The 141,326-nt window shown below is 37.4% G+C and overlaps 23 protein-coding genes and 1 non-coding gene across 28 annotated transcripts; 12 read left to right on the plus strand and 12 right to left on the minus strand.

Moving 5' to 3' along the window:
* Positions 1-10,976: 10,976 nt before the first annotated feature.
* On the minus strand, positions 10,977-11,630 carry BDBG_03331 (uncharacterized protein; the record flags this gene model as incomplete). The annotated part of the gene is made up of 2 exons (XM_002626121.1): positions 10,977-11,369; positions 11,442-11,630. The coding sequence occupies 2 exons, from the start codon at positions 11,628-11,630 to the stop codon at positions 10,977-10,979; spliced, it is 582 nt and encodes a 193-aa protein (XP_002626167.1).
* A 1,186-nt stretch (positions 11,631-12,816) lies between these two features.
* BDBG_03332 (cytochrome P450 alkane hydroxylase) lies at positions 12,817-15,848 on the minus strand. The gene is made up of 4 exons (XM_002626122.2): positions 15,552-15,848; positions 14,909-15,472; positions 14,160-14,733; positions 12,817-14,030 (listed from the first exon to the last, which is right to left on the minus strand). Exons 2-4 carry the CDS (start codon positions 15,069-15,071, stop codon positions 13,121-13,123), a joined length of 1,647 nt encoding a protein of 548 aa, XP_002626168.1. The 5' UTR covers positions 15,072-15,472; positions 15,552-15,848; the 3' UTR covers positions 12,817-13,120.
* Positions 15,849-15,873: 25 nt separating this feature from the next.
* BDBG_03333 (N-acetyl-beta-glucosaminidase) lies at positions 15,874-19,320 on the minus strand. Its single transcript, XM_002626123.2, has one exon. The coding sequence runs from the start codon at positions 18,721-18,723 to the stop codon at positions 16,912-16,914; it is 1,812 nt and encodes a 603-aa protein (XP_002626169.1). The 5' UTR covers positions 18,724-19,320; the 3' UTR covers positions 15,874-16,911.
* A 270-nt stretch (positions 19,321-19,590) lies between these two features.
* BDBG_03334 (nuclear polyadenylated RNA-binding protein Nab2) lies at positions 19,591-22,456 on the plus strand. The gene is made up of 2 exons (XM_002626124.2): positions 19,591-20,322; positions 20,394-22,456. The coding sequence occupies exons 1-2, from the start codon at positions 19,892-19,894 to the stop codon at positions 21,625-21,627; spliced, it is 1,665 nt and encodes a 554-aa protein (XP_002626170.1). The 5' UTR covers positions 19,591-19,891; the 3' UTR covers positions 21,628-22,456.
* Positions 22,457-22,718: 262 nt separating this feature from the next.
* Positions 22,719-25,414, plus strand: BDBG_03335 (protoporphyrinogen oxidase). Its single transcript, XM_002626125.2, has 3 exons — positions 22,719-23,414; positions 23,497-24,174; positions 24,239-25,414. The coding sequence occupies exons 1-3, from the start codon at positions 23,043-23,045 to the stop codon at positions 24,983-24,985; spliced, it is 1,797 nt and encodes a 598-aa protein (XP_002626171.1). The 5' UTR covers positions 22,719-23,042; the 3' UTR covers positions 24,986-25,414.
* BDBG_03336 (RNA binding protein Pym) lies at positions 22,807-26,668 on the minus strand. The gene has a single exon (XM_031721201.1). The coding sequence runs from the start codon at positions 26,367-26,369 to the stop codon at positions 25,704-25,706; it is 666 nt and encodes a 221-aa protein (XP_031577670.1). The 5' UTR covers positions 26,370-26,668; the 3' UTR covers positions 22,807-25,703.
* An 801-nt stretch (positions 26,669-27,469) lies between these two features.
* On the minus strand, positions 27,470-27,577 carry BDBG_16796 (uncharacterized protein; the record flags this gene model as incomplete). The annotated part of the gene is made up of 1 exon (XM_031724678.1): positions 27,470-27,577. The coding sequence occupies one exon, from the start codon at positions 27,575-27,577 to the stop codon at positions 27,470-27,472; it is 108 nt and encodes a 35-aa protein (XP_031577671.1).
* Positions 27,578-28,299: 722 nt separating this feature from the next.
* Positions 28,300-34,927, plus strand: BDBG_03337 (E3 ubiquitin-protein ligase UBR1; the record flags this gene model as incomplete). The annotated part of the gene is made up of 4 exons (XM_002626127.1): positions 28,300-29,451; positions 29,492-30,461; positions 30,506-34,562; positions 34,660-34,927. 4 exons carry the CDS (start codon positions 28,300-28,302, stop codon positions 34,925-34,927), a joined length of 6,447 nt encoding a protein of 2,148 aa, XP_002626173.1.
* Positions 34,928-35,507: 580 nt separating this feature from the next.
* BDBG_03338 (uncharacterized protein) lies at positions 35,508-37,352 on the plus strand (the record flags this gene model as incomplete). The annotated part of the gene is made up of 2 exons (XM_031721202.1): positions 35,508-35,668; positions 35,771-37,352. 2 exons carry the CDS (start codon positions 35,508-35,510, stop codon positions 37,350-37,352), a joined length of 1,743 nt encoding a protein of 580 aa, XP_031577672.1.
* Positions 37,353-39,104: 1,752 nt separating this feature from the next.
* Positions 39,105-39,893, plus strand: BDBG_03339 (uncharacterized protein; the record flags this gene model as incomplete). The annotated part of the gene is made up of 1 exon (XM_031721203.1): positions 39,105-39,893. One exon carries the CDS (start codon positions 39,105-39,107, stop codon positions 39,891-39,893), a length of 789 nt encoding a protein of 262 aa, XP_031577673.1.
* Positions 39,894-40,279: 386 nt separating this feature from the next.
* On the minus strand, positions 40,280-42,743 carry BDBG_03340 (WD repeat-containing protein). Its single transcript, XM_002626130.2, has 3 exons — positions 41,898-42,743; positions 41,670-41,833; positions 40,280-41,599 (listed from the first exon to the last, which is right to left on the minus strand). Exons 1-3 carry the CDS (start codon positions 42,421-42,423, stop codon positions 40,796-40,798), a joined length of 1,494 nt encoding a protein of 497 aa, XP_002626176.1. The 5' UTR covers positions 42,424-42,743; the 3' UTR covers positions 40,280-40,795.
* Positions 42,612-45,179, plus strand: BDBG_03341 (sphingomyelinase). The gene has a single exon (XM_002626131.2). The coding sequence runs from the start codon at positions 42,806-42,808 to the stop codon at positions 44,381-44,383; it is 1,578 nt and encodes a 525-aa protein (XP_002626177.1). The 5' UTR covers positions 42,612-42,805; the 3' UTR covers positions 44,384-45,179.
* On the minus strand, positions 43,172-48,243 carry BDBG_03342 (thiazole biosynthetic enzyme, mitochondrial; the record flags this gene model as incomplete). Of its 3 annotated transcripts, XM_031721206.1 has the most annotated exons (4): positions 46,588-46,621; positions 46,489-46,502; positions 45,803-46,152; positions 45,047-45,720 (listed from the first exon to the last, which is right to left on the minus strand). In XM_031721206.1, exons 3-4 carry the CDS (start codon positions 46,137-46,139, stop codon positions 45,047-45,049), a joined length of 1,011 nt encoding a protein of 336 aa, XP_031577676.1. In that variant the 5' UTR covers positions 46,140-46,152; positions 46,489-46,502; positions 46,588-46,621. The 3 variants fall into 3 exon arrangements, with proteins under 3 accessions (XP_031577674.1, XP_031577675.1, XP_031577676.1); XM_031721204.1 differs by having other exon boundaries at positions 43,172-45,720; positions 45,803-46,502; positions 46,588-47,246; XM_031721205.1 differs by having other exon boundaries at positions 44,597-45,720; positions 46,419-48,243.
* Positions 46,877-51,025, plus strand: BDBG_03344 (uncharacterized protein). The gene has a single exon (XM_031721207.1). The coding sequence runs from the start codon at positions 48,992-48,994 to the stop codon at positions 50,222-50,224; it is 1,233 nt and encodes a 410-aa protein (XP_031577677.1). The 5' UTR covers positions 46,877-48,991; the 3' UTR covers positions 50,225-51,025.
* On the minus strand, positions 50,443-53,642 carry BDBG_03345 (retrograde regulation protein 2). Its single transcript, XM_002626135.2, has 2 exons — positions 52,909-53,642; positions 50,443-52,775 (listed from the first exon to the last, which is right to left on the minus strand). The coding sequence occupies exons 1-2, from the start codon at positions 52,965-52,967 to the stop codon at positions 51,074-51,076; spliced, it is 1,761 nt and encodes a 586-aa protein (XP_002626181.1). The 5' UTR covers positions 52,968-53,642; the 3' UTR covers positions 50,443-51,073.
* On the plus strand, positions 52,565-56,757 carry BDBG_03346. Of its 2 annotated transcripts, XM_031721208.1 has the most exons (5): positions 52,565-53,528; positions 53,596-54,022; positions 54,095-54,358; positions 54,430-56,100; positions 56,168-56,757. In XM_031721208.1, the coding sequence occupies exons 2-5, from the start codon at positions 53,960-53,962 to the stop codon at positions 56,183-56,185; spliced, it is 2,016 nt and encodes a 671-aa protein (XP_031577678.1). In that variant the 5' UTR covers positions 52,565-53,528; positions 53,596-53,959; the 3' UTR covers positions 56,186-56,757. The 2 variants fall into 2 exon arrangements, with proteins under 2 accessions (XP_031577678.1, XP_002626182.2); XM_002626136.2 differs by having other exon boundaries at positions 54,430-56,757.
* Positions 56,758-58,044: 1,287 nt separating this feature from the next.
* On the minus strand, positions 58,045-59,242 carry BDBG_03347 (uncharacterized protein). Its single transcript, XM_031721209.1, has 2 exons — positions 58,605-59,242; positions 58,045-58,335 (listed from the first exon to the last, which is right to left on the minus strand). The coding sequence occupies exons 1-2, from the start codon at positions 59,055-59,057 to the stop codon at positions 58,180-58,182; spliced, it is 609 nt and encodes a 202-aa protein (XP_031577679.1). The 5' UTR covers positions 59,058-59,242; the 3' UTR covers positions 58,045-58,179.
* A 166-nt stretch (positions 59,243-59,408) lies between these two features.
* On the plus strand, positions 59,409-61,693 carry BDBG_03348 (sphingolipid long chain base-responsive protein PIL1). The gene is made up of 3 exons (XM_002626138.2): positions 59,409-60,115; positions 60,238-60,754; positions 60,887-61,693. Coding segments are annotated over exons 1-3 (879 nt in total). The 5' UTR covers positions 59,409-60,113; the 3' UTR covers positions 61,247-61,693.
* A 39-nt stretch (positions 61,694-61,732) lies between these two features.
* On the minus strand, positions 61,733-61,830 carry BDBG_16797. The gene has a single exon. It is a non-coding gene; the product is annotated as a tRNA-Leu (tRNA).
* A 66-nt stretch (positions 61,831-61,896) lies between these two features.
* Positions 61,897-63,992, plus strand: BDBG_03349 (proteasome component PRE2). Its single transcript, XM_002626139.2, has 3 exons — positions 61,897-62,231; positions 62,344-62,565; positions 62,742-63,992. Exons 1-3 carry the CDS (start codon positions 62,100-62,102, stop codon positions 63,237-63,239), a joined length of 852 nt encoding a protein of 283 aa, XP_002626185.1. The 5' UTR covers positions 61,897-62,099; the 3' UTR covers positions 63,240-63,992.
* Positions 63,662-68,853, minus strand: BDBG_03350 (DNA-directed RNA polymerase I subunit RPA2). The gene is made up of 2 exons (XM_002626140.2): positions 67,449-68,853; positions 63,662-67,334 (listed from the first exon to the last, which is right to left on the minus strand). Exons 1-2 carry the CDS (start codon positions 67,944-67,946, stop codon positions 64,101-64,103), a joined length of 3,732 nt encoding a protein of 1,243 aa, XP_002626186.1. The 5' UTR covers positions 67,947-68,853; the 3' UTR covers positions 63,662-64,100.
* Positions 68,227-71,927, plus strand: BDBG_03352. Of its 2 annotated transcripts, XM_031721211.1 has the most exons (7): positions 68,283-69,593; positions 69,707-69,779; positions 69,886-69,905; positions 69,977-70,039; positions 70,113-70,184; positions 70,339-70,664; positions 70,967-71,927. In XM_031721211.1, exons 1-6 carry the CDS (start codon positions 69,541-69,543, stop codon positions 70,610-70,612), a joined length of 555 nt encoding a protein of 184 aa, XP_031577681.1. In that variant the 5' UTR covers positions 68,283-69,540; the 3' UTR covers positions 70,613-70,664; positions 70,967-71,927. The 2 variants fall into 2 exon arrangements, with proteins under 2 accessions (XP_031577680.1, XP_031577681.1); XM_031721210.1 differs by having other exon boundaries at positions 68,227-69,593; positions 70,339-71,927.
* A 679-nt stretch (positions 71,928-72,606) lies between these two features.
* Positions 72,607-74,167, plus strand: BDBG_03353 (uncharacterized protein). The gene is made up of 3 exons (XM_002626143.2): positions 72,607-73,244; positions 73,329-73,442; positions 73,552-74,167. Exons 1-3 carry the CDS (start codon positions 73,222-73,224, stop codon positions 73,865-73,867), a joined length of 453 nt encoding a protein of 150 aa, XP_002626189.1. The 5' UTR covers positions 72,607-73,221; the 3' UTR covers positions 73,868-74,167.
* Positions 74,168-139,274: 65,107 nt separating this feature from the next.
* Positions 139,275-139,526, minus strand: BDBG_16798 (uncharacterized protein; the record flags this gene model as incomplete). Its single annotated transcript, XM_031724679.1, has 1 exon — positions 139,275-139,526. One exon carries the CDS (start codon positions 139,524-139,526, stop codon positions 139,275-139,277), a length of 252 nt encoding a protein of 83 aa, XP_031577682.1.
* Positions 139,527-141,326: the final 1,800 nt, after the last annotated feature.

The following is a 141,326-nucleotide window of genomic DNA, read 5'->3' on the forward strand; positions in this document are numbered from 1 at the left end:
CATGAAGATGTCTATATATATGAAGTTAATAATCTCAATTATAATCTTATGTTAGAACTTGTCTGACTATCTGAATAAGACATCTTATTAAATACTTAAAACAGAAGCTTAATATTTTCTAACAATGATAGAATTCATGAAGATGATATTCACAAGACTATGAATCTTACACAGATCTCTGTCAATGCTTATGAAATACTCTGAAAAAGAGGTTATTAATAAAATCATTAACAAAGTCACTGATAGCAGAACTATATATTAATATATTTCATCAGTCTGATCAATATCAAGAAAGCTCTAGAGAAGTTATCTCATACTATAATAACAGATACTCATATCAAACTCTCTCAATAATATCATAAATATCTAGATATCTTTCAATAAGATAATATTACAAATATACCTCTCTTACAAGACTTAGAAGTGAATCACAGTATTAAGTTAGAGAAGAAGAATAGTAAAGACTCTGAATCATCATGAGGTATTGATAGACTGGCCGCCGGGATCATTAATTTCACATTTGATCCCATTTGATCTGGTCTCATACATTTCTTGGCGTGAATCCCGCTGGGACTAGTCATTAAAAAAACATGCAAAGTGACTATATATGAGATCTTAAAATGGAACCATGACTTGAAAAAAATGAGAAAGTGATCTCATTTGATTTCATTTAGTCTCATTCTTAGCATGAAGTTACTATTTTTAGACATTTTAAGGTTTTTTTTAGACTATTTTTAATTTTTTAAAAAGTAATGCTTTTTAGTAACACTCAAATGAGATTTAAAGTCATTTAAAGCAATAAAAATAATTTAAATTGAGAAGTGAAAATCATGATCTCATTTGAAAAATGTGATAAGAGTAGACAGTAAGTCTCACTGAAACAGTATGAAACTACTATCTAATGTTAAAACTGTGTAATGGAATCAGTCGAATTGATAATGAGACTATCAAAAAATCTGGTCCTGGTCTCAGACACGGTCACATGATCAGTCTAGATGTTGAGACCTTCTTTATAACATGTTCTGAGATGAACTTCTTCTTCTTCAAAAGACACTCAATGATCTGTTGAATAAAGAATTCATATATATTAGTAACTCTTTCACTGCAGCTTCTATTCTCTTTGCAAAGAAATCAGATAAAGAACTCTGATTCTGCATGAACTATTAAGAACTGAATAGATTAATAAAGAAAGACTGTTATTCTTTATCTCTTATCAATGAAACTCTAGCTTGTATTGAATAAGCTCAATAGTTTACAAAACTGAATGTTATTATCACATTTCATAAGATCTGTATCACTGAAGAAGATGAGTGACTTACAGCATTTCAGACACAATATGATCTCTTTGAATGAGTAGTCACATTCTTCAGACTGATTAACACTCTCAGTATATTTCAGAAGTATATTAACTGAGCACTTCAAGATTTTCTTGATGAATTCATATCTGTATATCTCAATAACATTCTCATCTTCACTGATGAGTTCAGAAAAGAATATCAAGAACATGTATAAAGAGTGTTATAATAACTACAGAAAGCAGAACTACTGATAGATATAGATAAGTATGATTTTAAGATTAAAAGTATAAAATATCTAGACTTTATTATAGAAGCTGATAAGAGAATCTGAATAAATTCTGAGAAGATCTCTGCTATTCTTGAATAAGAGGCTCTGTACACTGTGAAAGATGTATAAAGCTTTATTGAATTCACTAACTTCTATCAGTGATTTATACAAAACTTCTCAGATATTACAAGATTACTTACAGAACTCACTAAGAAGAACTCAGTATTTCAATGATCAGTAAACACTGAAGCTGTATTTATATAGATGAAGAAGATGTTCATTAATACCTCTCTACTGATAATATTCAATTATGATTATAAGACAGTTATTGAAGCTGATTTCTCTGACTATATTATAGAAGAAGCTATATTGTAATATGATGATGAAGATATCTTATAATTATACACTTTCATGTCTAAGAAACTGAGTCTCACTGAATGCAATTATAAGATCTATGATAAGAAACTTCTCACAATTATACACTGTCTAGAAGAATGAGACTCTGAACTCTGAAGTATCTCTGAATTTAAGATAATCACAGATTATAAGAATCTTAAGTACTTCATAACTATCTATAAACTCACTAAATGACAGATGCAATAATTGAGTTCTTAAGTCACTTTTATTTTACAATACACTATTATTCTGACAGTCAGAACTTAATAACAGATGCTCTCTTATAATAAGAGCAAGATATGCCTTTCAATGTAACAGACACTCATTGAATGAACTGAGAACATCAGCTCTTAGATCTAAAGATACTGATTAATCAAGATGAAACAACTTATCATACTATATATACTTCTCTAATTGGAACATCTCTTTTCTGAACTGATACTGACACTGATATCTTCACTTCTTCTACACTGAATGAACTGTGATATATAGTAGCTCAGACTGACAAACTTCTTCAGACTCTCACTGAAGCAGTATAATAAGAAGTGTCTTAATTCTCTTCAGAATTACATATAAAGACTGACATCTTAGAATGTTCAGTTAATGATAATAATACTCTGTAATTCTGTGAACAATACTAAGTCTCTCACTTTGAATTCTTACACACTCAGATAATGCAAGAGATGCATGACTTATATATAACTGAACATTCAGGTTATGAATAACTGTACTGAATGATCTCTCAAGAATTCTACTAATCTGAGATATTAAACAGTATTAGATACTTTGTTTAAAACTGTAATCATTATTTCTCTATCATCTTATGAAAGAACTGCAGAAAAGATCTACTGAAACTGCTCAATGTCTCTGATAGAATCTGATAAGATGTAGTAATTGACTTCACTATTAATCTCTCTGAGAGTAAGAGTTATAAGAACATTCTGATCATTATTGACTGATTAAGTAAAGATGTGATATTGAAATCTTGTAATAAGATAGATACTAAACAAGTTATCAAAGTCTTTCTACAGAGCCTGTTCTATCAGATATATAAATTACTGAGATCTATAGTATCAGATTAAGACTATCAATTTATAAGCACTCTCTGAATAAGAATCTGTCAAGTTCTTAAGATTATATACTGTTTATTAACTGTCTATTATCTTAAGACTGATGATGTGTCAGAATAGACAATTCAGATTATAAAGAATTATCTTCATAAGTTCTGTAATTATTTATAAGATGATTAGTATAATCTTCTTCTACACACAGAGATTACTATCAACAGCTGAGATGCTGTCTTAACAGATGTAAGCTCATTCTTTCTTACATATGATTATTATATAAAAGTATTAAATCTTCTAGAAATTATGCATTTTATACTGAACTCTCACAGTTCAATTCAGATCACTGATAATATAGTAATAAAGCTCTGAGATGTCTGAAACTGAGCAGAGACCTTTATAATAACTGTAAAACAAGATTAAGAGAATTAAATGAATGTTCATCAAGATCTCACTGAGTAATATAAGATAGAAGACTTAATATGATTGAATCTTAAGAATATACAAATCACACATTCATCTTGTACACTGAATTACTGTTATATTAAGTATAAAGTGATGAAAGCTCTAGACAGTCATAACTATTATCTTAACACATTATCAGAGATTCATAATATCTTTCACATAAGCTTGCTTCACTGCACTGTCACTGACTCATTCTCTTCTTAACTGACTTTCAACTGACAGCTGCCAGAAATCATAGAAGAATATAATGAGCTTGAGTGAGAGATTGAGAATATTCTTAATGACTCATGAGAGATTTCACAGTCACAGCTGATAATATCTTGTGAAATAAGTCAGGTATAATCATCTGATCTGAAGTCTGAGTTCTGCATTATCTGAGACTGCAGCCCTTGACTGATGAGAGCTACATATAATCAGAGAAGAAGAGGGCTAATGTGATAAGCTACATCTGATCAATTATATAGACTACTTCATTACACTTCATAGATTTCACTGAAAGCTCTGATTCTCAGTCATTCTCAATCACTGATTCTCAGCTATCACAAACACATATAAATTCTCCTGTCTCAAAGCTTCATCATGTACATCATCATATACACATATAAATATTTACTTTGATCACTGATTCTTGCACTTTCTCTTTCTTTTCCTTCTTTAACATTTTTCACTTTGTTATATAAGACCTATATATTATACCGATCTAATCGGCGTAGGCTTCTTACATATTATATATTATACAATAGTCTCATAGCCAGATTAAAGAAGAAGTATGATTTAAATTAATGAAATATGAGATTCTTATTCTCAACTGAGACAGAAATTAAATACTTAAGACTTTCTATCAGAAACTTAAGCAGCTATAAGAAAACAGCTGAATTCAGAAATATCTGAATATAAAGAGATGAAAATCGATTAGATATAGTCTGTTAAAACAGCTATATACTATCTTTTAATAATTTTGTTTTATTATAGTCTCTCTTTACTTTACTTTTTCTTTTCTATTCTTTTCTATCTATCTATTTAATGTGTCTATCTTTAAGACTATGTTCTCTTTTTTTTGTCATGATATTGTCAAATGGTTTCAAAGTATCAGAAGATGTTAAAATACTGTAATTTGTAAACAGTTTTTATATTCTGAGCTGAAATTTTCTGATTTTGCATATCTGAAATTGATAAATATATAATAGTTAACTTTATAGATATAGGAAAAACTCTGAGAACTACAACTTCTCAGATAGATATTATAGTCTCTGACTGCATACATCTATAATTGAAGAATAATAATAATAATAATAATCAGAGTATCTTTATAAACTTTAGCTATTAAAGCTTTTATTAAAGTATCTACAGCTGTGCTGTATAATTTTAACAACACTCACAGTAGTAGTGTCACAGATGTGATTAGACTGACCGCCGGGACTATGAATTTCACATTTGATCTCATTTGATCTAGTCTCATACATTTCTTGGCGTGAGTCCCACCAGGATCAAGCCTCAAAAAAATCTGAAAATGAACAATTTCTGAGAGAAATGGCATGAAAAATGACCAGATTTAATTCAAGAACAGTGAAATGAGAGTAATTTCTCAGAATAAACTGTGAAAGATGATCATTCTTTCAAAATCAGAATAAGACTGAGACTGAAGATCAAATTCAGTCTCATTCAGTTCATTCAGTGATTACTTATATAATTAGAATTTGATAATAATTATTGATAACACTTATGAAACAACTAAATACATTCTTATACAAGTTTATTCTTCACTTTCTCATGAAAACTACACTTCTCTGATATACTGTGATCAGAGGTATTAAACTGTCTAATAATTTCATATTTTATAATCATGAGTTTCTTGATTATTTCTTCTTGTAATTGTTCTCAGTAATAGTGATAAATATCTCAGCTTGAGTTAAACTTTTACTTCATTTTCACCTCTGTCAATGAAATTGTCAGAATATCACATGTCATCAGTGTAATAGTTGAATATATACTCTTAACAATTTTTCATAACTCTAGAATTGATTTGATGTATAAATTCATTGAATTATCTTGAAAATAGCAGTTAAATTCAGTTTTACAAGTATGTAGTTTTGCCTGATTTTCAGTTGTAATCAATGTATACAAGTTCTGTTTCAAAGTTAGTATTATAGTTCTATATGATATAAAGTGTTATCAAAGATCATTACTTACTAGAGAATTGTATTTCACTGTTTTCATATCTCTAACATCTGCTTATTCAAATCTCTGATAGTTGATATTGTAGTAGTCTCAGACTAATTTAATATGTAAGTCTCATTTCTTCTCTGTTCAATCTTGAGAAGTGTAGATATTAACTCAACAGAAGAAATCTAGTAGAGCTGCTATAGCATAGTACTCTGCAAAAGATTGTTCAGTTTTACTGTAGTAATATGCCAGTTTATCTCTTACAGTAATAATAGCCTGTGCTATAACATTATCACAGACTGAATTTCTTTTTAAGTGATTCAACTGCTTCTTAAGATAAGTAAATAAACTGTTATACACTTATCAGACTGACTGCAGCATTGATGTACAAGTGATTGAGACTGTCTTTATTATCTTATAAAACTGAAATAGTAAATCAATCATATATTTCAACTGAGTTCACTTTATATCAGAAAGTTTCAATATCTGAATCTTTTTCTGATTAGAGTATTACACTCAATGATCAATTATCTGACATAATTAAAAAGTCTAAACAGTTATCTTATATATTGAACTTTACTGTGTTCTAATATTCTGTATCATATTCAGTAGTATAACTGATTTGTTTGTTTATTAAATATTATAAAATTGTTATTATTGTTTAGAGAAGATATAAATCATATTAATAATGTTTTAAATCTATGATATTTAAATTATTAGTCAATCTATTCAAAATTAACAGTAGTATTATCAAAAAGTGTTACTAAAAAACAATATTAAAAAATGTTGTTAAAAAACATTATATTTGTAAAGTGAATACCAAAGTTACTTGAGTAATCACTTTCATCTCATTCTCATTCCAAGAATCAGTCATCTCATTATTCTTTGTCTTAAATGTTAAGATTCTTTATCAGTGTTTATATCACAAGTTAAAATCCCATGAGTAATACAGAGAATATGATCTTTATTAAATTATTTTAGAAATGCAAAGCTAATTTTTACTTCAAGCTTTTTATTATAGTGTAGTTATTCACAGCATTATCAGTTATAATTGTAAGAAGACTGAGACTAATATCTTAATAATCATTTTTAATCACGGTTATTAATATCTCTGCTATATAATTCTCAGTATGACTACTGATTAATGATTCAAATTCAATTAATATCTCTTAATAAGTTCAGTTCTCATTAATGTAATAACATATAACTCTTATAAATATAAGATTGTTTATACTAGTTTATACATTTACTGTAAGAGACACTCTTCAATGATTCTTCAACTCTGATTCTAGATATTGCATATTGACTTTGTAGTATATCTCAAGATTGAACTGAAGACAGAATTGATATGAAATATAAAGATTTGAATTAAGTATTTGAAGAAGTGTTCAGAATTCAGAGTTTTCAATTGATCAAAGAGAAAGATTCAGAGATATATATATATAAAGTAATTGTTTATGAAAGTTATCAGATGAGAGTTATAAAATCAGAGTACTAATATATGATTATTTTCACATAATTTTCTTCAAATTAGAAAGTTAGTATTATTAAAAATCATTATCTGATAGAGTAACTTATCAGCTCAGTAGTAATTTTCTGATTATTTTTCTTTTATTATCTGTATTCTGATAACTTCAGATGTTAGAAAATTTCTTCAGAGTTATAATTAGTTTATAATAAATGTTTCTGAATGAAGTTACAGTAATTGTAGCAGAGAGATGACTCTTCAGTAATCTGCAATGCAATCTGTTAATAATTATTTCATAGTTCATCTCAGTGTTTGTGTTGAGTTTTTCATAAATTTCATGGCCTGAAATCACATGTGAAGAATGAAGTAATCTGTGTTAAATTGTAAATAACATAGACTTTGTGATTTATAGTGATTTCTTGAAGAGTTTGTGAATCTTCAATAGAAGTAAAAGAAGTGAAAGAAGTGAATTCAGAAGACATGATAATAATTTAAGAAAGATAATAATTTATTTTCAATAACTGATCACTGATGTATGTAAGAAGAATTAATATAAGAGAAAATAATCTTCTTTCTTAGCTTAGTTATAATTTTAATACTAACTCAGATTGAATATTATTAATATATAAAAGTAAATAAACAATCTTGATTAATCTCTGTCATATTTCTTGAAATATATTAATATTGTGAAAGAGAGTGTTATCAAATTACATTATTAAATAATATTATTAAAAATATATTAATATTGTGAATATTAATATTGAAAAAATGTTGATACTTATACATTATAGTGACATGATAGTTGAATATATATATATATATTATTTCTGATATTGATAATTGATTACAACTTGTACAATAATTTTTGAAAACTTAAAATTAATTTCAATTATTAACTAATAGTTACAAACTTATAACTAACTAATATAAAAAGAAAAAAACTTTTTCTACTTATTATCTTTCTTCTCTTTCTCATTCTTCTTATTATTCTTTATAATTCACTTCTTATTCTCATTCTTCTTCTTCTTCTTCTCATCTGAGATAATAATTATCTTAAAATCTCTCTCTGCTACCTTCTCAGAGAAGAATTCTCACTACTTTCTCTTAGTCAGATTAATCTGTATCTTAAAATCCTGCATTTTCTGATCTACTGTCTTAGGTTCTATCTCAGTAGTAAACAGATTGATATACTCAGAAAGTAGAACTGTCTTCTCAATATTCTGAATCATGAAGTGCATTCAAGATCTGAATAAGGTCTTAATTCTCTTCTTCTCTGTCAGCTTCTGCTAATCAATTAGAGAACAGAAGTATTATTAAAAATTATTATCTCTTAATAAAAACTTATCAGTTTTGACTTCTTTATCTCTTACTTTAATATCTTCTCAATCTTCTTCTACTGTTACTTATTTACAGTAATACTTTTCTTCTTTCTCTCTCTCTTTATCTTAGTCTTAAATCATTCTTGAGACTTCTTCTGATCTTATCACTGCTGTATAAGACTCTTTACTATCTTCTTTTCTAATCTCTCATAGATAGTATTATTCACATTATTTCTATACTTAGTTCAGTCTAAATCTATTAGAAGTATTACTTAAAATTGTTATCATTCTACTCTCTTATAAAGTCTTTTCAAGATATTATAATATGTCTTACAATCTGTCTCTCTGTACTTAAACATCTTCTTCTTCTCTCTCTTCAATCTGTGACAGTGCTCACGTGCCTTGATGATCTGCAGAACTGTAGAATATTTAAAAAGAGATAACATAATTAATTTCAGTAAGTATTAAAGAGAGATAAAGACAGAAGAGATAGTCAGAAATAATATAATAATAATAATAATAATAATAATAATAATGATAATGATGATAATAATAATAATAATAATAATAATGATAGTGATGATGATAATGATAATAATAATAATGATAATAATAATAATAATAATAATAATGAAAGAAGAAGTACATTGAAATATATTACTAACTTATTAAATATAAAGAGACTCAAAGAAAATATTAACAGCTTTCAGAGATGTACAGAAACAGCTATAGTATTATATAGTAATATTATTCTCATTTAATACATGTACTGTTAATATTCTTTATATACAGTTATTATATAATCTATATCAGAAATACATGTAGAAAACAGATTTTTATTACTGAAAAGAATAATTACAGCAATTCTCTGTTTTTATATTATAAAGATAAGTTATTCTTATTTCTTTCTTCTCTCTTTTCTCTTCTTCATCAATTCATCACTAAGTTCAAGCTGATATGAAAACTATTAAAACACTCTTAGAAACTCTCAAATTAAAGAGTATAGACTAATCAAATTTTAAATACAGAAGAATTAAATTATATTCAATATTATTAATTATTCATTCTCTTTTAATAAAATAATAGTTATATCTTCTCTCTCTTCTCTCTTAAATAAAACATGATCTGTGAAAAGTGAGTACTATATCAGATTATAATAACTAATACAGTCTCAGTATACAGAGCTGTATACATACAGTATATACTGAACTGAGAGACTGTATGAGTTGTAAATCAGCAGCAGCATCTCAGAGAGAGCTGTATAGTATGAAAAAGCTGCAACTCTTAGTCACATGTACAGAGAGTGAATTATCACAGTAAGTATATATATATTATATGAAAGTAACACTTTTTAGTAATACTCAGTCTCTGATATTATAAAAATAAAGTCTCTTCATAAGATTCATTTTTATCAGAAGTTAGAGAATCTTATATTTCTTAAGATTATCTTTATATATCTTATCTATGAAATCAATGAGAAAAATCATTAATTTCAGTATTCTGTTCTTAATATTATTCAAGTGATAGCAGAGTTCACTCTGATCACACTTTTTAAGTATATATTTTCTAATTTATTCACATTTATACAGATATATACTGATTATTTATTAGATAGTATTAAGATAATAACTTATCATAACTATATTACTCTTACTGTGAGAAATACACAGTTAATAATAAATATTATAAAGACTCTGAAAAGTGAGTATTTTAAAGATGCTATAGCTCTGTAATCTTGATTTTTTTTATTTTTATTTTTTATTTTTTTCTTTTTCTTTTATTTTTTTTTTCTTTCTCTTCTTTTTTTATTATGATTTTTTCTTGTTTTTGTTTTATTTTTTATTTTTTATTTTTTTTTATATTTTATATTTTTTTTATAATTAAAATTATATAAATTATAATCTATGTTTAGAAAAGTAATAATATTTGATAACACTCTCTATTGAATTTTCAATAAATAAGTACTATGTTATAATATTATGTAAGTGAGAAATGATTTCATAGTCTCATTTAATATTATTCTTAATAATGAGATCAGAATGAAAATATGACTAAGAATTCAAATATATTCTTTATCTGAGACTAGATTTTTATTTGAAAAGTGAATCTGAGATCTTTAATATTTGAAATAACATGATTTGAAATCAATGTGATGAACACAAATCATGACCAGAAGTAATGCTTTTAGGCAATATGACAACTGTAAAGTTTGATCCTGGTCTCAGACACGGTCACACGGTCAGTCTATGTGTGTGTGTGTGTATGTGTGTGTGTGTTTGTCTCCTTGTGAGGCTAAAGAGGCGTTTGTTCCTAGTAGTATTTCGTGTTCGGCGGCAGACCCTTTTTTTGATCTTCTTCCTATAAAACTTGTCAGTCTCTATCAAATCAGGAAAATGGAGAGATAATTTGCCATTAGAGACGAACAAGTAGCTGTTCAAAGCTTTCAACAACTTCAGTTTCAAACTTAATCTGGTCATGCCCCTTCTTTTCAATGTATGTGTCATTTGGATAAACAATTGCAATATCAAAATCAATTCATATAACTCTTTCTTGATCACCAGGAACAATGAGGATATTCTTTGAGTAAGGATCATTATACTCAACTAAAGCTGAATGAATTTGCTGAATGTTAATGACAGCTTTCTGCATATGTTCTCTTGTATAAGTAACACAGTTCATTACCAAAGGCTTTGGCAGATACTCAATCAGAATGGCACATGGAAAATCTGTGTCATGCTGAAAGGCATCTAGATAAGGAGCACATTTGGCTGGGTCAATGGCTAGTATAAACCCGTAGAAATCTGGCACAGCACCAGAATCACATATTTTAGACTGTTTAAGCCTGCAATAGGCTCTAATCTCACAGCGAGAGCGGTCCAAATCTCGAATATGGTCGTGGGCGTACCCAGGATCCCCATTTTTGTGGAACTGCGTTGCATCATGATCAGGAAAAAGGACAACAGGTTAAGAAATGCACACACACTGAATGGGGATACATACCACTTTCAAGACCCGTGGCTTGCCACAATAGTTGACATGAAATATGGAGGATGCTTCTGAGACATTAAGGGTTTCCTCAAACTCCATCTTCGCAAAATTGATGTCGAGCTTGAAGTTGTCATCGAATCCTGCCTCGTCACGGTATATGGTGCCCTCCTTCTGGATTGACCCAAAGAAAGTGTCTGACATGGATGAAAGAATTTATATGGATCATATGTAAACTGAGTGGTACCTGATACTGATAGATTGCTCGTATGGGCAAATATGCGAGGCTGGATGTCGCTGATATTGGCTCAACGTCCTAGGTTATATACTTCCGTACAAGTGCGCACGAGTCATTGGCACGTGATAGGGTAACTAACTTAGCAACCCAGAGTGAGATTAACACCGAATTTATGACGATGAGAGATAAGAGGTTATGCAGATATTGTTTCAATGGTTGTATCCAAGTGGTAGATATCCCTCTATCTATGCAAAAATGGTCTACAGCTACTAATGTTCTTGTTCAAGTATTCTGGAATTATCAATTGGGATTACATCTGCTCCGTAACTACACTTTTAGAACTACGATCGGATCTGCCTAGGCGGTAATTTGTCGTAGTCCATCTTGATCCACCTTCATATTGCAATATGAACAGAATGGCCTCTTCGTCTGTTAGTGAGTGTTCTCTGGAACGGCAGATTTCGGGACGCTGCCTTCAAGGCAAAACCTAATGGGGAGCCAGTAAAAAGAGAAAGAAGATAATGATTAAGTTACCCACGACCAGCGACCGCGACCATATTAATATTCTTGGCGAATGTGAAAATCAACATGTCGAAACCCTTTTTATTGGCTCTTTGGCCAGGATGGATAGTTAGGCAGTGCAATTAGGCACCTTTCGGCAGTAAAAATCTGACAGCTCGACGGAATGATATGTTAAACTAGATGTTACGCGAAGCGGAAGAATGGTTGAATAATAGGTCCCTTCTTCGAAGTCTTTTACTTGCCTCCTGCTTCTGAGGATGCTACGGTCCCAAGTGGTTCTTTCTGGGCGTTCCCTAACTTTCCAAAATACCAAACCGTGAAATGGAGGAAAAGCTCTCTGGCTTCAAAAAAAAAAAAAAAAAAAAAAAAAGCGAACCTCAACAACTCTTGAGAAATCAGCTAGCCAGGCTGTGTTTTATAGGCCGTCGGAGGGGGATATTGGATCACGACATATTGCTGGTCTTAGACAGCAACTTCTTCCCACCTCTAGAGCCTAGGGTTCTCGATTGCTGGAGCACGCCAAGTAATCTACATGGTGTTCAATTAAGTAGAGTAAATATTTCAGATGTGGAGCAAAATTGTTTATCACCAGGGATGCTATACGCATACGCATAGTACGGAGTAGTATGTTGAGAGATAGGATTATGTGGAATTAAGCTTTTACATTGAAAAACATCGAAAAAGCCGAATGGCTCCTTTTATATTTTGTTATTTATTTATTTTGCCATGAGAAGATCATATATACACGAAAAAGGTATGATAAACCCAGGTTGTTCGTTCACTCAGTAAATCATCCCCTTTACTTCTGCAAAGAAGTTTCGCACCTGCAATTAACAAGAAAAGGGCATCCCCCCCAAAAAATCCATCCGTAGAACATCAACTAGACATCAAGTACCTATCTACTCCACTCAACCCTCCCCTTACAAATATCTAACTACTCCCCCTTATCCCCCTTCACAAACACCATATTCAATTCCTCACCAGGGCTCAACGTCACATCAAACTTGAACGGCGGATCCTGACCCACAGGCGCCGCCCCAACAGCCTGAATTTCACTGAAATTCTGCAAGATTCTCGCAACCGTATACCCCATCTCCAACATAGCAAACTGCTGTCCCAGACAGATGCGCGGCCCGCCATTGAACGGAATGAAATGCCACGGCTTCGGTTGCCAGCCTGACGTCCACCGCTCTGGGATCCAGAGCAACGGGTCGAAGTAGGGGATGGACCGCTTCTCGTCGCTACCTGTAGTTGCTACCCCCATTCCTAGTGCGGGCGGGGGCGGGGGCGCGTCGTACAGATCGCGCCGCCGCTGCATGTTCATGGTCGAGTAGAGGATGCGCGTGTTGTTGGGGATGCCAATGGGGGAGCGGCCGTCGGGCCCGCCGCCGCGGGGAAGGCTGGTGTCTGTCAGTGCGTGGCGGACGTTGAAGGGCACGACGGGGTACAGGCGCATTGTCTCGTTGAGCACGGCGGTTAGGTATTTCATCTCCTTGAGGTCGGAGTAGCTGGGTTTACGGCTGGTTCCGAGGCGGTCGATGACGTCTGTGCGGAGTCGGCCGACGACTGTTGGATTGCGGGAGAGCTCGAAGAGGCAGAAGGAGAGGGTGGCGGCGGTGGTGTCGCGTCCTGCGAGGAGGATGGCGACGAGTTGGTCGCGGATTACTTTAGGATCCTTGGTGAAGCGGGCGAGGGCGTGGAGGAAGGTGTCCTTTTTGGAGAGCTTCTTGTCGAGTTCTTCGGTGCTGAGAGTGAGGACCTCGTCGATGAAGGGTTGCATGAAGTCGTCCATTTTCTTGAGATTTATGCGGAACTCTTTGCGGGATAATAGGGGGCTGATGGGTCTACAAAAAGGGGGGAAATATTGGGTTAGCTAAACAAGCAATAGAAACACCCCTTTCCTTCTCCCTTTTTTTCTTAAAATATAAAATTTTTAAAATAGATCAGTGAGCGCAGGGCATGTTCCGACTTACCCAGCTCTAAACAAAGTCGACTGGCGATGGAGGACGTATTGGAAAGACTCTGCGAATACAGTTTTCGGGTCATCCAAGCTATCAACACTCTGGCCGAGGAGGTAATCCGTGGCTGCATCGAGAGTAAAGCGGAAGAACAGTGCTGCGACATCGACAACTTTTCCTTTCCCAGGCTTATTATTATTCCCTTCTAGATAAGGAATGAGTTTCTGGATGTGCTTTTCGAAGTTCTCCGTATCGACAATTCTATCCCTTGCAAACATGGGTCGGATCAGATGGCGCGATCTGGACCACAGCTCGCCGTCCGTAGCGAAGATGCTGTCACCCAGGAACTCCCTCCATTCTTCGTGGAAGCGCTGGCCTTTCCCGTAATCAGCAAATTGGCCGGTCAGGACAGCCTTGATGTTCTCTGGGTCGACGGTGTATATAGCACGGAAAGTAGAATTCCCGTTTATCTCTAGAGTAGATGACGGATCACCGTTGGGTAAAGGTAAGGCGGCAAGCTGGTCCCGCCAGAATTTAAGCTCCTCTCTCTTTCCTGCCGCCTTGAAAGATTTACATATGAAATCGAGGCCTGCATAAATTTTTCAACGTTAGCGATTTAGTTTTCACTTCCCCACATATTGATATGCTAGTACAAATAATTCTCCATCGCCCCTCTCCGCATGACAACTCTTTATCATATCTCCAACGTACAGGATGGAAATAACAGCAGCAACTATTTGAAAAAATCGAACATATTAACTCACCTACTGGGAGGTATGTTGGAACAACCGGGGCATGTGATCCCAAGCGCCTAATTTTGCGCTCGATCTGGATTCTGCGAATCCAGTACACAATGAAGGAAAAACCAAATATGCCCACGACAGCCCTCGCCGGCGTTAAGTTTTGGATCAACTCCGCAACAATCATCTTCGCAGTGGATGTGCTCCCAGCACTTCAAACACTTGTATATATATTTACTTCCACGGCTTGGGGAAAGGTGAGACTTTTCAGGCGGATATTGGAATGATATATGTTCCACACGCACCCTTATCGGGTCGTCCACCTATAGGGGGGGGGAACCCTATGCCCCGCCTTCGTATGGCTGGGGGTGATTTCAGACCGAGACAGCAGAGAGAGAGAAGAGGTTTCAATAATTAGAGACGGTGTTTTGCACCACTGCGGAACTATTCCGGCCGATCCAGACGAAATAGAGTCTAGAATGATACCTCCCACCTCTATCAGACGGGCGAATCTCGGCACTGGCGAAGGGGAGAGCTCCTTGGACATGAAGAGAATGGAAGGAGAAGAAAGAAGGAAATGACAACATCCTAATAATCATCCTATATAAGAATATATATCACGGATGGATCAGACAGAGGTCCAACAGCGGGGGAAAAACCACCTCACCGGGCCGGCTTAACTCCACATATCGGCTTCAATAATATCAATTGGATGCATTATTATTCCCGACGAAAGCGAGGTCGGTTCGGTTCTCATTCGTTTTTCTCCACCTCAACTCCTAGTTAGTTAGTAGTTACACGTATCAACTTTCTCCTCCTTTCAAGCAGCTTCCTGTTGCTGGACGTACTCGTACTCGATTTCGCTCAGCAATAGACCAGACGCTATGTACTCTGTATGTTGTCAAAAGTGATTTTTCTTTGAATCATGCATATGCGCGGGCTTTTCGCGGGTTATTCATGCTTACTACTTACTACATATATGCACGCTTGCTTGCTTTGCTTTGCTTTGCTTGCTGAATGGTCCATTTATTAGAGTGCTTACCGTTCGCCTACTACCTAGGGTCATCTTATCGCTGGCACATACATACGGAGTACACATCTACATGTCATTGAATGAAGGCCAAATCAGGCGCATCCGATTCCTAAAATCTTAAGAAAGACGTTGCCATGAGTCTACGCGGCGTACATAATTTACATGGTCAAAGAAAAGAAGAAACAACTTTGATATCATCATTTCATGTTCCCCAGATGCAGTCTCGTACCAAAGTCCTCACACAAACCCGACCCCTACCTAGCAGCCGGCGGTACCTCCTGGCGCACACACAACTAAATGTCCCATCCCTGAGTAAGTTTGAAGGCACGGCCTGCAAAAAAGTACGCCGGGGGTGCTTTGGCTCGTTTAGCCCTTCCCCGCAAACCCACGATGGTGAGTCGTGACGCCGTACGATGTGCCCAATAATTGGCTGGAGCAGGACTAACCAAGACGCGCTAAAATGCTCCTATATTGAGGCCTCGGTGTCAGATGAAGATTCTGGGGCTCTGGGACGGGGACCGGGGGAATGTTGATGTCCGGGGTAAAAATAATTTTGGTGATGGTTTAACCTTAGAATAATATCCATGATGGACGTGGAAGTGCGTCTGCTGGAAGTTCTGCCCCTGTCTATTTAAATGTTTTTTTCCCCAATGGCTGAAGGGGTGTGAAAGGTTGTGTTTATTATTTTGTGAAATAAATTAAAAGTTGCCTGACGGCACATATTTTTATGATTGATTGGTGGTGGATATTTTCATCCTTGTTTCATTCATTCATTTCCCTCATAGACATTTCTTTTAGCACGTGAAAGATTTCCTCGAGGACTCGCGGGGTTACAATTATTCAATTTAATTCTTCATAGCCGAAAACCAGTAACTGGTCATTACCCACACGCCCCCACCACCACCGTTTCCTCCCCCCAATATGGACGTCTTCAAAAACCCTAAAACGTCACAAGTGAAACCCGAGGAGGAGAAATCCCAAATTCCGCTCCACTTTACAACTCGCAGCTCCCCTCCCTCATGAGACAATACGTCATCTGTGCCAAGCTGGCTCCAACACCCAAATCGATCACAGCGCGCTCGCGCCATTCGCTCAGGCGATACGACGCATCCTGAATCTGATTCGTGGTCCGCGGCCCGCTCCAGAGTACCTCTGCGGCTGCGGCTGCCCGGGGCCAGACCATCATGTCAAGGACGATCGGGTCAACGTGCTCCGACCACATGTGCGTCTCCCCGCCTTCAATCAGATGGTGCAGATCCTCTGAAATTCCCTCCAGGGGGTTATACATGTACATGTGCTTCCAGTTCTTTTTCGGGCTGCACCAGTCGAGGAAAGGTTCTTTGATTGCGGTCGAGCCTGGTTTGGGGTTTACGTAGATTCCCTGTCCACAGTCGAGGTACCAGGCGTCGCCGGAGCCGAAGATTGTGCGGTATCCGCGGTCCAAGAGATGTTTGACGGCGGATGAGTTGCGCCATGCTTGTACGATTATTTCGGTTTTCTCGGTTGGGGAGGGGGAGAGTGTTAGGTCCCAGTCTGCCACGAGTTCCTCCCAGACAATTGGCGTGAGCCCTGCTTCGCGGATGGCGGTGTGAAGACGTGTTACGACAGCTTGAAGTAAGGGGCGGAGGACGGCCTCATCGCTCGACCCGATTGCCTCTTCGAGAAGATACGTATTGAGATTGAATTCATCACCTCCCGTGTGGAAATAGCGGGTAAATGGCGAGACGCGAGGAAGCAAATCTGCCATCAGCTTGTCGAGGAACTCATCTACGTCTGACGAATTTAACTTGATTTGCCCGCTCGGGGGTTGGAGCGCGTACTTGTCCCATTCATCGGCTAGGAAGGCGGACACCAGTTCGGGAAACGCGTATCCAATCGAGCCCGTGTGGCCGGGCATGTCGATTTCTAGGAATACTGAAACACCCCGTTCGAGGCCATGAATTTGGATATCCGACAGCTGGGAAGACGTCAATATTAGACTGGGATGGTAGGCCCCCTTGGCCGCTAATTCAGGCATAGAGGGGATATCCAACGGCCATGATTGGGAATCCGTTGCGTGGATGTGAAGACGGTTCATCTTTGCAGAAGCCATGGTATCAATTGTTCGTTTAATATCCGCTGGCGTGTACGCGTTTCTAGATATATCAAGGTTCAAGCCACGGTGACCCCATTTAGGGGCGTCCGATATGGAAATAGGTGCGTACGGGGTATATACCCCCGGCCCGGAAGAATGTGCATAGAATAGCTGGCTAAAGGTTTGGAGTGCACGGATAGTTCCGATGGCGGATTTTGTCGAAATAGTTGCTTCGCCAGTGGCGGATATTTCAATCTTGTAGCTTTCGTCTTCATGGATGTAGTCTCGCGTTTCCGCCCCTGGCTTGCTTTCAGAGCCTTGGTTGATGACTACTTGGCGGATAACTGCATGTTGTCCATCCAAGGCGGGTTCAAAGGTGCTATTCCGTGGATGGAATTTCCAAGGTACGAATTTGGTGCGGTATATTTCTTTCCCAGCGCGTTTAATAGCCTTCCGGACTACTTTAGCAACACTTGGAACAGGTATGCCTGTAGCCTTAGGTTTTCTCAACCAGGGCGTCTGGAAGAAGTCTAGGACTTCCGCCAAGTCCACATATGTAGAGAAATAATCCACATCTCCAGGGGCGTTGCCTGCACAATTAGGCTGGTAGGAGAATTCCGCAGAAGAGGCGAGCCACAAGGTTGTGTTGCCATGCTTGAACTCCTGCGGCTGAGGCCAGAGCGCCAGAGAAAAGGGAACGAAAGTGAGTAAGGTCACAAAAGAGAGCAGCATTGTGAGATAAACGGCGATGCTGGAGTGGAGAATGTCTGGCGGCAGTACGAAGGGAGAAGAAGAAATGAATGAGGATCACAGCTGGTAGTTCTTGAAAAGAACGACGCGGAAGAGTCAACAAAGATACGTTTATTTCTCTTCAAACGGGCGATCAGCTTAATTCTTGTCAGAAGTAGCTGCAGTCTCACTTATGGAAGTGTCCTGAAGAGGAGAATCCTCAGTGAATATCACACTTCGTTCGCCAATTCTCGTCGTACTGGCAACACTTACGAGGAAAAGGAAGGGTGAAGCACATGCTGTATAGCAAGCGGGAAATTCAACCTGGACAATAGGATACTTTGCTGATGCATCTCCCCAATTAATGTAGGTTCCTTAAGTAGCTACATATGCATGCCACTTGGGTGGAACCGGTGGGAGGGAACTTATGGAGCCATCACAATGAAACACTGCATTTACATCTTAGAGTTCCTTTACAAATGAATGAAATAATGAAGACACATAATCTGAACCAAAGCTAGTGATTGAAGATACAAAGATGTACCTGGCATTGGAACTGTTTTGAAACTTGAGTCAACAACAGTTGAGAGTTGGTTCACAAACCTTCCAACAAGGAAATTGGAACTTCTGATTACCTGTCTAAAACCACTCCCACTAATACCTTTGCTGGGTTAAGTTAGGGGTTAGAATAACCTTGAAAGGGCCTGGGAGGAACCCTGGAGCTTGAATTGACAAAGACGGAATCCGAACTAGCGTGATTAATTTTAAATGGGATCAATCGTGGTCGTGCCTGACTCAACTCTGACTCAGCATCCTGGGTGACGTTTGTGGCTTCTTTGTGCTGCCGTAACATGTCCCAATCGGGCAAGTCTCGACTTCACTGCGAACTTTCACCGTAAGCTTTTATTCAACGACGCCATGTTGAGCAGTAATAAGTTCACCATCCTCAATATTCGTCGTTTGCTGCGGACCCTCCTACTCCGGACGCTCTCGATGCTGCAAACCTCTCTGCGCCTATTACATACCAAATAGAGATATTGCCCCCCGTCATTTACTTTACCCCCGTGCTTCTCCACCATTCTTCTATTTCACAAGGCCTCTATCCCGTCCACCCTTGCCACATCTCTTAGCTACCGGGTACTATCTCCACACGAACGCGCGCTCCGCGACCATGTCGGTTTCCATCAAGCTCGGAACTCCCCTTGCAGAGGCCCTAAACGAGGCCGTGCAACCGAAGCTAGTGGAGGTGGGTTGGAGCACCGGCGGGGGCGACGACTCCGCGCTCGCAGAATACGTCATCCTCATGCTTGTAAACGGGAAAACTCAGGATCAAATTGCTGCAGAGCTTGCAAACGACCTCCTAAGCCTAGGCCCGGAAGATACGGAAGCGGTTGATTTTGCGAAATGGCTATTTGAACAGGTCCATGAACTAAACAACAAGATAAATGGCGCCCCGGAGAAGACAGCGCAACAGGCCCAGTCGCAAGCTATTCCTTCCATTTCAGAGCAGCAGGACAGCTCATCCTTACCAACCGGAATGGGAGATATGGGAGATTCTGAAATGGGCGGAGATGTCACCAACGCGGTGCAGGATGGTAATATGTACGATGCCGCTTCCTACCTCTCCTTTTGTTAATTTTCATCTGTAGCTAATTAATTTTGAACTTGGACAGTCCCACTGGTCCCAAAGCTGCCCGAAACCTCCGACACCAGCAGCAAGGCGGACGAGGCCGGATGATGGGGCAAATAAATAAAGCTATGGACCGACCGAATGAGTCAGTTCTGCACAGGGTACGCAATCACCAAGGTTCAGAAAGAATCAACAGTCACGCGAGAGATCTCCCGAAAGGCCCAAGAGGGTTTCAGTGGAGAAACGGACGTATGCTTCCGGGAAGGACTAGCGCCCCGATGGGAATGGGAATGGGAATGGGAATGGGCATGGGCATGGGAATGGGAATGGGCGGTGCTCAGATGCCAAACACGGCACACACGGCACCAGGAATGGTGTCGTTGAGTCCTCAACAACAGATGCAGATGATGGCTATGCTAGAAGAACAAGCTCGAATGATGGCTCAGATTATGCCCGGCATGGTTCCACCGGCGATTAACCCCGCATTTCAGAGCGGCCCGCCTCCGGGCCAACAAGGACGCTCCCTGTTTGAACGAGCGGAGATCAACCCGAACCCGAACCAGCCCTTCGGTCGACCGGAGCACGCGAACGGCCATTCTTCAAAATTCCACCGACCAGCTGCAAACGTCGACGTTGAAATGGACACATCACAAGGTGCTCCAGGTTCTTCCATGGACGTTGATGCTGCACACGAAACCCAAGCCACAGAACCAGGCCCCAACACTGTTTGCCGATTTAACCTGAAATGCACACGGAAAGACTGCCCTTACGCGCATCAATCCCCCGCCGCCCCTGAAGGCATGGTCGTCGACGTGAATGACGAATGTCCGTTCGGAGCAGCATGCAAAAATCGGAAATGCGCCGCCCGACACCCTTCCCCCGCCCAAAAGATCGAACACCAATCCGAAGAACTCTGCCGATTCTTCCCACACTGCACGAACCCAAACTGCACATTCAAGCATCCGAGCATGCCCATGTGCCGAAATGGCGCGGACTGCACGACACCAAACTGCAAATACACACATCTGCAAATCTCCTGCAAATTCAACCCGTGTCTTAACCGGATATGCCCGTATAAGCATGCGGAGGGCCAGCGGGGTGTGTTTGCGGATAAAGTATGGAGAGCAGGTGATGATGCGAAGAAGGAGCACGTTAGTGAACGAAGATTCGTGACCGATGAGGATGGGGAGGAGGAGCTTATTAAGCCTGGGACTGCTGCGGCCGCCGATACATCCATCGATGCAGACGAAGCGAAGGGCCACGAGATTTTGACTTGATACACCTCCTTTATAATTTTCCGGTTCAATTTCGTTTTCATTTTATATATATCGCGGGTTTTTTAATTTCCTAACCGCCACCCCACACCCGTGCGGCCGCTGTTTATCACCTGTTTATAAAGACCACCATATTTTGAGAATCTCGTTTTCCTTTTTGATTTCCTTTCTTCCCGGGGTTTCCTTCCTTCCTTCCTCCCTAACCATGTATTCAACCTTGCCTCGCTTCCAAGTTTTAACTGGGGTTGTACCCCCTGGCATGATCGGCGTTTGGATAAGGGGTGCTGCAGTCGAGGGTTTTTTTTTTTTTTTTCCCAAAAAGGGGGATTTCAAATGGTAATATGGGGAATATGGGCGTTCAAACATATTGGAGAATGATGAGAAGTTTTTAGATCATGTATGATTATTTTATTTTATTTTTATTGATTTTCTTCATTCAGAAACGGGGTTTTCTCTTTCATGAGGAATGAAGTTTCCTTTTCCTTTTCCTTTCCCCATTATTTTTATATATAACTACGGAGTATAGAAGGGATGTTTCATTATCCTCTTACCTAACCCCTATTTTATGCCATCTCGTCCGATGAAGAGAAAAGAAACAGATGGCCAATAAATTTAGTATCAGATGAACCGTATTTGTTCAACTACTACTCCGTACGCGGAACATCGTCTTGAAGCTTATTAACTCTTATTTTGTATGTCAGATTTGATTTTGTACGAGGCGTTGATAACCTTGCAGGCTATGTAGTAGCAAAATATATCCTGGAGAGTGAATAACAATGGACGTTCAAACGGATTTCTTTTCTTTTTTCTTCCCCACAGTACATCACTGTGCACATTATTATTATATTCTCTGATTTTTTACAGCAACCCAGAAAGTTCTGTGCTTTGAGTTTGTTTCGCTATTCGACCCCTTTTGAGGCCCTTACAAGTTCCTACGTTACCAACTTGGCTCAGTAATTTTTTGCTCTCCTCCTACCCCCACGGCCCGCCCATAGGACATCGAGACGGTTTCTTATCTAATTGAGTTCTATGTATGTATGTAACATCTTTTACATAGTGCTCCATAAAATCCTGTCACCATTTCCCCTGCAATCCGAGCCTGTCTGGCTTCATCCACATTACCCTCTTTTATTTGGCCGGGGTTGGCGATGGTTTTCGAGATGATTTGGTAAACATTTAGTATCTGGAATTACGATTTTCGGATTGTTTGAAAGGAAGTATAAAAAAAATACCATGAACAGTAGAGTTTTTGGAACTCCGATAGAAATAATGTGCAAAACATGGGGAGAGATTGAGGCCCAGAAACCTAAATTTTAGCTCATTTCCAAGACCAGCAATCGCCGCAAACAAAACTGCCCGAGCCAGCAACCCTCAAGGACTGAGGCCACAGTACATAATTACCATAATTTCTCATTGCCATGCGTCCACGATGTTTACATTGCCGCACCATAGACGAGCTATGGGCGCATGCTCGCCCCGGAATACGGCCATTGCCTCGGCCTAGACGATTAATCACATCCCGCACAGCTCCAGTTCGACGCTTCACCTCCGATCCGAGCATACATCAGAAAAACGTTGCTGTAATAGGGGCCGGTGTTACTGGCCTGTCAACTGCATTCCGTCTCTCTCAAGATCAAGATGCACGGGTTACACTTTATGAGAAGGCTCCGAAGCTTGGTGGTTGGTTGCAATCGGAAATAATCGATGTTGATGGTGGGGAAGTGCTCTTTGAATACGGACCTAGAACACTCCGCGCGGGATTGGAAGGCAGCATGTCGACGTTGGAGCTGGTAAGATAGCGCACAAATCCCCATTCTGAGTTTACCAAAGATATTCTCGAAACTAATGTGTATGTCATTGTGAGCGTTTTAGTTATTCGATCTAGGCCTCAAAGACGATATTATCTCAACCAAGACAGATTCCCCCGCTGCCCGCAACCGATACATTTACTACCCAGACCACCTCGTGCGTTTACCGGGTCCGTATCCCGGCGCTGGCGTACTGGGAAACGTTATTATGAATGTTATGCAACTAATTTCAGAGCCCGTGCTCAGGAGACTTGCGATGGAAGTGATTTTGGAGCCTAGACGGCCCGTCCGCGACCCAGCAATATCTGACGAGTCCATCGGCGATTTTATCAAGCGCCGTTTTGGGCCGAACGCGGCAGATGTTGTTGGGTCTGCGTTTTTCCATGGCATCTATGCTGGCGATCTATACAGACTCAGCGCGCGGTCGATTTTGCGCGTCGCCTGGGATGAGTTCGAGCTCTCTGAACGAGGGTTTGCGACGGAGTTGATGGATCAGGCTAACCAACTAAAACTTTCTATGCCATATGATATTGCCATGGCTCGTCGGTTGGTTGAGAAGGAGAAATATAATGAGATTCGTCGGTTTGCAAAGGGTAATAATGTTTTTACCTTGCGGCGGGGTATGGGGCAGCTCTCCACAGCATTAGAGTCGTCGTTAAGGGGTGCATCGAATGTGGAAATTAAGACGGGTGCCGAGATTAAGTCTATCTCTAGGAGGGGGGAGGATTCAGCATCTATGACTGTACGTCAGATACCACACCCGATTCCTCTCCATTTCTTGCTAACCGCATGTCACTATTCTATAGGTTGGCCTTGATGATGGTACCGCTTCCGACTACGACTATGTAATATCCACGACAACTTCCGCGGCCCTCTCCCAGCAACTCCTTGCCTCAGGAACGAACCAACCTCCAACATCCGTAACCGACCTTCTCGATGAAAATGACTACGCTGTTACCGTCATGGTCGTCAACCTCTACTACAAAAACCCAAATCTAATCCCCACCCGCGGCTTTGGCTACTTAATCCCACGCTCTGTCCCCTTTGATCTAAACCCCGAACGCGCACTCGGCGTTATCTTCGCCTCAGATAGTAGCGCCGGGCAGGACACTGCCGACCCTCCCGGTACAAAGCTCACCGTCATGCTTGGCGGTCATTGGTGGGATGACTGGCTCCTCTCAGACCTGCCGAATGAAGAGAGCGCCATCGCCATGGCCAAATCGGTGCTGGCGAGGCATCTGGGCATCGCTGACGAACCTGTTGTTGCCAAAGCGCGGTTGCAGAGGGATGCGATTCCCCAGCCGACGATTGGACAAGTGATGCGGATGGAACAGCTGCATGACGCTTTGGAGCGCCGGTTTGAGGGGAGATTGAAGGTTGCTGGGGCGTGGTATACGGGTGTTGGGGTTAATGACGCAATACGGGCTGGGAGAATTGTGGCCGCGGCGACGCTAGAGGGGCGGGACGGGACTACGGGATTGGAGAGATATACATCAGAGAATTTTAAAGGGAGGTTTCCTGCTTTGAAAGTGCAGGAGGAGGAGGAGGAGTGAGTGTATGATTATTTGAGAGGGGTTTCTTCTTGTGTGATGTATATTAAAGGTGGAAATACATATGGTTTTGGTCTTCTTCTCCATTGCGGCTTCGAGCTGAACTTATTGTCAGATAGAAATAGAGATTAAAATTCATATACCCCTTTTTAGGCGCGAAAAGTCCGATTCATTGACTATATGCCACCGAGATATCAGGGTACGCTCTTGTTCGTACCTGTATTGTTTGCCATCTCCTATCCGTCGATATTTCCCCTGGGTTTGTTTCTTGGTGTTGCAACTATTCATTCAATTGCATGTGCATAGCCCTTTCAAGCCCAGGACTTCACTCATATTATTCACCATCAAAATGTATCCCTCCCCAATCTCCACATCTGAGTTGAACTTGTCTCTCCAACATGCAATCAGAGGCCCTTCACAAATCGGCATGGCTAATGGTAAGAATGGTAAGAATGGTGTCATGCCGGTAATGGTATCGATGGCCTGTCGACAGGGTGCGTAGCTGAGTCCACACAACGATGGCATGAGGGTTCTGTCACACCGTTCGGGTGCTCAACTTCGTATGATAGTATCATAGGATCTTTATCGTTAACTCCCCCTCTTTCCTCCTTCGAAGGCGTCCCGAAAAACATCCGTCGCATACCACCTTCAAAAACGAAAATTTTAGAAAGAAATCACACAAGAGTACTGTAGCCTTCGCAGACAGGATATTCCCGGCCATTCAGGGATTTAGATCCCCACTCGTCTTCTTCTTTTCCCCCTCTGTATCAAACCCCAACGCATCCAATTGCCTCACCAATTCCTGAATCTTAATAACTTTCTCAAACTGCTCCGGAAGCAGATTCTCGCCATTATCCTTCTTCTCCCTTAGCTCCCTTGCCTGCCTCAGTTTTTTGCGTAGGTTGCGCGCTTTCTTCTCCTTCTCAGCCTCAGCGTTCAGAACGGTGTCGGTGCCAGAGCTAGGTTTTTCTTCTTCCCTCCTTTCTCTCCAATTATCGTTCCCCGTTGCCTTGTCTGTGGTCGCTCCTTCTGTCTTTCCAGAGGTTGTAGTCATATCATTCTCGCCCTCCGCAGCCTTCGCCCTTCGCTTTGCCTCCCGCTTCTTCGCATTCTTATTACTTGCAGCGGTAGCTGTAGTTGAATTGGTAGATTCCTCTTTTAAACCCTCTGCACCAGGAACACCGCCCTTGCCCCGATTCTTCCACACCTCAGCTGTACGGTTTTTGTACACCTGGATATCCTCGGGTGGTCGGTAGCCGGGGCGAATTTTGATTTCACGGCGCTGGGAGCCGTCAGGGCGTACGGAAGCGGGAATGTGGCGCTCGCCAGTTAAGGCATTGACTGTTATTCCTGAAGAGGAAACGGGTTCTGTTTCCGGCTTTGGCATGGTGTGCAAGACGAAGATGTATATATATATACGTGGTATCAGGTGGTGTTGTGGGCGTGGGCGTGGGCGTGGGCGTGGGCGTGGGCGTGGGCGTGGGCGTGGGCGTGGGCGTGGCCCTCCTCGCGAAGGGGTCGGAATGAGAGTTCAGACAGAGATACTTATATTAAATGGATATACGCGTCCAGCAATTATGAATCCAATGGAGTCAGAGTCAACAGCAGCTTCACCCTGCCAGCGCATGTGTTGTTAAGTGGAGTGAAAGCACTGGTGGTATGTATATTCGACTCATTGGATGTTGCTTTTTCCGGGTTGGCAGAATCCAAGGCGGAACCTCGGCTGGGCCAATCACCGCCTGTTTATTTAATTCCCGACGCCGTTCCTCTTCTTTCCTACATTCTTCAACCTGCGAATAGATCGAGTCTACACATCCAACTTGTCGCATAACTATCCTCTGACGCAATTGTGGCCCGCATAGCAATTTCCTCGTCGAAACCTCATACCTCTCTCACCATGGCTGGAGTATGTGATACCCCAATTCCTTAGCCAAAGCTCTATTCCCACGTTTGTCCACTAGATGGATTGTGCTAACACAAACACCCTACATTTCCACAGATCTCCGGAATGATATACAAGCAAGCCCTCCCTGCATCCTAACTCTCTACACTTGCAGACTATACCGTCTTCTAGCTGGATGAAGCGCTAATCTTCAACCCTTATTTAGCTCCCTCTTCCGACGGAATACCACGTTCCTGACGTCGATGTTTGTCGGAGCCTTCGTGTTTGAAATGTACGTTGATGGCTATGTTTATATGAAGAAAACTTGAGCTTTTGCGCATATTGGGTGGGATTGAAGCTGACAATTTCTGTCCTTGGTTATTAAAATAATAGAGCATTCGACACCATCAGTGACCGGATATTTGATTCCATAAATAAGGGTGTATGTACACAACTACTCGGCTTCCCCAGTTTGACCGATTCTAGGACTTTGATTGGCTGATTTTGGCACCTGTGTACAGAGACAATGGAAGGATATCCGACACCAGTACATTCAGGCGGCTGAGGAAGAGGAATAGACGAGGGAAAACTGGAAGATATTGATTTTAGAGGTGTGCTCTGTTCTCCTCTGGAAAGAAGCTTGACTTGGAAGTGAGAAGGAATTGTACTGTACATGTACAAATTAGACCCTGTGGCATTATACAAAAATTCATATATGTTTTTGACAAGATACGGGTCCGCCATGTGTGGCCATCTGAGCTGCCCTTCAATCGTACTTGAATAAAATTGTAGTAGCTGAGAATTAGAGCCTGCGAGCTCTATATTGATCGCTCTTCCCTTGTATGGAGGAACTATGCGAGTGGCGTTATCGGGACCCTCCGTGGCTAACAGCTAAACAAAACTCAGAACATGAACGTACCTCTGGGCGAGATCCGTAGCCAACTCAGCGAATTATTTTTGAATTTAGTGCATTTGGCGCATATTTAGAGCAAGTAAATAATGTAGGTGGTGTTATGCTGCGGTTGTGGCTGCTTACTGTTCTGATAGACTTAAATAAATATTGATACCAAAACATCATATGGTGGGGAAGCAAACAAAGTAAATACTTGACTTGATATCCAATCCAACATCAACCATCAACAAACGCTTTCACCAACTCCCATCGCTTTCATAGTTCTCTTCACTGCCTATTACTGTTTTCCTTTTGCAGTTAATATCCTCAACTCTTAGTTATTCATTTGCAAACTTTTTCTCACTTTCTTCATCTTACGCCCAAACTCTCCGAGTCCCCTCTTTCGCCTCCCCACCACCAACCACTCAACCCAACCGGACATACGAAATCCACAACCTCGCGGCACCATAATTTTAAGTCACGGGACAATACGATATAAATGACCTTAACGAAGGTGAGATAAAAACAACATACAGCAGTACCATGTTGTCGAATCTTGAACGGAGACTCGGCCGGGCTCTGCTGGAGCATCCCTCCCGACATGGTTACCGCTACACTAAGGAAGCCAGCCAAGACCTCCTCGAGCTCCTCTTCCACTCCCTAACTGGCTACAATGAAGAATATCTCCGCCTGCTCTTCCCCGACGGCTTTGCAGACGGTAAATGGAAGTTGTCTGAAGTTCAGGGTGCCGTTGAAGGGGCTGAATATACCGAAGCTGCACGTGGGAAACGGTGCGGGCACATTTTCAAAAACGGCGAAGCTTCATACCATTGCATGACTTGCTCTATAGACGATACATGCGCGCTGTGTACGCGCTGCTTCGATTCTTCAGATCATACGGGCCACAAGTATTCTATTTCGTTATCTAGTGGGTATAATGGGTGCTGTGACTGTGGCGACGAGGAGGCGTTTAAGGTCCCTGTTCTATGTGCTATACATACGGAGATGCCGCAGGACGTTGAGGGGGCAGGGAAGTCGTCGGCATCGTCGTCTGCTGCGCAGACGCCTGCTGAATTGGTGGAAAGTGTTACTACAACGATCAGCAGGGTTTATGACTATTTCTGCGATGTTATCTCGTGTTCTCCAGAGCAACTGAGGCTTCCAAAGACTGAAAATGGCATCAGGGAGGACGAGGCGGCATCGAGGCTATCGGCAGAATGGTATGGTGGGAGTGATCCTGTCGAAGAGGAGCCTGAGTTTGCACTTGTCCTCTGGAATGACGAGAAACATACTGTTACCGAGGTTGCGAATCAACTGTCGCGTGCCTGTCGAGAGGGGTCTAAATTCGGGATAGAGAAGGCCAACGAGACTCATGAGATTGGGAGGAGTGTGGTGAGATACTCGAAGGATTTGGAAAGCCTACTTTCGGTGTCGAAGATCATCGAGCAGATTAGGGTTACTGTCACGTTAAGATCTGCGAGAGATACGTACCGAGAGCAGATGTGTGGGACTATTATTGAGTGGCTTTCTGATATTGCGTCCTGTTCCATTGGAGAGGACAATCACCTGCTCAGGCAGACTGTGTGCGATCAGATGATTCAACCTTGGAGACTTGGAAGCAGTGCATCAAATGCCGACATTGGGAAGCACGGTATCTATGATAACGAGGAGGAGGATAGGTCGAGGAATTACTCTGTACGAGTTGCCATCGTTCCCGGGGGGGCCCTTTGTGCAGCTTCCCATGACTGCTGATGATCTGAATCTCGGTGATCAGGACGCAGGGGAAGAAGACCAAGAAATGGATGGAGAGCAGGATGACGATAATGGAATTGAGGGTGATGGGGATGAGGAGATGGATGAAGCCGAGCACGTTCGGCGTAACCTGGGACAAGTTGTAGAAGCCATAGAAGCAAGGGCAAACACTATTAATGCCGACGCTGAAATGGCGGACGACGACCTGGAAGCCGAGGAGGCTACTTTCGCTGGATATCCACCACCTCCACCCCCACCCCCACCACCACAACCTCCTCAGCAAGCAGTTGACCAAGGCATTGATACCCCCATTGCACCTACCGGCCCTGGCAGTGAGGGTTCTACGGGTTCCGTTTCTGGTGGAAAAATCAATATTCCTCAAACTCCCGGCGTGAGATGCGAACCTTCTGAGGGAGCACCTTCTTACTGGGAGATTAAGCCTCGGCGATTTTACCATAATGAAAATCTAACCCCCTATGAAGATTTGCGGAAGAGGACAAGACTTGATTGGATTATCCTCTTCGACTTGAGGCTATGGAAGAAAACCAGGACGGACGTTCGGGAACTATGCCTAGGTACCGTCGTCAACATACCGCAGTTCAAACGCATCCTCGGTCTGCGGTTCTCTGCTTTATATACCGCTCTCGCCCAGTTGTATCTGATCGCGGATCGGGAACCAGACCATTCTATCATTAACCTTTCTCTACAACTATTGACAACCCCTTCTATAACCGAAGAAATTGTCGAACGGGGGAACTTCTTGACGAATATTATGGCTATTCTTTATACCTTCCTTACCACTCGCCAGGTCGGGGAACCCCAAGATGTTAACCCTAACGCGACTCTCTCAATAGACACTGGCTCGGTAACTAACAGACGACTATACCATTTCTTCCTTGACCTGCGCTATCTCCTTCTATCTGATCATGTCAAGAGTCGGATCCGTAATGAGCGTCAGTATCTAAATCAGTTCCTGGACCTCGTTAAACTCCCGCAGGCATTTGCCCGAATGTTCGCGCAGTCGAAGCCCACGTTGAATATGAGACTGAAGGCTGGATTGGGGCATCTATTCTGATGCGCGAAATTAATCGCTTGTGCCGTCTGTTCTGTGAAGCCTTCCGTAAAAACGAATCGGAAGAAGACGCTGCTCACATCTATGATGCAATAGCTACTGCCGCTTATTCAACGATGGTTAACTCACTAGGGGTGGAGCAACATCGCTTTAACCAAGCTGAGATTAAAGACTACGTCCGCTTCAAGTCTGTTTCATACGTCGAATTCGAAAAAGACGCTTTCCAGAAGGTTTCGCACCATCGAATCGTCGAATTTGCGGTGGAGCGCGGTGCGATCAGTTTCCATCATGCACTCCATTATACACTCTCCTGGCTGTTGGAATGTGGACGGGATATGTCACAAGATAAAATGAGAGATGTGCTACTCCGCACCGCGGGGATGGTTAAATCTCAGCAACTAGTCGATACGCCCATCCCAAATCTTAGTCTGGATGATATTTTACTCACCATGTTTGATTACCCCTTGCGGGTGTGTGCGTGGCTCGCACAGATGAAAGCTGGGATGTGGGTGAGAAATGGGCTCAGTCTTCGACATCAAATGGGTCAGTATCGTGCAGTTACCACCCGTGAAATGGCATTTTATCGGGATCTCTTTTTGCTGCAGACTGCTTTTGTCGTTTGTGATCCTAGTAGGTTTCTTGCGAGCATGATTGACCGTTTCGGTGTTGGGGACTGGATGCGAGGCGGCTATGCGACTAGACCTGGCTATGACGATGCCAAACATGTGGATATTCTGGAAGAGATGATTCATTTAATGATCGTCTTGGTCACCGATCGAACGTCGCTGACAGGCGTGGACGATGGCGACAATGCTCGGAATAGTACTATGGCTAGAGATATTGCGCATGCACTATGTTTCAAGCCGCTGTCGTATACTGACTTGACCATTCGCATGAGTGATAAGTCTGGAGAATCGGGCAATTTACAGGAGGTGTTGGCTGAGGTCGCTACGTTCCGTCCCCCTGAAGGCATGAATGATACAGGCACTTTTGAATTGAAGCCTGATTATCTCGATCTCGTGGATCCATACTGCACATACTATACTAAGAACCAGAGAGAAGAGGCCGAGAACTCATATAAGCAGTGGATGGCGAAGAAGACAGGCAAAGATGCATCGTCAATTGTGTTCGAGCCGAAACTTCGCGTGATACGGTCGGGAGCCTATGTTGGGCTTTCTGACTTTACCCAAACTCCATTGTTTGCTCAAGTCATTCATCACTGCCTGGACTACTGTTTGACGGCCGATACTGTAACCAAATCAATCACTGTCACGAGGATCGAGACACTCTTGCATCTGGTCCTTCACCTGATTCTCTTAGCTACCCTCGAAGATCACGTCCTTGAAGATGACGCGCATGACAATGCTGCGGGACAACCTGACTCGACGGAGTCTTTCATCTACCACGCTCTGTTCAGGACCAAGTTTACTAAAACCGCGGAGATAGGCATTATCGGCTTGCTTCAAAATATATCAACGGTGCCTGAATTTTCCTCCTGTGGACCAAAGATTCGTCACATTTTGAAGAAATTTTGGCAGAAGCGCCCAAAGTCTTATGCTGCTGCCACAATTGCTCTTAAATTCCCATTCGATAATATCGAGACTCCATCGCCGGCTGTCAGGACGGAGAGCGAGCTCGAGCTTAAAAAGAAACAAGCACTCGATCGACAGGCGAAAGTGATGGCTCAGTTCCAGCAGCAGCAGCAAAACTTTTTGCAGGCACAGGGTTCTATTGACTGGGGCGAGGATGATGATATGAGCGAGACTGGAGAGCCGAGCATTCTCAGTCCCACCGAAAAGAAGCTGTGGAAGTACCCAGATGGTCGATGTATTCTGTGCCAGGAAGATACTAACGATTTGCGCATTTACGGAACCTTCGCTTTCATGGCAAATAGCAGACTTTTCCGACAAACTGACATGGAAGACTCGAGTTATGTTGGAGAAGTATTGAAAGTCCCTTCGAGTCTCGACCGTTCTGCCGAGAATATTCGTCCCTTTGGTGTTGCTAGAGAGAATCGAAAAATGATACGGAGCCTTGATTCGACAGGAGGTGAAGTAATTACAGAAAAGCAGGGTTTGGGTAAAGGCTTCAAGCCGAAGCACACAATAGAAGGCCCCGTTACGACGGGTTGCGGACATATTATGCACTACCACTGCTTCGAGGATTATTATGCCGCCGCGCAAAGGAGGCATCAACATCAGGTTGCTCGCAATCAACCTGAAAGGTTACGTCTCAATGAATTTGTGTGTCCACTGTGCAAGGCTCTAGGAAATGCCTTCCTACCAATCATTTGGAAGGGCAAGGAGGAGTCCTACCCTGGAGCGTTAAGCACGATAGACTCTTTCGATGAATTCTTGAACGAAACCCTGGTGTACTCTGTGACTAGATTCCGAAATCATGCTCTGATCATGGAGAGTGATAAGCTTTATTCTTCGGGATATCAGGAATTGTTCGTCGATTACGTATCTAAGAATTTTATAACCCCCTTGTCCCACAAGGTGAATCAATTGGCAACACCCACCCTTCCGGAACTGCTATCTTTCCCACAACCGACCAGGCTGCAAATGCCAGGCTTATACCCTCCAGCAGATGAAATCACCTCCATGGAACCTCCTCCTACGCAACAAACTACTATTTCCACCACGACAGCCAGCGACTCCATGGTCGCGGAGCTTGTTACTATCTACAAAAGGCTGAGAGATACCATCCGCACCAACGGAATCCAGTCACAATTCGGGTATCAGGGGAATGTATCGGACGACCTTATCCATACTGACGTCCTGCTCAGAAGCCTTGGGCTTTCCATTACAGCGGCGGAAATTGCGCAACGGGGTGTTGGATCTGAAGGTGGCACCACGTTATTAGCTCAAATTCCGCAGATGACCTTAACTCACCTTCGTGTTCTATCGGAAACTGCTTTTTCGTACTGCTCAATCGGAGGACTAAACACTACGACGACAAATAAAACCGTCTATGAATTTAGGGATATGCATCGACGGAGACTCTGTCAGCTATTCGTCGGGCACCCGGAACTGTCAGGTTTATCTGACCTAGCTTATGAAAACAAGTCCATCGAACCGTTACTTCGGCAGGATAGTTTCGTGTTCCTTTCTGAATGCTCGCTGTGCATAGTTCCTGTGCTGAATCTTGACATTCTCCACGTCGTTCGTCTGTGCTATATCGCGGAAATCGTAAAGACCTTCCTAGGATATATTTTGCAACCAAAGGGCTTCCTTGAAGTGTTGGAAAATCATGGTTCGGAATCATCTACAGACGATGATCCCATGGGCCCACATGAATCCTTGACGCGTGCTATGTTTGATTGGCTTGTGAAGACGTACCGGGCGTCATTAGTCGATAGCACATTGCCTGAGGAAGGAAGCTCCTATCTTCTTAAGCACGCTGAGGACGTCTCGATCGAAACGTTGAAGAGCCTCCGGCGACTAATTGACATATATGCTCTCCCTTTCCTCCGAAAAGCCGTGATTTTACTCCATGTTCAGTTTGGGGTCGAATTCCCTAATACCGGTTCCGACTATAACGACTTGGCAGAGATTGACCGCCTTGCGACGCTACTCAATCTTCCATCCATCGATAGCATTTTCGATTCGCTGGTCAAGAACGACGGAGAAGATAACGAGAATTGCATGGCGCAGCTAGTTTCTGGGTGGATTTCGCATTTCATTTCCTGGTTGCCTGAAACGGACGATGATGAACAGGAGGAGCAGCAGGAGCAACAAGATCAGCAACAACTGGCTACCTTGTCACTTCCGCACCCTGCGATTTTCGAGCTAGTGGGCCTTCCCAAGTATTTTGACACCCTTTTAGACGAGGCTACGAGGCGCCGTTGCAAAACTACTGGCAAAGAACTCACGGATCCAAGCATTTGTCTCTTCTGTGGTGACATCTTCTGCTCACAGGCCGTTTGCTGTCGACCTCTGGGTGATCGGAAACTGGGTGGCTGTAATCGTCATGTTGCTAAGTATGTACAATTTTTCCCACGTTTCCCGCATGCTCAGCTAATTTCAAGCTTGAATTCGTGCCCAAGTTACTAACGATTGCTTTTGTAATTATAATAGATGCGGTGGGAACATCGGCCTCTTCATCAATATCCGCAAATGCATGGTCTTGTTCCTCCATAACAAGAGTGGTTCCTGGCATCATGCCCCTTACCTGGATATTCATGGCGAAGTTGACCCAGGTTTCAGACATCATAGACGCCTGATATTGAATCAGAAGCGGTATGATCGGCTTCTCCGCGACGTGTGGCTGGCGCATGGAGTACCTGCCGTGATTAGTAGAAGGCTAGAGGCAGAGATTAATAACGGGGGATGGGAGACTATCTAAGTTTTGCATGTTGCTATGTTTGGGATTGGAAATTTGGAATTGAAACGCTTGGGCATGCTGGGCATAATATGTTTTGTGATTGAGTCATGAATTTCTCACCCTCTTTTGGTTGAACAGTGCAAACCGTTGGATTCATTTTTGGTTTGCGTTTTCATTTCCCCCGTTTATTTTTCGGACGTGCTCTTCGTTTTTATTGTATTAACTAAGAAAGCTTTTAAGTGAATATCCTTCTTTGTGTGCTCTACCTGTCACTCTTCTTCCGGTACACTTATTTCTCCATTCGATAGTGCTTAATCCCCCGTGTATCTATCACGATATGTAAGGCAAGGACGAGATTGTTGATTACGTAATCCCAATCGCCTCGCGTCAAGCTCGGCCGAAGCTCCTCAAACCATCTTCATCTACAAAACAGCAAGGCCATACATAACCCGCTTACGTTTACTGACACTCAACTGGTTTCTTTTTATTTTTATTTTTCCCTTTTTACATGAAACGTAAATGATGTGGTTCTTTTGAAAACTTTTTAAATAAAGAGATACAAGATCACTAAATCATAGCGGGCTGTGCGGGCTGTGTGACCATGAACAACGAGCAATTTCGTCGCCTGCTCTTCGAAAATCAACAGAAAAAGGGCCATGACGCTTCACCTACCAACCGGACATCCCCTGTTGGCGGGGATTCAACTCGCTCAAAGCCAGCAGCTTTGGGATCTAAGATGAGATCGAGCATTCCCATGACACCGTACGCATGCCCCCCCATACCCACAGTTCAAGCTCTGCTGCCCAGGTTGCTTGCGTTGAACATCTAGGACTAACATTTTTACTGTCGTCTTTACCCATGCAGTCGATCAGTCACCGGCGTAGATTTTGCACGCCAATTAGCCGAACATCGCCGTGAATCGCAACCATCCCTCGCAAAGAAATTCAGATCGTCCGCTGCTCCTAAAGGTGCAAAGTTGGCCGAGGGATACCAGGATAGGACACTTCTACGACGGGCAGGCCAGGATGAAGCAGAGAATGCTGAGGAAGGTGGTAAGGGCGTTCGTGGAGATGATGATCTAGAGACCAGGATTCGAGCGTTGGAAGATATGGTTAAACTTGGCCAAGTCGATCAGCCTACGTTTGAGAAACTTAGGGAGAAGATTGGGGTTGGAGGCGATGTGAAAAGTACGCATTTGATCAAGGGGTTGGATTGGAAATTGTTAAGGAGAGTTAAGGCCGGAGAGGATATAAACGCACCCCCTCCTAGCGGGCCTGAGGGAGACGTGTCGGGGCAACCGCAACAGGAGACCTTTCAGGATATTGATGAGGAGTTTGACATGGTCCTTGCAGAGAAGGAGAAGGAAGTGAAGGAGCCGGCGCAGAAGGTTGAGAAGGTTAAGAAGGGGACTATGTCTTCTTCAACCCCAGATACTGGCAGGAGAATGACACGAGATGAGATTTTGAAGGAGTTGAAAGCTTCTCGGGCCGCTGGTGGCGTGCAATGTACCCCCTCTGAGCCTCCCGCTCCTCCGCTGGGTGAAAAATTTAAGAAAATAGGAACAAGGCCTGAGAAAAGACGATGGATTGAAAAGGATGAACACGGCAGACAACGAGAGGTCCTGCTCACTACTGATGCTGAGGGGAAGACAAAGAGAAAAGTTCGATGGCTTGATAAATTGGGTGATCATGCGCAGAAATCTTGGGACGGTGGGCTTTTACCAGTTGACAAAGACGCGAAACCACTGGGTATGGATGTCCCTGCTGAAGTTCTGTCGCGGGCGAATGCAGCCGCCGCTGTGGAGGAAGAATACGACGATATTTTCCAGGGAGTCGGGAGGGACTATAACCCGCTTGCCGGTGGAGATGATGAGGATGACGAATCTTCGTCTTCTGACGAAGCAGACGATGGAGCGAAAGAGAAAGCTTCGCTGCCTCATCTGGATGTAGCCAAAGAGAGCTACGCACAGCAGGAACCAACCTCCCCTAAACCAGCAAAACCCCGGAATTACTTTGCTACGTCTTCCACCGTCCAAGAAGACCTAGAAACTGCGACCAAGCCTACGCCTATTTCTGCCGACCCAACAATACTTGCAGCACTAAAACGCGCAGCAGCCATTAGGCAGGCTGCTCCAGAGGCCCTTGGTGATGACGCTGATTTGGATCAAGAGGCTGCTCTAAAGCGCAAGAAGTTTTTTGAAGAGGCCAAGAGACGAGAAAGAGAAGATGCAATGGACTTGGATCTTGGATTTGGTGGAAGTCGATTTGGGGATGAGGAGGATGAGGAGGGTGGGTGGGAAGCGGAGGGACGCGGCGCGGGGTCTAAAAGGAAGAGAGGCCCGAAGAAGAAGAAGGGCGACAAGGATAGCGTAAGTGATGTGATGAAAGTGCTCGAGGGGAGACGCCAAGGTGAAAAAAAGGGGCCATCATCCAAAAGTGGTGGTTGAAAGAATAGTGCTTTCGCGCACTCAATACTTTCGGATGTTGTGAAGCAATATCCATGGAGACATCCAAGGAAATTTTCCTAGATTCTTCAATGCAGCTTTTGATTTTACTTTTGGATACTGCGGTGACCTTTTTGATATCTTCAACAAATCCACAGCATTACTTAAGCGGGCAGCAGTTACATGTAGCATGTGCATGTTATTGACGCGAAAGACGCCTGGGTTATTGAAGATTCGGGGGACCTTTCTACAGAAGACTTTGTTCCGGCAACAGGCAACTGCTTTCAATACGAAGCATTTATGGTGCTTTTCATATTGTGCAGCACTGCGCAGGTAGCCCGAGGCTAAAATACAGATGGCTACTTCCAACGACCCCTGATTTTCACGCCCGTCAAATGATACTATATTCGGGTACTCTCCAGAGACAGTGTTGCAGAATCATCTACCAGTTGCCGAACAGGCACACGTGCAGCATACAAAGCCTTTGATTCATTCCCCCTCAACGCGGCAATGGTGCAGAAATCACTGTTACAGTGGGGATGCACTGACATATTAGTCCGGCGGTATTCTTCAGCTCACCAAAATGTCCTGCACTATAATCTCCACAATTTACGGATAATATACTTTCACAGGAGGCTCAATACATACCAATGAGATTAAGATCCCAAAGTGTTGGCTAATCAGGACAACTTGAACAGCACTATTTCATGCAGCTTCTTTGATTTTCCAAAGGTTGCTTTTCTTTGTTATGGAGCTACTGCCTGGTGCCCATATTGAAACAGATTTCTCGCGTCTAGGATTGATTCATGCGCTGTCAATCGCGGTTGCCGCTGATTTGTCCTGCAAAGATCGGCGCACATCATTCTTGGCGTCTTGGCTGCACGTGGGTAACAAGGGTCAATGAAATAAGGTTTTGGCGCTATGCCCGCTTTGGATTACGTGCACCGGTACCTGAGCAGCCATGTGTCGAGGCAGTCTTGAGCCTCACGACGAACGAGGCACTATTTACGAACCCATTTGCTGTCCACTCCAGAAGGGATGGATTTCCCCGAAATAACCTTGGATTACACATTTTTAGAACTATCAATTCCTACCACCCTTGCCATGTTCATTCGCTACCGGGTTTAAGGTGGACTGTGGTGTTGCGAATAAAGTACCCAGAAACAAACCATATCTTTGTCCAATGTGCGCCCGAGCTTTGGATAGATTAAGAGCGACAATAAAAAACGTGCGTCTCCTCCAAAACATCCGGAGACATCCTAACTAGGAACGCGAGGTCTAGCCCTTTTTATGACTTTGCCAGAAACTTGCATTTCCTTCGCGCCTGCAGGCTCCTCCTTTTCGTCCACTAGCATATTTCGCTACCATGTGCGAACAGCCCTAAAATGCCTGCGTATCGTGTTAGTTTTGGTCCCCAGCAAGTGGATCATCTATCACTAGCTCTTGGCTCTATCCTTGGTACTCCCATCAATCGCAAGATGACAGCGGATTACGTTCTACGGCACCTTTATCTACAAAGGACCCATCGTGCATCGCACATAAATAGCAGCGTATCCCGTTCATTTTCCATCTCCCAATGTCGCTCGCACACCACCAACCCAACGATAATTTTCCTCCTAATCGAATTTAACATATTCTTGTGGAATTTCGCTCCTTTTCATTTCAGGTACGCAAAAATACATTCTCCACCCACCACGAGAAACAGGAGGTTGCCTTTTTTTGGTCTTAATCCCGATTCTGACTCGAATTCAAGTCATGGTGTCGTTCAAATCTCTCCTCGTTACAAGCGCGCTGGCTTGCGCTGTTTCCTGCGCCCCTGCAGCGGATTATTACACTATTGCTGCTAACCCAGGTTCGGGAAAACGAGGCCTTGCTTACAACAATATTAACCTCCTTACTGCATTCGAGGGAGGTCCCTTCTCCTGGTCCTACAACTGGGAACCCAGGCCTGGGGGTTACACCGCCGGCATTGAATACGTACCCATGCTTTGGGGTCCCAGGGGCTACGGATCATGGAACGCCGATGCGGAGGCAGGAATTGCTGCTGGTAGCAAGAATCTACTCGCTTTCAACGAACCCGATATAGCCTCACAAGCCAATATGTCTCCAGAAGCTGCCGCGGCGGCGTATCAGAAGTACATGAACCCGTACGCAGCTAGAGCCCGCCTTGGCTCTCCAGCCGTTTCCAATGGGGCCCCTCCAAAGGGCCTTGGCTGGATGCAGGGATTCCTGGACGTCTGCGCCGGAAACTGCAAGATCGACTTCCTTGCTGTCCACTGGCACGGCCCTAGTGGAAATGTGGATGATTTCAAACGCTACGTTAGCGAGGCAATCGCACTTGGCCAGAAGTATGGAATTGGCACTGTCTGGGTTACCGAGTTTGAAGGCCAAGGGGATGAGGAAGCGCAGGTCAATTTTCTGAAGGAGGTGCTTCCATGGTTGGATTCGAATGCGGGCGTGGAGCGCTATGCCTCTTTCTTCGTCGATAATCTTGTCAAAGGAGGCGCTTTGACTTCCGTCGGCAAGGCTTATAAAACGATCTAACTGGCGATTTTTCCTCTTCGAAACCTAATATCTCTGTACTAGGGTTTTAGAGGTGTGGACCGCCACGACACTTCTCGGTTTGTCTCGGGATATTTTAGTTAAATTGCAGTTCATTATTATTATTCCCTGATTACTAGACTCAATGGATGGTTGGAAGGTAAAGTCTATTCTTATAGTTATTCCTGTATCTACAGTAGTCATACTCTTATATACCCCCCAAAATACGATAAATTTTAACTTGTGGTTTTTAAGATGAATTGACAGTAAGTTAAATTAAACCCAGTTATGTGAAAAGCTAAACACACTGTATACGCTGCGTATATACACATCTATGGAAACAGGCTCTGTTATTTAAGGTTTAGGAGTAATTTACAAAATTTATGATTGTTTTCCCTCATTATTATATCTATTATAAAGGGGTGGCGATGGAATCTCCAACTCTGGAGACCTAAATACATACCTGCAGCCCAGATGTTGCATGATCAACACACCCAAAATAAGCTATATCACCTGTCTCGCTGATTTGTTCTTAGAAACTCGCAACTGGGGTGGACAGGGATGCATTTTTGACTGTTTGGGCCTAAACTGGCCGGAATGAAAATGAGGAGATGCGCTTTTTTTATTTTTATTTTATTTTTTTCATTCTCTTAGCTCAGCTCATTATGTAGGGCTTATATACTCGGCGCTTCTAGCCTTTGTGGCAGTAACTAATTATTCCCGACGTTGACGTTTAGAGAATATCCCTGGGCGATGGTGTTTGAATGTTTGAATATGCATCTTGTAAAGCAGCGGAAGTTCATTGCTACACGACATGCGGCCAGCCTCATATCTTGCCAGGTAGGGTTTCATAAAACATAAATTTCTGAAAAAAGAGAAAAAGACGCTCCAAAGCAAAAAATTCATTATCTCATAGCAGTATCACCATCAACATCCATGTCAAGGCCGGCTTCGCCTTTCACACGTGCTTCATCTTCCGGTGGCTCACATTCTGGAAGCTCGCCCACTGCCTTGTTCTGATCTTTCGACCCTAAAAGCGGCTCCTCCTCCTCCCAGACTCGTATAGTCCTGTCCAAACCACAGCTTGCAATTAGCCGCCTCTTCCCAGAATGATGGGTGTCAACGCCCAAGACAACATCAGAATGCCCCTCCAGCTTCTGCAACACTTTTTTATTTACCACGTCCCAACACAGCACCGCCCCATCCTCACTGCCGCTGGCTGCAAACGCCACAACCTCTCCGCCAGGCGCACCATATACCCCAAAAGCACCTGAAAGACTATATTTCTTGTTTTTATGCCCTTGGTATGTCTTGATGCATCGTCCCTCAACGTAATCCCACAATCTAACGCAGTCGTCATGCGTCCATGCGAGTACGTACTTGCCATTTGGTGAGAATTTGACAGCTGAAACGGGCGGGTTGTCTTCGTGAACAAGCGTGCGGAGACATTGCCCTGTGGCAGTGTCCCATATGCGGATGAGGCCGTCACTGGCACATGAGACAATGAGAGTCCCGTCGCGCACGACGTCGACACCAGCAACGGGATCGGAGTGGGCTGGGAGTGACCGCATTACCCGTGCGGATCGGACATCCCATAGATACACAGCTTCGTCATACGAACCGCTGACAAGCATGTTTCCTTTCGGAGAGAAGGCGATGCAGTATATGTAGTTGTGGTGGCCGAGAAACGGGTTGGGATGTGGTTTTCCCTGCGAAAATTAGGTCAATTAGCACATGAAATACACCTGGCAAGGAAGTGCAATTGGGGCGAAAACTCACAGTTGGGACATGCCACAATCTAATAGACTTATCATCAGAACCTGATGCTATTAGAGCTCCGTCCGGGCTCCATGATATTGTGGAAATGCCAGCCAAATGTCCTTCGAAGGTATGGATAAGTCGTCCACTGGCTGTATCCCATATTTTTATCGTAGCATCCGCAGCTGTTCCCAATGCATTAGAACCACAAAAGTGATAAAAAAGATTTCATCCAAGTTTTATCCTTACAGCAACTAGCGATCATAGATCCATCAGGAGAGAATTTGACGGATGACACTCCTAACTGGTGACCTTTCAAAACATACTTTTCTCTGTAGTATAATCGCTCGGGCTTGGGTGGAGGAGATGGAGGTAGCGGTGTGGGCGTTGGCGATGAAGGGAGTTTGACCGAGCGTTCTCTATCTTCCCCCTCAAGTGTGGCATCCTCAGATTCATCCCCACGGTCACTCTCTTGCGGACTACTTCCTCGCGAGGATGCCATGCTATTTATTCCTGACCTCCGTCGCCGCCAATAAGAGCTGGCATTTTCTGCGAGTTCATCTGGGCTCCCTGACGCGCTGCGGCTGCGGCTGACGGAATTATTTCTTTTGTATCCTGCAGACGATCTGTAAGAATTAGGAATTTCTCCATCCCAGCTTTGTCTCATCCGCTCAACCTCGGAGTTGGCTGCGAGCTCGTCCGAAGAGGTTTCCGGTGTTGAGGTGTAGCCGTTCTCCAAACGCCGCTTTTTCGAGGGATGACTTTCTTCAGCCATACTGAATAAGAAAAAAATATATTACCGACGTGAAACACAGCAACACTCTGCAAATGAAAGACGGGTGCGGCGAGTGTCCTGGGCTCCTGGTGAATCTGCGTTGAATCTCGCCGGATGCCGTTATGTTATTGAGATGAATGTACGCGATTCTGCCGCCAATCAAGGCGCCCAGAACAGAAGGCGGTGGTCGGGCGCATTCGTCCGAACGGAGTACCTCGATGGCTTTGCAGTTTTACAATCGCTGGCAATTATATGACTGCACAGTAGGGAACTATTCGATCTTATCTTGAATTTGTGCTTTATTGGAACTTCCCATGTTTGTTTATGCCGTCTCCAGATTTGCCTGTTCCAGAATTTAAACCGGCATTTTCCAATTTCCACGATGCTCCCCGAGAACAGCGACGAGCTCCCAGAGAAGATAAACATCCTCACCCTGAACTGCTGGGGTCTTAAATTTCTTTCCACATACCGTCGCGAACGTCTTCTTGAGATTGGGAAACGCATAGCCCGCTCCGATGATCCGCCACACATCGTTGGTCTACAAGAATGCTGGACACAGGAGGACTACAGCAACATCCGCAGAGAGACGCGGGAGATCCTCCCATACGGCAAGTTTTATTTCAGCGGCATATTTGGCGGTGGTCTGGCTATTCTCTCAAAATGGCCCATTGAAGAAAGTACCATGTACGAATATCCGTTGAACGGTCGCCCTACTGCATTCTTCCGGGGTGATTGGTTTGTTGGCAAGGGGGTCGCATGCGCTAGGATCCGTATTGGACCTTCGCCTACTGATACTGCGGAAGTCTTCTGTACACATCTTCATGCGCCCTATGAAAAGGAACCGCGAGATTCCTATCTCTGCCATAGAACAGCGCAGGCGTGGGAAATTGGCAAATTAATGAGGGCCGCTGCCGAAAGGGGGCATCTGGTCATCGGGCTAGGGGATTTTAACATGCTTCCACAATCCTTTGCTCACCGACTCATTACTTCGCATGCACCAGTCAAGGATGTATGGATCCATCTACACCCGGACTCATCTATTGGCGCAGCGGTAGACGCCGTCGAAATGGCCAGGAAGAAGCCGGTCCCATCTGCTGATTTCAATATCATCGAAAACGGAGCTACGTGCGATGGTATTTTCAATACGTGGCGCTGGAACAAATCACAGCAAAAGAGGCTCAAGCGCGAAGGTCATATAGAAGTCGACGGCCAACTTCCTGACCCCCTCGGGAAACGTCTCGACTACATATTCATCGGAGACGGCGCGTACAGCAACTTCTCCTCGCCTAGGAAATGGACCATTGTCTCCGCCCGTGTATCCATGATGGAAAGACACCCAACCCTCCACTGCTCACTAAGCGACCATTTCGGCGTAGAAGCCACAATCACGCTAGATGTAGCCAAAGACGACGATAGCGAGGAAGACCTGTCTTCGTTCCTCCCCATCCAAAAACACATCGAGTCCATCCGATCCAGGTCCTCCGCGTGCATAACCACACGCATCACCGCAGAAAACGCCAGGGACCCAAACGCCAATCCGAAGTCGACCGCGAGTGCGGCCGTAGCCCACCAACAACAGCAGGTAACGCGCATGGCAGGTATGTACGACCAGATCCTCCATATGATATCCGCCTACACCGGCCGAGAGCGATTCCAGCGCCGTGCGCGCCTTGGCCACTTTATTGTCTCCCTGGTCATCACCATCGCCTGCTTGGTTGGTGTATGGTGGTCTCCGCACGCGTTTGTCTCGTTCATTCTCTGCCTGGTTAGTTCCCTGAGCCTCGTCGCGGGGACCATTGATGGGTTGATTGGCGGCTTGTTTGTGAGCAGTGAGTTACGGGCGCTTAAGGAGTTTGAGTGGGAGATTCGGAATGCGAGGAGGACTGTGTTGGGGTTGGGGTTGGATATTGAAGAGGAGCATAGATCGCCGAAACCGGTACAGAGAGGTTGGTGTCCCTGAGAGCTTTGGAAACGGAGCGGCGGAGGTTCTCTACTCCTTGTTTTCTTTCTTCGTCGTATTTACCCTTTCTCAAAAACTTCTTTTTAATATTTTTGATGGATGATATTGATCTAATATTTCCGTTTGAGTTTCATGAGGAATGTTGCCATTACTTTTCGTATATGATTATATGATTATGTGTTTTATATATCAGATTTCCTAATTGCCTGGTGTATCGGGGACGGATGCATTTCTAGTATCCAACTGGACTGTGGGTGGGTGATTATGTGAGTCACGTTTTGTTTCTAGTTTTGGTCATGTTTATTTCCTAAGCCCCTCCCTATATACAATTAACAATTGGTGGGAATACGAAAGGTGGGCACCTCTTGCGTTTATCTATTCTACATTTATTTTGTTATGTGGGCAATTTCGATACTATTGCAAGTTTTGACTATCAATGTCCAAAGCACTCATGTACATACATTAATATCACCTCCCTAAGGGGAGGGACGAAATATCTGCTTTAACGACAGTAAAGGGACTCTTGTGCCGGCCCATGAACAAGCAGACAAGCATTTAATACATTTTTATCCTCCCATGACGTGTTCGCATTATTTTGGAAGACTCCTTCCGTTTCCACTTTCCCTTCGCCTCCAGCCCTTTTCAGGCTTTGAAGGTCAGAAATCAATACCCATTCGGATCAGCACACTCTCTCTTTCGCTCCTCGAAAACTTCCAGCGCAACCTCCGCTGCACGCACTCCACTGAGCATCATGGCCGAAAAGATCGGGCCCATACGGTGCCACCCGTCAACCTCACTCAACTCCATACCTCCAATAATCAACCCCTTGGTCACCTCCCGAGTATTCTTCACAATCGCCTCCTCGGCCGAGTTCATGTCCAGCCCGCGCATGCCACCCAATTTCTCAATTGCAGACATGGACACGAGGCGCTTGGCGCAGAACGCACCGAAAGGGCCATCGTGGCCGGTAGTACTAATGACCAGAGGTGCGTTGATGGTGTTGGGGTCCATGCAGGAGTGGTCATCGTGGTGAAGAGTCACGAGTGTCCAGTTGGTCACGACACCAGCAATGCGAACACCCTGTGTGTCGCCCGGAATTGGGGACGGGCGAGTGACCAAGTCCTCAACACAAGTGGCGTTGAAGAGCTTGATGTTTGGGAAGGAGAGGACCTTAGAGAGTAAGGTGGAAGTGAAAAGAGCAGCATGCTTAATCACGACCATGTTGGGGTTGGAGGGTTCCTGTTCGTACGGAACCCCTAGGTCATCGAGGAAACGGTCAGCCGGCTTGCGGAGGACCATGGCGGAGAACAGTTGGCCACCGAGCCACGCACCACCGCCTGGCAGTTGTGTTAGCAAGAAAACAATGTGCTACGATAATAATCTAATTTTGGTTCTTGGTTACAACAACGGTAAACGTACCAGGGGAGACGGAAGCCTCAATGACGGCAATTTTCAAATCCGGGCGTGCCTTGCCCAGGACATAGGCAGTGCTGAGACCGCAGGATCCAGCACCGACAATCACGATGTCACTCTCAGCATAGGTGTCCAGATCCTTGAAGTAGCGGCGCGTCATAGCGCGGGAGACTTGGCTCTCGCGAATATGGCCGAAGCTAAAGTCATCCCATTTTCCAGCAAATTCATCCAAAATGGTGCCGGTATTCGTAAGGCTCCCATTGGTGGTGGTGGGCTTGTTGGTTTTGGTAGCAAGAACAGCTGGAGGAACTACCACGTCGTATGTTGCAGATGGAGGAGACATTTTTCAAGAGATACTATATGCACCATGTTAGGAGTACAGTTCGAGGTTATGGGGGTAAGGGGAGAAAGAAGGCATGATCCTTTCGCTGGTATTATCCAGATCAAGTTATGACCGTATGATTTCAGAACGAAGCCTCAGAGCCTTCCCGTAGCATAACAACATCTCTCTTTTCGCCCTTTAGTGGGTTGGGGTCGAAGAAGAGGTGGATGCGGCTATTCGCGGGAGGGGTGAGGGAACGAACACCGGTTCATGCACAAATGAGTTACTCCATTGAGATACCTTGATCATGGTTGGACATTATCCCCAGCTGAGGAAAATTCATGGCTTCTATCTTGTGTGAGAGATGTACCAGATGAACTTGGTCTGCTGGGGTTTTGATAACTAGCACACATTAGCAAGGCCGGCCAATGGCGGGGTAAATTTCAGAAGGGTGGAAGAGGGATCTGACCAAGTCAATGCTATAAGTACAATTCAGTTTCGGATCAATTGGGTGGATTAGGTTACGAATTCGGTTGTCGAATAATACCAATACTGGGGATGAGAGGTGTTGGGTAGAGATGGAGGAGAATGCCGGATTTGTTGGGGAAGTGGGAGGTTTATATACCTGCGCCGCGGAAAGGAGGGGTTGTGCTGAGTCAGCCCGGTGAGGATTGCTGCAAACTTGTGACTCTGGTGACTGGCCAGAACAAACACACGCAAATAATACCAAGTGGGGGTTATCACTCATTCAAGTCAATAGTATTGGCAAGAAGAGCTCAAAGGCATCTTTTACCGTGAACTCTACTTGGCGCCTTTTCGGGCCGGGAGAGGTAGGTTGTCCCGAAGTCGGCATCACCACTGCTACTCGTTGCGATATACGAAGGGGGATTAGGGATTATGGGCTTGGACATTAATTAGTACAGCTCCCAAGCATTGAATCACTCTCCGCTCCAGGACCGGAAGTTCGTTCGGTGTGTGAAATCCGGGCATCACAAGGACCGACTCGACTGGAAGGAATTTGAACCTCCTGAGGCTCTCCAGTTTCAATTCGCCTCTATACCTGAGATAGGGAAAAGATCAAGTTTTATATAACCAGGTCTACTACTGCTACCCTCCGTTGATTTAGTGGCTACAACGGATACTGTGGGAAGATTCCGTGAAATCTCTGGGCTGCAAGAGGCAACATATTGCTTATTTTTCACTCGGTAGCGAGCGGTGCGTGGTTTATCCGGGGTATTGTATTCCAACATAGTAAGTTACATAAGGTATAAATCATTGAGCGAATATAAGGTACCGACTGCTATTATGCATGCAAGCGATATTTCAAAAGCCATAAATACACTGATCATACCTCAAACGTAAGAACTTATCGAGTTGATCTCATTGCGGGAAGTTTCGTCGGCTGGGAATCAGGATCCTCCCTCCCCTCTGCCCTTGAGCAATGGTGCGAAAAATAAAATCAGGGTACATCTATGCAGCACTCATAGAGTAAATCCCGCCCCTATCCTTTGCAAATTGCATCGAGGGACCGCTCACTGGGGGAATATCTTGGATCGCTGAATCATCTCAGCACTCTCCTTTCGCACCAATGCGCCCTCGTGAGAATCATTCCGCAGCTTCCGGGCCTAGAGCTTAACATCCCCAAGGAAGCTGCTGACGGCCTCACCATCTCCAACATGAAGTGTGACCATGTCAGTCTGCTTGTGAGACTACTCCTTTGCCCCATCGTGGCAGAAGGTGATCATGGAAGATGGGTTGTGAGATTGCACCATCCTCAGGGAGGAGATGGAGGACGCGGATTTGGGCATCGAACCTGGCCAACAACGAGGAGCACAGAAGAAATGCTAGGGTAATATATCCACTTTATGAGACCTAGCAATGATTGTGTGGGTTGGACACTGTCGGGTTGCGATTTCCAGGTCTTAACTCCTTCGGCTGTGCTCCTAGAGTTGGATTTGGCGGGGAGGGGCTTATTGTCTGTCTCCTCCTCCATCTTGAGTTTCTCCTATAGGAGGAACTTTGCCATTCAGATGGTACTTGTTGTATCCATAAAGCATTCAGCATCAGAAAAAGTTTCAATTGAGGATCTATCAATATTATAATCGTGGATTGCTATAATGCTGGTGTACGAATAACTCCTCCTACCCTTCGATGATGTCATTGTGAAGGATGGCGTCGAGCCTGTGATTGGTTGAATTGCAGTCGACTAGTTAAAGTCTTCGAAAATTCTCCTAGGTCTTGGCATATGAAAACAACAACATTGATGACAAAACACCATTATTACTACGCTAGACAGTATGAACGACGTAGTTTGTATACAGATCTGGCATGATGCTCTGGTTATGATTATTTATTATCTACGTGCATTGCTGAATGAAGATATCCTGATTTCCTATTTTAGCAATATATTCTAAATATATACGTTGATGGCTGCCTTACCCCTACCCGAACCCAAGAGAGCCAATATCCCCCTCAATATTCTATACGGAGCATTCCTTGAAGATAACCCACGCCATGTATAGCAGATCTGCTACATGTTGGTACCTACCCTCCAGTGAATTTCCCTAGAGAGTGTCATTTGAATTCACAACTATGATATTTCCTTCCTTCCATCACCCGTCTCCAACATGGACTGGCTCTATAAATATCAGTGTCCAGTGCAGCGTGTGTGTCTTTTTCCGCCGTTCTCTTCCTTTCGCAACTTCTTCACAACCACAGGTTCATTTTTTGAATAGTTTCAAGCTTTTCTTGGATACCCTTATTCCTTTGCTACAGTTTACCAAGGTTGCCTTGTTTAGTAGTTACTCGCCGAATTATACTATATCATCATCTATTGGAGCATCTTGATACCACATCTATAATAAGGCTTTACGATGGCTGAGAAACAACCTACTACCGCTCCGGCTATCCCGGTTCCCTCTGCAGGCCAAGTTGCCTCCACGCCAGGAACAAATGAAGCTGTTACTAGATCTTTAACTGACAACTCCCTACCCAGAGAAGCAACCAGCATCCAAGGCGTGGCAGACGATGTCCTAGCAGAATACAACGCTGCCCTTGCTGCAGATCCCTCTCTGCGATCGGCTACACCAAATCAAGAGTGGGAAGACTATGAAACGATTCTTGCCCAGAACCCTGAGCTCATGGCCCCTATCGTGGCTAACAAGACAAATATATTCTACACGTCCAAAAATAAATGGGAATGCGGCCACGAAGGCCCCGAGATGCCAACAGACATCGAGAAGGAAACTGACGACGACGACGACGATGGAAGGGAGTCTACCACTCTTATTAACGAATGTCGAGGCCTGTGCCCCGACTGTCTAGACCCTGACACCAACCCAGCTCTGCACAAAGAAACCATCGTCGACGGAAAAGTGTTCTACATGTCTAAGGATAAATGGGAATGTGGCCATGAGGGCGAGGAGATTCGAACGGATATCGAGCAAGATTCCCTTGACATCCAAGCTGACAAGCCTTCTGTCCTTATCAATGAAGTAAAGGGCATCTGCCCTACATGCATGGACAAGTGGCATAAGTTGGAAAGCGGGGATGGGGAGGACGGCGGAGACGAGCGTGGTGGTCCTTCTGCTGGCCCGGCTGGTACAGCTAGTAGCAACCCCCCAACGTACGACGAGGCCCTAGAAGCCAATGGCCAGTATGACCAAGATGATGAGGAGGATCGCTTGGTTTTCCAAGTTGGATTGTTGGATCTAGATGATGGTCCAACCAAAGGTAAAAACGCTGAGCGCGGCGGTGCTGCGGCTGAATCCCCTGGAGTAGAGGACGCTACGCCCAGTGGATCGGGCTCCCGAATGAAAGCAACTGAAGACGCTGGTTATGAAACCAGAGCGTCCACGGTCTATGACGACGATGATAACCCTGACGACGGATACTACAACAATAACCCTGTCGATCAGAGGGGCTATGATGGTAATAAGGACGCCAATTATCACTCTTCCGGAGGCGAAGAAGAGATCAGTGGCCGTAAACCCCACGTTGAAATTGAAATCGACTCTAATGCCCAAGTGGCCATTGAAGTGGAAGTCAATCCCGGTATTGACAGTGTCAAAAATGCTGGGCCGGAGCAGAAGAAGCCTGCCCAATGAATGGTCTATCTACCAGTGAATAATTCTGTTGACTTTTGTTGGCATATGAAGAGCCATAAATCTTTGTTTTTTTTCATGCACTTTGATATTTTGTTTTCTTTTCGGGGAATTTAGGCTTGCGTCCTGGTACTTTTTTACCTGCGCTGGGTAAAATAAGTATCCGCCTGCTCGTTTCTTGTTTCATTGTTTCATTTCTTTGTTTGTTTATTTGGTTTGTTCTCTTTTTCACTTTTTGGCCTTTGGCTTGAACTTGAGACGCCTCGTTCGCAGTTTGCAAGTTCTTACGTTTTACTTGGTTAAATACACTCGGTTTTACTCGACTTGTTGAATTTCCCCCCAATCTCCGTGCGGTCATTTTATGCGCTGGGAAAGATTCCCCTCCCACCCGTCCTGCGCAACCAAATCAACCCATGTGAATTTACGCCATTACTCTATGGAAGTAGTTTATTTGCCTCCAGTGCTGGAGATCTCGCACCTGCTGACATGCGACACGCTGTTTTCCAGATTTGGGGTATGACATTTTTCATTATCATACGTTAGGGGAATAGTTTGACATCCGGGTTTTGTTATCATCGGCATATTACAATAGTTAACTACTTGCTGGCCATATTATTGATAAGCGTTCACAAATATAACCACAAGTTTGTTCACCCCTCAGGTTCCTTTTTACAAAGAATCGCCCTCCTCGGAGCGCAATCCTAACCGAAACCAACTTGCTTTCAGAGCCTTGGTAAATCAAACTATAAAACATATAGAATAGGTCGAAAAATGATCCTTACCCGTAAAAAGAAAAGAATAAATAAATACAACGTACCTACCCTACCATGCATTATAACCAAAATAATCGTGTCACAACCCCTCCACAACCTTAACCCCAACCTTGATCCCAAAGCGCCCGTGCCCCTTTTCCTTCGGAAGCCAATGCTTCCTCTTCCCAATCTTCTCAATACGCTTAACTCCAACCGCCAAGAATTTCTCATCCGTAAACGCACCCTCAATATCACCATTATCCTCCCCGTCCCCACGATCCCTGCGGGGAATCTTAATCGTCAACTCAATCCCAGCAAGCTTTTTCTTCTTCCCAAGCCCAGTGTCCACGCAGCGCACTTGGAAATCAGCCCGTGGACCCTGGTGCGGAACTAGGCCGGCGGGATAGATACTGCTGACAAACGCCGTCACGCGCCCGATATACCGGCACCACCATGCCTCTTCAACCGAGAGGATGCGGCGGAGTCGGTAGAGGAATGTTTCGTGCGGAGAGGGAAGGTCGCCGGCGCAGCTGTCGTATAAGACAAGAGCGAGGGCGGCGCGACGCTCGTGCGAGAGGCCATGCGTATAACAGAGGAGGCCGGTTGCGGTGGAGTTGAGGGCCGCGGAGGCGCGAGTTTCTTTGGTCGCGGACCCGTGGGTATGCATGATATTTGCGACGGCGGAAATGAAGTCGAAGTTGAAGAGGGGGGGAGGGGTGAATTCCTTATGTGTCAAGTTCGTCGAGAGCTGCGGCAGAGCGCGGAAGATAAGTTCGCCGATTTGAGAAGCGGATTCTTTTCTGTATGGCAACGTTGCTGTGACGAGGGGGTCCTGGAGACGGATTTCCATGGGTAGTTTGTCAAATAGGAAGCCCTCGCGCACGCCTCCTTGGCAGAAACGGACGTCTTTGATTTTTGGGAGGGCGTGGGAGAGTGCATGGATGAGGAATGCGACTGCGGGGGCTTGGGCTCTTCGTCTGTCGGAGACATGGGATATGTCGACTACCTCTGACGCAGCCGCCAGCTTCTCTAATGGCTTTGTATTTCTGAAGGACGGGAAGGGCACCTTAAAGCCATTGATGATTTGGATTGGGTAAGGGTCAATATCTGACTGGTTCATGAGTAGGTAGCCCCAGCCCCTGAACCCGCCTCCGCTAAGATAGAGGTCAAAGCCACCGTTTTTCCTTGCGTCATCGACTATTTCTTTTGGAATGTCGAGGTCCTTGTACGCCTGTCTGAAATTGGTTGTTATTTCCCCCGACAGTTTTTCCAATGCATCATCTCCAATTTGCTTGGCCTCTTCTAACTTCTTCGTCAATGCTGCCGCACCATATGGGAAACTGAAGCCCCGCTTCGCTTCCGCTCTCGGCGATATCCAAGTGATCTGAACACTGCCCCCTCCCAGATCCATTATAAGACCCTCCACCACCCCAAGGCTACTTGCTATACCTAGAGATCCAACCCTACCTTCTTCTTCTCGTGAAAGCATTTGAATCTCCCAGCCCGTAGCTCTTGTCACTCGATCTCTAAACTCCTCAGAATTCGGCGCAGTCCGAGTGGCCTCGGTAGCTATAACATAAATGTTCGATGGCGGGACTCCAAAGTCAATGCATGTTTGCTTGAATCGCAAAAGAGAGGATACAACCTCCTTTTGTACCTTTTTGGAAATTGGATGTCTTTGGCCGCTTCCTTTCTCGTGTTGTGCATCGTATAGTGAAATACCCGCACGATCTTGGAAGAGTGTCGGCATTATCCTGGCGGTTGGCGGGGTAAGATCCGAGATTGAGAAGCGGATGCCATTGCTGAATTTGCGAATTAGCTACTGGATGATGCAACTACAGTAACTTATATAGTATATAGTATATGGTTTAGATATACAATATCTCGGTCCAATCTTGGCGCCAGGGGGGGAATAGAATGGAGTGGCAAACATACCTTCCCATGTCCACAACGCCATGGTAGTATCTGTTCACTCCCTTCGATAGGATCTGCATATCTGGTGTTAATCAATCCCAGCGTAGGACAGGGCCTTGTCCTTGATATCTCCTCTTAGTTTATCTGGCAAGTTGAATTTAGATACCGTGTATGCAGAGCAGAATGAGCTATTGATAAAAGCTGAGTTTGCAACTTTCAAGGGAATGTTCAAAGTCGTCAGCGTCACTGCCCCACCACCATATTAATAGCAGGTTTGCAGCACAGCTCCCTCTCGCTTTCCAGGAGCTGCCGGTTTGCAAGCTGACTTCCAATTCCCAGACATCCTTTCGACATCTGTAAGGAAAAGTCAACAGTGACTGAAAAATAGGCGACTGTCATGCTCGAGTCTCATTCGTTCGTATTTCCACATCCCGTGCATGGTGAACTTCTCTTACAGCGATCAGCTCCAGCCACTCATACTAGCTTCCGGTCAATCAACCATAGGGAGCACTTTTTACTCTTTACGCTGCGTACTCCAAGACGGATCCCACTCAAAGATTTGATTTCTCATTGGAATATTACTGTGAATTGTCGGTAGAGAAATCGCACTAATTGAGCCTATGTTGAATCATTTATACCAGGTAAATAATGTTTACAACTTCTTTACTTGAAATAGTCATTGGGCATAGAAACTGACATTATCACAAGATGCTGCACATCCCATATCTACACATTATTATTGAACAGAGTTCTAATATCACAGATACACGCATAGTATATATATACATATATATTGTATCGTACAACTTTTTGGAGCTGAAAAGCATAAATGCCAAGACAATTTCACGTGAATCGTAAACTAGCCAGCTTAGACTAGTGTGCTCTTGGCAGGGATCAATTGCTTAAGATCCAGATCGCAAATGAAATATCGCGTTGGTCGCGTCCAGCATCGATCACTCCCTTCCAGTATCCCCAGAGCGGTCGCAAGGGACTTCTCAAATTATCTTGCTATTGTCACATGACGGCTCGCGCTTACTCTACTTTGTGAGGTTTCATTATCAGATCCGCCTGAATGAGCAGGCAAAGTGCAGCCGCGAGGATGGCTGATCCAGCGGGAGGGGTGCCGCAACAGCTGGTAGGATAATCTTGCGACCAGTGGAAATATGGTGCCTCTGAGATACCGTGAAAACTAATTTACTGGTCCCAGTTGCCCCATATGCACCTCGTTTCGAACTATCGGTATCCCGTGATGAACAACCTGTCCCACGATACCGCCGTCGAATACCTCATATCTGCTCCTAAGGTTGTTCGAGAGCTCCAGACCGTGCATTGGATGTTCCTTGATGGCCCGCCTGACGGGACCGTGATGCTCGTCTGGCAGCCCTTGAATCATTTGGGAACGACTTTCGCCAGCGATGGATATGTGTGGGCTGATGCTGAGCTGCTCTACAGCACGGAAATAAGAGGCTACGTAAGGATATGCCAACTTTGATTCTCCTATGCCTCCATTTTTTTTCTAATACCTCCTTTTTATTTATATAGAATTTGGAGTTATATCTTCAACGTTGCGGATACCATCCCCCCAACGAACAGATAGCTACACATTGCCGAAAGCGGTACCGCCTTACCCCAACCAAAAACCCCAATGCGAACGTTCTGCCATGCGATCCGTCGTTATGGATAATTCACTATTCCAAAGCGCCCGCCGGAGATCATATACCTTCGAATCAGATTCCAGCCACGCTCCAGATGCAGAACATCCTTGCCCAAAGACGTTTCCTTCAAAGCCAGGGACAACTTGTGCGCAAGGACTTCATGCTTCACGACCGAAACAGCTGGCCTACCATCAACCTCCCCTCACAAGTGGGACAACAAAACTTTGCGCAACAAGGCGCACCTTACACCAACCCCCTTCTAAGCCGGCAGCAATCTGGCCCATTTTACCAACCACAACAAGGACAGAACTTACCAGGCCCTCAAAGTAAGCAGTCAAGATCCAGCCGCACCGCCACCGCCGCAGCAGCTATGGCAAGCGCTGCTGCAGGGGATTATTCGCTGGAAGAAGAGGAGGTCTCCACAGGAGACCTGTTGGATACTATTACTCCAAGGGATATCAGCAAGATGAGATATCGCCATCACCACGAATGGATGGATGAAATTTTTGGCTCCCCTTACAGCGTAAAGCAAATTATGCCAGTGGATCTAGGATTGGGTCGGAAAGGAGAACTTGAATCTTTAACGTCTGGGTTCTTTGATGCTCCTACGGGGCCGTCTCTTACGCAAAAAGAACTCTCCGCTCCTCGCTCGACTGGGAAGATGGAGCCTGGCAAAGCAGAGGACTTTACCCACGCTGCTAATCGCAGGATTTCTGAAATCACTGGAGAGATTGAAAAAATGAAGCAAAAGCACGCGAAGAGACTGGAAAAGATGAAACGAATCACACTCTTGAAAGAAGCCGAACTAGCGCTCCGTGATGCTTACATTGACCCCGAAGACGTGGGTAACGAGTTTTGGAGAGTTGAGGGCCACTTGGATATCTCCGCGAGAGAAGAGTCCCCTCAGATTGAGTATTCCGATAATCGCCCGAAGACGAGGGTTGATGATATCATCAGTAACCTCGAGAAAACCTTGGGGAAATCGATCGTGCCCGTTACGGAAGTTTCCTGTATTGAGGAAGGGGGTCTTCAGAAAAGAGTCGCACCACCCCAAATCCCTAGTAGCGCCGCTGTGAGAGACGTTGACATGGGCGACGCCGGCATCAGCTTACCTGGGCAAGCAGCTGATTCCGCGCAGCAGCAACCATCAGGCGGTACCTCAGCAGGTCCGGTGCCCGCCCCTGTAACTGCTCCAACCGCTCGGCAGACTAAGGATGAAAAAGCTTCCACTCTTCCACCAGCTACTCAAACTGTGTCTGCATCAGGGCCATCATTTCCATCCGAGCCTTCCAAACCAGGTGCTAGTGTTGATGTCGAGATGGGTGGGATTGAGGTTGCAAAAGCTCATCCCACTACCACCACCGCAGGAGGCCAAGTAACGGGCGAATCAATGGTCAACAAGGAAGAGAATGCGGCGCCGCAGGATACTAGTGTTAATGTCGCTGCCGCTATAGAAGAACCGTCTACCACTACAGAATCAACGAGCGCAGGAGCAGCAGCAACAGCAGCACCGATACTAGCACAACCGCCAGCAACTACAACTACAACACCAGCAGCAGTAAGTGGAGCCGACACACCAATCAGTGGAATCCAAGGATTAACCCCGGCGGCAAATACCGACCTAGGCGAAGCCAGCGCGCTAGAAACAAGTAATTTTGACGATGCGACTGGATTCGGCAATATGGATTCTGCCGGCGATGCGCTGGCGGCGTACAGTGAGCAAAACGATGAGCTAGGGATGGGGGACCTTGATAATTCCGCATTTGGGGAGGCTTTCCATGCGTCGGAGGCGGAGCGTGAGCAGCCGCGGGACAATGAAAATGAGACCGGAGAGATTTCATGATTTCATTTCATAGAATTTCTTTTTTGCCGGGATGGGGATTTTCTCATTGTTGGTTGGGATCTCTGCGCTTTTATGTATGAATATGAAAATGAAATGGGTGTGGAGTATTTTCGTTCCGTTTTATTCATTTGCTTCGCTCTCTCGATTCTTCTTGTTTAATTTGTTTTGATATATACCTTTTTATGTTTTGTCGCAAAAATAAATGTCCAGGGTGAAGGTATGGTATGGGGGTGTTTAAGGTCTAATCTTTTTTCATCTTCCTCGCTTTATAATTATTTCATTTCTACTTACTATTTATTATCTTTGTGGAATTATTTTCACGCATTTTGCGATGTTCTCTTCACCTCAATACAATACATCTTTATATTACCACTTTTGTCTACTTTGAGCGCTCTCCCCACCCGGTAAATCCATAAATGAAAGCCCATCGCAACCGCAAGAAGGCGGTAAATTTAAACGCGATCCGTATCAACGATCCTCTGGTTACAAAAGTTCCAATCATACTTAAGCCCTGCTGATATTGGTAATTTAATATTGGTAGAATCTTTATATAACTGTGGCTCATAAGATCATTCTCCTCAAAACTGTCACGTAACAATATGCACCCGCGTCATGTGACCACTCTGTCCTCGTCCGCATGCACCTATCACAACCAACTCCCTCTCAGCTGTCACTGCAGCGCAGCCACACCCTCCTTGATGTCATCGGTGCAGAGCCCAAGACGGGTGTGTGTGATGGGACCTGCATGACTAACATGATGGTGGGCGGAAGGGGGAGATGACATACTCGCGGTTCAGCGAATACTAGGTAAGAGATGTGTGGCTACGGAAAGTGGAAACACGAACAACTTTTTCCCTTACCGGGCCGGCTTCACTCCCTCTTGCAGCATCCGATCGATCGCTGATGATATCCCGATATTTCAGGGCGTAGCGAAGAGATGCGACACACTGCTCATGGCATGTGCTGCTTCACTTTTTGCAGAGCAGAGCCCTGCGTCTACTCTCCCATCTCCGGGCAACGTGATACCGGTCCCCTCCACTCTTCTATAAAAAGGGTATCTATCATACTCAGAAAAACGAGCAGGTGTTCTCCTGGTGGGGGCCTTCGAAGTGTGAAATTGGATGAATGGACTGGGCACGCGGCTTACCCTCTCCATATATAATGGCATAGCACATGGACAAATTTGTGCTATGCCGTCCCTCTTTTTTCTTGCGTCCTGTTTCTTTTCCTGTCATTACCTCTCTATCTTTTCTCTCTTTTCAACTGACAGCCCATTTGGACTATCTTAACTACTGCTTTGTTAAGACGAAATCTTCAAGAACACACACACATAACACACACTGTGCCCAGTTTCGTGGTTGTCTTGCGAACTTGGCGGTTCTTGTTTCTTGGTTTATATTCTAGCCCACAATCTGCTGCGAATCGGTGCGCCGAGTGAAACACATCTTCATTGTTTTTACTTGATAGATGGCCTACAATATCATGACGCTTTGACGGTGTTAGTTTGATTCAAGAGCTAGGTGAGGCTTATTGGGTTCTATTTATTACCTTACTTCACGATATCCTATGGCCTCTTTGGGCGTTTCTACATAGCTTACAGTGCTTGTTCCTATACCCCCATCTGAGACCCCTATATATGCGCTAGAATATTATCCTCTACTTTTCTGTGCTCAAACTGACCCTTTTTTATCAAGGTTCAAAACTACAACCGCGAACAGCGACCTGACACAAAGCTCCAGAAGCGTTGACCTGACGAACGAATCCATACTTCACTTACCACCGCTACAGCTAATCCTAAGAACAGAAGAGAGCCTTGTCTCTCTCAGATATAGCTACAATGTGTTGCTGCCGCTCCTCCTCTAGTTCTGGTTCAAGCTCCAGCTCTAGCTCCGGATCCAGCTCCAGCTCGAGCTCGAACTCCAACTCCAACTCCCGCTCTCCATCTTGCACCTGCCCCAGGCCCAATCCGTGTCCAAGGCACTCTCATACCTCCTGCCCTAGGTCCTGCAACTGTTATTACTACGTAAACCCTTCCCGGAGCATTCGCATCTACCCCATTTCCTCCCTCTTCTGCCGGCGCCGCACGCCGATAATATGTAGCCGGCCGTACACCGAATGCACTATATATCCAATTTCTCCACGACCGATCACCATCTATCCCGGATGTCCGCCGCGGAGCAGGCTTTCGTACTACTCCAGCTACAGGTGTAGGTGCAGACCTTCATCTCTATTGAGTTGCAGGTGTGGGTATTGATCGAGAGGAATCTGGGGGTATGCTGGGGTTGTGTGTTAATATTGAGAGACGACCCGGCCCTTGCGAGGAGAAGGGGAACAAAGGAGAATGCAGGGCCTGGGGCAGTGTTGTGGGTTAAGCTCAATACCCAGACGGGTGTAGGTTGGCCCTGGAGAGATTCAGAGTGCTGGGATGGCAAATCTGGTGTGCCATCGCCCAATGCCCACCGCAGCTTTGGGAAGCGAGGCCTTTTACCATTAAACACCCACTGCGCATAGCCCAGCTTCCTTCCACTGATGAATAAATTGAACGAGCGTGGAAGGGAGGGGTTACATGATTTTCGACGGACGTGGCTGCGGGATAATACACACTGCTTCCGGTGATCCGTATTCAACATACCGACACAGCCCAGTTTGGAAGTCCAAGTAGGAATAGGCATGCAAATTGCCCTTAGGATTGCCTACTTCCCTCGCGAGAAGAGTGTGCGAAAGCATCGGCCGATTCTAGCATTGTGGGTTTATACACATACAACCACCAGTGGGTGATGTTTGTGGTTGTTTTAAGGGGTATTTTGGGGGGACATGGAGCGATTCTGTTCGTATGATTGCTGTTTTCTTGGACATTGTTTGGGTTGATGAAGAGAGGAAGTCAAATTGAATTGAAGCTTAATCTTGTGTTTGCATTCTCGAGTGATGATATGTATCGTAACTTAATTTGATTTTAGTAACTCATTAACTCCTTTCCCTAGTTCAATTTTCTTCAAAGATAACATCATATTGTATGGTCCCGTGTGAGTGTGAGTAAGGTCTCTCTTCCTGTAAATCGCGGCACCAAAACATCAGCAATTAACTTCAGAGCGGAACTAGGCGGTTAGAAAACAACCACATTCCCTTCCTCTCATTGATCAATCTGCAATAGATCCGTACAACCTACAGAGCATATAACGAATTAACGCAATTAACTCCATGGTTAAGTAATCCGGATTCACCTTAGAGCGTCATGGTACCCCAGATGGGCAACCCATCAGCCATATGACACAATCCGTCACCACTAGAACGCAGTCCCATAATGCATACCAATTTCTTTTGCCCTCTGAAAGATGTCCAGAACATCATCAGGTCTTTGTGACGTCAGCAACCAAGGCAAATTGACCTGTGCCACCGTTCAACCAGAAGGAAACACCGAGGCGATGGGGATGGCAAAAAGGCAGCCATGAAGAAGGAGAAACCTGTTGTTTTGCTCCATTGACAAGTTATTTCTCAATCTCACTGGTGGTTTCCTATGACTTTTGTGGTTAATCCTCTAATCCAAAAAGCATCCGTCGCCTCAATTGCGTTTCGTCTCCAGTACAATCGATACAACATCAACAGAGGAGAAAAGGGCAGATCTGGGGCGAAGAACACCAAATACGTTACTCCCACCTCGCTCATACCCGGTATTCGATACAATTGAAGACACAAGCCTGCCTATAATAAAGTAATATATCTTAATTGAAATGTGAGAGACCGAATCTATCTTCCCATCCTTTCTACGTTGATCTACTACCCCCCTATACAAGGAGTCCGTTAAAGAAAAATCCATAGATTTCTAACGAAACGGAAAACAAATTATATATACAGGTACCGCTCACGCTCCATTCGCAGCAGAGGCAGTCAAGTCATGGATCGCCCTGTCAAGCACCGCTTCAGCATGGCCACCTTGCGTGGCACGCAGCAACCCGAGCTATGTCGCAGGCTCTACAAGCTCATCAAGGCCGAAAACCATGCCATCGGCTCGTACGAGAATGCAGGACGGGACCGTGTCTCCATTGCGTCGCAGCTATCAGACTGGGGTGAATCCACAGGCGATAATGCTGTTTCCGACATTGCCGATAAGCTGGGCGTACTACTCGCGGAAATGGGCGAGCAGGAAGACCTGTATGCGCAGTACCTGGAGGATTACCGTAACGTGCTGAAGCAGATTCGCAATACGGAGGCTTCCGTGCACCCCGCCAGGGAATATAAGGCGCGTGTTGTCGATGATATCCAGAAGCAGAAGTTGAAGGATCCGAATAGCCCCAAGTTGGTGAACTTGGAACAGGAGCTGGTCAGGGCGGAGGCACAGACTCTGGTAGCTGAGGCACAGTTGACGAATATTGTAAGTTTTGACAATTGATTTACTTGATCAACATTCCCTCCCCCTCTAACCACCCATTATCCCCCTCTCTTTTCTTACTGAGAGTCGTTCATTTTAACTGGCAGCAGCTAATCAATTCTTCCCACACTGCAGACCCGCCAAAAGCTCAAGGAAGCATTCGACATTCACCTGGCCGCCACCATCGAAAGGGCAGAGAAGCAAATCATCCTCGCCCGCCATGGTCGTCGACTTCTCAATCTTCTGGACGACACCCCGCTCGTTCCCGGAGATACCCGGGGTGCTTATGAGCAAATGGATCAAGCTCGCCAGGTCCTCAATGATGCCGAACAGGACCTACGAGGTTGGGAGCCCAGCCTGGAGCCAATCCAATCCGCCGCAGCACGCATGGGAACGAATTTGATGCCTGTTAGCCATGTCAATGGTGAAGAGGAAGAGTCTTATCAGAAGGAGTCGGCTCCTGCGTCTTCGATGCCGCAGCCTGTCGCTGCTTAATGGAAGATGTTGGGAAAGGAATGGGCGCTTAATGGCTCTTGGATTTATTGTTTCTTTTGTTTAATCTGCATTATGCATTCTTATGTGTAGGTAAGTATATCCGTGTGTATGCCGCTGAAATTATGATTTGGGTATTCATCGTATCAGTTCAAACCAAAAATTGAAAGAAGGGAGGAGGGAGGGTTTTGGCGATGAAAATAACACCAGAAAAACAAAACCAACAATAGTTCCTGTGACTGGTGGTATTTTGTTGTGTCTTTTCACTGGAGTTTTGGAGAGGGATTGCATATGCTATATTTTATTAATTAAACTCTCCCCAACTAATATGTAGTTTTAATAGTCTGTAGTCCAGTGATAGTTGAAATGTTATTCTTCACAGGATCGTTCTGAAGTGTTCTTCTGCTCATTTCCATACCCAGTGGCTGCTACACAGATCATGATCATACATGGCACAAGCCAGGGAAAAAAAAGAAGAAAAAAGGATAATGGGGGCAGCGCGGTTCGAACGCGCGCGAACTCACGTTCACTGCAGTGTTTCCGGAAAAACTTAAATGCAGCGCCTTAGACCACTCGGCCATACCCCCGAGTTTTAAGTTCCCCGTGTGACCCTCTACGGCTCTGTCAATGTATATGCTGGCGAGAGATAAGTCATGTGACACAGGCAGCTGCCCAGTGACGCGCTTCCAAGCAAACTTCATACTTCATCCCCAAAAGCTCAACGAAGCTCCAACCCTCAAGATACCTGTATACTACGATCTCGTCCCTTTTTCTTCGTTTTTCTCCTCATTTCATTATTTTCTGTGTCCTGTGTCTCTTCTCCTCCTGCTTAGAACCCCTTTGCTTTCTCCTCATCATGGATACCCTCGTCGCCCAATACGCCCGGCCTCAGGTCAAGAATGAAGGCTACTCCCGGACCGAAGAGCAAGAGTTCACAGAGGCATTGCCGCCTCTATCTCTAAAATTCGCTCTTCCTCCAGTTGATAAAGTGAGTCTTTGTGGGCCAGTGTTGCGAGCTAATTGAATGTTATCTTAGACTGCCCCTATTTTGCGCCTTTTATATCCTCTTTCTAACTGTTCGCATTATCTCTCCATCTTAGCCTGCCTCCTTCCTTCGAGCCGTAACCGACGACCATGCCAACCCAGACTGCCCCATTAAAATCGCTCATGGCACCACGACTCTTGCGTTCAGATTTAAAGGAGGGATCATCGTGGCGACAGATTCCAGAGCTACCGCTGGTAACTGGATAGCTAGTCAGACTGTGAAGAAGGTTATAGAGATCAACAGTTGTCTGTTAGGGACTATGGCTGGTGGCGCTGCTGTATGTACTATCATTATTCTTACTTACATCCTAGTTGCTCTAGGGACCCCGTATTTCCTATTATTGCCCTTGTTGCTTGGGATTCTGCTCAGCTTAGCAATCTGGCCAACTTCTGTTCTGGGCTGCTCAACTGGAGAGAAACATTGACAACTAACTACTCCCACCCTGTGCCGTAGGACTGTCAATACTGGCTCGCCTATCTAGGCATGCAATGCCGTCTCCACGAACTCCGCCACAAACGCCGCATATCCGTCGCCGCCGCCTCCAAGATCCTCGCCAACCTCGTCTACAACTACAAGGGCATGGGCCTAAGCATGGGCACCATGTGCGCCGGCGTAACCCCGCAAGAGGGGCCTGCGCTCTACTACATCGACTCAGACGGAACACGACTGGCAGGAAATCTCTTCTGCGTCGGCTCTGGCCAAACGTTTGCATATGGCGTGCTCGATGCCGAGTACCGATTTGACCTGACGGATGAAGAGGCGCTGGAGCTGGGCAGGCGGAGTATCCTCGCCGCGACGCATAGAGATGCTTACTCCGGTGGCTATATCAATCTGTACCATGTGAAGGAAGCCGGGTGGGAGAAGCATGGTTTCAATGATACCAATCCTATATTCTGGAAGACGAAGTTGGAGAAGAATGAGTTCTCGAATGTTACGGGAACGTTGGAGTAAAATGGGGGGAGGGCGTGTGTTTGTTTTTCTTCGGTTTTCCTTTAATGATATTGAGCGGCTGCTCTTCTGTTGCTTCTACCACTTTGTGATAAATTTAGCTTGCTAGAAAATTTAAATACGGTAGAATTTGGCAATCGGCCCTCTTCCATTTTTCCACTCCACCTCCTGTTCATTATCACCCTTCCCCCAAGCATCATAGGTCTCTCCCTACCCTTTCTTAAAGAACCTTATCACGCAGTAAGGTTCAGTCTGCGGAGTACCCAGGTCACACCGTCCTTCATCGAATTGCTGAAAGCCCCTGATAACCCCCCCCCCTCCCCATCCAACTCGAATGCTGGAGAGGGGCTAACCATTCACACAGAACCTATGTCCGTTTTACTATCCCCCGCCGCTTCGGAAACTCTGGGGATGTCCGTTGAGCCCGTTAAAAAATGAACGAGCAGGGAAGGATAAGTTTAATAGGGGGGCTAACTCCTCTTCACTAAAACACTTTGTATTGGGTCTCCCTCTATCGCTACGGAGTAGATGTTCTGCGGATTAATATTACTTGATCAGCTGGTTACATAGACGGGTCGTTCAGATGATTGGGAGCAAGGACATGGAAAGGACCACTGTATAAGAAAGAAACTATAGCTAGATACATGCAAGATCGTACGCAGAGAGATATTTTTCGCCAGATATGGAGAGAAAGCGACGGTGATGAAAAGGATTCTAGAAATAACACATGATGCAATAACATATCTAGCTTCTTACGCCAATTACAATATCTCCTCCATATTTTTGTTTTTGTTTTTTCTTTCCGTGATTCCAAGGGGCGATCCAAACCCAGTCCTTGAACCGCCATCTCACTGTCATGGAACCTCAATTATTAACCTTAAATGTCATCCTGATGCCCATAGCCGCCAGCTCAACATCCAAATACTTCAACACGCCCGGCACGGCAACAACCGTCGTATCATCTCCACCAACAAACCTCTTCCCCTCTCCGTCCTCCCATACTTCAGCTCGGGGGTCATCGAAGATAGCTTCCCTCGCGCACCGACGGCAGCGCACAATCCCCGCAGTGCCACCCAACGCACTCACAGCACCACCAGGCCTCGCCAGACCTGATGACGACGACTTCGCGACAGCAGCCATAGCCGGGTTTTTACTGGGCGCCATGAGCTTGGAGACAGCAACCTGCGTTGACAGGAACGAGCCACACGTCCTGCAGATCCACGAGCGCGTGGTGTCCGAGCAGTTCATCAGCCGGTCTTGCAGGAGGAAAGCGGCGCCGTGGGCAAGGAGTGAATCGCGCTCCATCTCTCCGACACGGATACCACCACCTTTTGCACGGCCCTTGACGGGCTGCCCTGTCAATGCGTTCACGGGACCCGTCGTCCGCACCTGGAATTTGTCGTTCACCATGTGTCTGAGACGTTGATAGTAGACGACGCCTAGGTAGATGTCGGCGGCAAACTCGCGGCCGGTTATGCCGGAGTACATGGGTTCGTTGCCGTGGAAGTTGTAACCGGCTTTGCGTAGTTGTTCGCCGAAGAAGTCGCCTGCGGTGTTCTCTTCGGAGAATCGGAACGGCGTGGCGTCCTGCGCGAGGCCGTGGAGAGCGCCAGCTTTGCCCGCGAGGGACTCGATGAACATACCGATTGTCATTCGGGAGGGGAAAGCGTGCGGATTGATGATGATGTCGGGCTGGATGCCAGTTTCGGAGAAGGGCATGTCGATTGCAGGCCACAGCTGGGAGCAGACACCCTTCTGCCCGTGGCGGGAGGAAAATTTATCTCCAATGAGCGGTTTTCGAGGGATGCGGAATTTGACGCTGAGGGCTTGGCAGGGGTCACCACCTGTTTCGGAGCCAAGGATGCGGACGCTGTCAACGTAGCCCTCTTCGGTGTCCTTGTACTTGAGGAAGTGAGTTTGTCTGTCAATGTTGACGTAGGAGTTCGATACCGGGTCGAAGCGGACTGTATGCCATGCAGCGACGAGGCTGCCTTCGGTCACACGGGCACCGATGTGAGGGAGACCATCTTCGTCCAGAGCATCGCGCCATTCTCCTTTAACAAGACCGCCCGGTGCGAACCCAAATAGTTTGCTAACCTCCCGTCTCGCCTTACCCCGGCCACGAGATTCCTTGTCATCAAGGGAGTATATTTTTGTTTTGTAGATTGTGCCCCACCCAAATCCTCTGTCATGGGCAGATTTATTGATAATCATAGCGTCGTCCATGTCGTAACCAGTATATGACAACACAGCCACAACAGCATTCATGCCGTTAGGGAAGTTGTCAAGTCCGTAGCTATTATAGAGAGGGCTCCGAACAACAGGGCTTTGCCCGGTTTGTAGCCGGTAGAGTTTGTTGTCGGTACGGTATTCCATAGATGATCCCGGTGTTCCCATCGCCTGCTTACTCATTTGGCATTGGTACATATTACGGGGAGATTGGTTGAAGTCCGAGAATGGAGTCATGTTGGCGACAATCGAGAGGATGTGTGTAGGGTCGAATTCCACATGGGTAGATACGCCGGATGTGATATCGGACGGAAGGCAGGCAATTTCCATGTATGGCTGCTCTAGCGGGCCAACATAGTCAAGTTTGTCCAGCGGGAGGTATTTGACTGGCCGTAGCATCCTCGCACATTGGGAGAATAGATAGATGCCTGGGTATTGCCCCCGATTCGAGTTGGGAACATATCCGATTTCAAGTTCCACGGGAAGACTTCGATGTCCCTCAACCTTCCAATACCGCAGAGTGTCAGAAATCATGCGAGCCTGTTTCGGGGAACAGTAACCAAGAATTCGCCCGTCCAGCTGGACTACCACACTCTCATCCAGAGCCACGGAGGACTCAGAGGTCACTCCTAAATTCGATATCACTTGAGGGACGCCGGAGACATCCAAGTTACTTGTTGCGATTTCACACTTATGGGCGAGATGGTTTAAAAGTCCGCAGGGACTTCCGTCGGGTGTATGGACTGGGCAAAGGAATCCCCAGCTCTCAGGGAGAAGCTTACGAACGGTGGTCGTTTTAAGCTGCGCGAAAAAGCTTCCTCTGTGTATCATTCGGAAATGGCTGATGAACCGGTAGAAGTTAATTTTCTCGGCTATAACAGTATAACCAGATGGTTGTTGTAGGTCAAGACCCGTTGGACTGACGAGGTTACCGGTGGAGAGGAAATACTCCAGCGCACCACCAATATTTTCATTCGTCCTGGTCACAATTCTACTGAGGAATTCCTTCTCAAATCTTGGATCTGAGAATGGTGCATTTTGATTTCTGAAAGCCCAATCACGCGCAACAGGGCCGAAGGATCTCAGCCATTCCTCGAGGCGCTCCTTCAAGAGCATCCCGTAGAGAAAACCGCCAAGAAGTACTTCTTGGTTTGAAATAGCGTCAGGGTTATCCGGAGCGCAATCTCCCGCCACCAGGGTATAGAGCTTCCTGATCATGAAAAGTATCATATTGAACTTATCATTGTCTTGAGACTCAGTCACATTTTGGTTACCGAGATGTGGTAATACGACCTTTCGAAGAAATTCCGTGCCCACGGCCTCATCCGGCATATCTGCAGGCATTCCCAAAACAGGCCGGAATTTCTCTCCAAGGTAAGCTCTCGTGTCGTCCCTCCCATGAAGTCCATATCCTTTGTACGTCCGTAAAAGCAGTTCGACTCGATCAGTAACGAAGGAGTTTTGAATTCCCTTAGATCCTTCACGGCCAACTAACCGCTCGAAAATGTCCCGGTCATTCGTTTCTACCAGTGCTTTCAATATCATCGCTACCGGGACAAGGAACTCATTTTTCCTCCAAGAAAACCGGAATGTCACATTGCCGTCGCTGAGGTAATGTAAAACGTTCGTTTGAGAAGTCTGATCAGGCCTAACGGAACGGATTTGAATACCGTATTTTGTATATGTTGGGCCACGTTTCGTGAAAGAGTTACGGACGATGGCCATGGGAAAATTCCTTCGCCCAACAATCAGCATTCGAATGAGCTTCTCGTTTCCATTGACAATGAAATAGCCGCCAAGTTCTTCAGATTCCTCCTTTCGTTGGACAAGCTGTTCCGGGGAAGCCTTTTCGAGGTGGCACCGGTTGGACTATAGAACAGTTTTCATTGTAAATTGAATGTTTCGATCAATTAATAAAGAAGGGAGGATTACAAACGGAAGAAACGATAATGCACTTCCAGCATTTTGGGACTGTATCCTTACCCTTAGCATGATCGGAACCTGGCCTAGTTCTCTGACCGACTCTTTCCACTCGCCATTGTTCACCTTATACTCCAGTCGCGCTCTTAATCTGCCACGGTATGTTGCATGTCTCTCCCGACACTCTGATGGGTAGATTTCTCTGTTCCGTGTACTGAACTTGTTTGATGCCGGAAGCATAGCCTTTTCAAGGAACAGCTCCGTAATGCGCACGGAGAGCTTGTTTCTTCGGGGTGCCCGTCTCCCTTCCTCCAGCCTAGCCCGCTTCTGCTCCAGTGTTTCCGCATCACCGTCCAGGAATGACTTGGTGCCAATATCCTTTATTGCAGCCTCTAAGACTTTGTGGTCGTCAAATAGGGCATTGAAGGAATCGATATGGGGTCGGATGGTTGCTGAGAGGGACGGATATGCGGTCTGATCCTTGGGGGGGTTTCGGAATAACCGCTCACGGCGGAGAGTGTCGTACTCGACTGACCATTCTGTAGCTGTAGAGGGCGCCATGGCGGGGTAAAACAGAAGGGATTAAACCCAAGCCAAAATGCAATTGAAGTAGAAGGGAATATCCGAAGCGTAGAGAAGTCACAGGGAGTGCGAGCTCAAGTGCGAGCTCAAATGCGCCCTGGGGTTGAAACGCTAAACTTTTTTTACGGCTAGAGTGCAGCCGCCATGACGAGTGGAACAGCTCGAAATTAATATTTGAAATGTAAAACGGGAGGCCAACTGCCTGAGTGTCTCACACTTCGTTTTCCTTTTTATTATTTTTTGCTCTGATGAACTGCCTCCCCAAGCTCGTGGTCTATTTTTCTTCCCCTTTCGAGGTTCTGCCGGTGTGAAATTTTTCGAGCGAAGCTAACGAACGCGGACAGCTATCATCACGTGGAGATAGTGAGAAGGTTCCAAGGTTACTAACCTCCAGCCGCCAGCATCCAGCCAGCATCCAGCCAGCAGCAAACGGAATCAACGACCACAAATATGATTGCCGTCAACCTCGCCAACCATCAAACCAGCCAATAGCCTCCGCTCTTCTCTGCGATCAACAGCAGCGGCAGGGATTGAGGGAAATACACAGAGAAAAAGAAAGAAGTAAAAATACATTCTGTCCCAGCTTACCAGCTTAGCGCCGGCTGGGCTCTAGTTTCTCCACCACCCTCGCTGCTTCCAACACCAATCCGTCATCCCGCGTGGGTGGGCTTTGCGCCGGCGGATGCGCACTGCACACTGCAATAATCTGCATAAGCCAAACTACGCAAGGAACGGTAACAGGGGACCAGGGACTCTTAGTTAGGGTCGAAACGCCGCCCGCGAATCCCAGCAGCAACTCCTCACACCCGGCGTCAAAACTCCATTTTCGGTCATGTGTACACGGGCGTACTTCGCGCGGAGGTGATGCAGCCATAAAAGTGCGAAACACTTTGTACCCATTAATTGATTGCCTGGAGAGAGGAAAGCTCTCTATTTCTCACTTCCCCTCTCTCTTTTGCTGGTGAGGAGCTTCTTCCGAGAGTCTACGCATTGCTGGCAGAACAGAGGATTGGGTTGTTTGCTAACTAGTTTATTTCCTTCCATTCCTCTTTTTTTCTTTTTGAAATATATATATCCATCTCTTTGGTTGATTTATCTGCCTGGTTGCATTTTTTGCCATTTAGCTTTTGTTCAGGTGCCTTGTGTGTGATTGTTTACGTCGGGTTTATTAAATTCTTTCGGGAGGTTTCTGCCTGTCATCTGGGGTTTTGTACTCCATCCCCAGCCTTGGATGCGAAATTATACCTCTCACTTCTGTCCCAAGGATAAAAGGAACGCATTTTCGTCATTATTGTGTGTGCTTTGTCCTGCAGATCCATCTCTTACCCTTCTTAACAGACGCCACACCCCACGACTAAATTTCTTGGTGTACATATTTCTGTACACACCACGATAATATTCACACACACACAAACTATCTTTACTCATTTCCTCCGTGGGTTTCTCACACAAACGTCGCAAAATTATCGTGAGCCGGGTTTTCCTACTTCCAAACCTCTCTCGTTGCCTCCTAGATACCGCCTACTACCTCTTGGATATCGGGACATCACTGCTATTCGTCCATAGCAGATCCATGATGGCGGGCTTCTTCAAAAGTATCTATGACTGGTTGCTCAGAAAGTTTTGGTTAGTTTGCGGCTCGAGCATCCGTGTGCGATGGGTTGCATCTGGCGGGTGCATAACATCATCAAGCGCTGCCAGATCCCATGGCCATGACAGCATAGCTAATTAGTCCTCAGGGCAACCGAAATGGATGTGACGATGATCGGGTTGCAAAATGCTGGAAAGTCGTCATTGTTGCGGGTTTTAGCGGTGAGGCAATGTTTTTCTATCAGCAGTGATAGCAAAATCTCATTCTGTTGTTTTATGTTGTGCTATGCCTTGCTATGTTTTGCTGTGCTAACTGAGATGGAACCAGGGAGGGGAATTCACGGTAGAGTATGTTTTAAGGGAGGGTTGAGGATGTCTGTTCGTCGATCTACCATACTTCCCACTAACACCGCCCTCAGCTCTATTCCCACCATCGGATTTAACACCGCGCGGGTACAGAAAGGCCATGTCACACTAAAATGGTCAGCTTAGTCCATATGGATATATCTCCACCATTTCACCCTAGGGCAACCTTCTTCTAACAGAAGTATATAGTTGGGACCTTGGAGGTCAGCCCAGATTCAGGCCGATGTGGGAACGGTATTGCCGCGGCGTCAACGCCCTGTTGTGAGTGTTAATTCGTCTAGTTATCCCCGTTTCCCCAGAAAAGCTGCTCGTCTTTCTCCGGTGAGGCCGATGCTGTCAAAGAAACATCATCAGGAACTTTAGAATTGACCTGTCCCCCCAAACTAAAATAAAAAATAAATAAATAAAATAACAGATACGTCGTCGACGCAGCTGATAAGGAAAAGCTGCCCACAGCCACGGAAGAACTTCACGATCTCGTGAGCAAACGGTCCCTCGACGGCATCCCACTGCTGGTCCTGGGCAACAAGTCCGATCTCCCCAACAAGCTCTCCGTCGACGAATTGATTGAAGCCATGGACTTGAAGTCCATCATGCATCGCGAAGTGAGCTGCTATGGGATTAGTGCCAAAGAGGAGACGAATCTCGATGCCGTGCTGCACTGGTTAATCGCCCGATCAAGCAAGTGAAACTCACCATCACCATACCCGCCCGCTCCTCCGCTCCTCCTCTTATCCCATGGTATGCCGATATTTTTTCTATTTCCTGTCCGAATTCAAACCAGCAAACCCCAAACCCCATCAATTTATTTTCCATCTCATCGACTGTCTTCGTTGTTGTTTCTTGACTTTAGCTCCGAATCTCGCCCTCTCTCTCCTTTTCTTGTTTCCTTTCCTTTTCCTTTTCTTGCCATATATCGTTTTTCCCGGACTCCATGCATCCATTGTATTTTCTTTTTCTTTTGTGTTCCCAGTTCATCCCGGACCGTTTGTAACGATACTGACGCTTTCTCTTCCGTACTTTCTTCCTTCCTCCTTTTCTAGCAATTTCTCATTCCCCCAAAATGCATGAGGTGACGTATTCAATTAATTCTCCCTCCCCCTAAATCCCCCTACTACCGGCCAATGGGGGTTGCCATTCCATTTCGCTCCTTTCATTTTATCTTCCATGTTCCCCCCTGTTAATCGCCGTCTATATTTATTTGCCTCTCTCGCCCTCGTCTTCAATGGATATGTTAATGGTAATCTTTGGCATAAGAAGCAAGCGGGTGAGCGGTTTTCTGCTTTTTTTTCTCGTCTTTTCCTCACATTTTCTCCGCTGTTCCTTCTACCTTGTTGTCCTCGTTGCATTTTAGCTTTTCTGCATTTAGGGCTTTTATTTTTCTTCTTTCCTTTTTGGATGGGTGTTTTTACCGTGGTCGGCACGACGACACGTTCGTGTTAGGGAGGATAGGAGAGGAAGGCTGGTGAAAAGATCGAGGAGGCTGCCGTATGCAATGGCATGGGGCTTGACGCTAGATGTCGGATTGTTGGCTGGTTGTCTGCATCCGTACTGGTAAATTGAGATCTATCATTCTTATTTAGTTTCATCAAGTTTTTATTTTTATTTTTATTTTTATTTTTATTTTTATTTTTATTTTTTTGGTTCCTCATTATCACCTGTCTATCCCAGAGATATATGCCAGGAGACGAACGAAGATGGAGAAGAGGGAATAACCGCTTATCAGTGAACAAGAAAAAAAAAGAAAAAAAAGTGGATTGAAGATCATTTTTAATCTGGCAACGGGGAGCGTCAGCATAATAATCTGCCATTCGGAGGGATTGTCGCTTTGTACGCAGCGTATGGGGAGAGTAAGTAGGGAGGTGATGAAGGGTCAACCAACACCCGTTGGACAGACAACAACAGTGAACAAAAAAGGAAAACCAAAATGGAAAAAAAGAAGAGTCAATTCTAAACAATTTCGATTACATTTATATCTATCTATCTATCTACCTATCTATCTATATATATATATATACTGCCCCATCCAACACGTATGTATGAACAACTCATCAAACAGCCATCTCAGCAGCAGAGCACAGACCAACTGATGCGTTGGCAGTGCATGAAAAATGGCCAACCATCCAATCCATGGATTCGTAAACTATCCAACCCCAGGGATATAAATGAGTGTGTGAGAGTGTGTGCCCCTCACTTGCCACACAAATATTATTACATGTGATGTGACAAGATGGCGATTGGCACTACTCCACATATAGTTAATTGATCACACCGCCAAAATGAGATATGTGATCTCTGTAGGTGGCTCATGTGGGATGAGACTTCCCTTGACCCCGGGAGCTTTGGTTTTCGATGGGGAGAGGCCAAAATATTGGGATATACTGTACATTTTTTATTTTTTTATTTATTTATTTATTTATCTATTTATATTTCTATGTTTTGCCATGTTAAGGATGGATGTCTTAAATAGGAAGCGCTGAAATGCGGGAATGTTGTTTCAGGATGCGACTAGGCCTGAACCTCCCCTAGCCGTTGCAGATGGAGTTACTATTACCCGTTCCACCTTATTTAGCCTGGATTGGGCTACGTCCGTGTTTCGTTGGCAGCCCTACACTACTCTGCGGATAAATATAGATATAGATACGCGTATGGACTGCTACGGGCGAGAGGGAAGCATGCATGCCTTATGCTATGATATAATGGAATCAACTCTTGGCAAGTTCCGTCAACGCCCGAGGTTTCCGCGGCTCCTATTGGTTCCAAACGATGTCTTCGGTGCCAAGGAGGACCTCCGTTTCGCACCTTGCCTAATATGGAAGTCATTGACGCGGGCTGGGCGGTCGGAGATATGTCGGCCCGGCCGCGGCTCAGCCACACTGCAATTCGCAGACAAGAACAAGAATGGCTGCTTCCGGCTTCACCTCGATTCTCTATCTAGCTCCTCCTCCCCTCCTCCTCATCAGCAAGCAAGCAGCTATCACCCATTTCCATCAGAAAACACCCTGCCATCATCAATCTCGCTCACGATCTCTCTTCTCTTCTCTTCTCTCCTCTGCTTGATTGATTGCAACCACACCATCTCCAGAAAAGCGCGATAGTGCTTGAGGCTGGCCCCGATCCAATAACCCAGCCACATTCCGTCATCAGCATCTCATAATAAGCAACACTTTTCTACAGCAGTTAATCAATCATCTATATTTATAACCCCTACTCCACGACAAGCCAGTCTCCCTTACTTCATCCTTTCCCTTTAGAAAACAGATCCTTCTCTCATCTCGGAGACTGTCCCGTCGCAAAGATGCATCTTGCTCGTAGATATGAGTGAGTCGGAACTCCTGCCTCAAAACCTCCATCATTTCCAAATGTATCAATTGAATGAAAGTTCTAACACACACACCCCACCAGCTGCTACGAGGAGTTAGGACGTGTCTACTGCAGATCAGCCTGGAGCGACTGGGGTCGCTGGGTTGCCCTAGTCATCGTCGTTCTCGGTGCTTTCCTCGTCTTCCTCGCCTTTGCGTACGTCTCTCGTCTCCCCCTCCAACCTTCCTCGTCCGCATTTATTGGATCCACTCTCCCAAAAGTAAAATAGGAAAAGAAAAGAAAAGAACTGACGACAAACCAACAGTTGCATCTCCTCCCGCCGCCGCCGCCGTCGCGGCCAACAACCCTTCCACGGCACAGGCTGGGCCGCCCAGAACACTTTCTGGCAGCAACAACAACAACAGAATCAACCACCCAACATGCCTCCGCCCCAATACACGCCGAATAGCGGCTACTACGGTCCCAAGCCTACTTACTTTGGCGGCCAGCAGCAACCGCAGCCACCCTACCAATATCCACCACCGCAGGAACAAGGCGTCGAGCTGCAAACGCCGCAGAATGTCCATCGGGCTGGGGAGCCCGTTTATTCGCCGCCGCCTGGGCCGCCTCCTGCGAAGTAAGGCGGTTTTGGGAAGGAAATAAAATTTAAGAAAAATTTTAAATCATTTTTTTTCCTATTGAGAAAGAGAGGTAGAAGGTATTATAAATTATAGTACTCTTAAAAAATTCCCTTTCTCTCTCTATTCTCTCTTTTTTTTTGCCTTCTGAAGTCATGACTCATTATAGCATCTGAGAGTTAGTTAATTTTTGATTTTTGCTTGCATGACATTGTGTTTTCCTAGTTTATTATTTTACTTTTTTTTTATTTTCTTTTCTTTTCTTATCTAAGTAGTTAATGAATGAATGTATTTAGAATTGAAGAGTGAGAATTATAAGTTATAAGTTAAACTCTTGAGTTTTCTTTTAATATATTAATTTATATATCTAAGAACTGATTAATTTTAATTCACTTTTAACTTTACTTTTTTCTTAACATAAAAATATAATTTGAAAAAATGTTTGATTATTAAATAATAATACAGCTGTTTTTAAATATATTTATAAATGTAAAAAGTTCTAACAGCTTTACTTATATAAAAAGTTAATATATATTTATAATTTTATATAAATTTAAATACTTTTAAACTATATTTAATAATATATTTAAAAATCAGTAAAAAATACAAGTTTTTCAGAAATATAATAATTCTATGTATAAAATAATTTATAATTACTGTATTAAAGTAATTATATATATATTTCAAATTAATAGTATATAGAAAAGTAATAAATAAAAAAATATTTAATTTAATAAAAATGTTTTTAAAGTAATTAATTAATATTATAAAAAGCTAACTATTATATAATTTTTCATAAAAAGTTTATAGTTATTAATTATATAAGTTAATTACTATAGTAACTGAGAAAGTATATAAGTAAAAATAGTTATAATATAATAAAATTGAAGTAGTAATTAAGTAGTAATATTTAGACTGACTATATAATCATATCTGAGACTAGAATCAGAATATTTAATAATCTTATTATCAATTTAACTAATCTCATTACACAGTTTTAACATTAGATAGTAGTTTTATACTGTTTCAGTGAGACTTACTATCTACTCTTATTATATTTTTTAAATAAGATTATGATTTTCACTAGACTGACTGCTGAGACTATGAATTTCACATTTAATCTCATTTAATCTAATCTTATACATTTCTTGATGTGAATCTCACTGAGACTAGTTATTAAAAAAACATGTAAAGTGACTATATATCAGATCTTAAAATGAAATTATGACTTGAAAAAAATGAGAAAGTGATCTCATTTAGTTTCATTTAATCTCATTCTTGGCATAAAGTTACTATTTTTAGACATTTTAAGGTTTTTTTTAGACTATTTTTAATTTTTTAAAAAGTAACACTTTTTGATAACACTCAAATGAGATTTAAAGTCATTTAAAGCAATAAAAATAATTTAAATTGAGAAGTGAAAATCATGATCTCATTTGAAAAATATGACAAGAGTAGACAGTAAGTCTCACTGAGACAGTATAAGACTACTATCTAATGTTAAAACCATGTAATGAGATCAGTTGAATTGATAATGAGACTATCAAAAAATCTGATCCTGATCTTAAACACGGTCACACGGTCAGTCTAATTTTCACTTCTTAATTTAAATTATTTTTATTACTTTAAATGACTTTAAATCTTATTTAAGTATTATTAAAAAGTGTTACTTTTTAAAAAATTAAAAATAGTCTAAAAAAAACCTTAAAATGTCTAAAAATAGTAACTTTATATTAAGAATGAAACTAAATAAGATTGTATAAGATTACTTTTTTATTTTTTCTAAGTCATAGTCTCATTTTAAAATCTAATATGTGATTAAAAGATTGTGGGTCAGTGTATAATTACAGATATACACTGACTTTTTATATACATTATATTAAATTAATTAGTGACTGCTATAATCTCTTTACATTTATAAGCATGTTCAGAAGCAGCTGTATTATTATCTGATAATTATATATTCTTCTGAATTACATTCTTTCTCACTAGATTCAGTCATACTTATATAATTATAATATACACTCTAGCTTTATACGGATTAGCATACTACTAGTGTTTATAATTATATAGTCTATTTCTCATTCAGCTAGTATTCTGTATACACTCTTACAAAGAAACTTTCACTATATTATATTACTTATTCACTAACTTTTTTCATTTTTTAATTATCTTCTTCATTATTATCATTATTGAATATTATTATCTTATTCAAGATTTCTATCTCTTCTTCTATTTAACATTCTCTATCTGTTTATCTATTACATTATATATGTTTCTGATAATAACTCTCTGTTTTCATAACAAGTGTTTTTATAGTCCTTATATCAGACAGTTCATTAGCTGTAAGTGTAACATATTATAAAATATGATTAGAACTTGTTTATCTTCTAACAATTATCAGAATATACTATTGTAAATAACATATTTTCTCTATCTTCTCATACACTCTTGATCTTCTTTTCTCAGTGAGTATCTAATTGTGTTTTCTAATTATGTTTTCTAATCATGTTTTATATGAACACAGATACTGATATATTTGTTTTAATTCATATAGAATCTTCACACATTGACAGATTCATATTCATAGATGATAGCGAATACCTCAATGTTGAATTATTAATCAAGAACTTGAAGAATGTAATAATGAAGAAATTATCTGTGTTATATATAGCTGAGTCTTTCATATTTCTTTCTACTCTCTCTGTTTCTTTCTCTGCTACTTTCTCTCAATCTTCTACACTTATCTCTGTGTCTGATTCTTCTGCTTCTGCAATCTCTGTTTCTACAATTCTCACTTCTATTCTCACTACTTCTGTTCTCTCTGTCTCTGCTGCTTCTATCTTCATTATTAACTCTTCTTATTTCAAGAAGATGTTGTATAGACTTGATGAATCACATTTCTCAGTATATATACTTCTACTCTTTTTACTGATCTCTAGAATAATTTATTATACAAAGACAGTGTATATATAACACAACTATCTGAAGCTCAGTCACAGACACTGATTATTACATTCATTTTAAGTATTTATAATGAGATAATTATTTATTCATATCAGAGAATCACTTCTCTTCTTAATAGTATTAAAATTATAAGTCTTTTCTTTTTTCATCTTCTCTTTCTGATGCTGATTTTTCTGTTCTTAGAAAAAATTATTATAAGTTTTATTATGCACAAAGTTATAGTATCTACAGATATCAAGAAACTTTTTATAACTGTAAAGTTCAATATTGTGAGTATATCTGCTCTGATAAATTTCTTTGAGATGATAGATTCATATCAGTCTATTCTCTAACATCTGTTATTCAACTTTATAATGCAGGCAAAAGATATTCATGTTTTCAGAAACAGAAATACAGATGTCATACTCTTTTATATCTGTAGATGTGAGACTTATATATCTTGTCTGAAATATTATTATAAGAATAAGCTGTTTATACACTGCATTCTGCTCTCTGCATTCTTCTGTGTAGACTGGCCGCCGGGATCATGAATTTCATATTTGATCTCATTTGATCTGATTCTATACATTTCTTGATGTGAATCCCGCTGGGACTAGTCATTAAAAAAACATGCAAAGTGACTATATATGAGATCTTAAAATGAAACCATAACTTGAAAAAAATAAGAAAGAGGTCTCATTTGATCTCATTTAGTCCCATTCTTAGCATAAAGTTACTATTTTTAGACATTTTAAGGTTTTTTTTTAGACTATTTTTAATTTTTTAAAAAGTAACACTTTTTGGTAACACTTAAATGAGATTTAAAGTCATTTAAAGCAATAAAAATAATTTAAATTGAGAAGTGAAAATCATTATCTCATTTGAAAAATGTGATAAGAGTAGACAGTAAGTCTCACTGAAACAGTATAAGACTACTATCTAATGTTAAAACCATGTAATGAGATCAGTTGAATTGATAATGAGACTATTAAAAAATCTGATCCTGGTCTCAGACACAGTTACACAGTCAGTCTACTTCTGTGTCTCTCTCTCTCTTTTTGAGAAGCCTTGTACATGTTGTAATTGCATGTACAACTCTAAGATTAGTAAGTGTTCATTCAGTAACTGTTCTCATCTCTGATTTTACACTTTCATATGCTAATAATAATTCTTAGTTACTTTAGCATCAGAGATCATTTTAATCTCTGAAGATAATAATATCACTGAGATTATTTTCTCTCACTTTCAAGCTTCTCTTATTATTTTCTCTTTCAACATCTTCTCTACGGATAAGATTGTATGCACTCTGAGTTATAAGTATTCAATCTTAGATAACTTCTGCTGTTATGTATCTGATTCTGCACTCTCTTCTTCTTCTATTGCTTTCATTTTCACTCTCTCTGTTCTGACTTCTGATTCTGTGAGTTCTATGCTCTTCTTCAATTTTTCTACATACATGTGTACACATTTCTATATTAGCATTTTAGTCAATCTTGTAATAAACAATATTAATGTTACATACAGAGTAATAGAGAAATTGAAGACATGCACAGTGTTGTTATAAGAGTAGCTTATAGCTCTCAAATTTCTTACAGATCTCAAGTTTTAAGATTTTCTTTGTTTTTAGTAGTTTTCTTCAGATGACATGGCATTGAAAATAGATTAAACATGTGATATATGAAAAAGAGATGAGATATGTATGATAACATTTGTCTTTTTACAGCTGATTCTTATAGTTAATCATCAATTCATTATCTCTTGAGTCATTTTCTTTTCTTTTCTTATGCTTTTTCTTTGTCTGCTAGTCATCACTCTTATATGACCTCTATATGATACAGTATTCAGTGACTAGATTTGATAACTTTCATCTTGTAATTCTGCTTCACATATTATACTGTCTCTCTTTACTCACTCAGACTACTATAGTGAATAGCTTATTAAAACTAATCTTATCTGATCTCTGAGCATTCTCAGAGATTGAGATGACTTAGTCTCATATATTCACAGATGTTTCAGATACTTCATTCTCTGTTATCTCTGTAATTGAACTGATATAAACAGTTGAATTTAACTCTGAATTTCGTTTTCTTCTGCAATCTGACTTATATGCAAGTCTGTCACTTTAAGACTGCTTTTTACTGCATTGTGTCTACTATCTGCAGTATATTATTATACAATCAGCTACAGTCTCATCACTTATTAAAGTGTGATATTTACCTGATTTCTTTATTACTTCTCATTCTTTTCTTATAATTATGAAAAGATCAGAATAAGTGAGATTATCTGATTTATAAGTATCTATGATTTCTCTTACTTTGTAAGACTTTTCAATTGTAAGTCTCTTCTTTTTCAATACTGATAATAGTGCTGTGAATAACTATAATTCACTCAGATCTTACATCTTTATCTTTATAAAATATGAATTATTTATTAAGTTGTGTAAGATCTGTCTCTCTGATTCTTTCAATACATATATTCTCAGAGAATGTGATTTGAGTATTTTATAGAGCTTAAATCATCTAGATTGAAACTTCTCAGAACTCTTATTATATATAAGAACTCATATTCTTATCTTGAGACTTAATTTCTTAATCAGTGAGTCTTATATTCTTTTTAATTGAATTGCTCAGTTTAGAAGTAACTTATTAGCTTTTGTACATATATAACTGATTTCTTTCAATCTTAATTCTGTGTCTGTGACTGCTGTGTTTATAACTGTTATGTCTGTAATTACTGTTCTCTCTCTCATCTTTTCTGAAGCATTCTTCAGAATGTGCAGATGAAATTCATACAACAGATAGAATAATAAACACTTAGAGACTATATATCACTGAATCTGTGTGACTAATAACATCTGCTCAAGATATTCATTTCATAGTCTTATAGACTTACTCACTAGATATTTCATCAGTATATTACTTAAGATTTCATTCAAGTATTTCATCTTTCTCTTTATCTGCAGATGATATAACATTATTCTACAATATCTTGTCTGTAACTAATTTATAAAATATCTCAATGCTTCTTCTATGAGATTCACATCATTATTAGTTAGAATCTCACACAGCATTTCATGGTTAATTTAGATCTCATTATATAGAAACTTTATTATCATCTTCTCTATTATCTCTGAAACTGCTTTCATAACTGATCAGTTAGTAGTGTAGTTAATAGCAGTGATTATTCAACAATTTTCATTTGATGTTTATAATAATATATCTATGAGATTCATCTCTTATTGTTTGAATAATTATATCATATATTTCATCTAATATTGTACTTTCTTACATTTCAACTCTTGCTTAGATTCTTTTATAATCTGACAATTCAGATACTTATGAGCATACATCTGAATATTCTCAGTTATGCTTGACTAGTACAATCTTGATTTAAGTACACACATGAGTTCAGAGCTTTCTAAGTGATTAAATTTCTTTTGTATATAAGTTATCAAATTGTATCTAAGTAAATGTTTTAGATAGAGAGCTTCTGCATATTCTAGATTACAGTAAAGTATAACATTGTTTTTCAATTTTCTCAGTTTGAAGTTCAGAAGCATCTCTTCTACTACTTTTATAAGATACTTATTATTTAACATCTTACTGTTCTTCAATTGAGAGATTATTATGTTTACTTATTCTGATTTCTTACATTCTCTTAGTGTGTTTAACACAAACTTCTCTTATATCTAATTTACAGAACTCTCACTCATGAAATCAGATCTATAACTGATTGTATCAGATATTACAGCATCTGATTTCTTTTAGTATTTAATATGAAGATTATACACTTAAAACTCTGAGATTCAATGTACTAAGTGTTTGAAAGGTTTCACTATCAATTATAGATAGATGAGGCTTTTATAATCTGTAATCACTGTTATTATATATATGTTATTAATATCTCTATCTCATAACATTAGTGTGTGCTTAATTATCAGCAATTTCTTTTCATACACTGAGTAATTAAGTTCAGTGTCTGATAGTTTTCTATCATCATATATCATCAGATACAGCTTGCTGTTCTTACTCATCTGCAGAAGAGTGTCTTTAATAGCTCATTCAGATGCATCTATCTTCAAGGTCAGATAGTGGAAATCATCAACCGCTTCACCACGAACTCGCTCAATTTTTCGAATAAGAACCCGCTGATAGATCCATCGAATAGCCCTCGATAATACAAGCATTTTAACCCCATCGCCGACCGCATACCCCGTGTGGTGGTGGAGTTATCCAGCCAAATGTGAACCAGATGTTGTTCAAAACTTCTGTGTGGAATTATCCCTCATTCACCTTATCACACCACAACCCTGGGCCAAATTGCCATACAAATTGTAAGGTGAAGAGACCTAGTCATATGCACCAATCTTCTTGATTTTAAAAGATCTCTGATCTGTAATTGTGAAGATATCTGAGAAGTAACTTCAGTGAAAACCCTGTCTATCTTTGATGTTTCAAAACATCAATGCCAAGTCTCACTCACATACTGCCCTTTCCAATCTGGCCCATCTCTGGCAGAAAAATACAAAAAGAAACCTCAGCAATAATATCAAGCACATAATCAACAGACACATCTGAAGTGCATTCTCTGTGAAAACCCTGTCTGTCTTTGATGTATCAAGACATCAATACCAAGTCTCACCCTTGTACCGCCCCTTTCAATCTGGCTCATCCCTGACAGAAAAATACAAAAAGATACCTCAGGAACTGTATTCAATACATAATTGACAGATATGACAACTATAAAATCAGTATATCTCAAGGTCTGACTGAGCCTTTGATCCCTGCACAGTGAGATATATTAAATCTAGTTTTAATATCTCAATATTCAATAGATTCTGCAAGGAATTGAGAACAGCAACACTAGATTTCTATTGAATTTGAGAATTAACTCTATATTAATATAATCATTGACAAAGTCTTCTATTTTAAGATATAAATAATCAGTTTCTCTACATCTCGCTGACAATATTTATATTATTATATAGAAACAGACTTATATTCTCTATAATATTAAGACTCTGAAGAGAGAAAGTCTTGATAGAGAGTATATAGTAGTGTATATCTTAGCAGTTTCTATCTCATTCTTCTGCAGCAGTTAATGCAAAAAAAAAAAAAAGATTTTAGAAATAGTTTTTTACTTCTCTTGAAAAAGTAAGATGTTTTTCTCTGGGTTTTATACAATATTCTTACAAAGAATTAAAAACAGAGTTATTTTCTATCATAATTTCATATTCTTTTAAGTAAGAATTACTTTTTCAGTGACTGAAGAGCTTTTATTAATACTTAATTCTTTTTTACACTCTTTATTAACTGATTTGAGTTGCATACTTGTTGTGTGAGAAGAATTGAATGATTTAGAATAAAATTGAATAGTTTTAATCAATTTCTCTGCAAAAAATTGATTTATTTTTTATCAGTTTTTCTCTTAAAAACTGTCATATTATCTGATTCATTATCAATTGATATCATACTCTTTCTCACTATATCTTAAGAAAGAGATTGTAAAGATTTTATTAATTTATCTCAAAAATCAATTTTAGTTTATTAGATTCTCTTCAAAAATCTAACCTAGTTACTGAACTAGTGTGAAAAAAAATCAGGTGTTTTATATATAAAAGTCTTTTATTCTTCTTTTGAAACAGTCTGACCAACTTTTCAATTGAAAACAGACTTAGAAATATCTCAATTGAAACAGTCTGATCAACTTTTCATTGAGTGAGAATAATGAGTTCAAAAATACACTCAGTTGATGTGAAAAAAGATGCTTTCTCAAATGCTATTTCTGAGATTGAAATTCTGAAGAGAAGAAAGAAAGAAGAAATAGAGAAACAACAAGTTCTTGAAATACAGAAACTTGAAAAAGTAAGCAAGATTCTTGGAAAGCAGTGTCTGAGTGAGATGAATAAAGAAGTTCTGTTAATTCTTCATACTCAGGCTTGACAACTACAGAAGATAATCAAGTTCAAACTTGAAATCTCAAACACAGTTCAAAAAACATTGAAAATTCCTTGTATAATCACTGACTCTTTATCTTGCTCTTCTTCTTTTTTTCCTACTTCTTCTTCTTCTTTGAATTAGAAGAAAACATATGCTCAAGCAGCTGAATCTGCTGTCTCTAAATCTGCTATCTCAAAACCTGCTCAAAATCCTGAGAAAACTGAGAAGAATACTGCTCATACCTCTATTCATAGAAAAGTAGAAAAGAAAATGTAAAAAGAGAAAAACTTTCAAATCTTCAGAAATAGAAGACTTATTCTCAAAGTCTCAAATCAGAACATTCTGCAAAGAAACAAGCTAAACTCAAATCTCATTTTCAGAATCAGAAATGAAATTAATCAGCAGTTCTTTTCTCAGTTGATGACTGATATTGAAGTTTAAAAACCAGTTATAGCTTCAATTGAGTCATCATTCTTTGAAAACTTCATCATTCTGACTATAATGTCTGAATTCAGTGCTGAATTCCTTATTCAGAATGAGAATCTCTGAAAGTCAGCAGTAGAATCTTTACTAAACACAATAATTCTATCTGAGAGAGATGAAAAGTGAGACAAATTCATTCATTATAATATTTCAGTTGAAATTTTTAACTGTGAAGAAGAAATGCTACTTCTTAAAAATGAATTGAAAGAATATAACTCTATTCAACTGAGAAAGAAGTCTGTATGACTAAATTCAATTGAGTTCAGACAAAGTAGGAGAAATGCCTCTGTTCTAGTATATATAAAAACACTTGAATAGTCAAAGATCTCTGAAGTAAGAGTAGAAGGTTTGAAAATGAGAGTTCATGAATACAAAGACTCAAGAATGAATCTCAAAGCTCAAACACAGTGTTCAAACTGACAAAGATATGAATACTTTGCAATCTCATATTTTAGAGACTCAAAATGTGCATTCTGTGCCAGAGATCATAAAACTAGTGAGCATAAATGTGAAACATGCTCAAAAAGAGATGAAATATGTCAACACACTCTGCTTAAGTGCTCTAATTGCAAAGAAAAACATGCATCTAGCTCAAAAGAATGTATATTTGCTTCTAGAACTCAAAAGAACTGGAGAAAAGATGAAGCTCAAAGTCAATCTAGAACTGAAGAGAAGAGTCAAGTCAGTAGACTTACAACTGCAAGCTTAAAAAGAAGAAACTCTCAACTATTTAAATCTTCAAACTTCAATTCTTCAGCTAAATGTAAACAGAATTTGAATCCTCAAACTTCTGTTAAGATTAGAGAATTGAGAAATGACTCTGATGATAAACTAGATATAATGCAAGCAGTTGAGATCCCTACTTTTCAAAATAGTTATAATCTACTATCTGATAATAGTGACTAGATCCTACTCTATCTTTACTCTCTTTTAGTATGAATATACAACAAAAACAACAAAAAAAGTTTAAAAACTCTTCAAAAATCACATTTATTCAAAATAATGTGGATAGAAACTCAAATTATATTTATTCTTATCTTCAAATTACATTTGAATAAAAAGTTAATTTTGTACTACTTCAGAAACCGAATTTTGATGCTGAGTAAAATTACATTATTTCTCATTCAAGCTACTACTACTTTCTATCTTAAAAGTCTGAGATAAAGTCAAGAGTAGTGATCTATAGAAGAAAGAGATCAAGATATCAATTTAATCTAAGATTTGATATCATGTCTGACCCTGATATTCTGATGGGTGATATTATAGATAAAGAAAATGAGTTTGATACTATACAGCTCATAAATATCTATAATGAAAAGTCATTGAAGAAAAATAACAATATCTGAACAATTGATAGAGGATTTCTGAACATAACTTTATCAAGAAACTCTATAATTGCAGAAGATTTCAATGCATATCATCTCTGATGAAATTCAGAATGTAAGAGAGCAGTGAGAGCTGATAATCTGATTGAATGAACCTTTGAGCATTCAATAGATTTGGTTAATAAGTCTGATCAACAAACATTCTTTAGAAAAGGCATGAAACAGAAGTCTATTATAGATCTAATCTTCATGTCACAAAATCTAATGAAAAGAAGACTTGTAAACTAGTTTATTGATTCAAATGAGACATCAGAATCAGATCATGAGATTATTCAATTTGATATTGAACTGAGTGAAAAACAAATAAGTGAAAATCCTCTTCTCTCTAATCAGTATAACTTTGAAAAAGCTGATTGAAAAGCAGTTGAAGAAAGCATAAAACTGTTAAAATCTGAAAGACAGAATGAGCTATATTGAAATTCTGATCAAGATATCTCAAATGAAATGCTTGAGAATAGAGTGAAGCTTATTACATCTATTATTCTAACAAGTGTTAGAGATAATATTTCAAAGAGAAAATCTTCTGAGTATTTAAAACCTTGATGAAATGAGAATATCTCATCTAAAAGAAAAGAATTAGCTACTGCTAGAAGAGATTGAAAGAATGATGTAATATCTAATAAAGAGTTCAAAGCTGTTAGAAATGAATATTTTTCAGATATTAAAAGAGCTAAAACAGACTGCTGGAATAAATTTCTTGAAGAAGTACAAGAGAAGAAAGTTTTTAAAGCTTTTAACTATACTAAAACAAGAAGTGTAGCAAAACTTCCAGTCTTAAAATATGAGTTTCAGAATGAATCATATACAGCAAACTCTTTTGAGAAAAAATGTCAAGCTTTTATGAGAATTCTCTTTCAGAACTCATCAGATTCAGATTCAGATTCAGAGGAAGAGAATATATCACTTCTCAACTACATTAATGAAAATGACTGGGAATGGCCTGATCTTACACAAGATGAATTAGAGTCAGCTATCTTCTCAAGTTCTGTTAAAACTGCTGCAGGTCCTGATTCAATTAATCACTTGATTATTCAAAATACATATTCCTACTTAAAGAATGAATATTTTGAGCTTTTTTTCAATCTCTTGAAAAATGAATATCATTCTGAATGCTGAAGAGAAGTCACTAAAGTGATTCTTGCAAAACCTAATAGAAAAACTTCAATTTCTAAGTTATATAGAGTAATATCTCTATTGAACTGTCTAGAAAAGGTTTTAGAAAAGATAATAGCTACTCAACTATCTTTTATAAGCTCTATAAGTGATTCTCTTTTATTCAGTGAATAAATGAGAGATAGAAAACAGTGTTCTGCAATTAACACTGTTCTCTCAGTTGTTTATAATATTCAAATAGCAAAGCATGAGAGTCTGATCTCAACTGCAGTTTTTATTGATATAAAAGAAGCATTTAATCATGTTTCAAAGTCAAAGTTAATTCAGACATTAAAGATATTAAAACTGTCACTTTCTCTAATAAAATAAGTTAACTGTTTTATATCTAAAAGAATTATACAACTCTTCTTTGATGGAATGAAATAAGACAAGACTGAGATAAAAATAGAAGTATCACAGAAATCTTCAATCTCACTCATTTTATTTGCAATATACACTGCATATCTATTCAAAAATAGAAATATGAGAATAGTGCAATCTCTGAGTTATATGAATGATATTGATCTAGTCTACAGCTCAAAAACTATCAAAGAGAATTTGAAAGTAATTGAAGAAGCTGCAAAGAAAATCTTTGTTAGAGCAGATATCAATCAAATTCAATTTGATATGAATAAAACTGAGTTAATTCATTTCATTTCTAGATTCAATGAGAAAGAACTATCTCTAACTCTTTTAAATAGAGAGATTAAACCCAGTGTAAATGTCAAATGATTAGAAGTATGATTAAACTTCAAGTTGAATTTTAAATATCACATTCAATAAAGAACTGTTAAGACAGAAAGACTATTGAACAATATAATCAGACTATCAAATACAGAGAGAGGTCTATCCTTTCAGACTATGAGACAGTTATATATAGCCTGTATTACATCAGTAGCTGATTATGAAGTTCAAGTTTGATGAAATAATCAAGAGAATTTCACTGAACTCTTTCAAAGTCTGTAAAACAGAGTCTTGAGAAGAATTCTGAGAGCATTGAAATCATCTTCTATTAAAGCAATGAAAATTGAAGCTTCAATTTCTTCTCCTGCTATTAGATTTGAAAAGGCCTGTATGAACTATACTCTGAGAGTTGTAAAGATGAGCTTAAATCATATACTTAGAGAAAGAGTCTCTTCTTCATTTTCATCAATTAACTCTGGAAATGAACTGGATTGAAATAGATTTCTTGATTGAAATGAAAATAATTCTTCAAAGAAAATGTCTTCTCAACTGTACAGACTATGCTCTCTGATTAAAAATCAATTTTCTTCTTTAAATATTGAAAAAGTTGATTATGAGAAGTTATCTCTCTGAAGAGAAAAGCTTGAATCTCTTATAGACTTATAAATAAGTGAACTATCAAAAGAGAAAGAATATGAACAGTATTTGAAGAGAATTTCTACAATCAATATAAAAGACTCTATTCTGATTTATTCAGATGACTCAAAAAATGAGAACTTGAATAGATTAGGTGCAGGCATTGCTTATACTGAAGATAATATCAATTTTATCTCAGATTTCTGAAATCTAGGCTGTGAATGTGAAGTCTTTGATGCTGAACTATTTGTAATAGTGAAAGCTTTCAAACTCATTGAAATAAAATCTCATAAAAGAGAAAATTGTTTAAAAAAGATATGAATATTCTCTGATAGTCAAGCTGCTTTAAAAAGACTTAGAAATAGTCAGATTTATAATGATCAAATGAATCTTGAACTGATCTTAAACTCTGCTTTGAAAATTCAAAAGAGAAGAATATTAAAGCTGATAATTCATCTGCACTGAGTTCCTACTCATATGAATATTCATGGCAATGAATTGACTGATTCAGCTGTAAAAAAGAGTGCAGAATTAAGCAGATCTATTCAAAAAATTATATCCTGGTCTTTTATAAAGAGAAAAATAAAAGAATCTTGTTTAGACAAGTGAAATGAAAGCTGGCAGAAATAGAAGAAGAGTATACATTATTCAAGATTTGAAACAAAACTCAAGTGGAAATCTTGTTCAATTAAATGTAAAAAGAAAATATTCTCATCTATAATACAGCTGAAACTAGGACATGGCTATTTCAAATCTTATATACAAAGATTTGATGATAGATTTGACTCAATAGAATGCTCATTCTGCAATACAAATGAGAATCCTGAGTATATTGTAATGCACTGTGCATTATACAATAGTCTCAGAGCCAGATTGAAAGAGAAGTATGATCTAAATCAATTAAATATGAGATTCTTATTCTCAACTGAGACAGGAATTAAATACTTAATAGACTTTCTATCAGAAACTCAAGCAGCTACAAGAAAATGGCTAAATTCAGAATTATCTGAATATGAAGAGGAGGAAATCAATCAGATATAGTCTGTTAAAACAGCTATATACTATCTTTTAATAATTTGTTTTGCTACAGTCTTTCTTTACTTTATCTTTTTCTTTCAATTTCTTTCTGTCTATCTATTTAATGTGTCTATCTTTAAGACTGTGTTCTCTTTTCCTTTGTCATGATATTGTCAAATGATTTCAAAGTATCAGAAGATGTTAAAACACTGTAATTTGTAAACAGTTTTTATATTCTGAGCTGGAACTTTCTGATTTTACATATCTGAAATTGATGAATGTATAATAGTTAACTTTACAGATATAGGAAAAACCCTGAGAACTAAAAGTTCTCAGGTAGATGTCATAGTCTCTGACTGCATACATCTATAATTGAAGAATAATAATAATAATAATTGTTTAGACAAGTGAAATGAAAGCTAGCAGAAATAAAAGAAGACTATACATTATTCAAGATTTGAAATAAAATTCAAGTGAAAATATTGTTCAATTAAATGTAAAAAGAAAATATTCTCATCTATAATGCAGCTGAAACTAGAATATGACTATTTCAAATCTTATATGCAAAGATTTAATGATAGATTTGATTCAATAAAATGCTTATTCTGCAATGCAAATGAGAATTCTGAGCATATTATAATGCACTGTGCATTATACAATAGTCTCAGAGTCAGATTGAAAGAGAAGTATAATCTAAATCAATTAAATATGAGATTCTTATTCTCAACTGAGACAGGAATTAAATACTTAATAGACTTTCTATTAAAAACTCAAGCAGCTACAAGAAAATAACTAAATTCAGAAATATTTGAATATGAAGAGGAGAAAATTGATCAGATGTAGTCTGTTAAAACAGCTATATACTCTCTTTTAATCATTTATTTTATTACAGTCTCTCTTTACTTTACTTTTTCTTTCTATTCTTTTCTATCTATCTATTTAATATGTCTATCTTTAAGACTGTGTTCTCTTTTCTTTTATCATGATATTGTCAAATGATTTCAAAGTATCAGAAGATGTTAAAATACTGTAATTTGTAAACAGTTTTTGTATTCTGAGCTGGAATTTTCTGATTTTACATATCTGAAATTAGTGATTGTATAATAGTTAACGTTATAGATATAGGAAAAACTCTGAGAACTAAAAGTTCTCAGGTAGATGTCATAGTCTCTGACTGCATACATCTATAATTGAAGAATAGTAATAATAATAATAACTGAGAATAGTCTGAGCTTATATGTGATGAACTAGAGTTAGCAATATTCTCAAGTTCAATTAAAACTACTGCAGAGCCTGATTCAATCAATCACTTGATTATTCAAAACATATATTTCTACTTCAAGAATGACTATTTTAAGCTCTTTTTCAATCTCTTAAAAAATCATTATCATTCTGAATGCTGAAGAGAAGCTACTAAAGTAATCCTTATAAAACTTAATAGAAAAGCTTCAATTTCTAAGTTATATAGAGTAATATCTCTGTCGAACTGTTTGAGAAAAATTCTAGAAAAGATAATAGCTACTAAATTATCTTTTATAAGCTCTATTAGTGATTCTCTTCTATTTAATGAATAAATGAGAGATAGAAAACAATGTTTTGCAATTGACACTGTTCTTTCAGTTATTCATGATATTCAAGTAGCAAAGTATGAAGACCTGATCTCAACTGCAGTTTTTATTGATATAAAAGATACATTTAATCATGTTTCAAAGTCTAAGATGATTCAAACTTTGAAGATATTAAAACTATCACTTTCTCTAATAAAATGAGTTAATTATTTTATATCTAAAAGAATTATATAACTATTCTTTGATGGAAGAAAACAAGATAAGACTGAGATAAAAATAGAAGTACTGCAAGAATCTTCAATCTCATCTGTTTTATTTACAATATACACTGCATATCTATTCCAGAATAGAGAGATGAAAATAGTGAGATCTTCAAGTTATATAGATGATATTGATCTACTCTACAGTTCAAAGACAATCAAAGAGAATTTAGAAGTGATTAAGAAAGTAGTAAAGAAAATCTTTGTTAGAGCATATATCAATCTAATTCAATTTGATATGAATAAAACTGAGTTAATTCACTTTTTTTCCAGATTTAATGAGAAAGAACTAAGTCTAACTCTTTTGAATAAAGAGATTAAACTCAGTTTGAATGTCAAATGACTAGAAGTATGATTAAACTCTAAGTTGAATTTTAAATATCATATTCAACAAAGAATTATCAAGGCAGAGAGACTACTGAATAGTATAATCAGACTATCAAATACTGAGAGAGATCTATTCTTTCAGGCTATGAGACAGTTATACATAGCCTGTATTATCTCAGTAGCTGATTATGAAGTTCAAGTTTGATGAAATAATCAAGGTAATTTTACTGAACTCGTTCAATGTCTATAAAACAGAGCTTTGAGAAGAATTCTGAGAGCATTCAAATCATCTTCTATTATTATTATTATTCTTATTCTTCAATTACAGATGTATGCAGTCAGAGACTATGATATCTACCTGAGAACTTTTAGTTCTCAGAGTTTTTCCTATATCTATAAAGTTAACTATTATACATTCATCAATTTCAGATATGTAATATCAGAAAATTTCAGCTCAGAATATAAAAACTCTTTATAAATTGCAGTATTTTAACATCTTCTGATACTTTGAAATCATTTGACAATATCGTGACAAAAGAAAAGAGAACACAGTCTTAAAGATAGACATATTAAATAGATAGATAGAAAAGAATTGAAAGAAAAAGATAAAGTAAAGAGAGACTGTAATAAAACAAATTATTAAAAGATAGTATATAGCTGTTTTAACAGATTATATCTGATTGATTTTCTCCTCTTCATATTCAGATATTTCTGAATTTAGTTATTTTCTTATAGCTGCTTGAGTTTCTGATAGAAACTCTATTAAGTATTTAATTTCTGTCTCAGTTGAGAATAAGAATCTCATATTTAATTGATTTAGATTATACTTCTCTTTCAATCTAACTCTGAGACTATTGTATAATACATAGTGTATTACAATATACTCAGAATTCTCATTTGTATTGCAGAATGAGCATTCTATTGAATCAAATCTATCATTAAGTCTTTATATATAAGATTTGAAATAGCTATGTTCTAGTTTCAGCTGTATTATAGATGAGAATATTTTCTTTTTACATTTAATTGAATAATATTTTCACTTGGATTTTATTTCAAATCTTGAATAATATACACTCTTCTTTTGTTTCTGCTAGCTTTTATTTCACTTATCTAAATAAGATTCTTTTATTTTTCTCTTTATAAAAGATCAGGATATAATTTTTTGAATGAATCTGCTTAATTCTGAACTCTTTTTTACAGCTGAATCAGTCAATTCATTATCATAAATATTCATATGAGTAGGAACTCAGTACAGATAAATTATCAGCTTTGATATTCTTCTCTTTTGAATTTTCAAAACAGAGTTTAAGATCAGTTCAAGATTCATTTGATTATTATGAATCTGACTACTTTCAAGTCTTTTTAAAGTAGCTTGACTATCAGAGAATATTTATATCTCTTTCAAACTATTTTCTCTTTTATAAGATTTTATTTCAATGAGTTTGAAAGCTTTCACTATTACAAATAGTTCAGCATCAAAGACTTTAGATTCATAGCCTAAATTTTAGAAATCTGAGATAAAATTGATATTATCTTCAGTATAAGCAATGTCTGTGTCTAATCTATTCAAATTCTCATTTTTGAAGTCATTGGAATAAATCAGAATAGAGTCTTCTATATTAATTGAAGAAATTCTCTTCAAATGCTGTTCATATTCTTTCTCTTTAGATAGTTCACTTATTTATAAGTCTATAAGAGAATCAAGCTTTTCTCTTCAGAGAGATATCTTTTCATGATCAACTTTTTCAATACTTAAAGAAGAAAATTCATTTTTAATCAGTGAGTATAGTCTGTACAGTTGAGAAGCTATTTTCTTTGAAGAATTATTTTCATTTCAATCAAGAAATCTATTTCAATCCAGTTCATTTTCAGAGTTAATTAATGAAAATGAAGAAGAGACTCTTTCTCTGATTATATGATTTAAGCTCATCTTCATGACTCTCAGAGCATAGTTTATACAGGTCTTTTCAAATCTAATAGTAGAAGAGAGAATTAAAGCATCAATTTTCATTGCTTTAATAGAAGATGATTTGAATGCTTTCAGAATTCTTCTCAAAGCTCTGTTTTACAGACTTTGAAAGAGTTCAGTGCAATTCTCTTGATTATTCTATTAAACTTACACTTTATAATCAGCTGCTGAGATAATACAGGCTATATATAACTGTCTTATAGCCTGGAAGAATAGACCTCTCTCTGTATTTGATAGTCTGATTATGTTATTCAATAGTCTTTCTGTCTTGACAGTTCTTTGTTAAAAGTGATATTTAAAATTCAACTTGAAGTTTAATCATACTTCTAATCATTTGACATTTACACTGAGTTTAATCTCTCTATTTAAAAGAGTCAGAGATAGTTCTTTCATATTGAATCTAGAAAAGAAATGAATTAACTCAGTTTTATTCATATTAAATTGAATTTAATTAATATCTGCTCTAACAAAGATTTTCTTTACAGCTTTTTCAATCACTTTCAAATTCTCTTTAATAGTTTTTGAGCTGTAGACTAGACTAATATCATTCATATAACTCAGAGATTACACTATTTTCATATTTCTATCTTTGAATAGATATGCAGTGTATATTACAAATAAAATGAGTGAGATTGAAGATTCTTACAGCACTTCTATTTTTATCTCAGTATTATCTTATTTTATTCTATCAAAGAAAAGTTGTATGATTCTTTTAGATATAAAACAGTTAACTTATTTTATTAGAGAAAGTAGCAGTTTTAACATCTTCAAAGTCTGAATTAACTTTGACTTTGAAACATGATCAAATGCTTCTTTTATATCAATAAAAACTACAGCCCCGGTGGCCGAATGGTTAATACGGCCACCTGGTAGTGCCTTGGCGTGGGAAACCAAGGCGTGTGGGTTCGAAACCCGCAGGGGATATATTAAATCCGGAACTCAAGCACCTCAGGTTTCTAATAAATACAGAGGTGTACAAATCGCTTCAATGAATCGCTCTATGTTCCTGGGCTGAGAAGTTATTATTGCATGTATCTAATTGTCACTTCTTTGTATTTTCTTATGTTCTTATTATCTTGGTGTGATCTCAACAACTGTATTTCCTCCTGTGTAATCAACAATTGACCTGTATTTAACATTACGCAAGGACTCATCATAAGCTCCGCTTGCATATGAGTATAATGGAAGAATAATAATAATAATAATAATAAAAACTACAGTTGAGATCAGATCTTCATACTTTGCTATTTAAATATTATAAACAACTGAGAGAACAGTGTTAATTATAGAGCATTGTTTTCTTTCTTTCATTTATTCACTGAATAAAAGAGAATTACTAATAGAGCTTATAAAAGATAGTTGAGTAGTTATTATCTTTTTTAAAACCTTTTCTAGACAGTTCAATAGAGATATTACTCTATATAACTTAGAAATTGAAGTGTTTCTATTAGATTTTATAAGAATCACTTCAGTGGCTTCTCTCCAGCATTCAGAATAATATTCATTTTTCAAGAGATTGAAAAAGAGCTCAAAATATTCATTCTTTAAGTAGAAGTATGTATTTTAAATAATTATGTGATTAATTGAATCAGGTCTTGTAGCAGTTTTAACTGAACTTAAGAAAATAGCTGACTCTACTTCATCTTGTGTAAGATTAGACTATTCTCAGTCATTTTCATCAATATAGTTGAGAAGTAATATATTCACTACCTCTGAATCTGAATCTGATGAGTTTTGAAAGAGAGTTCTTATAAAAGCTTGACATTGTTTCTCAAAAGAGTTTGCTGTATATGATTCATTCTGAAACTTATATTCTAAGACTGGAAGTTTTACTACACTTCTTGTTTTAGTATAGTTAAAAGCTTTAAAGACTTTCTTTTCTTATACTTCTTCAAAAAACTTATTCCAGCAGTTTGTTTTAGCTCTTTTAATATCTGAAAAATATTCATTTCTGACAGCTTTGAACTCTTCATCAGAAATTACATCATTCTTTCAATCTCTTCTAGCAGTAGCTAATTGTTTTCTTTTAGATATGATATTCTCATTTTATCAAGATTTTAAATACTCAGAACACTTTCTCTTTGAAATATTATCTTTAATACTTATTAGAATAATAGATGTAATGAGCTTCACTCTATTCTCAAGCATTTCATTTGAGATATCTTGATCAGGATTTCAATATAGCTCACTCTGTCTTTTAGATTTTAACAGTCTTATACTTTCTTCAACTGCCTTTCAATCAGCTTTTTCAAAGTTAAACTGATTAGAGAGAACAGGATTTTCACTTATTTATTCTTCACTCAGTTTAATATTAAATTGAATAATCTCATAATCTGATTCTGATGTCTCATTTGAATTAATAAATCAGTTTACAAGTCTTTTTTTCATTAGATTTTGTGATATGAAGATTAGATCTATAATAGATTTCTGTTTCATGTCTTTTCTAAAGAATATTTATTGATCAGACTTGTTAACTAAATCTATTGAATACTCAAAGATTCACTCAATCAGATTATAAGCTCTTACTACTCTTTTGCATTCTGAATTTCATCAGAGATGATGTGCATTGAAATCTCCTACAATTATAGAGTTTCTTAATGAAGTTATGTTCAGAAATCCTCTATTAATTATCCAGATATTGTTATTTTTCTTTAATAACTTTTCATTATAAATATTTATAGACTGTATAGTATTAAACTCACTCTCTTTATCTATAATATCACTTATCAGAATATCAGGGTCAAACATGATATTAAATCTTAGATTAAATTGATATCTTGATCTCTTTCTTTTATAGATTACTACTCTTGACTTTATCTCAGACTTTTGAGATAGAAATCAGTAGTAGCTTGAATGAGAAATAACATATTTTTACTCAGTATCAAAATTCAGCTTCTGAAGCAGTATAAAATCAACTTTTTATTCAAATGCAATTTGAAGATAAGAATAAATATAATTTAAGTTTTTATTCACATTATTTTGAATAAATGTGATTTTTGAAGAGTTTTTAAACTTTTTTTATTGTTTTTGTTATATATTCATACTAAAAAAGAGTAGAGTAGAATCTAATCACTATCATTAGATAGTAGATTATAACTATTCTGAAAAGTAGAAATCTCAACTGCTTGTATTATATCTAGTTTATCATCAGAGTCATTTCTCAATTCTTTAATCTTAACAGAAGTTTGAGAATTTAAATTCTATTTACATTTAGCTGAAGAATTGAAGTTTGAAGATTTAGATAGTTGAGAGTTTCTTCTTTTTGAGCTTACAGTTGTGAGTTTACTGACTTGACTATTCTCTTCAGTTTTAGATTTGCTTTAAGCTTTATCTTTTCTTCAGTTCTTTTGAGTTCTTGAAGTAAATATACATTCTTTTGAGCTAGATGCTTGTTTTTCTTTACAATTACAGTATTTAAGCAGAGTGTGTTGACATATTTCATCTCTTTTGAAGCATGTTTCATATTTATACTCACTAGTTTTGTGATCTCTGATACAGAATGCACATTTTGAGTCTCTAAAATAAGAGATTGCAAAGTATTCATATCTTTGACAGTTTGAACATTGTGTTTGAGCTTTGAGATTCATTCTTGAGTCTTTGTATTCATGAACTCTCATTTTCAAATCTGCTACTCTTACTTCAGAGATCTTTGACTGTTCAAGTGTCTTTATATATACTAGAACAGAGGCATTTCTTCTGCTTTGTCTGAACTCAATTGAATTTAGTCATACAGGCTCTTTTCTCAGTTGAATAGAGTTGTATTCTTCTAATTCATTTTTGATAAGTAGCATTTCTTCTTCACAGTCAAAAATTTCAACTGGAATATTATGAAGAATGAATTTGTCTCACTTTTCATCTCTCTCAAATAGAATTGTTGTGTTTAACAAAGATTCTACTGCTGATTTTCAGAGATTCTCATTCTGAATAAGGAATTCTGCACTGAATTCAGGCATTGTAGTCAGAATGATATCATGTTCAAAGAAGAATGACTCAATTGAAGCTATAACTGATTTTTGAACTTCAATATCAGTCATCAACTGAGAAAAGAACTGCTGATTAATTTCATTTCTAATTCTGAAAATGAGATTTGAGTTTAGCTTGTTCCTTTACAAGATGTTCTGGTTTGAGACTTTGAGAATAAGTCTTCTATTTCTGAAGATTTGGAAGTTTTTCTCTTTGTGCATTTCTTTCTCCACTTTTCTATGAATAGAAGTATGAGCAGAATTCTTCTCAGTTTTCTCAGGATTTTGAGCAGGTTAAATCATCTTCTATTAAAGCAATGAAAATTAAAGCTTTAATTTCATCTTCTACTATTTGATTTGAAAAAGCCTGTATGAACTATGCTCTGAGAGTCATGAAGATGAGCTTAAATCATATAATCAGAGAAAGAGTCTCTTCTTCATTTTCATCAGTTAACTCAGGAAATGAACTGAATTGAAATAGATTTCTTAATTGAAATGAGAATAATGTTTTAAAAAAAATGCCCTCTCAACTGTATAGACTATGTTCACTTATTAAAAATCAATTTTCTTTCTTAAATGTTGAGAAAATTGATCATGAGAAGATATCTCTCTGTAGAGAAAAGCTGAAATCTCTCATAGACTTACAAATAAGTGAACTATATAAAGAGAGAGAATATAAACAGCATGTAAAGAAGATCTCTACAATTAATATAAAAGACTCTATTCTGGTTTACTCAGATAGCTTAAAAAATGAGAATTTGAATAGATTAGGCACAGGCATTGCTTATACTGAAGATAATATCAATTTTATCTCAGATTTCTGAAATTTAGGCTGTGAATCTGAAGTCTTTGATGCTGAACTATTTATAATAGTGAAAGCTTTCAAACTCATTAAAATGAAATCTCATAAAAGAGAAAATAGTTTGAAAGAGGTATAAATATTCTCTGATAGTCAAGCTGCTTTAAAAAGACTTAGAAATAGTTAGGTTTATAATGATCAAATGAATCTTGAACTGATTTTAAACTCTGTTTTGAAAATTCAAAAGAGAAGAATATTAAAACTGTTAATTTATCTGCACTGAGTTCCTGCTTATATGAATATTCATGACAATGAATTGGCTGATTCAGCTGTCAAAAAGAGTTCAGAATTAAGCAGATCTATTCAAAAAACAGTGTTCTGATCTTTTATAAAGAGAAAGATAAAAGAATCTTGTTTAAATAAGTGAAATAAAAGCTAGCAGAAATAAAAGAAGAGCATACATTATTCAAGATTTAAGATAAAATCAAAGTGAAAATCTTGTTCAATTAAATGTAAAAAGAAAATATTCTCATCTATAATTCAGCTGAAACTAGAACATGATTATTTCAAATTCTATATACAATGATTTGATGATAGATTTGATTTAACAGAGTGCTCATTCTGTAATGTGAATGAAAATCCTGAGTATATTGTAATTCATTGTGCATTATACAATAGTCTCAGAGTCAGATTGAAAGAGAAGTATGATCTAAATCAATTAAATATAAGATTCTTATTCTCAACTGAGACAGAAATCAAATACTTAATAGACTTTCTATCAGAAACTCAAGCAGCTATAAGAAAATGACTAAATTCAGAAATATCTGAGTATGAAGAGGAGGAAATTGATTAGATATAATCTGTTAACACAGCTATACACTATCTTTTAATAATTTTATTTTGTTATAGTTTCTTTTTACTGTACTTGTTCCTTTCTGTTCTTTTCTATCTATCTATTTAATATATCTATCTTTAAGACTATGTTCTCTTTTCCTTTGTCATGATATTTTTAAATGATTTCAAAGTATCAGAAGGTGTTAAAATACTGCAATTTGTACACAGTTTTTGTATTCTGAGCTGAAATTTTCTGATTTTGCATATCTGAAATTGGTAATTATATAATAGTTGACTCTATAGATATAACAAAAACTCTGTGAACTAATGGTTCTCAGGTAGATATCATAGTCTCTGACTATATACATCTATAATAAAAGAATAATAATAATAATAATAATAATAATAATAATCTATCTCAATGTAGCAAGGTTTATCACAATCTGGTTAAATAAGCACTGAAAATGTTATCACATATTCTCTCAGTGTAAGAAAGATCTCTTTGCACACAGCATTTCAGATAATTAAATAAAACTTCTTCTTTCACAGATTTGTATTCATTTCTCTTAAGAGATCTGAGAGTGATACAGCTATTTATGTGAAATCTTTGATGATTCTATAATAGTATGAGATCAGTCTGAGGAATTATTGTATGTAATGTACATTTCTCGGTCGCGGTCAATTCGCTATGACATTCAATTTCTCTGAAATAAAGTGTATACACTTATCACATGTCTCATGAACTTCAACTCTTCTGTTTCAAACACAACTTAATTGATTGAATATAGTGCTTATGCTCTGCCAGAGTTGTGAGCACTTCATTGAGATGCTTTAAATGTTTATCATATAAGTTTGAGAAAACTAAGATATTATTCAGATATATGAGATATAAGATTTCATTTTGTTTATAAAGAATTGTATTCATCTTCATTTGAAAGATGACAGGTGCATTTGTCAGATTAAATAGCATTATCAGAAATTTGAACTTTTCTCATTGTGTATTAAACACTGTTTATAGTACTGACAGTTCATCTACACAGATCTGTCAGTATTCTGTAGACTGGCCGCCGGGACCATGAATTTCATGTTTGATCCCATTTGATCTGGTCTCATACATTTCTTGGCGTGAATCCCGCTGGGACTGACTATCAAAAAAACATGCAAAGTGACTATATATCAGATCTTAAAATGGAACCATGACTTGAAAAAAATGAGAAAGTGGTCTCATTTGGTCCCATTTAGTCCCATTCTTGGCATAAAGTTACTATTTTTAGACATTTTAAGGTTTTTTTTAGACTATTTTTAATTTTTTAAAAAGTAACACTTTTTGGTAACGCTCAAATGAGATTTAAAGTTATTTAAAGCAATAAAAATAATTTAAATTGAGAAGTGGAAATCATGGTCCCATTTGGAAAATGTGACAAGAGTAGACAGTAAGTCCCACTGGGACAGTATGAAACTACTATCTAATGTTAAAACCGTGTAATGGGATCAGTCGAATTGGTAATGGGACTATCAAAAAATCTGGTCCTGGTCCCAGACACGGTCACACGGTCAGTCTAGTATTCTGAGAGAAAATTGATCTTTGATAGATATCAGATATTTCTGACTATATTCAACTATTATTGAATTCATGACAGTGAATATTTATTCTTGATTATAAGCTTGTTAAGTGCTCAATAATTAATACACATCTGTCACTCTTCACCTGTCTTTTTCATAAATAGAACTAAGAAGTCTCACACACTTAATAAGAATTATGTGATTCAAAGGTTGCTTGAGCCAGCGTACGATTACAGGCATACACCGGCTTCTTATATATATTATCTGAATTAATTAGTAGCTGCTAGAGTCTCTTTATATTTATAAGCATGTTTAGAAGTGACTGTGTTATTATTCGGTGATTGTATATTCTTTCAAATCACATTCTCTCTCACCAGATTCAGTCACACTTATGTGACTGTAATGTAAGCCCTAGCCTCATGCAGATTAGCATGCTGCTAGTGTTTATAATTATACAGTCTATCTCTGATCTGACTAGCATCTCTTGTACATTCTTATAAAGAAACTTTCACTATATTACATTATTTATTCACTAACTTTTTTCATTCTTTAATTATCTTCTTCATCATTATTATTATTAAATATTATTATCTTATTTAAGATTTCTACTTCTTCTTCTGTTTAACATCTTCTATCTGTTTATCTATTACATTATATATATTTCTGATGATAGCTCTCTGTTTTCATAACAAGTGTCATTGTAGTACTTATTATTATTATTATTATTATTATTCTTTTATTATACTCATATGCAAGCAGCGCTTATAATGAGTCCTTGTGTGATGTTAAATACAGGTCAAGTGTTGATTATACAGGAGGAAATACAGGTGTTAAGATCACATCAAGATAATAAGAACATAGGAAAATACAAAGAAGTGACAATTAGATACATGCAATAATAACTTCCCAGCCCAGGAACATAGAGCGATTTATTGAAGCGATTTGTACACCTCTGTATTTATTAGAAACCTGAGGTGCTTGAGTTCCGGATTTAATGTATCCCCTGCGGGTTTCGAACCCACGTGTCTTGGTTTCCCACGCCAAGGCGCTATCAGGTGGCCGCATTAATCATTCGGCCACCGGGGCATCATTGTAGTACTCATATCAGGCAGTTTATTAGCAGTAAGTGTAATATGTTGTGAAATATGACTGAGACTTGTTTATCTTCTAACAATTATCAGAACATATTATTATAAATAATATATCTTCTTCATCTTCTTATACACTCTTAATTATTTTTCTTCTCAGTGAGCTTCTAATTATGTCTTCTGACATAATTTTACATAAATGCAGATGCTGATATATTTGTTTTTATTTGTATAGAATCTTCATATGTTAACAGATCTGTATCTGCTGATGATAGTGAACTTAATGTTGAATCATTGATTAAGAACTTGAAGAACACAATAATAAAGAAATTACTTATATTATATATAATCAGATCTTCTATATTCTTCTCTATCTCTTCTACTACTGTTTCTCTCTCTGCTGTTTCCCTTCAATTTTCTATTCTTGTCTCTGTTTCTGATTCTTCTGCTTCTACTACTTCTATTTCTGTAATTCTCACTTCTGCTACTTCTGTTCTCTTTGCTTCTACTATCTCTGCTTTTATTATCAGCTCTCTCTATTTCAAGAAGATATTGTATAGACTTAATGAATTATATTTCTCAGTATATATACTCTCACTCTTCTTATCAATCTCTAAAACAATTTATTATATAAAGATTATATATAATATAACTATCTGAAGCTTAGTTACAGACATCAATTATTACATTTATTTTAAATATTTATAATAAGATAATTATTCATTTATATCAGAGAATCACTCTCTCTCTTAACAGTATTAAGATTGTAAGTCTTTTTCTTTTTCATCTTTTCTTTCTAATGCTGATTTTTTTGTTTTTAGAAAAAATTATTATGAGTTTTATTGTATACAAAGTCATGATATTTACAGATATTAAGAAACTTTTTATAACTGTAAAGTTTAACATTATGAGTATATTCACTCTAGTGAATTTCTTTGAAATGATAGATCTGTATCAGTCTATTCTCTAGTATCTGTTATCTGACTTTGTAATACAGACAAAAGATATTCATGTTTTCAGAAACAGAAATATAAATATTATACTCTTTTACACTTATAAATGTGAGACTTATACATCTTATCTGAAATATTATTATAAGAATGAGCTGTTTGTACACTGTATTCTGCTTTCTGTATTTCTCTGTATCTCTCTCTCTCTTTCTGAGAAGTCTTATACATGTTGTAATTATATGTACAACTCTAAGATCAGTGAGTGTTCATTCAGTAACTATTCTCATCTCTGATTTTACAGTTTTTGTATACTAATAATAGTTCTTAGTTGCTTCAGTGTCAGAGACTATTCTAATCAAAGATAATTATATCACTGCGACTACTTTCTTCTACTCTTAAGCTTCTTTTATCACTTTCTCTCTCTTCTCTACAGAGAAGATTGTGTGTATATCAGATTATAAGTGTTCAGCTTTGAATAACTCTCACTGTTATTCATTCAGTTCTGTGTTCTCTTCTTCTTTCATTTCTTCTATCTTCACTTCTTCTGTCTTGACTTCTGATTCTGCAGGTCTCATACTCTTCTTCAATTTTTCTACATATATGTATACACATTTCTATATTAGCATTTCAGTCAATCTTGTGATAAATGACATTAATGTTATACACAGAGTGATAGAGAAATCAGAGATATATACAGTATTGTTATAAGAGCAGCTTATAACTCTCAAATCTCTTACAGATCTCAAGTTTTGAGATTTCCTTTATTTTTAGTGTTTTTCAGATGACATGATATTGAAAATAGATTAAATATGTGATATATGAAAATAAATAAAGTATATATGATAACATTTATCTTTTATAGCTGACTTTTATAGTTGATAATTAATTTATTATCTCTTTTCTTTTCTTACACTTTTTCTTTATCTGCTCGTCACTACTCTTATATAATCTCTATATAATACAGCATTCAGTGACTAGGTTCAGCAGCTTTCATCTCTTGTGATTCTGTCTCATGTATTATACTGTCTCTCTTTGCCTGCTCAGACTACTACAGTGAACAGCTCATTGAAACTAATCTTACTCAATCTCTAAGCATCTTCAGAGATTGAGATGACTTGATTTCATACATTTACAGATATTTCAGATGCTTCATTCTCTGTTATCTTCATAATTAAACTGATATAAACAGTTAAATTCAACTCTGAATTTCTTTTTCTTCTGTAATCTGATTTATATGCAAGTCTGCTACTCTGAGACTGCTCTTTACTGTGTTACATTCACTGTTTACAGTGTGTTATTATATAACTGACTACAGTCTTATCACTTATTAAAGTGTGATATTTATCTGATTTCTTCATTACTTCTCATTCTTTTCTTATAATTATGAAAAGATCAGAATAAGTGAGATTATCTTATTCATAAGTGTCTATGATTTCTCTTACTTCATAAGACTTTTCAATTATAAGTCTCTTCTTTTTCAATACTGATAATAGTGCTGTAGATAATTATAATCTGCTCAGATCTTATATTTTTATCTTTATAAGATATGAATTATTTATTAAGTTGTATAAGATCTGTCTCTCTGATTCTTTCAATGTGTATATTCTCAGAGAATGTGATTTGAGTATTTTATATGAGTCAAATCATCTAGATTGAAACATCTCAGAACTCTCATTATGTATAAGAACTTATATTCTTATCTTGAGACTTGATTTCTTAACTAGTGAGTCTCATATTCTTTTTAATTGAATTGCTCAGTTCAGGAGTAACTTATTAGCTTTTATACATGTGTGACTGATCTCTTTCAATCTTGATTCTGTGTTCATGACTGCTGCATCTGCAACTATTACATCTGCAACTGTTATTTTCTCTTTCACCTTTTCTGAGACATTCTTCAGAATGCGCGGATGTAATTCATACAACAGATAGAATGATGAATACTTGAAGACTGCATACTATTGAATTCATATGACTAATAGCATCTGACTGAGATATTCATCTCATAATCTTATAGACTTGCTCACTAGATATTTCATCAGTATATTATTCAGAATTTCATTCAAGTGTTTCATCTTTCTGTTTATTCATTAATGATATAATATTGTTCTATAATGTTTTGTCTGTAACTGGCTCATGAAATGCCTCACTGCTTCTTCTATGAGATTCATATTATTATCAGTTAGAATCTCACACAGCATTTCATAGTTGATATAGATCTCATTATATAGAAACCTTATCATCATCTTCTCTATCATCTCTGAAACTGCTTTCACAACTGGTCAGTCAGTAGTATAGTCAATAGCAGTGATTATTCAATGATTTTCATTTGATGTTCATGATAATATGTCTATGAGATTCATCTCTCATTGTTTGAATGATTGTATCATATATTTCATCTGATGTTACACTTTCTTACATTTTAATTCTTTCTTAGATTCTTTCGCAACCTGATAATTCAGGCACTTGTAAGTGTATATCTGAATGTTCTCAGCTATGCTTAATCAGTATACTCTTGATTCAAGTATGCTCATAAGTTCAGAACTTTCTAAGTGACTGAATTTCTTATGCATATAAGTCACTAAGTTATATCTAAATAAATGTTTCAGATAGAGAGCTTCTGCATATTCTAGATCATAGTAAAGTACTACATCATTTTTGAATTTTCTCACTTTGAAGTTTAGAAGTATCTCTTTTATTACTTTTACAAGATGCTTATCATCTGATATCTTGCTATTCTTCAAGTGAGAGATCATTGTATTTACTCATTCTGATTTCTTACATTCTCTCAGCACATTTAATATGAACTTCTCTTATACCTAAGTCATAGAACTCTGACTCATGAAATTCAGTCTGTGACTGATTGTATCAGATATCACAGCATCTGATCTCTTTCAGTATTTGATATGAAGATTATATGCTTAAAACTCTGAGATTCAACATGCTAAGTGTTTGAAAGACTTTATCATTGATTGTGAATAGATGAGACTTTTATAATCTGTGATCACTATTATTGTATATCTGTTATTGATATATCTATCTTATAATATCAGTGTATGCTTGATCACTAGCAATTTCTTTTTATACACTGAGTAATTGAGCTCAGTGTCTGATAGTTTTCTATCATTATACATTATCAGATGCAGCTTGCTGTTCTTACTCATCTGCAGAAGAGTGCCTCTGATAGCTCATTCAGATGCATTCATCTCAATGTAGAAAGATTTATCACAGTCTGATTGAATATACACTGAGAATGTTATCACATGTTCTCTCAGTGTGAGAAAGACCTTCTTACATGTGATATTTTAGATGATTGAATGAAACTTCTTCTTCTGTAGATTAGTATCTGTTTCTCTTAAGAGATCTGAGAGTGATGCAGCTATTCATGTGAAGTTCTTGATAAACCTGCAGTAATATAAGACTAACTCAAGAAACTATTATATATGATGTACATTTCTCAGCTGTGATCAATTCACTATGACATTCAATTTCTTCAGAATGAGGTATATACAGTCATCATTCACTACATATTCTATGAACTTCCACTCTTCTATTTTAAACACACACTTTGTTAATTTGATGTAGAGCTTATACTCTGTCAGAGTTGTAAGCACTTCATTGAGATGCTTCAGATATTTATTGTATGAGTTTAAGAAGACTAGAATGTTATTTAAATATACAAGATATGAGATTTCATTCTGTTTATGAAGAATTGTATTCATTATCATTTGAAAGATAATGAGTGCATTTGTCAGACTGAATGATATTGTCAGAAATTTAAACTTCTCTTATTATATATTAAATACTGTTCACAGTACTGACAGTTTATTTACACAGATCTGTCAGTATTCTGAGAGAAGATCAATCTTTGATAGATATCAGATATTTTTAACTGTATTCAACTGTTATTGAATTCATGACAATGAGTATCTGTTCTTGATTATAAGCTTATTGAGTGCTTGATAATCAATACACATTCATCACTTCTCATCTGCCTTTTTCATAAATAGAACTAAGAAGCCTCACATACTTGATGAGAGTTGTATGAGATTATGTTCTAGAAGGTCTGTGATCTGACACTTCTGTTCTTCAAGATGTGTTTGTGACAGAGAATACATATTTTGATTGACTGGTTTCATGTTCTCTGTGTTAATCTTATGTATGAATTCTTGTTTCAGCAGCAATTCTGATAAAAGATCTGTTCAGAAGATCTTTTCATAGTTCTTCAGAAGTTTCTTCATATACTTATTCTTCTGTATATTCTTTATCTTAGTTTTCTCTGCTTTCAGGTCTTATATTACATACAGAATACTTTCAGATAAGGTCTTGTAAATTGTTCTCTTTGCTTATTGATACATAAGCAGATTTAACCCTTCTATATCAGAGATGTGAAATGTTCTTCTTATATCAGTTAATAGAATTGTATGTACTGTTTTCTTTCTATCAGTTAATTACATATGACACATACATCATTGAAGCTGCAGATTGAACCTTTGAAATCAATTGAGTCTGAGAATAAGATTATATTTCATATTCTTAGACTGACCGTGTGACCGTGTCTGGGATCAGGACCAAACTTTACAGTTGTCACATTGCCTAAAAGCATTACTTCTGGTCATGATTTGTGTTCATCACATTGATTCCAAATCCTGTTATTTCAAATATTAAAGGTCTCAGATTCACTTTTCAAATAAAAATCTAGTCTCAGATAAAGAATATGTTTGAATTCTTAGTCACATTTTCATTCTGATCTCATTATTGAAAATGGCATCAAATGAAATCATGAAATCATTTCTCACTTACATAATATCATAACATAGTGCTCATTTGTTGAAAATTCAATAGAGAGTATTACTAAATATTATTACTTTTCTGAACACAGATTATAATCAATATCATTTTAATTAAAAAAAAAATGTAAAATATAAAAAATAATAAAAAAACAAAAAATAAAACAACAAGAAAAAATCACAACAAAAAAAAAAAAAAAGAGAAAGAAAAAAAGAAGAGAAAGAAAAAAAGAGATAGAAAGAGAAAGAAAAATAAAAAAAAAAAGAAAAGGAAAAGAAAAAAACAAAAAATAAAAATAAAAAAAAATCAAGATCACAGAGTCACAGCACTCTTAAAATACTCACTTTTCAGAGTCTTTATAATGTTCATTATCAACTGTGTATCTCTCACAGTGAGAGTAACACAGCTGTGATGAGTCATTATCTTAACATTATCTAACAAATAATTAGTATATATCTATATAAATGTGAATAATTAGAAAACATACACTTAAAAAGTGTGATCAGAATGGACTCTGCTGTCACTTGAATAGTATCAAGAATAGAATGCTGAAATCAATAATTCTCTTTATCAATTTCACAGACAAGGCATGTGAAGATAATCTTGAAGAATATAAGATTCTCTGACTTCTGATAGAAACAGATCTCATGAAGAGACTCTATTTTCATCATATCAGAGACTGAGTGTTATCAAAAAGTGTTACTTCAATGCACATGTACTTACTGCAGTAATTCACTCTCTGTGCATGTGATTAAGAGTTGCAGCTTTCTCACACTGCACAGCTCTCTCTGAGATGCTGCTGCTGGTTTACAACTCATGCAGTCTCTCAGTTCAGCACACACTGTGCATATACAGCCCTGCATGCTGGGGCCATGTTGATTATTATGGCCTGATGTGGTACTCACTTTTCGCGGGCCATGTTTCATTTGATTGAGGAGAAGGGGGGACATGACTGCTGTTTTATTTGAGAGGGAATGAGTAATTGAATCTATAGAAGATAATTTGATTTCTTCTGTATTTGAAATTTGATTAGTCTATACTCTTTAATTTAAGGGTTTCTGAGAGTGTTTTAATAGTTTTCATACCAGCTTAAAATTAGTGATTGATTGAAGAAGAGAAAAGAGAGAAGAAAGAAATGAGAATAACTTATTTTTATAATATGAAAACAGAGAATTGCTGTAATCATTTATTCTAGCAATAAAGATCTGTTTTCTGCATGTATCTCTGATACAGATTATATAATAACTGTATACAAAGAATATCAATAGTACATGTATTGAATGAAGATAATATTGCTATACAACACTGTAGCTGTTTCTATACATTACTGAAAGCTGTTAATATTTTCTTTAAGTCTCTTTATATTTGATAAGTTAGTAATATATTTCAATACACTCTCTCTTTCATCATTATCATTATTATTATCATCATCATCATCATCACTATCATCACTATTATTATCATTATTATCAATATTATTATTATTATTATCATATTATTTCTGATCATCTCTTCTGCCTTCACTTCTCTTTAACACTTACTGAAACTAATCATGTCATCTCTCTTCAAATATTCTGCAGTTCTGCAGATCATCAAGGCATGTGAGCACTGTCACAGATTAGAGAGAGAGAAGAAGAAGATATTCAAGTGAGAGAAGACAGATTATAAGACATATTATAATACCTTGAAGAGACTCTGTAAGAGAGCAGAATGATAATAATTTTAAGTAACACTTCTGATAGATTTAGACTGAACTAAGTATAGTAATAATGCAGATGACACTGTCTGTGAGAGATTGAAGAAGAAGACAGTGAAGAGTCTCATGCAGTAGCAGTGAGATCAGGAGAAGTTCTGAGAATGATTTGAGATCAAGATAAAGAGAGAGAGAGAGAAGAAGAGTATTACTGTAAATAAGCAGTGATAGAAGAAGATTAAGAGAGTATTAAAGTGAGAGACAAAGAAGTCAAAACTGATAAGTTTTTTATTTATTGAGAGATAATGATTTTTGATAATACTTCTATTCTCTAATTGATTAGCAGAAGCTGGCAGAGAAGAAGGGGATTGAGGTCTTATTCAGATCTTGAATGCACTTCATGATTCAGAATATTAAGAAGACAGCTCTGCTCTCTGAGCATGTCAATCTGCTTATCACTGAGATGGAACCTGAGGCAGCAGACCAGGAAATGCAGGATTTTGAGGTACAGATTGACCTGGCTGAAGAGGAGTAGTGAGAACCCTTCTCTGAGAAGACAGTAAAGAGAGATTTTGAGATGATTATCATCTTAGATGAGAAGAAGGAGAAGAAGAAGAAGAATGAGAAGTGAATTATAAAGAATAATAAGAAGAATAAGAAAGAGAAGAAGTAGATTTTTTTCTTTTTATATTAGTTAGTTATAAGTTTAAGTTTTTAATTATTAATAATTAAAATTGATTTTGAGTTTTCAAAAATTATTGTACAAGTTGTAATCAAGTCAGGAATGATATATATATATATATATATTTAACTATCATGATTCACAAATCACTATAATGTATAAGTATCAACATTTTTTCAACATTGATATTCACAATATTAATATATTTTTAATAATATTATCTGATAATGTAATTTGATAATGCTCTCTTTCACAATATTAATATATTTCAAGAAATATGACAGAGATTAATCAAGATTATTTATTTACTTTTATACATCAATGATATTCAATCTGAGTTAGTACTAAAATTATAACTAAGCTAAGAAACAAGATTATTTTCTCTTATATTAATTCTTCTTACACACATCAGTGATCAGTTATTGAAAATAAATTGTTATCTTTCTTAAATTATTATTATGTCTTCTGAATTCACTTCTTTCACTTCTTTTACTTCTATTGAAGATTCATAAACTCTTCAAGAAATCACTGTGAATCACAAAGTCTACATTGTTTACAATTCAACACAGAATACTCTCTTTCAATTATAATGAATAATCACTTCATTCTTCACATCTGATTTCAGGTCATGAAATTTATAAAAAACTCAACACAAATATTAAGATGAACTATGAAATAATTATCAACAGATTATATTACAGATTACTGAAGAGTCATCTCTCTGCTGTAATCACTGCAACTTCATTCAGAAACATTCATCATAAACTGATCATAGCTCTGGAGAAATTTTCTGACATCTGAAGTCATCAGAATGCAGACAATAAAAGAAAAATAATCAGAAAATTACTACTGAGCTGATAAGTTACTCTATCAGATAATGATTTTTGATAATGCTAACTTTCTAATTTGAAGAAAATTATGTGAAAATGATTATATATTAGTACTCTGATTTCATAACTCTTATCTGATAACTTTCATGAATAATTACTTTGCATGTGTATATCTCTGAATCTTTCTCTTTGATCAATTGAAAACCCTGAATTCTGAACACTTCTTCAAATGCTTAATTCAAATCTTTATATTTCACATCAATCCTGTCTTCAGTTCAATCTTGAGATACACTACAAAGTCAATATACAACATCTAGAATCAGAGTTGAAGAATCATTGAAGAGTGTCTCTCACAGTGAATGCATAAACTAGTACAAATAATCTTACATTTATAAGAGTTACATGTTATTACATTGATGAGAACTGAACTTATCAAGAGATATTAATTGAATTTGAATCATTGATCAGTAGTTATACTGAGGATTATATGACAGAGATATTAATAACTGTGATTAAAAATGACTATTGAGATATTAGTCTCAGTCTTCTTACAATTACAACTGACAATGCTGTGAATAACTACACTATGATGAAGAGCTTGAAGCAAAAATTGGCTTTGCATTTCTGAAATGATAAATAAGGTCATATCTTCTGCATTACTCATGTGGTTTAACTTGTGATACAAACACTGATAAAGAATCTTAACATTGAGATGAAAAATAATAAGATAACTGATTCTTGAGATGAGAATGAGATGAAAGTGATTACTCAAGTAACTTTTACATTCACTTTACAAAAGATAATGTTTTTTAACAATACTTTTTAATATTGCTTTTTGATAATGCTTTTTAATAATACTACTGTTAATTTTGAATAGATTGACTAATAATTTAAATATCACAGATTTGAAACATTGTTAATGCAATTTGTACCTCCTCTAAACAATAATAATAATTTCATGATATTCAATAAATAAATAAATCAGTCACATCACTGAATATGATACAGAATGTTAGAATATAATGAAGTTTAATATATGAGATAACTGTTTGAGCTCTTTGATTGTATCAGATGATTGATCATTAAGTGCAATACTCTGATTGAGAAAAGATTCAGATATTGACACTTTCTAATATAAAGTGAACTCAGTTGAAATATGTGATTGATTTACTGTTTCAGTTTTATAAGATAATAAAGACAGTCTCAATCACTCATACATCAATACTGCAGTCACCCTGATGAATGTATAACTGTTTATTTACTTATCTTAAGAAGCAGTTGAATCACTCAAAAAGAAATTCAGTCTGAGATGATGCTATAGTGCAGGCTATTATTACTGTAAGAAATAAACTGGCATATTACTACAGCAAAACTGAACAATCTTTTGCAGAGTACTATACTGTAGCAGCTCTACTAGATCTCTCTCATCAAGTTAACATCTACACTTCTCAAGATTGAACAGAGAAGAAATGAGACTTGTATGTTAAATTAGTCTGAGACTACTACAATATCAACTATCAGAGATTTGAATGAGCAGATGTTCAAGATGTGAAGACAGTGAAATACAATTCCCTAGTAAGTAATGATCTTTGAGAACACTTCATATCTTATAGAACTATAATACTAACTTTGAAACAGAACTTGCATACATTGATTGCAACTGAAAATCAGACAAAACTACATACTTGTAAAACTGAATTTGACTGCTATCTTCAAGATGATCTGACAAATTTACACATCAAATCAATTCTAGAGTTATGAAAAATTGTTGAGAGTACATATTCAACTGTTGCACTGATGATATGTGATATTCTGACAATTTCATTGACAGAGATGAGAATGAAGTGAAAGTTCAACTCAAGTCAAGATATTTATCACTATCACTGAGAACAATTACAAGGAGAAACAATCAAGAAACTCATGATTATAAAACATGAAATTATCAGACAGTTTAATATCTCTGATCACAGTATATCAGAGAAGTGTAGTTTTTATAAGAAAGTGAAGAATAAACTTGCACAAGAATGTATTTAGTTGTTTCATGAGTGTTATCAATAATCATTATCAAATTCTGATTATATAAGCAATCACTGAATGAACTGAATGAGACTGATTTTGATCTTCAGTCTCAGTCTCATTCTGATTTTGAAAGAATGATCATCTTTCACAGTTTATTCTGAGAAATTACTCTCATTTCACTGTTCTTGAATTAAATCTGGTCATTTTTCACACCATTTCTCTCAGAAATGGTTCATTTTCAGATTTTTTTGAGACTTGGTTCTGGTGGGACTCACGCCAAGAAATGTATGAGACCAGACCAAATGGAATCAAATGTGAAATTCATGGTCCCGCCGGCCAGTCTACATATTCTACAGCTCTCATACTCAAATATAGCAAGATCATTCTTCAAAGTGCAAGGAAACTCTTACTCTTGTAAGTAATATTAAATATCAGTTATCAGATAATCTTATATGTTGAAAATTCTTCACTCAGCAGACCTCTTTCAGTTTTCAAATTATATAATTATCAATGTATTGTATAGAAGCTTCTGTATCTGCTAACACTTTTACAGCTGTCTTTTGATTCTTACTCAAGTGCTCTCTATACATTAACATTTCAGATCTCAAGATATTGAGATGAGTATCTGCTTTATTCTCACTCATATCTCAGTCAGAAGCCTGCTTTCTCTTGATGTTCACAGAATTCAGAGAGTCATCTAATACAGGCATCTCTTTCACTTTAAAGACTTTTTATAGAATATCAGCAAGTGTCTCTAAGCTCACTGATTCTGCTAGTTTTTTGACTTTCTTACTTCTCTTGACTGTACATACTGTGTGCAATCTTTTGTATCATGATTTTAATATTCACAGTTGAAGCAAGCTCAGTACTCATAATATCAAGGTTTTCACTCAGAGAATTTCTTTTACAGAGGATTCAGTGCTTTAGCAATAATATTCAGATCTAGATTCATCATATCTGAGTATGTAATCTGTGTTGTAGAAGTCTGATTATCTGTTCTCTGTTAAGATATACTCAATTGCAGTATTTTCTATTGTAATTGACTTACTTGTTTCTATACAATGAGAATATTATATGCTTCTTTCACTGTGTCTGCTTATGAGGTTAAGCATTTTCATTCTGCTCTCAACTTAGGTGTAAGATTATGAATAAAGATCTGTAAATAGAAAGATGTTAAAAGATCTTCATTCAATATAAGATAGTGTAAGCTGAAGTGTGTAAAGTATAATATAAGATCACTCACTTATCTACACTCAGTGAAGTGTTTATAATACTTATCTTATATATTCACTTTCTCAAAGTTGTGCAAGATTCATTTGAAAAACTCATTTTATATTTACAAGAATGAATATTACTCTGAGTCTGTAAGATTTATCTTTTTATCAGTTATTTATAATGACTTCACTTTTCTGTGTAGAAATGCAGCAGATCTTAAGACTTGTTAAAAATTCTGTTAACTGTCTGTCTGTGAGTTCATATTCAATTTGATAATATAATCATATCTGACTTAGCCAGCTAATTGCAGCATCATTTTTTCAGTTATTATTAAAGCTTAGTGACTTCAGCAGATCTCTCAGCTTGATATATTTTATACTCAGATTCTCATTCTGCACAGCAGTCTCAGATGATGTGTATACTTCTGATGAGATCATGAATAATTGTGATGAGATCTTCAGATTCAGTGTGATTATCTGTTTATGTAAATATTTCATCTTTCACTGTAGATCTATAATCTCATTTTTCCTATTCTTAATAATAGTGATAATTGTGTCAGTAAAGATCTTCATAGTGAATGCTTGATCTGCAGTGAATATCAATTGTTACTTGACTTTCATCTCAGTCTGTCACTGTGTATACAAGACCTCAATCTTATTTAGAATTCTTGTACATGTACAGAGCTTTGATTTCAGTTCAGCAGTCTCAGCTGCTTTTCTTACTGCTTTGAGTAAACTCTCTGAAAGTATCTGCATATCTTCTGATTCAGGTAGCAGAGAAGAGTGTTTGTATTAACTAGAAGAGATATTCATTTTAATGATTTCTTATTGATTGTACAATGTCTATTGTTATATCATTATATCATTATATGATTTCTGATTTCTGTTTCCTATTATCATCATATAACTCTGATAATGGCCACTCTTCTTTTTATCCTTCTTTTGAGTAGAGAGTGAACTTCTTTGAATCTAGTTTACTGCTCTTATTCTCTTTCTCACATCTCATCTGTTCACATATGTGATATTCATCAGAGTGTGAAGTTTTTCTTCAACAAGCAGAGCAGTATCAATCAGATGCTCTTTCACTCATCACTTCTTTATACACTATTTTTTTGAGATGTTTTAGAACCACACTAGCATGATAACTATAAATTACTTCATAGATGGAATTATCACACTCTGAAGAAGCCTGCACTTCTCAATAGTTTTTAGACATGCTATCAGATGTGATTCAAAGATTGCTTGAGTCAGTGTATGATTACAGATGTACACCGGCTTCTTTTATACATTATCTGAATTAATTAGTGGCTGCTAGAGCCCCTTTACATTTGTAAGCATGTTTGAAAGCGGCCGCGTTATTATTCAGCAGTCGTACATTCTTCTGAATCATAATTATATGAGATTATATTCTAGAAGGTCTGTGATCTGACACTTCTATTCTTCAAGATATGTTTGTGACAGAGAGTATACATTTTGATTGACTGGTTTTGTGTTCTCTGTGTCAATCTCATATATAAATCCTTATTTCAGCAGCAATTTCAGTGAGAGATCTGTTCAGAAGATCTTCTTATACTTCTTCAGAAGTTTCTTCATACACTTGTTCTCTCATATATTCTTTATCTTGATTTTCTTCACTTTCAGATCTTATATGATATACAGAATGCTTTCAGATAAGGTCTTGTAAATCATTCTTTTTACTTATTAATTTATAAACAGATTTAATTCTTCTATATTAGAGATGTGAAATGTTCTTCTTATATCAGTTAATAGAATTATATAAATCATTTTCTTTCCATCAGTTAACTGTATATAGTATGTATATCATTAAATCTGTGAATTGAATCTTTAAAATCAATTAAGTCTAAGAATAAGATTATATTTCACATTCTGCAGCTCTCATACTTAAATATAGTAAGATTACTCTCTGAAGTATAAGAGAACTCTTACTCTTGCAGATGACACTAAATATCAGTTATCAGATAATCTTATATATTAAGAATTCTCTACTCAGCAGATCTCTTTCAGTCTTCAAATTATATAATTACTAATATATTGTATAGAAGCTTCTATATTCACTAACACTTTTACAGCTATCTCTCAATTCTTACTTAAGTGCTCTTTATATATTAACATTTCAGATCTTAAGATATTAAGATAAGTATTCACTTCTTCATTCTTACTTACATTTCATTCAGAAGCCTGCTTTCTCTTGATATTTACAGAATTCAGAGAGTCATTCAACACAGATATCTGTTTTATTTTAAAGACTTTTTATAAAATATCAGTAAGTGTCTCTGAGCTCACTGATTCTGCTAGTTTTTTAACTCTCTTACTTCTCTTGACTGTGCACACTGTGTGCAATTCTTTGTATCATGATTTTAATATCTGCAGTTGAAGTAAGCTAAATACTCATAATATCAAGATTTTCATTCAGAAAATTTCTTTTTTAAGAGATTCAGCACTTTAACAATAATATTCAAATCTAGATTCATTGTATTCAGATGTGTGACTTATGTTATAGAAGTCTGATTACTTATTCTTCACTGAGATATACTTAATTACAGTATTTTCTATCACAGCTGACTCACTTATTCTTATATAATAAGAATATTATATATTTCTTTCACTTTATCTGATTACAAGATTTAGCATTTTCATTCTGCTTTTAACTTGAGTGTAGAATCATGAATAAAGATCTGTAAATAAAAAGATATTAAAAGCTCTTCATTCAATATATAATAGTATAAGCTGAAGTGTGTGAAGTATAATGTAAGATCACTTACTTATCTACACTTAGTAAAGTATTTATAATACTTATCTCATATATTCACTTTCTCAAAGTGATACAAGATCTGTTTGAAAAACTTATTTTATATTTATAAAAGTAAATATTACTTCAGATCTGTAAGATTCATCTTTTTATCAGTTATTTATAATGACTTCACTTTTTTATATAGAAATGCTGTATATTTTAAGACTTGTTAAAATTTCATTGACTGTCTATCTGTGAGTTCATACTTAATTTAATAATATAATCACATCTGACTTAGTCAGCTGATTACAGCATCATTTTTTCAGTCATTATTAAATCTTAATAACTTCAGCAGATCTTCTAACTGAATATATTTCATACTTGAATTCTCATCATGTGCAGTGATCTCAGATAATATGTATACTTCTGAAGAGATTGTAAACAATTGTAATAAAATCTTTAGATTCAGTTTGATTATCTATCTATATAAACATTCAATTTTCTGCTACAGGTCTATGACCTGATTTTCTCTATTCTTATTAATGATAATGATTGCATCAGTGAAGCTTTTCATAGTGAATACTTAATCTACAGTGAATATCAATTATTACTTAACTTCTGTCTCAGTCTGTCACTATATATACAAGATCTCAATCTTATTTAGAATTCTTATACATGTATAGAGTTTCACTTTCAGTTCAGCAGTCTCAGCTACTTTTCTTACTGCTTTAAGTAAACTCTCTGAGAGATTCTGCATATCTTTCAGTTCAGATAGCAGAGAAGAGTGTTATTTATATTAACTAGAGAAGATATCTTTTTTAATAATTTCTTATTAATTGTATAATATTTCTTATTATATTATTATATATTTTCTGATTTTCATTTTCTGTTATTATTATATAACTTCAGTAATAATCATTCTTCTTTTATTCTTCTAAGTAGAGAGCAGTCTTCTTTGAATCTGATGCATCACTCTTATTCTCTTTCTCACATCTCATTCATTTGTATACATGGTATTTGCCTGTGTGATTCAAAGGTTGCTTAAGCTAGTGTATAATTACAGGCGTACGCCGTCTTCTTATATATATTATCTAAATTAATTAGTGGCTGCTAAAGCCTCTTTACATTCATAAGCATGTTTGAAAGTGACTGTGTTATTATTTAGCAGTTGTACATTCTTTCAAATCACACTTTCTCATCAGATTCAGTCACACTCACATGACTATAATGTAAGCTCTAGCCTCATGCAGATTAGTGTGCTGCTAGCATTCACAATTATACAGTCTATTTCTGATTCAGCTAGCATCTCTTATATATTCTTACAAAGAAACTTTTACTATATTACATTATTCATTCACTAACTTGTTTCATTCTTCAATCATCTTCTTAATCATTGTCATCATTGAATGCTATTATCTTATTCAAGATTTCTGTCTCTTCTTCTGTTCAACATCTTCTATCTGTTTATTTATCACATTGTATGTGTTTCTGATAATGACCTCTCATTTGTACAATAAGTGTCATCATAGTACTCATACTGAGCAGTTTGTTAACAGTAAGTGTGATATATTATGAAATGTGACTGAGACTTGTTTATCTTCTAACAATTATCAGAATATATTACTATGAATAACACATCTTCTTCATCTTCTTATATACTCTTAATCATTTTTCTTCTCAGCTGTGGCGGGCTGCGCCTGATCAATGATATAGACTATTTCATTACACTTCACAGATTTCAATCACTTCATTCTTAAATGCATACACTCTGATTCTCAGTCATTCTCAATCACTGATCCTCAGTCACTATGAACGCGTATAGATTCTTTCACTCTGAAGCTTCACTGTGTATATCATCATATATGTGTATAAATATTCACTCTGATTGTCAATTCTCACACTTTCTCTTTCTTTTCTTCTCTAACATTTTTCTCTTTGTTATATAAGATCTATCAATATCATATCAATCTATTCAGTGCAGACCTCTTACACTAGAAAAACATTCATTATCTTCTTATTAGAAATGATTATTCATGCACTGTCTTCTCATTAGAAACAATTATTCATTGAGAGATATTCAAACATGTAACAATGCATAAGAAAGAGAAACATAGTTAAGCAGACACTGAGTTCTCAGATAGAAGCTTACTCATCAGTCACTCTAACTCTGTAATAAGATTTTACAAGAGAATGTCAGCAAAAGACCTGAGAGTTCTAACACTCAGATATATGAGATATTCATAGAATTACACTTCTTCAAGATTTCACAGATATCATATACTCAATAAATGACATGTCTAACAACAATATGAGAGAACTCTTAAATATGAGCATAGAAGCAATATCACAGTGACTTCAGACAATGTTGAAATTATAACAATAATAAATAGCTGATATGCATGCAACTCAACAACATCAATATGAAGAAATTCAATAATTATCTCAATAAGAAACCTCTGTACAGATAATTTTAATATCTATAGAATTAAATATAAAAGTACTGAAAGAATACTTAGATGCTTCTACATATTTCAATACTTTCAATCTCACTCTATACTCATCATGAAGAATGAAAATGCTCATGAATGATGAAACTGAGTGTAGATGAAGATGTCATCAGTTCATTAATTAATTAAGATTGATATATCAATGAATAATTGAAGAATTATGTGAAACAGAAGTTTCATTCATGAATGAAAGCATGTGAATCAGTGTTATAAATGCCTGATAACATCATCAAATATTTTGATATTCTGTTTCAAGACACTGCTATGCAATAGAAAGTATTAGATTGATTACAGAGCATCTGACAGAGAAACACTTCTCTTACAACATTCATCTCTGACTTCAACATCAAGATTCTAGAAGCAGGTGATCAATCTTGAGAGAATTGAATGAAGATTAGTATACTCAAGAAGATATTAACTTTTGAACTCTTACAGACTCTTGTAAGTGTAGACAAAGACCAGACTTATAAAGATTTCTGTACACAGCTTCAGACATTGAACAATTATCTTATCAAGCTCAAGAGTATACAGAACAGTGGCAGAAGATATTACACTTCAGTCACTTATATACCTGTGCTGAAGAACAGCAATGATGCAGATATCATGAACTGAATAGATTTAAATGTCTATACATAAGCAAGAGTTTTCACTGTTCAAACAGGCTTTCAAGTTTCTGAGATCACTTTCAAGAAAGTTACTGATCAACATTAATATGAAGTATATATCAACTGTAACTGATTAGAACACATCACTTTCAACTGCTGATCAACCTATGTATCTTCACACTTAAGAGAAAGATCAGCATCTTATCAATTGAGAGAAAGATCAGTGTCTTCTCATTTGAAAAATAAATCAGTATCTGTTCACATCAATCACATTGCAGTGAAGAAAGATTCAGAAGATGTGAACAAATGAGAGGTAGAAAACAGTGTTCTGCAATTGACACTGTTCTCTCAGTTGTTCATGATATTCAAATAGCAAAGCATGAGGGTCTGGTCTCAACTGCAGTTTTTATTGATATAAAAGGAGCATTTGATCATGTTTCAAAGTCAAAGTTAATTCAGACATTGAAGATATCAAAACTGCCACTTTCTCTAATAAAATGGGTTAACTGTTTTATGTCTAAAAGAATTATATAACTCTTCTTTGATGGAATGAAACAAGATAAGACTGAGATAAAAATAGGAGTACCACAGAGATCTTCAATCTCACCCATTTTATTTGCAATATACACTGCATATCTATTCAAAAATAGAAATATGAGAATAGTGCGATCTCCGAGTTATGTGGATGATATTGGTCTAGTCTACAGCTCAAAAACTATCAAAGAGAATTTGAAAGTAATTGAAGAAGCTGCAAAGGAAATCTTTGTTAGAGCAGATATCAATCAAATTCAATTTGATATGAATAAAACTGAGTTAATTCATTTCTTTTCTAGATTCAATGAGAAAGAACTATCTCTAACTCTTTTAAATAGAGAGATTAAACCCAGTGTAAATGTCAAATGGTTAGGAGTATGGTTAAACTCTAAGTTGAATTTTAAATATTACATTCAACAAAGAACTGTCAAGGCAGAAAGACTATTGAACAACATAATCAGACTATCAAATACAGAGAGGGGTCTATCCTTCCAGGCTATGAGACAGTTATATATAGCCTGTATTACATCAGTAGCTGATTATGAAGTTCAAGTTTGATGAAATAATCAAGGGAATTTCACTGAACTCTTTCAAAGTCTGCAAAACAGAGCCTTGAGAAGAATTCTGAGAGTATTCAAATCATCTTCTATTAAAGTAATGGAAATTGAAGCTTCAATTCCTCCTTCTGCTATTAGATTTGAAAAGGCCTGTATGAACTATGCTCTGAGAGTTGTAAAGATGAGCTCAAATCATATAATCAGAGAAAGAGTCTCTTCTTCATTTTCATCAATTAACTCTGGAAATGAACTGGATTGGAATAGATTTCTTGATTGAAATGAAAATAATTCTTCAAAGAAAATGCCTTCTCAACTGTACAGACTATGCTCTCTGATTAAAAATCAATTTTCTTCTTTAAATGTTGAAAAAGTTGATCATGAGAAGTTATCACTCTGAAGAGAAAAGCTTGAATCTCTTATAGACTTACAAATAAGTGAACTATCAAAAGAGAAAGAATATGAACAGCATTTGAAGAGAATTTCTACAATCAATATAAAAGACTCTATTCTGATTTATTCAGATGGCTCAAAAAATGAGAACTTGAATAGATTAGGCACAGGCATTGCTTATACTGAAGATAATATCAATTTTATCTCAGATTTCTGAAATCTAGGCTGTGAATGTGAAGTCTTTGATGCTGAACTATTTGTAATAGTGAAAGCTTTCAAACTCATTGAAATAAAATCTCATAAAAGAGGAAATTGTTTGAAAGAGGCATGGATATTCTCTGATAGTCAAGCTGCTTTAAAAAGACTTAGAAATAGTCAGATTCATAATGATCAAATGAATCTTGAACTGATCTTAAACTCTGTTTTGAAAATTCAAAAGAGAAGAACATCAAAGCTGATAATTCATCTGCACTGAGTTCCTGCTCATATGAATATTCATGGCAATGAATTGACTGATTCAGCTGCAACAAAGAGTGCAGAATTAAGCAGATCTATTCAAAAAATTATGTCCTGATCTTTTATAAAGAGAAAAATAAAAGAATCTTGTTTAGACAAGTCAAATGAAAGCTGGCAGAAACGAAAGAAGAGTATACATTATTCAAGATTTGAAACAAAACCCAAGTGGAAATCTTGTTCAATTAAATGTAAAAAGAAAATATTCTCATCTATAATACAGCTGAAACTAGGACATGGCTATTTCAAATCTTATATACAAAGATTTGATGATAGATTTGACTCAATAGAATGCTCATTCTGCAATACAAATGAGAATTCTGAGCATATTGTAATGCACTGTGCATTATACAATAGTCTCAGAGCCAGATTGAAAGAGAAGTATGATCTAAATCAATTAAATATGAGATTCTTATTCTCAACTGAGACAGGAATTAAATACTTAATAGACTTTCTATCAGAAACTCAAGCAGCTACAAGAAAATGGCTAAATTCAGAATTATCTGAATATGAAGAGGAGGAAATCAATCAGATATAGTCTGTTAAAACAGCTATACACTCTCTTTTAATAATTTGTTTTGTTATAGTCTCTCTTTACTTTATCTTTTTCTTTATCTTTTCCTTTCAATTTCTTTCTATACTATCTATTTAATGTGTCTATCTTTGAGACTGTGTTCTTTTTCTCTTTTCCTTTGTCATGATATTGTCAAATGGTTTCAAAGTATCAAAAGATGTTAAAACACTGCAATTTGTAAACAGTTTTTGTATTCTGGGCTGGAATTTTCTGATTTTGCATATCTGAAATTGATGAATGTATAATAGTTAACTTTACAGACATAGGAAAAACCCTGAGAACTAAAAGTTCTCAGGTAGATATCATAGTCTCTGACTGCATACATCTATAATTGAAGAATAATAATAATAATAATAAGATTCAGAAGATAACTATAAGAATGCTCTGATGAAACAGGGAAAAGATTAGCTTCTGTTCAAATTCATAAACAGGAGCTTGAAGAGGTCAGACAACAATAATTTGAAGAGAAAATGTCAATGAATGTAATTCTTGTATCTACTGTGCTTAATAACATGTATAATATGAAAGCCATGATAGACAGCAGTCTATGTCACTATACAATGATTAAATCTTCAGTTGTAAGATATCATAATCTTCAGCATATTCTCTTATTAAAACCTCAACTCCTTGCAGAATTTGATGATTCAAAAGATGTTTACACTCATTACATGATGAAACTAAATATAGATGTCAAAGAATATCAGTGTGAAGGTATCTATACATATGAAGTTGATAATCTTGATTATAATCTTATATTAGAACTTATCTGACTATCTGAACAAAGTATCTTATTGAATACTTAAAACAGGAGTTAAATATTCTGTAACAATAATAGGGTTCACAAGAATGATATTCATAAGACTATGAATCTGACACAGATCTTTATCAACATCTATAAAATACTCAGAAAAAGAAGTCACTGAAAGAATCACTGATAGCAGAATTATATATCAATCTATCTCATCAGTCTGACTGATATTAAAAAGACTCTAGAAAAGTTATTCTACATTATAATAACAGATTCTTATACAAAACTCTCTTAATAATATCACAAATATCTAGATGTCTTCTGACAAGATAATACTACAAATATACCTCTCTTACAAGGCTCAGGAGTAGATCACAGTATTAAGTTAGAAAAGAAGAATGATAAGAACTCTGAGTCATCATGAGATCTTCTTTATAATATGTCTTAAGATGAACTTCTTCTTCTTCAGAAGACACTCAATGATCTGTTGAATAAGAAATTTATACATGTTAGCAACTCTTTCACTGCAGCTTCTATTCTCTTTGCAAAGAAATCAGATGAAGAACTTCAATTCTGTGTGAACTATCAAGAATTGAATAGATTAATCAAGAAGAATCACTATTCTTTATCTCTTATCAATGAAATTCTAGCTCATATCAGACAAGCTCAATGATTTACAAAATTAAATATTATTATCATGTTTTATAAAATTCATATTACTGAAGAAGATAAATAACTTACAGTATTCTGAATATGTTATAATCTCTTTGAATGAATAGTTACACTCTTTGAACTGATCAATACTCTCAGTACATTTCAGAAGTATATCAACTAAGCACTTCAGAATTTTCTTGATAAATTTGTATCTGTATATCTTGATAATATTCTCATCTTCACTGATGAGTTCAGAAAAGAATATCAAGAACACATGCAAAGAGTATTATAATGATTATAAGAAGCAGAACTATCAATAGATATTAACAAGTGTGACTTTGAAGTCAAGAGTATCAAATATCTAGATTTTATCATAGAAGCTGACAAGGGAATTTAAATGAATTCTGAGAAAGTCTTTATTATTCTTGAATGAGAAGCTTCATGTACTGTGAAAGATGTACAGAGCTTTATCAAATTTACTAACTTCTATCAGTGATTTATATGAAACTTCTCAGATATCATGAAATCACTTACAGAACTTATCAGAAAAAACTCAGTATTTCAGTGATTAGCAGACACTGAAGCTGCATTCATACAGATAAAGAAGATGTTCATTAACACCTCTCTATTAATAATATTTAACTCTGATTATAAAACAGTTATTAAAGCTGACTTCTCTAACTATATTACAGAGAAAGCTATATTATAATATAATAATAAAGATGTCTTATAATCATGTGTCTGTATATCTAAGAAACTGAGTCTCACTGAATACAACTATGAGATCTATGATAAGAAACTTCTTACAATTATACACTGTCTAAAAGAATAAGACTCTGAACTCTGAAATATCTCTGAATTTAAGATAATCACAGATTATAAGAATCTCAAGCACTTCATAACTATCTATAAACTTATTAAATAATAGATGTAATGATCTGAGTTATTAAGCTGCTTTTATTTTATAATATACTACTATCTCAGCAGTCAGAACTTGATGACAGATACTCTCTTATAACAAGAGTAAGATATACCTTCTGATGTAACAGACACTTATTGAATGAACTGAGAATAACAGCTTTTAGATCTGAAGATATTAGTTGATTAAGATGAAACAACTTATAACACTATACACACTTCTCTGATTAGAATACTCTCTCTCTGAACTATTACTGACATCAACACTGACACTGATACTAATATCTCAACTTCTTCTGAATCTACACTGAATAAATTATGGTATATAACAGCTCAAACTGATGAACTTCTTCAAGTGCTCACTGAAGCAGTATTTTAAGAAGTATTCTAATTCCTCTCAGAACTACATATAAGAACTGACATCTCAGAATACTTAATTGATGATAATAACACTCTACAGTTCTGTAAACAATGTTGAGTCTCTTACTCTGAATTCTTACACACTCAGATAATGTAAGACATACATAATTTATATATAACTGATTATTCAGGTTGTAAATAACTGTATCAAATGATCTCTTGAGAGTTCTACTGATCTGAGATATTAAACAGTATCAGACATTTTATCTGAAACTGTAACTATTGTTTCTCTGTCATCTTATAAAAGAACTGTAGAAAAGGCCTGCTGAAATCACTTAATATCTCTGATAGAATCTGATAAGATATAATAATTGACTTCACTATTAATCTTTCTGAGAGTAAGAACTGTAGAAATATTCTGATCATTATGAATTGATTGAGTAAGAGTATAATATTGAAACTCTGTGATAAGATGAATACTGAACAAGTCACTGAAGCTTTTCTAAGAAGCTCATTCTATCAGATGTATGAATTACTGAGATCTATAGTATCAGATCAGAGCTGTCAATTCATGAGCACTCTCTGAATAAGAATCTGTCAAGTTCTTAAGATTATATACTGTTTGTCAACTGTCTATTACTCTGAGACTGATAATGCATCAGAATGAATAATTCAGACTGTAAAAAATTATCTTTATAAGTTCTGTAATCACTTATAAGATGATTGATATGATCTTCTTCTATACACAGAGGTCACTATCAATGATCAAGATGCTGTCTCAACAGATGTAAGCCTGTTCTTTCTTACACACAGTTATCATATAAAAGTATTAAATCTTCTAGAGATTACTGTAAGAATAAGTACTTGCAGGCGATTATTCAGGTGTTTGCAGCTTGGCGTGATATGTACTGTTAACTACTAGAAGTATTCATGATAGAAAGATAAAATGTAGAAGTCAAATGTATAATAGCATTCAAGTTAAGTTATGAATAGTATTTGTGAACTTCAGTCTATATAGTTGTGTGTAGTCAAGGGCCGCTAATTCTATTAATTATGTAAGAGATAAAAATAGAGATAAAGAATCTATGAGAAGTGAGATTTCTTACATATTTCTCTCTCTCTAAGACTTCATCTGTGAAGTCTTTCACTGAGTGACTTCATAGAATCAGCTCAGCACTGCAGTGATACTCACTAAAAATGCTTCACATCTATAAAAAAACCTCAGTGAGGAAAAATTCCTTGTTATTATAAAGAGAAAAGAGTTTGTCACTCAGTTTCTTATTCTGTAAGATTCTTTATAATCTACAGATTCTTCTCTGACTATTATACAGATTTATCTCACATCTTTCATACAGAAGAGTATCAATTAACTCTTAATCATTTTCATGAGATTCTTATGTAATCATTACACAGATTCATCTCACAGATAAATCACTCTCTATGAGATTATTCTTATTAAAGAGAAGTATTTACAAGTTAATCTTTCACTCATTCTTATAAATCATTATTCTTTAACACTGTAGAATTGTGAGAAATTTTTCATTCTTTTATCAACTCTGTAGAATTATAGAATTAAGATATTCACAGTCTGTAATCATTCTTTATAGTTATATAAAAAGATTCAGATCTGTAATTCACAATCACTCTTTATTTATTAGAGTGATCTGACTGTTTCATAGAATTATTCACAGTGTAAGTAAATCTCTCTAGAGTAGTATAAATATCTCAGATCTGTTTATAAAATCTCATCTTCTTTTTTCTTTTTCTGTAACAGCTCTTATTCTTATAAACTGTGAGTATTCTCATTCATCTGTAAAGTGTTTTCACTTAGATGATAGAGAGAAAGTATTTCTGACAATATTCACATATTGATTCAAGAACTTCTCAAGAATAAAAATTTTTTTAATTTCAATATCTTTATAAATAATATCTGACTGCTGCTGAGCTTCTTGTGAGTGTCTCTGTGACTTCTTTAATTGCTTTTTATCAGCTAGTAAAGCAGGGGCATTATTACTCATAACAGTGTCTTCACTTCTCTCAGCTCTGTCACTGCATCTGATCTTCAGATCAGTGATTAATCTCATATCTTTCTCAGATCAGTTTCTGACTCTAAGCAGTGTAGTTCTGCTCTTTGCTGTAAGTCTCTCTGTAAGTAATTTCTTACAGACTCTAGCTAACAGTTCTTACAAAGCTCTCAGTATTGTCAGTGTCTTCTGCAGTTCTGTGAGTCTATAATTACTCTCTTTCTACTCATATAATCTCTGATCAGATATATGCAAATATGTCTAGATTCTCTATTAATGATTCTCACACTGCAGTGCATTTCTGCAATTTCATTGTCAATGAGAGATGAGTTTCTGAATACCTATAAAATTCAGATAATCAAGGCAATGCAAATATTATAAATTTGTGATAAGAGTTAATCTAAGCAGATAAGTCTTCTCTTCATATCTTAATTATTTCTGAGCTGAATACTTCAGTATAACTGAGAGAGTGAACACAGCTTTATAAGAGATATCTAATCACATGCACAGACAGCTAGTTCTCAAGACTCTGCTATAACTGTATATACTCTGATATTCAGCTCTTCTGAAGTCTGTGCATTTCTGACAGTCTTTATATTAAATATAATAATTATCTGTACTACAGATATAATACTCTCTGCTTCTTTAAAGAGAAAAATTAATAGTTATAAGAGAATTGAATATCACAGATATTAAGAATATGAGTGTGAGTTTTCTTTATTTTTTCTTTATTAATCTCTAAATTGTGTTCACAGTTCTGTTTCTATTTTCTTATTTTTTAACTTTAATAAGAATATAATTTCTTCTTCTCTTTATATACACTGTGAACTGTTCATCTCAGTAGAAACTCATCATCTTATAGATTAGAATTTATAAATAACAGTGTTAATATCTTTATTATAATCAGATTCTTAGTGAAGACTGTATTATTCTGACTTATCAGAATTTACAGTATAAAAGTTATGTCTCAGCTTCTGCAGATGTCTTATCTACTCAGATGATTCTTAAGTGAACTTATTCATCTTATCAGAATACTCTTATTACTGAACCTTGAATCATAGCTTATAATCTTACTTCTCTAAGTTAATAATTTCTTTGATCTGATATTCTCTTTCACTCTTCAATACTTCATGAATAGAGTGATGAATTATAGAGTTCTCTTCTAAGAATTTCTTATATTCACAGAGTAAAGAGATATGAAAAATATTATATATCTATAACTCAGATAACAGTTTCAATCTGTAGAACTGTGAGTTAATTTTCTTTATAATCTTATAAGACTCTGTCTGTAAGAGATTCAGCTTCTTACTAGATCTCTATATAATAATATTTTCTAGACTCAGTCAGACTCTATTCTCTTTCTTAAAACTCTTTTTAATATGCTTAAAGTCATAGTATCTCTTCTGATACTCTTGAGTCTTTCTCAAGAATTCACAGGCTTTCTTCTAAATATTCTGAATTCTCTCAGCTCATTCATGAGCATCATCACACTCTATAGTGTACTCTTGCAGGTTTATCAAGATCATCTGTGAATAAGTCTCAGTGAGCATCTTAAAGAGGGTTTTATCTGTGCTGACATATTTTAAGTTGTTGTATATGAACTCTGTAAGTAATAATCAATGTATTCAGTTATTCTGATTGTAATTAACAAAGCACTGCAGATACTGTTTCAATATACTTATTAGATGTTCTATCTGATCATCTGTCTATTGATAAAAAGCAGTGCTTAGATCTTATAAGATCTTCAGTATAGTTATCAGATCAGATCAGAACTTCTCTATAAAGATTAATTCTCTGTCTGAGATAATATTCACAGATAATTCATGCAATCAGATCATATTATAGATGAAGATATAAGTTATATTTCTTGACTTCAAGTTCTTACAGGTGAGTATAAAGTATACTATCTTAATAAAGTAATTCACTATCATCAGCACACTGTCAAAGCAGACATTATATATGTTCTTACTTTCAGAGAGACTTATAAGAGTGTTCATTTTCTAGCTATTTTCTAAGATTCTCACAAGATGAGTAGAGAAGTAAGTTCTTTATATAATCTGAATCATACTATTCATAAACTCTGATAAATAGTATAAGAATTCACTATCTTCTTCATAAGTTCTTGTATCTTTAGTTAGAAGTATTTTCTTATAAGTAACTCATAAGTTCTAGTATCTATAAAATAACTCACTAGAGAAGAGTCATGATATCTTTTAATAAGTTCTATATATAGAAACTCATTTATAAATATATAAATCTAGTTCTCTCTTTATAAGAGATTATTTAAGTCTCTTTAATTCTTTATTTCTGTAGAGTTAATCTCTGTTATGAGCAGTTTCTGAATATACTGAGTATATTCATTCTTTAGTTGTAGTTCAGACAATCTGAATAGAAGATCTTATGAAGACTTATACTCTATTTCTTCTTATATCAGATCTTTCACAGTGCTTCTCAAAGCCTGCAAACTCTTCAGATTATAGATACTCTCTTCAAGAATTCTTATAAAGATTCTCAGAGTATTGACTCTCAGTGTTATAGAGAGTAGTTATACAGACTTCTTTTCTTTCTTTTTTCTCTTCTCTTACAGAGAATTGAGAGACTCTTCAGTCAATCTCTTTATAACACTCAGTCTAAGTATTCTGTGAAGCTTTTCTATCTTCTCTAGTCTCTCTGTATCTATTACTCTGATCTTCTTAATATAGTCTGATCTGTAAGAGAGTTCATCTGCTGAGTTCTTAGTTCTCTTAATATATTCTATCTTGAATCAGAACTCACTCAGTCTCTGAGCTCAGTGAACCTGCTATTATGAGAGTTTCTTAATTGAAATAAACTGTTATAAGCTATCATAATCAGTTCTAACAGTAATCACTATTATAAGACTCTCAAAGTAGTGATATCAGTGATGAAAGAATTTCACTATTATAAGAAGCTTCTGATTATAAATATCATAGTTGATCTCTGTAAAATGCATCTTCTGTGAGAAAAAGATCACTGAAATTCAGTTCTCACTTAATTATAGTTATAAGACTATTTCTGAAATTGTAAAGAAGAAGACATCTGTCTTCAATCTGATTAAAAGTAAGAGATCAAAGTGAAACAGTATCACTATATCTATGAATATCTGTTTTAATCTTATAAAGACTCTGTGAGCTTCTGAGATAAGAAAGTTCTTACAGCTCTCTCTTTTCAAATTTTCTTTTCATTCTCTATTTATAGAATGACTTCTTCTTATTTTCACTCTTCAGCATGTCTGTAAGAGTCAAGAAGATTCTCACAAATATAAAGATAAACTGTTTATAGAAATTCACAAAGCTCAGAAAGATCTGAATCTTATAAATACTAGTTAACTTCAGTTATAATAGAATAGTCTCAATCTGCAAAGATTTCATCTGAATATCATCTATAATAATTACATATTCTAGGAAATTAATCTGATGAGTACTGAAGTTACACTTTATAAACTTAATATACAGTTCTATCTTATCTAAGACTTTTAACACACTTCGCACATGCTCAGTGTGTTCTTTCTTCTTCATAAAGTACATCATCACATTATTCAGATATATTATTATAAAGATATTCAGATATATATGAAGTATTTTATTAATAAAAGACTGAAATGCTACAGAGATATTAGTCAAATTAAAAGACATTACTAAATATTCAAATAATCTCAGTGCAGTTCTAAAGATAGTCTTTCATTCATTCTCAGACTATATTTATAGCTATGTATATATATTGATCATATTCAGTTATATGAATATAACAGCTCTTATGAGATGATTGATTACATTCTCAATCAGAGACAGAGAATAGTAACTCTTTATTATCTTGAAGTTCAGATTGTGATAATCTATACATAATCTGAGATCTTCATTCTTCTTCTTTATAAATATCACAGAGACTCTTATAAAGGCCTGTGAAGATTGAATAAAGTTATTCTTCAGATTCTTCTTCACATAGGCCTATAAGATCTCTGTCTCATAATAAGAGAGTTTATAGATTGATTCTTAGAAGAGTTTCTGCTCTTCTATTAAGTCTATTATCAGATTCTTCTCATAGTGAGAAGAAAGCTCAGCTGTCTTTGCTAAGCTGAATATCTCTGTAAGATCTCAGTATTTCTCTGATATCTGAAGCTCAGTTTTCATGACTGTGAAGTTCTCAGATATTTATAAAGTCATTATATAAATAAGTTTATCTTCTCTAATTAACTCTGCAGTATCAACTGATTCTATCTCTGTGAGTAAGTCTATCAACACTGATCAGAAGTATAAACCTGACTCACAGACAGCTATATACAGATTGTGTCTTTAAAGTTATACAAGTTTCAAGTATATATCATCTATAATGTTCATGATAATTATAGTTTCTGTAAATCTTCTCCAGATTCTGAAGAGATCTTGTAATTCAAAGATAACTCTTGTGAGTTTCTCAGCTCTCAGATCTGAGTTCTCACACTCTGCTTATTATAAGAGTAGATTCTCAGTTTTTATCACTTAGCTTATTCACTCTGCAAGCTTTAGAGACACTACAGTGATCTGAGATCCTGAGTTTATTAATGATTTTCATACTTGTAGAACAGCAGTATCACAGTACAGTCTCTCTCTGTAAGTAAGTATTTTTATTAAAGAAGTAATAGATTCAGATATCAGCTTTAAAACTCTTAAGAAGACTGTTGCTAACTCTGTCTGTGACTTCTTAAATTTCTATTTTAGTTTATTCAGACAGTTTGCATGAAGATGTTCTGATTTAAAACAGATAAAACAGAGTTTCTTTTACTTAATCTTTCTATTATACACTCTGTTCATAGAAGCTTATAAAGCTCTCTCTCTCTGCTCAGTAGTTAGATATCAATCTCTCTATATCTTATTATCTTTTTCTAATAAATCTGTTCTCTATTATTCTGATTCTTACAGAGCTGATTAATGATTCACTCTCTATAAGTCTATAGCTCTCACAGTGATCTGTAAGTGATGAATAAGAGTTATTAGTTTCTTCAGAGTTAAGAGCTTAGAGTCTTACTCAATGAGCTTATTCTACATATCTTTATTCAGTCTCTTTATAAATATCATCATTCAGATCTTGTTTAAGAGCTCTGTTTTCACAGATCTCAATTCATATCATAATTTTATAAAATACTGTAAGTAGTCTTTATCAGATTTCTCATCTCTTTTTCTAATATTAATAATCACAGTTCAGATGTTCTCTATTCAGCTTATAAAGTTTCTCAACTTATTCTCTAGATAGGTCTTAAGAACAGATTAGTGAGATCTCTTATAATTATTCTCTAGATAATTCAGTCAGTTCTTGACTTCAGTGTAGTAGAGATCTGTCATTGTATAGATAATAGCTTCTTCATCTTTTATATTACACAGCTGAGCTTGTAAGTCAATTTTAAATACAAACTTATAAAAGCTTTTATAGATTGTGATTCAGTAAGTGATCTTAAGTGATTACAGCTTAAGAAAGTTTCTTTTCAGTTCATAAGTGTCTCTGAAGATTATGTCTAGAGACTCAGTTTAAGAGTGTTTACAGACAGTAAGTATTTCTTATAGAAAAATAGCTTAGTTCTGTAGAAGATGCTCAAGAATGTTCTTCACTGAGATGAGTTTATTCATGAATTTAGAGAGTTTCTCTGTCATAGATATAGAGAATATTGTCTCATAAGTGATTGATAAGTTCTCTGAGACTTTTTTCATGAGAGTTATTCATAATTCAGATGACTGCTTCTGAGTGTCTGCAGTAGAGTTCACAGAGATTGAAGTATATAAGTTTCTAGTTCTTTCAGTCATAATAGACAGTTGCTGACTGACTGAGCTTGAAATGTAAGAATAAGTGCTCATAGACAATTATTCAGATGTTTGCAGCTTAATATGATATATACTGTTAACTACTAGAAGTATTCATGATAGAAAGATAAAATATAGAGATCAAATGTATAATAGTATTCAAGCTGAGTTGTGAATAGTATTCGCGAACTTCAGTCTATATAGTTGTGTGTAGTCAAGGGCTGCTAACTCTATTGATTATGTGAGAGATAGAAATAGAGGTAAAGAATCTGTGAGAAGCAGAATTTCTTACAATTACACAGTTCACACTGAACTCTCACAGTTCAATTCAGATCACTGATAATATAGTAATAAAACTCTGAGATATCTGTGATTAGATAGAAGTCTTCATGACAAGTGCTAAACAGAATTAAGAAGATTAAATCAATGTTTATCAAGACTCTGCTGAACAATATAAGATAGAAGATCTGATATAATTAAATCTTAAGAATATACAGATCACATGCTCATTCTGCACACTGAATTATCATTATATAAAGTATAAAGTAATAGAAGTTCTAGATAGTCACAACTATTATCTTAACATATTATCAGAAATTCATAATGTTTTTCACACAAGCTTGCTCTGCTGCATTATCACTGATCTGTTCTCTTCTCAACTGACTTCTGACTGACAGCTGCCAGGCATCATAGAAGAAGATAATGAGCTTGAGTGAGAGATTGAGAATATTCTCAATGAGAGATCTCACAGCTGCAGCTGATAATATCTTATGAAATGAGTCAGATATAATTATCTGACCTAAACTCTGAGTTCTGCATTATTTGAAACAGCAGTTCTTGGCTGATGAGAACTGCTTCTGAAAAGAGGAGACTAATGTGACAGGCTGTGCTCAATCAATGATATAGACTATTTCATTACACTTCACAGATTTTAATCACTTTATTCTCAAACACATATGCTCTGATTCTCAGCCATTCTCAATCACTGATCCTCGGCCGCCATGAACACATATAGATTCTTCTATCTCAAAGCTTCACCATGTACATCATCACATACATGTATAAATATTCACTTCAATTACTGATTTTCACACTTTCTCTTTCTTTCCTTCTCTAACATTTTTCTCTTTGTTATATAAGATCTATCAATATCATATCAATCTATTCAGTGTAGATCTCTTACATCAGCAGGCTTCTGATTGTATCTTCTAGCACAATTTTACATAAATACAGATACTGATATATTTGTTTTTATTTATGTAGAATCTTCATACATTGACAGATCTGTATCTGTCAATGATAGTGAACTCAATGTTGAATCATTGATTGAGAACTTGAAGAATGTGATAATGAAGAAATTACTTATATTATATATGACTGAGTCTTCTACATCTATTTCTACTTCTTCTACTGCTATTTCTCTCTCTGCTGCTTCTTCTCAATCTTCTATTCTTATTTCTGTTTTCAGTTCTCTCACTTCTGCTATCTCTGTTCTCATAACTCTCACTCTCACTACTTCTGCTTTCTCTGCTTCTACTGTCTCTGCTTTTGTTATCAGCTCTCTCTGTTTTAAGAAGATATTATATAGACTTAATGAATCATATTTCTCAGTGTGTATACTCTCACTCTTCTTATCAATCTCTAAAACAATTTATTGTATGAAGATTGTATATAATATAACTATTTAAAGCTTAGTTATAGACACTGATTATTATATTTGTTTTAAATATTTATAATAAGATAATTATTCATTTATATCAGAGAATCATTCTCTCTCTCAATAGTGTTAAGATTATAAGTCTTTTTCTTTTTCATCTTTTCTTTCTAACACTGATTTTTCTGTTCTTAGAGGAAATTGTTATAAGTTTTATTATATATAAAATCATGATATTCACAGATATTAAGAAACTTTTTATAACTGTAAAGTTTAATATTATAAGTATATTCACTCTGATGAATTTCTTTGAAATAATAGATTCATATCAGTCTATTCTCTGATATCTGTCATCTGACTTTGTAATACAGATAAAAGATATCTGTGTTTTCAGAAACAGAAACACAGATATTATACTCTTTTATACTCATAAGTGTGAGGCTTGTACATCTTGTCTGAGATGTTGTTATGAAAATAAGCTGTTCATGTACTGTGTTCTACTTTCTGCATTCTCTCATGTTTCTCTCTCTCTTTCTGAGAAGTCTTGTACATGTTGTAATTATATATACAACTCTAAGATCAGTGAGTGTTTATTCAGTAACTATTCTCATCTCTGATTTTATAATTTTTATATACTAATAATAATTCTTAGTTGCTTCAGTGTCAGAGACTATTCTAATTGAAGATGATTACATTACTGAGACTACTCTCTCTCATTCTCAAGCTTCTTCTGTTGCTTTCTCTTCCTTCTCTGCAGAGAAGATTGTATGTATATCAGATTATAAGTGTTGAGCTCTGAGTGACTTCTGCTATTATTTATTCAGTTCTGCATCTTCTTCTTCTTCTATTTCTTCTATTTTCATTCTCTCTGTCTTAACTTCTAATTTTGTGAGTTATGTGCTCTTCTTTAATTTTTCTATATACATGTGTACACATTTCTATATTAGTATTTCAGTCAATCTTGTAATAAATGACATTAATGTTATATACAGAGTGATAGAGAAATCAGAGATATATATAGCATTGTTGCAAGAGCAGCTTGCAGCTTTCAAATTCCTTATAAATCTTGAGTTTTGAGATTTTCTTTGTTTTTGATGTTTTTCAGGTGACATGATGTTAGAAATAGATTAAATGTATAGTATAAGAAAATGAATGAGATATATATAATAACATTTGTCTTTTATAGCTGACTCTTACAGTTGATGACTAATTCATTATTTCTTTTCTTTACTTACACTTTTTCTTTATCTGCTAGTTACTACTCTTACACAATCTCTATATAATACAGTGTTCAGTAACTAGATTCAGTAGCTTTCATCTCTTGTAATTCTGTCTTATACATTATACTGTCTCTCTTTACTTACTCAGACTACTACAGTGAACAGCTCATTGAAACTAATCTCACTCAATCTCTGAGCATTCTCAGAGATTAAGATAACTTGGTTTCATATATCTGCAGATGTTTCAGATACTTTATTCTCTATTATCTTCACAATTGAACTGATGTAAACAGTTGAATTCAACTCTGAATTTCTTTTTCTTCTGTGATCTGACTCATGTATAAGTCTGCTACTTTGAGACTGCTCTTTGCTGTATTATGTCTGCTGTTTACAGTGTATTATTATATAATCAGCTACAGTCTTATCACTTATTGAAGTGTGATATTTATCTGATTTCTTCATTACTTCTCATTCTTTTCTTATAATTATGAAAAGATCAGAATAAGTAAGATTATCTGATTTATAAGTATCTATGATTTCTCTTACTTTGTAAGACTTTTCAATTATAGATCTCTTCTTTTTCAACACTGATAATAGTGCTATGAATAATTATAATCTGCTCAGATCTTGTATCTTTATCTTTATAAGATATAAATCATTTATTAAGTTGTATAAGACTCATTTCTCTGATTCTTTCAATGTGTATATTCTCAGAGAATGTGATTTATGTATTTTATATAACTCAAATCATCTAGATTGAAACTTCTCAGAACTCTTATTATATATAAGAACTCATGTTCTCATCTTGAGACTTGATTTCTTAATTAGTGAGTCTTGTATTCTTTTCAATTGAATTGCTTGATTCAGAAGTAACTTATTAGCTTTTGTGTGTGCATGACTGATCTCTTTCAATCTTGATTCTGTATTTACAACTGCTGTATCTATGACTGTTGTATCTGTAACTGTTGTTCTCTTTCTCATCTTTTTCAAAGCATTCTCTGAGATGAGCGGATGTAATTTATACAACAGATAGAATGATGAACACTTGAAGACTATATACTGCTGAATTCGCATGACTAATAGCACCTGACTGAGATATTCATCTCATAATCTCATAGATTTGCTCACTAGATATTTCATCAGCATATTACTCAGAATTTCATTCAAGTGTTTCATCTTTCTGTTTATCTGCAGATGATATAACATTGTTCTACAATGTCTTGTCTGTAACTGTCTCATAAAATGTCTCACTACTTCTTTAATGAGATTTACATTATTATCAGTTAGAATCTTATGCAGCATTTCATAGTTAATATAGATATCATTATATAGAAACTTCATCATTATCTTCTTCATTATCTCTGAAACTGCTTTTGCAACTGGTCAGTTAGTAGTGTAGTTAATAGTAGTAATTATTCAATAATTTTCATTTAGTGTTCACAGTAATATGTCTATGAGATTCACTTCTCATTATTTAAATGATTGTATTATATATTTTATCTGATGTTACACTTTCTCATGTTTTAATCCTTTCTTAGATTCTTTTATAACCTGATAATTCAGGCACTTGTGAGTATATATCTGAATGTTCTCAGTCATGCTTGATCAGTACACTCTTGATTCAAGTATACTTATAAGTTCAGAACTTTCTAAGTGACTGAATTTCTTATGCATGTAAGTCATTAAGTTATATCTAAATAAATGTTTTAGATACAGAGCTTCTATATATTCTAGATCACAGTAAAGTACTATATCATTTTTCAATTTTCTCAGCTTGAAGTTTGAAAGCATCTCTTCTATCACTTTTATAAGATACTTATTATTTAATATCTTACTGTTCTTTAAGTAAGATATCATTACATTCACTCATTCTGATTCCTTACATTCTCTCAGTGTGTTTAATGTAAACTTTTCTTATACCTGATTTGTAGAATTCTCACTCATGAAATCAGATCTGTGACTGATTATATCAGGTATTACAGTGTTCAATCTCTTTCAGTATTTGATATGAAAATTGTATGCTTAAAACTCTGAGATTCAATATACTAAGTATTTGAAAGGTTTTATTATTAATTATAGATAGATAAGACTTTCATAATTCATGATTATCATTGTCATATATCTGTTATTAATATATCTATTTCATAACATCAGTGTGTGCTTGATTACTAACAATTTCTTTTCATACACTGAGTAATTGAGCTCAGCATCTGATAGTTTCCTACTATTATACATCATTAGATGCAGCTTGTCATTCTTACTTATCTGTAGAAGAGCATCTCTGATAGCTTATTCAGATATATCTGTCTTAATGTAGAAAGATTTATCACAGTCTGATTAAATAAGCACTGAAAATATTATTACATATTCTCTCAGTGTGAGAAAGATCTTCTCACACACAGTATTTTAGATGATTGAATGAAACTTCTTCTTTTACAGATTTGTATTCATTTCTCTTAAGAGATCTGAGAGTGATGCAGATATTCATATGAAATTCTTGATAAATCTGCAGTAATATGAGATTAATTTAAGAAACTGTTATACATAGTATATGTTTCTCAGCTGCAGTTAATTCACTATAACATTCAATTTCTTCAGAATGAGGTATATACAGTCATCACTCACTACATATTCTATGAACTTCAACTCTTTCATTTCAAACACATACTTTATTGATTTGATATAGAGCTTATACTCTGTCAGAGTTGTAAGCACTTCATTGAGATGCTTCAGATATTTATTATATAAGTTTGAGAAGACTAGAATGTTATTCAGATTTATAAGATATAAGATTTCATTCTGTTTATGAAGAATTGTATTCATTATTATTTAAAAGATAATAGATGCATTTGTCAGACTGAATAACATTGTCGGAAATTTGAACTTCTCTTATTATATATTAAATGCTGTTTGCAGTACTAACAGTTTATCTACACAGATCTGTTAGTATTCTGAGAGAAGATCAATCTTTGATAAATATTCAGTATTTTTAACTGTATTCAACTGTTGTTCAATCTGTGACAGTGAATATTCATTCTTGATTATAAGCTTGTTAAGTGCTTGATAATTGATACATATTCATCACTTCTTATCCACCTTTTTTGTAAATAGAACTGAGAAGTCTCATGCACTTGATGAGAATTATATGAGATCACATTCTAGAAGATCTGTGATCTGATACTTCTGTTCTTCAAGGTGTGTTTATGACAGAGAGTATGCATTTTAATTAACTGATTTCACATCTTCTGTGTTAATCTCATGTATAAATTCTTATTCTGGCAGCAATTCTGATGAAAGATCTGTTCAGAAGATCTTCTCATACTTCTTCAGAAGTTTCTTTATATGCTTATTCTCTCACATATTCTTTATCTTGGTTTTCTTCACTTTCAGATCCTGTATCACATACAGAATGCTTTTGAATAAGATCTTGGAAATTATTCTCTTTACTTGATAATATGTAAGCAGATTTAACTCTTCTATATCAGAGATGTGAAATGTCCTTCTCATATTAGTTAATAGAATTATATGAACTGTTTTCTTCTTATCAGTTAACTGTATATAACATGTATGTTATTGAATCTGCAGATTGAATCTTTGAAATCAATTAAGTCTGAGAAGAAGATTGTATTTCACATTCTGCAGCTCTTGCACTCAGATATAGCAAGATCATTCTCTGAAGTATAAGAAAACTCTTACTCTTGCAAGTGAAACTAAATATCAGTTATCAGACAATCTTATGCATTAAGAATTCTCTACTCAGTAGATCTCTTTTAGTCTTTGAATTATATAATTATTAATATATTGTATAGAAGCTTCTGTATCTACTAACACTTTTACAGTTATCTCTTAATTCTTATTCTAGTGTTCTCTATACATTAACATTTCAGGTCTTAAGACATTGAGATAAATATTCACTTCTTCATTCTCATCTGCATCACATTCAGAAGCCTGCTTTCTCTTAATATTCACAGAATTCAGAGAGTTATCTAACACAGATATCTCTTTTACTTTGAAGACTTTTCATAGAATATCAGTGAGTGTCTCTGAGCTCACTGATTCTACTAGTTTTTTAACTCTCTTACTTTTCTTAACTGTGTACACTGTGTGCAATCTTTTATATTATGATTTTAATGTCTGCAGTTGAAGCAAGCTTGATACTTATAATATCAAGATTTTCACTTAGAGGATTTCTTTTTTAAGGAATTCAGTACTTTAGTAATAACATTCAAATCTAGATTTATTGTATTTAGATGTGTGACTTGTGTTATAGAAGTCTGATTATCTATTCTTCACTGAGATATACTTAATTACAGTATTCTCTGTTATAATTAACTCACTTGTTTCTGTATAATGAGAGTATTGTATGCTTCTTTCACTGTGTCTGATTACAAGATTAAGTATTTTCATTCTGCACTCAACTCAGATGTAAGATTATAAATAAAGATCTGTAAATAGAAAGATGTTAAAAGCTCTTCATTCAATATGAGATAGTATAAGCTAAAGTATATAAAGTATGATATAAGATTACTTACTTATCTATACTCAGTAAAGCATTTATAACACTTATCTTATATATTCACTTTCTCAAAGTTGTGTAAGATTCATTTGAAAAACTCATTTCATATTTATGAGAATGAATATTACTCTGAGTCTGTGAGATTCATCTTTTCACTGATTATTCATAATGACTTCACTTTTTCATGTAGAAACACAGCAGATCTTAAGACTTATTGAAATTTCATTGACTATCTGTCTGTGAGTTCATGTTCAATCTGATAATATAATCATATCTGACTTAGTCAGCTGATTGCAGCATCATTTTTTCAGTCATCATTGAAGCTTAATAACTCTGACAGATCTTCTGACTTGATATATTTCATACTCAGATTCTCATTTTGTACAGCAGTCTCAGATGATATGAATGCTTCTGATGAGATTGTGAATAATTGTGATGAGATCTTCAGATTCAGTGTGATTATCTGTCTGTGTAAATGTTCAATCTTCTGCTGCAGATCTATGACCTGGTTTTCTCTATTCTTATTAATAATAGTGATTGCATCAGTGAAGCTCTTCATAGTGAATACTTGATTCACAGTGAATATCAATTGTTGCTTGACTTCTGTCTCAGCCTGTCACTGTGTACACAAGGTCTCAATCTTGTTTAGAATTCTTGTACATGTACAGAGCTTCAATTTCAGTTCAGCAGTCTCAGCTGCTTTTCTTACTGCTTTAAGTAAATTCTCTGAGAGGTTCTGAATACCTTCTGATTCAGATAGCAGAGAAGAGTATTCATATTAACTATAAGAGATGTTCATTTCAGTGATTTCTCATTGATTGTATAATGTCTATTGTTATATCTAGACTGACCGTGTGACCGTGTCTGAGATCAGAATCAGAATATTTGATAATCTCATTATCAATTCAACTGATCTCATTACACTGTTTTAACATTAGATAGTAGTCTCATACTGTCTCAGTGAGACTTACTGTCTACTCTTAATTAGGTGCAGGCATTGCTTATACTGAAGATAATATCAATTTTATCTCAGATTTTTGGAATTTAGGCTGTGAATCTGAAGTCTTTGATGCTGAACTATTTGCAATAGTGAAAGCTTTCAAACTCACTGAAATAAAATCTCATAAAGAAGGAAATAGTTTGAAAGAGGCATGGATATTCTCTGATAGTCAAGCTGCTTTAAAAAAGACTTAGAAATAGTCAGATTCATAATGATCAAATGAATCTTGAACTGATTTTAAACTCTGTTTTGAAAATTCAAAAGAGAAGAACATCTAAACTGATAATTGATCTGCATTGAGTTCCTGCTCATATGAATATTCATGGCAATGAATTGGCTGATTCAGCTGCAAAAAAGGGTTCAGAATTAAGCAGATCTATTCAAAAAACAGTGTCCTGGTCTTTCATAAAGAGAAAGATAAAAGAATCTTGTTTAAACAAGTGAAATGAAAGCTGGCAGAAACAAAAGAAGAGCATACATTATTCAAGATTTGAGACAAAACCAAAGTGGAAATCTTGTTCAATTAAATGCAAAAAGAAAATATTCTCATTCATAATTCAGCTAAAACTAGGACATGGTTATTTCAAAGTCTATATACAAAGATTTGATGATAGATTTGATTCAACAGAGTGCTCATTCTGCAATACAAATGAGAATCCTGAGTATATTGTAATACATTGTGCATTATACAATAGTCTCAGAGTCAGATTAAAGAAGAAGTATGATTTAAATCAATTAAATATGAGGTTCTTATTCTCAACTGAGACAGGACTTAAATACTTAATAGACTTTCTATCAGAAACTCAAGCAGCTACAAGAAAATGACTCAATTCAGAAGTATCTGAATATGAAGAGGTGGAAATTGATTAGATATAGTCTGTTAAAACAGCTATACACTATCTTTTAATAATTTTATTTTGTTATAGTCTCTCTTTACTGTACTTGTTTCTTTCTGTTCTTTTCTATCTATCTATTTAATGTGTCTATCTTTAAGACTATGTTCTCTTTTCCTTTGTCATGATATTTTCAAATGATTTCAAAGTATCAAAAGGTGTTGAAATACTGCAATTTGTAAACAGTTTTTGTATTCTGAGCTGGAATTTTCTGATTTTGCATATCTGAAATTGATAAGTGTATAATAGTTGACTCTATAGATATAGGAAAAACCCTGAGAACTAAAGGTTCTCAGGTAGATGTCATAGTCTCTGACTGCATACATCTATAATTGAAGAATAATAATAATAACTGTCTACTCTTGTCACATTTTTCAAATGAGACTATGATTTCTACTTCTCAATTTAAATTATTTTTATTGCTTTAAATGACTTTAAATCTCATTTGAGTATTATCAAAAAGTGT

Source organism: Blastomyces gilchristii, assembly GCF_000003855.2.
Source record: "Blastomyces gilchristii SLH14081 genomic scaffold supercont1.5, whole genome shotgun sequence".
NCBI lineage: Eukaryota > Fungi > Ascomycota > Eurotiomycetes > Onygenales > Ajellomycetaceae > Blastomyces > Blastomyces gilchristii.

Excerpts from the sequence above, each read along its gene's own strand:
- BDBG_03345 (XM_002626135.2), bottom strand. The coding sequence starts at position 52,967 with ATGCAGATCCTATCGAAGGGAGTGAACAGATACTACCATGGCGTTGTG. Across the intron at positions 52,776-52,908 it reads GGCGTTGTGGACATGGGAAG|CAATGGCATCCGCTTCTCAA; the intron begins GTATGTTTGCCA and ends TCGCAAATTCAG.
- BDBG_03333 (XM_002626123.2), bottom strand. The coding sequence starts at position 18,723 with ATGCTGCTCTCTTTTGTGACCTTACTCACTTTCGTTCCCTTTTCTCTG.
- BDBG_03334 (XM_002626124.2), top strand. The coding sequence starts at position 19,892 with ATGTCGGTTTCCATCAAGCTCGGAACTCCCCTTGCAGAGGCCCTAAAC. Across the intron at positions 20,323-20,393 it reads GCGGTGCAGGATGGTAATAT|TCCCACTGGTCCCAAAGCTG; the intron begins GTACGATGCCGC and ends GAACTTGGACAG.
- BDBG_03350 (XM_002626140.2), bottom strand. The coding sequence starts at position 67,946 with ATGGCGCCCTCTACAGCTACAGAATGGTCAGTCGAGTACGACACTCTC. Across the intron at positions 67,335-67,448 it reads AGGTTCCGATCATGCTAAGG|TCCAACCGGTGCCACCTCGA; the intron begins GTAAGGATACAG and ends ACTGTTCTATAG.
- BDBG_03335 (XM_002626125.2), top strand. The coding sequence starts at position 23,043 with ATGCGTCCACGATGTTTACATTGCCGCACCATAGACGAGCTATGGGCG. Across the intron at positions 23,415-23,496 it reads GCATGTCGACGTTGGAGCTG|TTATTCGATCTAGGCCTCAA; the intron begins GTAAGATAGCGC and ends TGAGCGTTTTAG. Across the intron at positions 24,175-24,238 it reads AGGATTCAGCATCTATGACT|GTTGGCCTTGATGATGGTAC; the intron begins GTACGTCAGATA and ends ACTATTCTATAG.
- BDBG_03332 (XM_002626122.2), bottom strand. The coding sequence starts at position 15,071 with ATGATTGTTGCGGAGTTGATCCAAAACTTAACGCCGGCGAGGGCTGTC. Across the intron at positions 14,734-14,908 it reads TCCAACATACCTCCCAGTAG|GCCTCGATTTCATATGTAAA; the intron begins GTGAGTTAATAT and ends AAATTTATGCAG. Across the intron at positions 14,031-14,159 it reads TCGACTTTGTTTAGAGCTGG|ACCCATCAGCCCCCTATTAT; the intron begins GTAAGTCGGAAC and ends CCCTTTTTGTAG.
- BDBG_03346 (XM_002626136.2), top strand. The coding sequence starts at position 53,960 with ATGAGCAGGCAAAGTGCAGCCGCGAGGATGGCTGATCCAGCGGGAGGG. Across the intron at positions 54,023-54,094 it reads GAGGGGTGCCGCAACAGCTG|TTGCCCCATATGCACCTCGT; the intron begins GTAGGATAATCT and ends TACTGGTCCCAG. Across the intron at positions 54,359-54,429 it reads GCACGGAAATAAGAGGCTAC|AATTTGGAGTTATATCTTCA; the intron begins GTAAGGATATGC and ends TTATTTATATAG.
- BDBG_03340 (XM_002626130.2), bottom strand. The coding sequence starts at position 42,423 with ATGGCTGAAGAAAGTCATCCCTCGAAAAAGCGGCGTTTGGAGAACGGC. Across the intron at positions 41,834-41,897 it reads ATCTATGATCGCTAGTTGCT|CTGCGGATGCTACGATAAAA; the intron begins GTAAGGATAAAA and ends CATTGGGAACAG. Across the intron at positions 41,600-41,669 it reads GATTGTGGCATGTCCCAACT|GGAAAACCACATCCCAACCC; the intron begins GTGAGTTTTCGC and ends TAATTTTCGCAG.
- BDBG_03352 (XM_031721210.1), top strand. The coding sequence starts at position 69,541 with ATGATGGCGGGCTTCTTCAAAAGTATCTATGACTGGTTGCTCAGAAAG. Across the intron at positions 69,780-69,885 it reads CATTGTTGCGGGTTTTAGCG|GGAGGGGAATTCACGGTAGA; the intron begins GTGAGGCAATGT and ends AGATGGAACCAG. Across the intron at positions 70,040-70,112 it reads GGCCATGTCACACTAAAATG|TTGGGACCTTGGAGGTCAGC; the intron begins GTCAGCTTAGTC and ends AGAAGTATATAG.
- BDBG_03347 (XM_031721209.1), bottom strand. The coding sequence starts at position 59,057 with ATGCCTATTCCTACTTGGACTTCCAAACTGGGCTGTGTCGGTATGTTG. Across the intron at positions 58,336-58,604 it reads GCAACTCAATAGAGATGAAG|GTGCAAGATGGAGAGCGGGA; the intron begins GTCTGCACCTAC and ends GGCCTGGGGCAG.
- BDBG_03349 (XM_002626139.2), top strand. The coding sequence starts at position 62,100 with ATGGATACCCTCGTCGCCCAATACGCCCGGCCTCAGGTCAAGAATGAA. Across the intron at positions 62,232-62,343 it reads CTCTTCCTCCAGTTGATAAA|CCTGCCTCCTTCCTTCGAGC; the intron begins GTGAGTCTTTGT and ends TCTCCATCTTAG. Across the intron at positions 62,566-62,741 it reads CTATGGCTGGTGGCGCTGCT|GACTGTCAATACTGGCTCGC; the intron begins GTATGTACTATC and ends CCTGTGCCGTAG.
- BDBG_03348 (XM_002626138.2), top strand. Across the intron at positions 60,755-60,886 it reads AGGCACAGTTGACGAATATT|ACCCGCCAAAAGCTCAAGGA; the intron begins GTAAGTTTTGAC and ends CCCACACTGCAG.
- BDBG_03341 (XM_002626131.2), top strand. The coding sequence starts at position 42,806 with ATGCTCCCCGAGAACAGCGACGAGCTCCCAGAGAAGATAAACATCCTC.
- BDBG_03353 (XM_002626143.2), top strand. The coding sequence starts at position 73,222 with ATGCATCTTGCTCGTAGATATGA. Across the intron at positions 73,245-73,328 it reads CATCTTGCTCGTAGATATGA|CTGCTACGAGGAGTTAGGAC; the intron begins GTGAGTCGGAAC and ends ACACCCCACCAG. Across the intron at positions 73,443-73,551 it reads CTCGTCTTCCTCGCCTTTGC|TTGCATCTCCTCCCGCCGCC; the intron begins GTACGTCTCTCG and ends ACAAACCAACAG.
- BDBG_03336 (XM_031721201.1), bottom strand. The coding sequence starts at position 26,369 with ATGCCAAAGCCGGAAACAGAACCCGTTTCCTCTTCAGGAATAACAGTC.
- BDBG_03344 (XM_031721207.1), top strand. The coding sequence starts at position 48,992 with ATGGCTGAGAAACAACCTACTACCGCTCCGGCTATCCCGGTTCCCTCT.